General features: G+C 37.7%; 7 protein-coding genes and 1 long non-coding RNA gene across 12 annotated transcripts; 3 read left to right on the forward strand and 5 right to left on the reverse strand.

The window, feature by feature from the left end:
• Window positions 1–14793: 14793 nt before the first annotated feature.
• Window positions 14794–19990, reverse strand: LOC131689904 (ADP-ribosylation factor GTPase-activating protein 3). Its single transcript, XM_058975290.1, has 7 exons — window positions 19669–19990; window positions 19418–19609; window positions 19204–19335; window positions 18835–18987; window positions 18019–18748; window positions 17703–17957; window positions 14794–15706 (listed from the first exon to the last, which is right to left on the reverse strand). Exons 1-7 carry the CDS (start codon window positions 19738–19740, stop codon window positions 15561–15563), a joined length of 1680 nt encoding a protein of 559 aa, XP_058831273.1. The 5' UTR covers window positions 19741–19990; the 3' UTR covers window positions 14794–15560.
• Window positions 19991–24127: 4137 nt separating this feature from the next.
• On the reverse strand, window positions 24128–24941 carry LOC131687932 (uncharacterized). Its single transcript, XM_058972029.1, has 4 exons — window positions 24879–24941; window positions 24550–24621; window positions 24328–24471; window positions 24128–24202 (listed from the first exon to the last, which is right to left on the reverse strand). Exons 1-4 carry the CDS (start codon window positions 24939–24941, stop codon window positions 24167–24169), a joined length of 315 nt encoding a protein of 104 aa, XP_058828012.1. The 3' UTR covers window positions 24128–24166.
• A 475-nt stretch (window positions 24942–25416) lies between these two features.
• LOC131689925 (uncharacterized) lies at window positions 25417–27487 on the forward strand. 2 transcript variants are annotated; one of them, XR_009305491.1, is made up of 5 exons: window positions 25417–25652; window positions 25788–25885; window positions 26138–26540; window positions 26651–26847; window positions 26915–27487. It is a non-coding gene; the product is annotated as an uncharacterized LOC131689925 (long non-coding RNA). The 2 variants fall into 2 exon arrangements; XR_009305490.1 differs by having other exon boundaries at window positions 25419–25885; window positions 26915–27483.
• A 2701-nt stretch (window positions 27488–30188) lies between these two features.
• LOC131689905 (nucleobindin-2) lies at window positions 30189–32777 on the forward strand. Its single transcript, XM_058975291.1, has 6 exons — window positions 30189–30325; window positions 30439–30614; window positions 30704–30808; window positions 30865–31701; window positions 31765–31812; window positions 31879–32777. The coding sequence occupies exons 2-6, from the start codon at window positions 30474–30476 to the stop codon at window positions 32392–32394; spliced, it is 1647 nt and encodes a 548-aa protein (XP_058831274.1). The 5' UTR covers window positions 30189–30325; window positions 30439–30473; the 3' UTR covers window positions 32395–32777.
• A 6810-nt stretch (window positions 32778–39587) lies between these two features.
• On the reverse strand, window positions 39588–93992 carry LOC131689898 (serine-rich adhesin for platelets). 3 transcript variants are annotated; one of them, XM_058975257.1, is made up of 9 exons: window positions 93828–93992; window positions 93279–93393; window positions 66396–66585; window positions 61716–61891; window positions 46569–46675; window positions 44086–46503; window positions 40752–40910; window positions 40409–40534; window positions 39588–40310 (listed from the first exon to the last, which is right to left on the reverse strand). In XM_058975257.1, exons 3-9 carry the CDS (start codon window positions 66443–66445, stop codon window positions 39996–39998), a joined length of 3351 nt encoding a protein of 1116 aa, XP_058831240.1. In that variant the 5' UTR covers window positions 66446–66585; window positions 93279–93393; window positions 93828–93992; the 3' UTR covers window positions 39588–39995. The 3 variants fall into 3 exon arrangements, with proteins under 3 accessions (XP_058831240.1, XP_058831241.1, XP_058831242.1); XM_058975258.1 differs by lacking the exon at window positions 93279–93393; XM_058975259.1 differs by lacking the exon at window positions 40752–40910.
• A 29326-nt stretch (window positions 93993–123318) lies between these two features.
• On the reverse strand, window positions 123319–124762 carry LOC131689911 (CDAN1-interacting nuclease 1). Its single transcript, XM_058975298.1, has 4 exons — window positions 124666–124762; window positions 124507–124602; window positions 123677–124452; window positions 123319–123620 (listed from the first exon to the last, which is right to left on the reverse strand). The coding sequence occupies exons 3-4, from the start codon at window positions 124375–124377 to the stop codon at window positions 123443–123445; spliced, it is 879 nt and encodes a 292-aa protein (XP_058831281.1). The 5' UTR covers window positions 124378–124452; window positions 124507–124602; window positions 124666–124762; the 3' UTR covers window positions 123319–123442.
• A 6230-nt stretch (window positions 124763–130992) lies between these two features.
• Window positions 130993–131830, forward strand: LOC131689915 (mediator of RNA polymerase II transcription subunit 20). Its single transcript, XM_058975303.1, has one exon. It carries the CDS (start codon window positions 131106–131108, stop codon window positions 131751–131753), a length of 648 nt encoding a protein of 215 aa, XP_058831286.1. The 5' UTR covers window positions 130993–131105; the 3' UTR covers window positions 131754–131830.
• LOC131689897 (uncharacterized) lies at window positions 131816–138617 on the reverse strand. Of its 2 annotated transcripts, XM_058975256.1 has the most exons (11): window positions 137842–138616; window positions 137505–137787; window positions 137089–137447; window positions 136291–137028; window positions 135636–136223; window positions 134803–135573; window positions 134375–134741; window positions 134052–134317; window positions 133744–133990; window positions 132496–132797; window positions 131816–132437 (listed from the first exon to the last, which is right to left on the reverse strand). In XM_058975256.1, the coding sequence occupies exons 1-11, from the start codon at window positions 138106–138108 to the stop codon at window positions 131934–131936; spliced, it is 4692 nt and encodes a 1563-aa protein (XP_058831239.1). In that variant the 5' UTR covers window positions 138109–138616; the 3' UTR covers window positions 131816–131933. The 2 variants fall into 2 exon arrangements, with proteins under 2 accessions (XP_058831239.1, XP_058831238.1); XM_058975255.1 differs by having other exon boundaries at window positions 137089–137787; window positions 137842–138617.
• Window positions 138618–144179: the final 5562 nt, after the last annotated feature.

Consider the following 144179-nt stretch of genomic DNA (forward strand, 5'->3'; position numbering starts at 1 on the left):
CTTACAATGTTCAGAAAATGCCACGAAGTTGAAACATCAGTTTAGGAAATTATAGGTAATTTGAGTGAAGAATACTATTTTTTGATCAATTCACTCAATTCTGTAAAACTGAGTCCACAGGACCCGTCACTAACACTCATAAACGTTTTTAAAATGTGTGAAGAGAGAAAAAAAAATCATTTTTCACTATACTGAACCATATTTCTAAATGAAAACATTGATTATTAGAATTTCCTGTAAAATGTTTCCTCAGATAGTTATTATGATTTACCCGCAGTGGTTGGAGTTATTCGACAAAAAAGTAGTCGAAGTAATCAATTTGGTAGGTTAGGTGAAAAGGTCCCCTTTCACGTCTATTAACCAAAGTTTGCTTTATTTACTTGACCCCAATGTATGGCGGATAATTTTAATTTAAATAAACAATTCAAAAGAAACTATTGCTATTACCATACGCATATACATTTCCTGAGTTAAGAAATAGTATCTTTACTTAATTTCTGTTGTTTTATATCACTATTCCCCAAGAGATCTGCTATTTTCCTACTCATGGTAATGCTTCATTTAATTTCTATTGAGAATCGCTAAGTGCAAACATAGATAGCATAAGTGTAACACGCGAAAATACAAATCACACTACTCATGACAAAAATATTTAAAATGGTGACAAAGATCATGAAATTATTAACATGAATCACTCTAGTCATGACTAAAATATCACGATAACATGAATAGAAATTACGAACATCACGATTAAGATCTTGAAATCATGAAGTTTAATCCCGCTAACGTCATGAGTATTCCAAAGAATCGCGAATAAGCTCTTGAAATCATGAACAACGTTTGACAGTCGACAGTGTATTCCCAAATCATGAACAAGAATCACAACAAAAACTAAACATGTCCAGGGAACAACAACAGTAAACCAACCAAATATTCTAATGTAACGCCATGTATGTATATATTCGGGCAAACTGGTTTTTAGAAAACCCAAATAGTTTATTATTCATCATTTGAGGAACTTGGTTCATAAATTTATGAACGATTTTTTTCCGTGTTATTATTGTATATATGTAGACGAAATTATATATAGGAGTGAACCTCGATTATCAGATGTTGGGGCGCTTAATCGTTGAGCGGCCTAGCGACTAAAAACAGTATAGTTTACACTATCCGCTCTGATTCACAACATTTCTGAAATATAATTGGTAAACCCGAAAACAAAACTCATCGATAAACATAAAACAAAACACGTTAAAACTATATTATTATTCTATTCATACCGCCAATTTAACGATCACCCAAAACACTTCCAAGAATGATTCATTTTGTCTGAAACCTTGGTGTTGGCATCGAACCGTTCCCGATATTCATATTAATTACACAGTTAACGAGCTTTTGTTCGGCTACTTTATGACACATTCGAAGCTCCTCGTGGAAACACCCGATTTATTATGCCTATTTTGCATCAATTCACAATTACTGCAATAATAACTAACGAATGAAGGTATCTGAACAATGCTTTTGGAAAAATAGCTATTTTTAGTATTTGATTATATTGTAGCATTACATTTCTAATTCAATATATTGGGTGTTCAGCCACAAGTAGTGACTTTTCATCCCTATTGTTTACATGATTCAGTTAATTATTATTAGGATATAATATGCTTTCGCAGTTACAGTGACACAATTTACAGGTAAAAAATTAGTTTGCGAGACATTTTATTTATTTAGAAATAGTTTACTAGACACTCAATCTCATATTCGTACAGTACATATATTTTTTAAAAATCAATTGCAATTCCTATAATAAATATTCAATGTGGTAGCTTTTGTTTGCAATTACAGTTTTCAATGGTATTGGAATGCTGACCAATAGTTTTTGTGTGTATTCAACGTAAATTTTATCCCATTCTTCTAAATAGTAGTTTCTAAGATTAAGATTTCTCATTACAATCCGGATAGTTTCGCGCTTTTTATCCAAATACTCCCCATTTACATATATTCCTTGTGTTGACGTGAGGCTTGTTTTTACCTTTTTTCAAGGTTTTTCGGATCGTGTCCAATGGGGAATAGACAGAAAGAATGAACCGGAAACGGTGACAATTTATCTTTTATTGGACACACTGGGAAAAGATATGTTCTCAAGCAGGAATCGAACCTGCGATCTCCCAGTCTCTAGTTAGGTGCGTTAACCACTCCGCCATCGAGGAACTGTGTTGATGCAGCATAGATTCCCAACAGTATCGTGATCCCCGCCACAGTCTCAATACCTACACAGTGGACCGTTCTACCCCCAATGCCTCTCATAAGCGAATCGTCACCGACCCTTCCCAGGCAGAATTTACTCGTTAATCTATTCCCTAGTAACAATCGTGGTTTTATGATAAATTTATAGCCACTGAAAAAAACTTAGATTGCACTTGTAGCGTGCTATAAAACTTCAATTGTTACTTGGGTTGTTAGCTCCCAGTGGATCACGTTCAGGCTCGAGATTTATTTTCATCGTTTTGCTTCCCATTAGGTAGCTATGACACCGCCAGACTTTTGATGGTGTGGAAAGCGTGTTTAACCGATACCCGGAGGGCTGAGTCTCATATACCATTCGACTCAGTTCGTCGAGTTAAGCAAATGTCTGTGCGTGTGTGCGTATGTGTGTGTGCGTGTGTATATATGTACGTGACCTAAAATGTGCACATCGGTTACTCAGAGATGGATGAACCGATTTTTTTCAAACTAAATTCCAAGTGAAAGGTACAACGTTCCCATAGGCTGTAATTGAATTTTATTTAATTCCGACTTCCGGTTCCGGAGTTACAGGTTGAAGAGTGGGGTTACGCATGAAATTCCCATATAAATCGGAATCAGCATGGTATCTAAAAGATGCAAAACTTCATAAATTGTGCTCGAAAATGTTTGGATTTCTATTTTCAGCTCACTAATGCTTAATGCGGTTGTTACTGAAGAGAAATTGAACATAATTTTAAAACATATGATTTTTGTTCATGGTCCTGTGATTGTTCCAGGATTCATGGCACTTTATTCACGATTTTGGGAACAATTTTATTCCGTGTAGTTTGGATAAATGAGAAAGGCTCAATTGCACCACTAGGTGGATTGAAACAGGTTTTTAAAATCATAATTACACTTTAAACTCGTATCAATTTTATTTGAAAATATCCACCAAATTTAAAAAGCTTCAGACATGCAGGTATAATTTAGCATTTCAGTCATTAATTGAAACATTGATTGCTGCAAAAGTTAAAAGTTTCTTCCGTTATGCTGCCTAGATCGGGTCGAGAAAAGGAAGCGTTGTGTGGAGATGAAATTGGAGGCGTGGTAGTCTTCATTCTTTTTGTCAAATTACCTGCCACTGAAGCATAAAATGTAGTATGACGGGACTAAGATAGAAGATCATTGTATTGGCAGAGAAATTTTATTTCTATTTTGAATCTGTTGAACATGCTTAAACCAGAGAGAATAGAGAGAGAGACGAATAGTGTGAATCCAAATCCAAAAATGCCTTGTTAAGCAGACCAATCTAGCCATACACATTACTCATGCCCAATTTGCAAGAAATAAGTATTGTACATTCATCAAAAGATAAAGTTTAATTTTCGTCAGAATTTAGTCAAATCTTGGTAGTAAGGTGCATTCTAGGATATATGTATAATTGAAAACAAACTTTAGAATTAATTTATCTCTTTGATTCAATATGCACATCATTTGCAAAACAAATCAAACGATCACAATAGGTTCGTTTTCAAAATATAATTGGAGTCATTTAAAGTGCTGCCTGTGGAAGCGGTTGCCAAAATACTGGTGTTGAAATCATCATAATGGGAATGTTGCCGTTTTGATTGATTATCACTATTCGTCTCTCTTCCTATTCTCTCGAGCTTAAGGTTGAACAGAGAAACGGACAAAAAGCGAAAACGAAATAAGCAGTTTTTTCCGCACCGTTTGTTAAATCTCCATGGAAATCAATCAGCAGTACTGTGACAATATTTTACATAAGCTTTGAATCAATCAATTGGATTTTCGGGTGGAGAAGATACCCGTTTTTGTTTCGTTTTAATATTTGGCACACGGTCTTTCTATACAATAATGATTTTGTACTTTTCAAGTAACCTAGTATAGGTTGTAGATCTCTCCAAATGCAACACAAGATCATGTTTGAAAAATCTCGATTTATGGCAAAAAAAACTATTTTTCGGGAGTGTTCTGGAAAGAAGGAGAAATGACCTTTCCTACGGTATGCTATGTTCTTTTATAAAAGATACTTTGCGGTTTTGGGTCAACAATATGAAAACAACCATAATTTTGCGATTTTTACATGAAAATTATGAAAATTACTCTACACTCTACTAAAGAAGCGTCTTCGATTTAATAAAATTTTAGAAATAGCATTCAATTTCACATCCGACGACCTATTTATCATCAAAATCGGTTGAAAAATGGCAGTTATCAATTTTTTCCAAATTAGAAACTAGCTCGCATGAACTCTTAAGGAGTTAGTGAGGTATTGCCTCGCACTATAAGATACTACAAGTATATCTTCCGTTATTTTCTCAAATTTCAAGCTCAAAGTTCACACACGTACTTTTGAATGTATACGTAATTGAGCAAAAAAAACTTTTGAAAATTTTATATCAGATCATGCGAGCAAGTTTCAAATTTGTTACTGTGTTTTTAATTGCCGCAAGGTTCTACTGTATCGATTTTGTTGGCTATTTTCGGCCGGCGTCGGCGGTAAAACATGATGATGAGTTATGTTCTACCATAGACCATGCGGTAGACTTTGGTGCAACGCCTAACTCCTACTAAGCAGAAGGCAAAGAATTCTCACATTTCCTTTCGATCATGCCCATGTGAGCCTGCCTAGTTCTAGTTTTCCGTTCTAAGTTTATAACTGATTCGCTCTAGAATACCTATCCGTCTTTCAATTTCATTGCTTTCGTTTCTCTTAGTCTCAAATTTGCCAAAAATAGCCAACAAAATCGATACAGAAGTTTCTAATTTGGAAAAAAATTAATAGCTCTGCCATTTATCACTTATATCCAGGCGTTTGGGTCTTCAAACTATAAGACAGTTTCGGTTCATATTCCTCATCGGCAAACAGAACTTCTGTGCTTACTATCGAGACATCACTCGGTATAAGCCAGTTGTTTAGCGTTCACGCAAGACGTGTGACTTTTTGGATTTTAGTGTCTAACTAGTGCTAATTTGGGTACTAGTTTAGATACATCGTCTAACTAGACACCCAGTTGGTGCTAGTTACTGACGAGGAGAATCTGAAACACTAAAAAACCATACTTTAGGTACTTTCATATTGTTGTCCCAAAACAGCATAGTACCTTTAACAAAAGTTCAAAACATAGTATACGGTTGGAAAGATCATTTCTTCTTCTTTCTAAAACACTTAAAGAATTTAAAATCTGCTGAAAAATGATCACGTAAAAATGTTTTCGTGCTGAAAGTCCTGAAAATATTTTTTTTTTGCTATAAATAAAGATTTTGAGGGTATATTAAATTGATCAAACATGGTTTTGTGTTGTTTTGACGAGATCTACAACCTTTAACAGATCACTTTAAAATTACGTTTTTTTTTATTTTGGGGCACCGTGTTATGGCGAAAATTAGTCTCCAATTACAATATAAAAGATGCTGCGATTCAAACTTAAAACTCGTTTTTCTCGAATTCAAGAAATTGTCACTTAGTCCGGTCATAACTCACCAATTATTCTTGAAAACCGATCCGACCAATTATTCTTGAAAAAAATTAAAGACTGACTTAATAAAAAATGATAACTATTTGTTGAAAAATCTTAGGAAAACTATGAAACTATACCCAGGTGATCTGCGTACGATTTACAACTACACTATGCCCTACCACCACCCCAATCAGTTTCAATAAGGTAGAATCAGAAAGTCGAAAAAAATTGCACAATACAAATATAGCTGATAAATATTGTCTGCAGCTTTCATACAAAATGCATATGGGACTGGTATGTGGGTTCTTTGCATATGAAATCGACATTAGCTGATGTTTTTCGTACATTTTTTGAATAATCCATCCGCTTCCCACAACGCGAATACTGCTAACGCAACCGTATGTTTCAACACCGGTGCCAATGCACAGTGGTCCGAATCCAGAATTTAGGATGACAAAAACATTTGTGACTAAACTACTGGTTCTAGAGATTTCATGTCTTCGGAACAAATAATCTGTGTTAATTGGGGCATCTTTTGAGATGGGTGACATTAGGGTGGTTCTTATTGTTTGTACGATCTGAAAATTATTTTCGAAATAAGAAGAGATAGAACAATGCAGTGTTCCGCAAAATTGTAGTACAACCTTTTTCAAGCAACTTTGCTGAGGACGTCATATTTGTAACTTTAATGGTTTTAATTTTACAGCTATTAAAATGTTGTGTGATAGGGTATCCCTAACAAAATCAGTTTTTTCATTATAACTTTTTAAATAATTTTTTTCCGTCAATAGCGTCTTCACAAAACTTTTAGAGCTTATTGAGACGAATATTATTTATATAGACATATTTGAGATAGCTCATTTAGTTCAAAAGTTATGAGCATTTTTAGCAAAAAAACATAACCTTTTCAAATGTTGATATCTTAAAATGGAGCAAGTGAAATTGATCTTTTATTTTTGCATTCGAAAGATCACAATTGATAGTATGTTTTATGAAAAAATCTCAGAGGTCATTTTTGTTTAACTCATTTTATTTTAGTTTGAATATTGAGAATATTACTACTATTTGTAGCATTAAAAGTAAAACGGTCAGTGTAACCTAGCAACTATTTTTAAAATAAGATCAGATAGATAAACAACATCTCAAATAAAACCTCTCGAGTGTGGCGAAGGGCCCGCTGAGTTGTTTCCGATGTATTTCGTTCCGCCTGAGCCACGGAAAACCTTTCCAGCACTACGTCATAATGTGGCGAAGAGTCCGCTGAATTATTATTTTAGTGACAGCCTTGGTAGAATTCATTTGGGAATCGGAAAACCTTCCCAGGACCCTGCTTAAGTGCGGCGAAAGGCATGCTGTTAATTTGTCACGAGTAATCAAGATCCGGGCAGCATCCGGAAGATCTGGAAATCTGGAACATTATTTGACCTATTTTTCAACAAGATCAAAGGGTCCGAAGTAAGCAGCAATTTTTTTAATACATCTTCAATATTGGCAACGCTGCTAAATTTTCTTAAATGGTTTTCTCGAAACTTGCCGACAGACTTATTCCTCGTTTCTAATGCCTCAGTGAAAAAGCTCTAGAAACGAGGAATAAGTCTATCCACAAGTTTCGAGAAAACCATAGAAATACATAGAGTAGAATGGGGTCAAACAGGTACGGGTGTACAATAAGTACAGGGCAGTATCTTTGCAATGTTATTGCAGAGGTAGCTCGTGTTGAGTGAATTAGATGCACGGTAGAGAGCATCGTTGACGACTATTATTTCGGCTGTTGCCGTGAAGCAGCTGTATTAGTTACGCCGTCGTTTATGTTTTCGCGTGTTGTTATGCGGAAACGAATTGTCTTTCGTCCTCAGTACATTACATTTAATCAACGTAAAAAACATCAAGTGAGTTTTTTTGCTTACGTAAAAATTAATGTTGAACAAGAGTATTGTGTTGGTTTTTTGATATTTTTTGTTTTTGAAAAAGATTCGGACATCAACATGGAACATACGCTACCAACAGGAAGAAAAGCATGCTTGACGATAGACGAACCAAGTGCCAAAAGTTTATGAAGGGTTGGAGATAGAGGAACCAACCGTACTCGTGATCGTAAATCATTCTCGTTGCTTGCAAATAGCCTGCAAAAACTTGGGCGTTTATTTTTGCTTCGCTATTGATGACGGCGAGAATGATACCTAATCGTTCCAATAAAGCTGCATTCTAACCCGTGATCTCACAAACTCCATTCAGCAAAAACTTTTCTTGTCGCGTTGTCATCATTGGAATTGCCTCCATTGGGTAATGGCTCATTAATTCGAAGGCTTGATCTTTTCTTTAACCATTTGTCGTCTTTCTAACACGCCACTTTGGTGTTTCCTTCTCAAAACGTCGTCATCGACCACCGATTCTTAACATTTCCTTTCGATCATGCCCATATGATCCTGCCTAGCTCTAGTTTTTCGTTCTATGTTTACGAATGATTAACTTTAGAATACCCATCTGTTTTTTCGATTTTAACATCTTTCGTTTCTCTTATTCATAAATTTTCCGAAAATAGCTAACAAAGTTGATACTGTAAATTAAAATATGTGTGACTAGGATGGCTAGCCAAACATCACACTACGTTCTCTGCTGTTCAGATGGATTGATACACGACTACATTAGAAACAACAACTCAGTGGGCCCTTTGCCACACTCGGGCAGTTTTATTTGAGATTTTGTTTATCTATCTGGTCTTATTTTCAAAATAGTTGCTAGGTTACACTGACCGTTTTACTTTTAATGCTACAAATAGTAGTAATATTCTCAATATTCAAACTAAAATAAAATGAGTTAAACAAAAATGACCTCTGAGATTTTTTCATAAAACATACTATCAATTGTGATCTTTCGAATGCAAAAATAAAAGATCAATTTCACTTGCTCCATTTTAAGATATCAACATTTGAAAAGGTTGTGTTTTTTTTGCTAAAAATGCTCATAACTTTTGAACTAAATGAGCTATCTCAAATATGTCTATATAAATAATGTTCGTCTCAATAAGCTCTAAAAGTTTTGTGAAGACGCTATTGACGGAAAAAAATTATTTAAGAAGTTATAATGAAAAAACTGATTTTGTTAGGGATACCCTATCACACAACATTTTAATAGCTGTAAAATTAAAACCATTAAATGTTACTATGTTTTAATTGCCGCAAGGTTCTACTGTATCGATTTTGTTGGCTATTTTCGGCAAATTTGAGACTAAGAGAAACGAAAGCAATGAAATTGAAAGACGGATAGGTATTCTAGAGCGAATCAGTTATAAACTTAGAACGGAAAACTAGAACTAGGCAGGCTCATATGGGCATGATCGAAAGGAAATGTGAAGAATTTTTTGCCTTCTGCATAGTAGGAGTTGGGCGTTCCACCCAAGTCTACCGCATGGTCTATGGTAGAACATAACTCATCATCATGTTTTACCGCCGACGCCGGCGTCGGCGGTAAAACATGATGATGAGTTATGTTCTACCATAGACCATGCGGTAGACTTGGGTGGAACGCCCAACTCCTACTATGCAGAAGGCAAAAAATTCTTCACATTTCCTTTCGATCATGCCCATATGAGCCTGCCTAGTTCTAGTTTTCCGTTCTAAGTTTATAACTGATTCGCTCTAGAATACCTATCCGTCTTTCAATTTCATTGCTTTCGTTTCTCTTAGTCTCAAATTTGCCGAAAATAGCCAACAAAATCGATACAGTAAAACCATTAAAGTTACAAATATGACGTCCTCAGCAAAGTTGCTTGAAAAAGGTCGTACTACAATTTTGCGGAACACTTCATTGTTCTATCTCTTCTTATTTCGAAAATAATTTTCATATCGTACAAACAATAAGGACCACCCTAATGTAACCCACCTCAAAAGATGCCTCAATTGACACAGATTATTTGTTCCGAAGACAAGAAATCTCTAGAGCCAGTAGTTTAGTCACAAATGTTTTTGTCATCCTAAATTCTGGATTCGGACCACTGTGCAATGTACGTGCTGTCGTCAATGATCAACCCCACCGTCACAGTCAACAATTTCTACAGCAGCCCACAGTTCCCGGACCACAGTTTGCCATACAAAGCTTAGGTATTCCTAATTGTAATATAATTGAACGTTCTGAAACATTAAAAATTCCAACGCTCTCGGTTGCACCTCCCATAATGTCAAGAAAATGGTTCAATGTAACTCGATTCCAACCAAATGAAACTGCTAATCATTTAATTCTCTATATATTATGCAAATCCAGGTGCGACCCAAACTTGATTGATTTGTTAAGCTAGTACGCCAAGATCGTGAACAAGAACGACCGTTATCGTATGTACCTTTTAAGATCAGTGTTCCTACTACTCTCGAGGGACTCCTCACCTCAAAGGATTTCTGGCCTCCCGGAATTACTATCTCTCTTTTTTTTATCGGAGTTTGAACAAACGTTTTCAAACCGCCCCGTTGGTCAAAGAGAATTTGCTACCAAGTCAATGTCTTTCCGATACCGTGCGACAAATAACCAATGGATTACCAGCACGAACAATTCAATCGCCGAGGACCCCTTTGCTACTCAATACCCCATTGCCCAATCAACTCTATCACTACACCCTTTAAGCCCATCGCACACCAACATACCCACTTCAACTGCCACGAGAACGAGGAATTCGGACATCACTGGTTTGAACCAACAACTTGAATTTTATTACCAAAATGTTGGCGAGACAAGAATAACTGATTACTACTTAGCCTGCTCCGATGCATCATATGACATTTATGCCTGGTGTAATGGTAATACTTTATTACACCAAATCTCGACAAACATATGATTACGGCCTAAAAGCCAACTGTCACAATCCACTTTGAATGAAAATTCCGGACAAACCGTTACACGCCAATCACAGATGTTGGTAGTAAACGAAAGAGAAAAGTTTTCTCTTTCATAAAATGTTGTGAACTGTGTTCGACCAGTAACGGTTTGTCTGGAATTTCCATTCAAAGTGGATTTTGAAAGTTGGCTTTTAGGCCGTAATCATATGTTTGTCGAGAAATATTTACACCGTTTTTCGGTCCGACCGAACTAGTTCTCACAGTAGCAGGAACCATGGAGGCGGAGTTCTTATTGCAACGCGTTCTCGCTTTAAATCACGCCAACTCTTTCCCCCTAATTGCTCATGTGTAGAACAAATATGGGTCGCTCTAACGCTTTCAAAATCTACGTTATTCATTTGCGTAATATATATTCCTCCGGATCGTACCAGCGACGTAATATTGTTTAATGAACATCTTAGCTCTGTTACATGGATCGATTCACAAATGAAAATTAGTGATAAGATGGTGATACTTGGCGATTTCAACTTCCCAGCTATTAAACGGGTCTCCTATCCCGCTAAGTACCTCTTCCCTGACAACTCATTCTCCACCGTTATGCACCAAGCAACAGAACTGTTAGACGGTTACAACACCGCAGGACTAGAACAAATTAACAACATCGTTAACAGTAAAGGCTGGGTACTTGACCTATGCTTTGTTAGTTTAGACTTAATTAATGACTCCGCTTGTAAAGAAATGCCACCATCATCAACCTTTACAGCTTTCGATTCGCGATTACTCGCCCATCGTCTTTCGAGATATATCTGAGTCTATCTATTATGATTATAAAAATGCAAATTTCCCCACCATGAACCAATTCTTGAGTAGCATCATCTGGAGCAATGTTGTCGATGGAAGAGATGTCAACGAATCTGCAACCGTCATATCGAATGTTCTACTATACGCTATAGACCAGTACGTACCCAAAAAGTTTAAAAAAAAACTCCCTGCTCCCCTCCCTGGACAAATTGACCACTGCAACGTTTAAAATCTGCCAAAAGATCTGCTTTGAAAAAATTCTCGAAATTTCGCACGCGCGCCTATTGAAAATTCGTTACATTATTTCTAACGACAGATATAAACGTTTAAACAAACGTCTCTCTCGTATCCACGAACAACGCACTCAAAATCATCTAAAGACCAATTCAAGGGCCTTTTGGGATTATATAAATAATCAAAGGACGGAGTCAGGTTTACCATCGGTTATGATCCGTGATGCAAAAGAAGTTTCATCCACCAAAGATATTTGCGATTTATTTCGTAAGCAATTCAGCAGTGTTTTTACATACGATAAACTAAACTCTTCACAAATCTCTACTGCTATTCTTGGAGTTCCATGTGGGCTCCCCATCGGTCAACATCCTCGTATCACTTCTGATGCAGTTATTACTGCATGTAGAAAGCTAAAAAATCATGCAACGTTGGTCCTGATGTGATCCCAGCGATTGTTCTAAAACAATGTTCTGCTAGTCTCGCTACACCTTTATCGTGCCTTTTCAATGACTCTCTGCGACCAGGGATTTTTCCTGACTGTTGGAAGCGATCCTAAGCGATCTACCAGTTCAAACTTAATTTCATACATATCCTACATAACTCATGCACTCCAACAAAGACATCAAGTTGACGCGATTTATACAGACCTTACTGCAGCTTTCGGCCCCTATTCTCACAGTCACGTCACCTAGTGACTAGAACAAAATTTACTCTAGTCACTAGGTGACGTGACTGTGAGAATAGGGCCCTTCGACAAGATCAACCAACGTATAGCTGTTGCCAAACTCGAACAGCTGGGTTTTAATGGACCTTTTCTTAGTTGGTTACGTTCTTACCTATCTGGCCTTCAAATGAGCGTTAAAATTGGAGATTCTTTTTCCCTACCATTTGCTGCTACCTCCGGAGTTCCACAGGGCAGCCACCTGGGACCCATAATCTTCCTGTTATACATGAACGATGTCCACCTTTCACTAAAATGTGTCAAGCTTTCCTATGCCGATGACTTCGTAAAATGTCTTGATGATGCAAGACTTTTTCAATGCGATCTAGAAATCTTCGCTAATTGGTGCAGCAACAATCAGATGGTCTTGAATGCATCTAAGTGCTCCGTAATATCCTTTACTCGTAAGCATTCATTATTTTCAATTATGAATTTTATGGCAATAATCAGATACTTCTGTTAAGGATCTAGGAGTAATTCTTGACTCAAAGTTAACATTTAGAGACCATGTTTCATACGTAATATCAAAAGCTTCCAGAACACTTGGATTTATCTTTCGTACAGCCAAAAATTTCAGGAATGTGCACTGTTTGTAGTCTCTCTATTGCTCTCTAGTACGCTCGATATTAGAATATGCATCAGTCTGGGCACCATTCTATCAAAACAGCATCAGCCGAATCGAGACCGTTCAACGCAAGTTCTTGCGATTTGCCTTGCGCCATCTTCCCTGGAATGACCCGATAAATTTGCCCGCATACGAAGACAGATGTAAATTAATTGGTTTAGACCTGCTCAGTTGTCGTCGCAATGTCGGAAAGGCTTTATTTGTCTCCGATATTATTCAGGGTAATATCGACTGCTCCGCATTACTTCAACAGCTGAACTTCAACATCCATCGTCGTGTTTTGCGATCCTATACTTTTTCCGCCTTCCTGTTGCTAGAACTAATTATGGTCATAACGAACCCATAGCCAGTATGAGTCGTATGTTTAATCAACTCTCTGATGCCTTCGACTTTAATTTGTCCCAAGACACCATAAAAAAAGTTTTTTGAAGTCATATCCACTGTTTAGTTGCTTTCGCTTATAAAATTTTTGTATTATGTTGTAAGTAGTACTTAAGCAAGTTTCACTTTTCGATTTTGTGTTAGACATAGTTAATAGGTACTGAACTTACTTGTATGTTCTATCATTGTATATTATTTATATTCTGTGTATTATATAGTAATTAGCTTTTTTGTCATTAGGGTTAGCATATTGCCTGTTGAGAATGACAAGATGAAAAGGTTTTATGCCTGCTGGAGAAGAGGCGAAAATGAGCTTCACTCCAGCGGGCTTTTCCCTGGTCCACAAATAAACAAATAAATCAATAATTTTCAGTGCGTTATTTGATAGTACAATAAAAATTGGACCTAACCCTGAGGTTAACTCAAAACTGATGAAAATGCATATGGGACTGTTATGCGGGTACCGGCAGTATAGCGGTAGTAGACCCAAAAGCAAACATGCAATTAACAAAAAAAATCAGGAAAAATTTCAGCTTCCCAAATTCTGAGCCACTAGGAATAGGAAAAACCAGACAATATATCAAAGCGAAGAACTACAATGAATAATGCTCACCGATGCAAAAAGTACTTCCGAACAATACAACATGGATAAAGTCTATCAGATCAACATGCTCAGATAGGAAGATCAGCTTATAATCCAAAGGGTACCCAGCACGCAAGAATCGTAGGCAAGGAACAAACCAATCGCGTGGCCGTGGAAGCAATCAAAGGCGCACAAAACTGCTTCGAGGTACTGTCCCTGGGAGCCACTCTCAAGCTCGCTAAGAATGATATGTGGGGCAGATGGAAATGATTATTTGATAACAAACCATCGGCAGAAACCCTGAAAATCAATTTGGGTTCTGTTCTCAAAGTCACGTCGCCTAGTGACTAGAAGAAAATTTTCGTGTAGTCACTAAGCGACGTGACTGAAAATAGGGTCTCTGGGCCTCAGCGTGTTAACATGCTGATATTATAAAGGTTTTGAAGTATGGCATAAATATTGTAGGCAGGGCTTGGACCGCAAATGTCAGAAAGTAGTCCAACTAGTCATGTTCAGCACAGGAGCGGATACAGAAAAAAATTTCGAGGGGTCCGAAATTTTGATTTTGGAATGAGCATAGTCAAATACGTTATGCGTCAAAACCTCATTCCATGTAAATCAATTTTTGGTGGTCAAATTTGGTTTGAACTGATTTTAAGTTTGAAACTAATATGAAATTGAAAATAATTCAAAATTTCTCAACAAGTTGAACATTTTCGGAGAGAGTCCGGACCCCCAGGACCCTCCCCCTGGATCCGCCACTGTTCAGCAGACAGCCTGAAAGAGATTGACGTCGATACAGACCTCGTACTCGTTAACTGTGATGTGCGGGCTGTGGGAATTCGGAGGGTAGTGACGACTGGCGGCTCAACGACTTTTTCGGCAACGATTAAAATTGAAAACAAAACTCATATTTAACTATAGAATATATATTTCATTTCATCGTTTCGATGACCAGTGAATTTATACAGATAGAATACAAATCCGTTACACTCTATACCAAGCTTATGCATAGAAAACGAATGAAAGGTTCAATTGTTCATCCAGATTCACCATAGATGTTTGGTAATTGTAATTACTAATATTTACTGTCTCCTCCGTTTTGCTATAGATGTTTTCAACAAGTATTTTTACTGCTATTACATCCTTTGTATTATCATCTCGATTCAACATAATATTTTCCTTAAGTAGTACACAAAAATTGCCCTAGAGTTCAACAAAACATCAATCAGATCCGGATTAATCTGCTTTTGTGTATTTTATTTATACGTTATTCATTGTGCCCAGCAAGTAAGAATGTATGATTGTAGTTTTATCTTTTTTCAGGTTTTCCTGTTAGGCATGAAAAGGACTCGACTGAAGGCTGTCTAGATTTTATAGATATTGTATGAAGTATGCGATCACTTATGACTGATAGACATTGATAAGCACGGGTTTTCAAATAAATCCGAATATTTAAAATAATATTTTCACTATGAATGCTAAGAATAGTAATGCTATTAGGTATATTTTCCCCAATGTTTAAACCTTTGAATCAACCGATGGAAGGAAAGGTTCACTGTACATTTATTAAACTGATAATTCTAGAACTATAGCATTAAAACAAGTCCTATCTATTTAGAGATATAATGGATCATTTAAAATAACTTAACTCACAAAAATACCATAATGCGGTTCCCTAGTAACCATACTTATCTTGAATCGACGTCATTACATCATTAGCCAGCGTGCTGAGCCGGCCCGCAACCTTAGTAACGCTATGCCGCACGCTTTCCTTAACATCATCTAGATCTGGCCCATTGTATTGCAGGTTTGGACCACGGTCTGAAAATAAAACGTTTCATATGAAATCGGTTCTCTCTTCAATCGACGTACTGTTGGTTAAGAGGTATACGTATAACTCATAAATTTCTGCCCAACGCAGGTTTTGGACGATTGTAAACCCAAGCTATTTTAATCTCCGGAAGTTGCGTAAATGTCAGCATTTAGAAAAATGCCTGGTGCTGTAAGACGATTTCGCTGGATTTCACTTAGCAACTGTTGTAGATTTAAAAAAGTAACGTAGCCTTAAAAAATAACGTTAGAAAGTATAAGCACAGAAACATCATGCATTTGATGTAAATGAATGTTGTATCTTAATATAGGTACCAATAAACTATATGAAAAAAGTGAACATTAAATTTTCAAAACAGACACACCGCAAGTTTTAGCACCTCGAAAACTCACTATGCAAAACTAAGGACGCATTTTGCATATCGAATTCTAATTTTTGATGTAATATGTTAGTATAATATTACTAGATTAAATTACCCTGATCAGCATCAATCAATTTTTTGTGATTCAATATTATATAACTTCCTGCAATATTTTTTAAGATAATACTTCTTAATGAATTCTCCGCGTGGCAAACGAAAAAAGCATGGTGTTTTCTTTGCAGGTTCATGATCACGAAAAGTTGACGACGAAAATAGCACAATACAGTTTGGAGATACAGAATAGAATGAAAAAATGACCCCTATCGGCCCACCTCAGAGTCGATCCCTAGTCTCACCAGGAATTCTTGCACCAAATTTGAAGCCGCTAGGGTGCACTGTATGCATCGTATTATCACTGTAAGTGAAAATAAGAAAGATAAATTAATTGACTACAACTTTGTCGAAGACTGCTAGTCAATCCGGCTTTATTAAAAGAAGTTATTAAACTTTTAACAAAGCGATGTCTGAGTCAATTTCGCATGGGGCCTAGCAGTACGTGGTTGTGTATCAGTACTCGATTCTCACGAGCTACACATTTTTGTGAAATAATGGTTACATTTAGCGCAATAGTATGTTCAGAATTGTAGTAAATAATACGAGGAATGTTTTGGTTATAATATTTTAGTTCCACATGTTAATGCATAGAGGGCGCCAACACTAACTTTTCAACGTGGAGGGATAGAAATTAGGTGTCTTCCATAAAGTTGTAGAACAGACAGGTTGCAATAATTCTTCCGAATATCTCAATATTCTATCTCTCTTCAATGAAAAGTTAGGGTTGGCGCCCTCTACGTGACCACAGGTGGAACTAAAATTTTCTATCCAAAACATAACTCGTATTATGCACTACAATTCTTCTGAACATACTATTGCGCTAAATCTAACCATTTTTTCACAAAAATTTGTAGTTCGGGGGAATCAAGCATTGATACACAACCACGTACTGCCCCTTGCAAAACTGATTCAGACATCGCTTTGTTAAAAGTTTAATAACTTCTTTTAACAAAGTCGGATTGACTAGCAGTCTTCGACAAAGTAGTAGACTATTAATTTGTCTTTCTTGTTTTCACTTATAGTGATAATACGATGCATACAGTGTCACCTAGCGGCGAAAATGCGAGCTAGTGGGGTTTACCTATATAAATTGTCGAAAAATCCCATGCAAACTTCAGGCACGTTGGTCCGGTAGCTAAACTTGTCCGATTTGTTTCAAATTTGGAGCAAGTACTCCTGTTGCGACTGTGAATCGACTAGGGGTGGGCCGATTGAGTTCTCAAAAATTCATTATTTTTCTGGGCAGCCTAATGCAGAAGCATCTTTCTAATGATTTTAAAGGTTTTATGCGACCTGTGTTGCACTTTTTTTGGGATTGACGCTTATGCGGATAGTTTCGGATCACACTTCCCTGCTTATAAAGAAGCCGATTAGTACTTATTTCGAAAGTCAATTGAATCATATGTTTGTATAAGCAGTAGTATTATAATACTACACTGTTTGTGAAAATTTAGACACCGGACCGTTCGTGTCTCATATTTTGCTTTGGTCAATTTTAAAACAATACTCACTTCGACTGCCACTTCCGCTTCCGGCACCCGTGGAGCTACCGTGTCCAAAATAGTCCGCCGAAGAAATGCTGCTGGAGCCCTGAAACTTTGCCAGATTTGCCGACCGTTCGAATGAAGAACTTTCATCACCAAAGAACTGATCCGACGATATACCTTTAGCTGTACCGAACTTTTTTTGTGCCGTGTCAGAGGTCTCATATTCATTGGTGACGCCCGATGGTTTCTTGCTGACGTTCCGGCTGTATGTAGGTTGGTCTGAATAAAATATGGTAATTAGTATATGGCTGATTCAAAAATTCACATCACGAGTTCATACCACTAATGCTCGTATTTTTTGCTGTGGATGCAGATGAAAACATGGTTTGGATGTTATGTTTCGTGTCAAACGGTTCGATCGTTTCAAATCCCATCAACGTAGCATCACTGTAATCTTTCAGGGAAGTAGACGAATTTTTATTGCCACTTGCGGCACTACTACCGTACATTGAAGTGGAATAATCATCAAAAAAATCATTATTAGAATCGAATGTCTTAGACAAGGTAGTGCCATTTTTCGAGGTCGAGTCCTGAGATAATGTTTTCATATCTGTAACAGCGGAATGTGAAACTCCCGACCGCGAGCTAAAGCCCATTCCTAGACGCTCGATTTGCTTGGCTTTGTTAGGATCGGTCGCTTTAAGTTTTTCCTCCTCTTTGTGTTGCTTGATCGAAAGATCCTGATAAGCTAAGCGGACACTGGCCAGTGCTTGAGCCTGTTCTTCCTCGGTGACCGGATTTTCCACGACCGGCTCAGTCGAAGACATTTTCAGTTTATCAGCCATATTAGCTTTTTCTTCGATTTCAGCAAAATTTGTCTTTACACGTGTTGCTCCTAAACCACCCTTCATTCCTCCTAGTGCGCCTTTCTTTGGCTGAATCTTTCTTACACCTATCGTTGACCTAGGTGACTCCGCAGGCACTGTAGAATTGAGAAAATCAACGCTTGGCCCTTGTAAGCTTTTGGAAATATCTGGTGCAGCATTGATCAAAGCGGCAGGATTTGTAATCTGAAGGAAAATTAATACCGTTGAACTGCGAGTTTACATGGCTTTATGCATTCTAAAACATTTACAAACATTCACACTATACTTACATTGCCCCGCGGAGTGTCCTGCTGTTTCAGGTTATTGTTATGGCTATCCGTATTTACGGACGGAGCATCTAGACTGACACAATCGGCAAAAAAGTCTACTTCCTCGCTCACGTTACTCTCAGTGGTATGCACATGCGTGTTATCAATATGGAGCTAGCAGGTGATGTGAAAAAAGCCAATTGAGAAAAAAAGACAAATGTGTACGTGTAATAAGCTGTGATACATAAAAAGGAAATGTTTTGACACACGAACGTTTAGTAAATTACAAATTACAATTACACATTATTGAAGTATTAAAATACAATACTCTCAAACCTTTCTGATTCGTGTAATCACGAGACCGTAAATCTTAACCGACAATCAACTCACCGTGTTCCCGTGAAGTTGCAATGACTGCTGAGCCAAACTGGCCAACTTATCCTTGTACAACTGAGCTGCTCGGGAATTGTACTTTTGCTGCGCATCGGTTGTATTGCAATTGTGCTGACGGAAGAACTGGGCCTGAAATAAGAAAACGATTTTAAATAGTACACGTCACCTTTGAACTGAAGTAGAAATCCATCGTGCTTGGAACAGTTCTTACCGCCTTAGCATTGCCACCAAGCTGCATCTGACGAATTTGCAGCCATGTCCAGTTGGTGTCCAAATTTGTGGATCGGACAAAGGTCAAATGTACACCCAGACCTCGGTGCACTGCCGAACAATCAATACAGATGAACACCCCGTACGTCACTGAAGACCAGGTGGGATTTTTGGATCCGCAATCGAAACATGTCTGAAATTGATGTCGATCAGAAGAGTTGACAAATAAAAACTTCATAAATCACAACGAACCTTGTTGGTTGGAATCGAACGGAGCCTATTAAAAATTGCATCTATGTCGCCTTTTGCTGGTGATACTGCCATGATCCAACTCGTTCCCTCAAAATATTCACAATCAATACGTACACCACAGAGATGACGAGTTTTGCCCACTATTCCTCTTGAAAGCTCTTAAATCACAATCTTATGATCAAGCAAAGCTTAATACGTTTTATCCAGCAATATTAGATTGTATTAAAAAGACATTGAATAAAAATTGCAATAATTGAGAAACGAGAAAATATTTTCTTCCACTCTTTTTTTTGACAGTTACACAAATCCTGACGTGACACCTTTTGACGTCGTCAGAAAAGTGAAGTCTGTCGGCCAGCGATGCCAGTTCTGAAGACATGTTTTCATTTTGAAGAGACCCAGTTAAGCTCAGCCGGAAATGAACTGGAATTCCGGCTGGTTCCAGTTCGTATTCCGGCTCCAGTGACACAACCGATTCTAGTTAGAATCGGTTGTGTCACTGGAGCCGGAATACGAACTGGAACCAGCCAGAATTCCGGCTCAGTTCCGGCTCAGCTTTACTGGGGATTACCCAGTAAACCAGAGCTGCCAGATAATTTTGTTGAAAATCTGTATTGCCAGAAAAAAAAATCTGTATTTGTCTGTATTGAACAAAAAAAACGGTGTTCTACTAAATTATTGAAGTTGGAGAGTTTAGAGCATAGTTTTAATACAACGTCGCGATTTTACTCTAAATTTGCTCGTTAAAAACTTATTAAAAATGAAAGATCTCCAATATAAATCTAATATTTTGATGTTATACTAGAGCACAGTTGCGTTCAACAATCGGCGGGACAGTAGCTAATGGAGAAGGATGCAGACGCATGAACCACGAGCTGTATTGAGTATACAAACATGCTGATATCTGAAGACTCATAAAACACTGCTGACTACAGTGGGTTAGACCTTTTACGCGAATGTCGGAAGATAGACCAACTAAAGTTTGCTGTGGAGAGAACCCGGAAGAAGTCGACTTCAGAGCAGACCCTGCACTCGCTGGCTGAGTACAATGATGCACGTGTGGCGGGCGTTCAAGAAGACTGGAGAATAGCGAGACCAATTGTTGTTAACCCTTTCATGCCCAACTTTTTTCTAGTGCATGTAGGGTTTAAAAACTATTTTTCCTTTAAAGCGGTGAGCTCAAGAAACTCGAAAAACCTTTTTTCATAAAGGTAGGTGCTTTCATTGCAGTGCTAGAAGTAGCTCAATTTTTACCTTCCAATGCTCACTACAATTTTCCTAGAATATTTACAATAGTCCAACTGCGTGGAAAACGTAGCCAAAAATAGTATACATTGATAAGTTTTATCAGTTTTCACTAATATTGCAACATAACGAAGATATATGAAAAATTTATTTTCCGTCGTCAACGTAAACGGTCCCTGGCAGCACTGCTCCATCGGAGTTCAATCAGACTAATTGCAATAACTTCAGTTCTAGACCTGATCCTTGTAACTGTTAATACTCAAATGAAAGCCAATAGTCACATTTATTAGCCTTACTTGTTTTTGTGAACAAATCTTGCCTCAATTAAAAGTTATAGCTGTTTAAAAACGTTGTTGTCCACAAACAACATGGGCATGAATGGGTTAAATATAAATAGGTATAAAGCGGTCTGGTTCGTTGAACAATATTTCATTGTAGCGGTATCTGTATCGGCTTTGGAGATAGTTAAAAAATAATCAGCTAGTGTTCTGTAGAGAAATCACATTACAGTTTCTGCAATATAAAATAAGAAACGAATTTTAATAAATCATGATAAGTCTATGCATACTTTCTGCTACTCTACCTTCACTTCATTTATAAATATCTTTTGTTAATCGGTTTCTAGCTGCAACGGTGACTTCAATGATGCCTTTTGAAGTTTTGTGAGACTTAATATACTCTTTTGCTGCCAGAATTCCTTTCATAGAGGATGTGTTTAGACTGTTCCTGACCTTTGTTTTATTTAGATTGTATGTAGAAAAAATCCTCTCGACCGCTGCTGACGAATGTGGTAAGGAGAGAAAGGCTGGGATAACTCGTTTCAGTTGAGGAAACGCAAATTCATCATTCATGCGACGAGTCGACAAAACTTTGGTCCAGAACTCCGGTCCATCGATGCATCCTTTTTCTGTGTTCCAGTCCGTAACTGTGTTCCGAACTTCCCTGAATTCATCATCTAAAATTTGCATTTCCTCGCCGTTGTACAGTTCAGGAAACTGTTTTAACAGCGGATACATTGTGGGATGTGTCTTGTTGATTATATGTTTTGGGTCTATTATAGCCAAATTGATCAAAACAGCATTGTTAAAATCAAACCGCTTAGTAATTTGATTTGCGATAGAAATAAAAAAGTTCATCGCATCCACCCGAATCTTTTGAAGACCAACATCAGTAAGCTTTTTTTCATCTATGTATTTGTCGATCAAAATTTGAACTTTCGTTCCCAAGTACAGCTGGTCAAGAGCAACGCAAGCATTCGAATCAATTTCTATGGATTCCATTTTAAGATTTTCAGGTTTCACAAAACAATCTAAAACCATTCTCAAAAGACGGTTGGATTCTTCATGCAACTTGTAGATTTGTGGAGTTTCCGACTGAAACAGCTTGTTTAGATTATTGATCTTCGCCATGAATTCAAGGTAGACGTGCGTTGACGGATTTGCCAAGACACCGTATATCTGATTTATCTTCAAAGTTTGTCGTGCATCTATGCCAGCATCTCCAAAACTGAAGTATACTTTTAAAGCATCGAATCTATCCAATAAACGTTTAACCACCTGTTCTAGAGAAAGCCAACGAGTAGTAGAAGGATGAAGCATCTTTAAAGGCTTGAGCTCCATCACGCTTTGAATTTCTTTAAACTTAGCTGTTCTAAGTGGACTATATAGATATAAATGAATAAATTTCTTTCCACACCCATTCCACATCTTCCGGAATATTTTTACAAGAGTAGGAAGCACAGAGTGCGAATGAGTGGCATACGCACTTAAGAATGAACAGATGTGGACAATCGGTTTTCAGGAGTACAGCTACAGATTTATACCCACCCATCATCACGTTCGCACCATCTGCCCCAAATCCTATGAGATTCCGCTTGTATGAGATTCCATCTTTCTCGAATTTCTCCACAATCAGACAATAGATTGTTAGAGCGTCTGCTCCAGCATGTTCGATTACATGATAAAACTTATCCCGAATCGAAAATCCATCTTTCTCCCACGTCTGGATTCTCACCACTAAAACAAGTGCTTTCTTCGCCGAAATGTCTATTAGCAGACTGAACGGATACTTCATCATGCTTGCTCTTAACTCTTCATCGTGTGTATCGCCGAGAACATGTTTGATAATCGCAGAAGCCTTAGTTCGCTTGAGTGATATGTTGCTAGCGATTTTGCTGTCTCTGAAAACTGTTTTAGCAAGTTTTACAAACTCTTCTACATCTGTAGCAGATTTGTTATGTTCGGCTGCCCAGGCACAGATTTGGATTTCCGCATCTTTAATATTTTTGGATGGATCCAAATATTCTTCCATATTCCTGCTCACTGCTATCTGCTTTTCCAGTGTAATATGAGCATGTGTGCTACCATGTTTTACTAGATCACGTAGTCCGCCATTGCATTTGATATCTTTATCGCAAATCTTGCAATACGCAAAGTTTGAACCTCTCGGACTAGAAACTAGCCATGTTAATCTTGTCTCCCAAGACACGCAATACTTTTGTGTTGATCTTTTCGCTCGTTTCGATGGACCTAGGTAAATAAATAGTTCGTCGCAATCATTTTTATGTTTCTTAATAATTTTCTCAATATTTATTATAATCTACCAGTTACTTGTTTTATCAGAATTATAACAAAACTATTGAATGTAGAATTGTTTTATGTTATATAATAAGTTTGTCTTTTTAATAGCGGTCCTTACATGTTTAATATTTTTGTCAATTCTAAAGTGTATTGATAAAAGTAAAATAGGATTGACGTATCAATGGGATTTCTATCAATCCGTCAATGTATTGAAGGTGTAAGACCCGCCAATGAAAAAAATATTCTTATCACACTTTTTAATTCAAATGTGCTAGAATGTTTTCGATGAATATTAGATTCCATTTTTGTAAGTCCCATTTTACGAATAGGTCGGAAAATAAAAAGGCAACTGAAGTGTGGATGGTACCCACAATCACAATAAAGGTGAACTTGATACATTTGATTACAATATTTCTACACAAATAGAGATATTTAATGTAGTGAAGCGATTAGCAAACTCAAAAAACCTGCAAGCATTTAATCTTTATACTTTGCAGTCAATATCTAGGGATTTCAAATATTTTTTATGCCTTAATCACAAAAAGTTATTAACAAATAAAATGGCAGATATGTTTAAATTAGTGGTATCATCATTCGAAATATTTAAAAAATACTTAATATCAAAGCTGACTTACGAACATCGTCACAATCAGAGCAACTACTTGCTTCTGATATCAAATCTCCATCGACATCCGAATTGAGGCAAATACCTGAAAAATAATAGAATTGAAGATTTGAATATTTGAAGATAGGCAAAGTGTACATAAAACGTAGCTATTATAGACCAACGCAATAACTTAAATTGGTTTCAAATAGCAATATGAACAGAACTAACCTTGCTGCACTGAAACAATTTTCGAGCTGGTGGCAGCATCTGTATTGTGAAGTTCTGATGAATCACCGGCGCCGCAAACATCAAGACGTCGAAGCTTTTGGCTGGCAGGTTCTTGTGGCAGATTACTGTCGCGCACTGAACATTCTGAGAAATTGCGAATTTAAAATATGTAAGTTCCATAGAAAATTCATATATTTTGTTTGTAGTAATTATACAACTAACCTCGCTCAGCAGAGTGGCTAGGCGTTTCTGTGGTCCGCACGAAAAAGGATGAAATCGGTTTCGAACCTGTGACTACGTTAATTTTTTTTCGTTGCATGTTGGAACTGCCTTAGACTTTGGCAACAACGAAACACTGGTTTACTCAAAGCCACTCGGAAGTAAAATATTGGTTTAAATATATATAGCTACGACGCACGAAATGAAAAACTTGAATTGAGTTGAGACGCAAACGTTTGAAAATGAAGCATGATATAAAAGAAACGAAACAGATAGAAGTGCAGAATTTAATTTTTTTGACAAGACTTCCCGATAAGAAAAAATCGTTCAACAAACATCTTTCGCGAGACGATTTGTCGGACGTCACGTGTAATGCTCAACGAATTATCCAACATGGGTCCCACATTGGACGATGTTGAGCAAGTTATTTACAAGATGTCAAAATAAGTTTTATTACTGGGGGGCGGGCACCCGCCCGGTCAAACCATTCGGAATTTGATTCGGAATCCTGAATGGAGTCAGTATGGATTCCAAATCAAATGCAACAACCGATTCTGAAACCGATTGAGTCGGAATCGGTTGTTGCATTTGATTTGGAATCCATAATGACTCCATTCAGAAATCCGAACCGATTCCGGAATGAGTTTAACTGGGCGGATCGACAACAAGTTCCACAGTAAAAAAAAACGTTTTGATTTTACTGACACAAAGTCGCAAAGGGAAGGTCCGACACAAACTTTTTGTTTTTGCGCAAATCAAATATATAAAAATATAAATAATAATATCTGTATAAATTTGTACTTAAAAATCTGTATAATACAGATAAATCTGTATAAATGGCAGCTCTGCAGTAAACTAAAAGGCGGTTAGGCGGGCTAAACCTAATGTGGTTTTTGTTTGAGGCGAAACCAACGTTTTGTTGATCCCGTAGCATCGAACGGAAACTAGCACCTTATAACAGATTACACCTGGTTAATTAACTAGCTCAAAAGTATTATCATACCTGTCCCAAATATCCATATAGCACGAGAATTCAGGAACATAGTGAAGGCACTGAAGCAAAATCCGTTTATTGTTTATAACACGACGGTAACCAAGAGTTATCGGTAACTATAGACGAATAACCAAGGGCGTAACACTCTTTTATAAAAATATTTCACGTGGTGTTATATTTTTTATATCTCTCTATATTTATTTATAATTGTCTATAAAAGTTATAACTGTATTCGAATCGTTGAAAGTTCGAAAATAAAATTCGAACACCCGTTACCATAGTAGCCTTAGTTACCGCGAGTGATTATAAACAATGAAAAAAATGGTGTTGCATCAACAAGAAGTGGTAAGTATCCAAATATTTTGCATAATTCTTGCTGATTTGAGTTAGTATCCGGCCCCAGACACTTAACCGATCCTAACTAGAACCTGGGTACTAACGAGAACCAGCGATAATTATTGGCTCATTTTCTGACTGGACGTACTGGGACTCACCTGCGGTGGTTCTCCTGGTTAAGTGAAATAGTAGCCAGACACGAAAATGCAGTTTGGTCCATTCCCAGTCTTGTTTTACGTTTACCTCTTTACCTCAAAACAGCTCTGTCTTAACACCGATAGTGATTAAGCCATCCCAACGGAAACAAACAGCCACAATTCCAGCGTTTTTCACCAACATTTCACAGCAGCACCACAAATTAGGATTTTCCATCATCCGACTGGTCGGTAGCAATAACGATGAAGCGATGCTTCTGCCAAAGGGTTTGACTCCAATTCAACAGCCGCAACTAGTGCAAATTCACAGGTGCAAACGATGCAAGCCAATCAGGATCAAGTGCAGATGACCATTCGTCGCAGGAACAACCACAAACTAGAATTATCATCACCCAGATTCCGTAGTAGATACAGCAACGGCACCTTCAGGTACAACAGCAGTATACAATACAGTCCCAAGCAGCAAAAACATCACAATCAGGAGGAACCACTGCAGCAGCCGCAACAAGGTGAGTTATTTTTGACTATTATTTTTTATTTCAAAAAGATCATTGTAATGTAATGATCCTACTATTTAAGAGAAAAAATCTCGTGCTCAAAAATTTCATATCACTTTCAGATTGAATTGGCCACAAATCGATCAACAGCAGTAACGGAACATACCCGGTCAACCGTAAACACAACAGCAAGGTACTCGGCGGAAGGGATTTCTGTATTTGTGCGTGTGTATGACTCGTTTTTGAAAAAAGCGCTTTCCTTCGATTCTCTGGCACGCTACCGGGGAAATCCATTACCATTAAGTTGAACGAGAACCAGGTAATGTTGCAAACTAGTTCAATATCAATCAACCTGTACTGATTTGGCATTTTCTTCTTTCGTATAGGAATGAGTCCTTCGGGGAGACGACGCGTAATGGTTAATGTTGGTGGAATTGCAGATCACGCTCTGAAAATATCGTAAACTATATCCCCCTCAGCAGCACGCAACCCCGACACGAAAGGTGGTACGCAAAGCCCCTGAAAACAACGACAGCCCGTTAATATTTAGCATAGCATAAAAAGCCTAGTAGTTAGAAGATAGATGGCACATAATAGCAAGTCAGTCCCATGTTCTGTACTATCGCTATACGCATAACTGTTCCATGTGCTATGGAATTTTCGATGCACATAACATTAACCTTTAAACGCATGACTCATTTTCATTGGTATTCATTTTTCGGTATGGATGCGATATTTACCTCTTGTTGAGGCTTAATATCACAGAATTCGGTATGTTGCCAAATGACAACAGTATGCATTTAAGGGTTCAGTAAAAAAAACATCAAGAAAATGAGATAACAATCAATAGTCCTTACCGTTGTCGTAATTTGCTGTAACTGATGACGTTTGCAGCATTACGTAACCAACAAAGTAGTGTTTAGCCTAGAAAAGTCCCTCAATCTTTCACACAGAAAAAAGATTAGTATGTTCAATAAAAATATGGATTAAATTTAATAAATAAAATTATTGGTCGGGAGACAATAAATTTATTTATTGAATTCAATAAAATTTATTTATTATTTCAATAGAAGGATTTTTTGATCCCTTTTCCAATATTTATTTTATTGAAATTAGAACGAAATTATTGAAATTAAAACTGTTTTTATTGAAAGCAAAAGTTCATTGTTCTAAGAAAAAAATGTTTTCAGACCAATTGGTTGAAGTAATAAATAAATTATTGGATTCAATACCATATATTTTTGGTTTAAATATACTTAATTTTTTTGCGTGTATGATTTTCCCTCTTCGGGCTTGGTGCCATCAAGACGTAAGGCTTGTACAGAATCAATCTGATCACACAATAGTAATTCTTACTCTTCGTGTTGTTTCGCATTTTTTAAACTGAATTTATACAAAGCCGATGCCAAGTGTTCTGCTCCGCTTCCCACTTTTTCTGTTCCGAGTTGGACATCTTCTCCCGCTCATCCATTACAATTTCCTCTTTTTCACCTTTTTTGGTATCTTGCGGCATATGATATCGTTAAACTCGCTCCAACTATCTTGCGTTCCCATGTTCCTTAGAAATCTGTAGCAAGTTTATTGTATACTCCCGATCCTGCAGTTCCCGCTCAGTGCTCTCCGTTGCCTCAAATAGATACTTATCATCCATATTGTCTTCTTCGTGTTCTGCAACCTTGCATTATTACGTTTCTACAAATATTGGCGGTGTGATTAAACTTTCAACTCGGCTAGTAACTTGTCTCGATCATCCGTTTCGAGTCATACGGCTGCCTCTTGACAAGCATTTCTGCTAGTTGATTCCACAACTTTCCTAGCGTTGAAGGTCGCGGTTGGTCCTTTTTCTGCAACCGTTGCGAAAACTCGTCACGTTCGTTGATTATGATAATCGACGAAGCAAGCTCACGAGCGGGCGTTACACACGGAGTGCTTGAGTAATTTTGGGCTTGTCAAAGATATCGTTTGATTTCGGGTGGACTTGAAACGGCTCATCTCCAGTGCCACGTTGGATGCGGAAGTTTTCAGTTTTTCGGTGATGCCCCGATTTTTTGGATTTCCGGACGGAGGTCTGGTAGGCTGTCTATGTCTCGTGGTGATCTCTCCGCATATCGGTAGAATAAATTTAGCCCCGGTCGACAGGTAGATATCGTTGATGACTAACTTAAACTCCTTCGTCGCGTTCTTAGCGCTAGCATTCCTGGTTAATGACATGGCAATTTTGGTGATATACATAAGCCCTAGAGCAGAAAATTGCGTAAACGAAGAAATTCCATCAAACCTGCTGTTACCTTATCAGTATGCAATCGGACGGCTATCTTTACCCTGCGGAAAAGCTCAATCGTTCTAGCAATGTACCATTTCCTTGGCAATCTTGAACATTTTCTCTTCGACTGTCAGATCCAGCTCGTACAACAGTTTGAAATTAGATTGCTGCTAGCAAGCATCTATCATTACCTGCGGTAATTCAGTAGCTCCTCCCACGGCTGTGATCCGAAACAACGGCCGCAAAAGTTCCAGCTAGTTTACAAATTTCTTGATAAGATCGTGCTCCGCTCTACTGTCGGTAGAATGATATTGATGGTTACAACAACCGGAGCTCTGTACTTCAATCAGTTCGCTTAAGTTAATTCGGTAATCCATTCTCGACCAGTTCCACATTTTCCATGATATGCACAATGGGGCTCTGCCAATAACCGGCGGACCACCACCAATACACGAACCGTCGTCGCGGGAATTTGGGATCTTACCCGACGCACGGCAACTTTTCCATTCCTCGTCAGATCCAAAACCAGCCTCAGTTATCACGTAGTCAGATTTGCCAATGTAAATAATAAAAAATGACAACTCATAAATTCACCGCACACTGAGAATAATTTCGAAAGAAAGTTCGAAAATTCTGCAATGCATATTTGCTTATAAAGTTTATAAAATTATAATCTGCCCTATAATTCTACAAAAACATTATAATTGTATAATATTTTATAATTTATTGGAAGTGTCACGCCCTAGCGAATAACGATTATTATGAAAAAATAACAGAAGATTAAATAATGTTGCCAGTTTCGTGTCTTTTATTACCAAACGTCAAATTTGACATTACCAGTTACCTGAGTTACTGAGGGGTAGTCAGATTTGAGATACAATTTTGAAATGCAAGTGTCTAGTCGTGTCGTTGTCTGGCCTATCAGGATAACACCCAAAATGAGAAAAAAAAACTATATGCAATGGATGGTGTTTATGCCAAATAAAAATAACCCTGCGGGAAAACCGAGAAAACATGCCTTAATTTTTTCTGACAGGGCATCATTTGTCGTGAAATTCGATATGTCAAATCCTTTCCATAGTGCCAAATCCAGACTGTCAACATATTTATTTTAAATTTTAATATTATTTTCACGTTTCCTGAGCTGGAAAAAAACATTGTTGCAATCACGAAAATCAGCTTTATCGATGTAAGTAATAAAAAACGACTTTTTTTCTCATTTAATGACCCAATTGAGTCGAAACTCTCGTTTTGTTTTTGACAACACTAATAAGTGCGAAAGCGACGCACAACTCAAAAGTCCCAAATTTACGTCAAAAGAACTTATTCTGTAGGTAGTTTTATTTTTGCGTGTAGATCGCCAATTGGCCCTTTTTCAAAAATTCTTAATTTTCCCCCTTTCCGGTGCCAATGCTTTTTAATAACCACGTACCACAAAATGTCAAATAAGTAAATGTAAACAACACACCTGTAATTTCTATTTCACTTTTTATAGAAGTAAACTACAATATTTTCTTCATTTGTACCTAAGAACGTAAGTAGTTAGCTATATAAAATCACTCAATATACGAGATACATCAATGAACGTGAATAATGTAAAAAGTTACTGCCCAAATGACGCTAATCAAGAGCCTATTTCCTTATCAGATATTTCCCGGAATAAGAATTTCCGTTCTTGCAAGATGTTCAAAAATAGCACAATTGGAGTTCTGCTCCTAGTGCTCGTGCTTGACAGTGCTCTAGGTCTACCTGTGGTCACACAAAAAGCAAAAACAGAGAAGCCAGAAGATCAACCCAAAGACAGCAACGTGGAGCACTTCGAGGTCAGTGATACATCATTATTGGAACGGCGTCGCTCTTAGCATACAATTACTGGTAATTATAACTCTACCTAGTTAAACTGTATTTGCAGAATGTGATTGAGTACAACAAATACTTACAAGAAGTAGTAAAGGTGCTTGAAAGTGACCCCGCCTTTAGGGAAAAATTGGATAAGGCAGTAGAAAGTGATATAAGGGTATTGTTGCATTATTTCCAAAAAATAAATGTCTTCCTAATGTGTATCTTTTTTAGTCTGGTAAAATCGCCCAGGAGTTGGAGTATGTGAATCACAATGTGCGTTCAAGGCTAGACGAGCTGAAGCGTGTCGAGCTCCAGCGATTACGTGAGCTAGCCACTAAACAATTTGAGTTGACGAACGAAATTGATCGCGATCATATGAAAATAGCCGAGCATCTTGACCACGAAAACCAGCACACTTTTGAAATTGAAGATTTGAAGAAACTAATTCTGAAAACATCACAAGATTTGTCTGAGAGTGATCGTAGGCGAAGGGAGGATTTCAAGCAGTATGAACTGCAGAAAGAATTCGAAAAACAAGAAGCATTGCGCCAGTTAGATGAAGAGCATCGTAAAAAGTACGAGGAAGAGCTGAAAAAGCAACAGGAAAAACACGAAAGTCACGAAAAGATACACCACCCAGGCAACAAGGCTCAATTGGAGGAAGTTTGGGAAAAGCAAGATCACATGAATGGTCAAGATTTTGATCCAAAGACGTTCTTTATGTTACATGACATTGATGGGAATGGATTCTGGGATGAAAATGAAGTGAAGGTACTTTTTATCAATGAATTGAATAAAATGTACCAAGCTGGAGCTCCTGAAGATGACATGAAAGAAAGAGCGGAAGAAATGGAACGTATGCGAGAGCATGTTTTCACAGAAGCAGATACAAACAAAGACGGTCTAATCAGTTATGAAGAATTCTTGGAACAAACACGGCGTGATGAATTTCAGAAAGATCCTGGATGGGATACTGTAGATCAGCAGCCGCAGTTCACGCATGAAGAGTATCTTGAATACGAGCGACGGAATCAAGAACAGATTCAAAGGCTTATTGCAGAAGGAAAGGTAAGCTTGTGTATTAAAAACTAATGTACTACACTTTCACAACACGGGTTCTTTTTATTTTAGTTGCCACCGCATCCTAACATGCCACAAGGATACTACCCAGGACCCAATGTAAATTCTAACTGTTACTTTGTAAAATATTTGTTATGAAATTATCTGTATATTTTGTTTCACCAGGCTGGTCCATACCAAGTACATCCCAACGCCATTCCACAGCAGCAACAGCAACAATACCACGCACCACAACAAGGACACCCCAATCAGGTCCCACAATATCATGGGGCGCAACAACCAGGCTATCCACAACCAGTAAATCTTCAACCTCATCAAGTTTATCAACATCATCAAGACTCTAATTATCCGCCACAAAACTATCAACAACACAGTGGCCAGCAATCAAATGTATATCAACATCCTCCGCAACAGCCTCAGCAACAATATAACCAACCTCCATCTCAACCACCACCCCAACACGCTCCCGCACAACAAAATATATCTCCTAACATTCAACCAGCTGCCAATGCTATACCACAACAACAGCAACAGAAACCGCAACAACCTACTACACATACTCCACCTCCACAGGGTCAACAACAGCCACAGTATAATATTCCCAATAATAACCCTTCAGCTGCTGGTCAACCAAGCGTACAAACACAGCAGCAACCTTCCGTGCAGGCATCGAAGCACTAATCAACTGACAACGCTGTAGAACTGCAAACAAATATGTCGGGCATACCAAATTTATCGCTGATAACTGTTTATTTATCAGAACATAATATTATACATTTGTGATCCGGGAAAAATATGCTCCCAAAAAGTTTCAGTTTCTACAGTTTACATCACTATTTTTACATTTTTGTACCAACATTCTATTAATTATGATCGCAAGAGCCGTTGCTTATGAGAATATGCTATATAACTTAAGCTGGTGGCAGTGAATAAATGGTTAATGAATTTGAGACTGTTGGAAAATATCTGAACAAAAAAAAAACAAAAAAAAAGATTATGTACTATTCTTGTAAAGGACAATTACTACAATAAAGCGCATTTCCATGTATTCAATTGATTTGAAAGCTGATGGTTTATAGACTTTTTGTTATTTATCAGTCCAAGAGCCATACATTCATATATACCATCCACAATGGATGTGTTTTTGTTTATTTATATTAACGTGACATTCAATTTGTTTTCATTCGTAACGACAATGGATGTGTGTTTCAACAAGTATCTTCAAAATGCAAGTTAACGACGACCATCTTGACCGTAACTTGGGATGTTAGAAAGGAAGTGTTGATGTGGTACTTACATAACGGAATGCCCCGACTCAGTGGCACTACCATAAGTACCACAGATTGTGTTGTAGAAGTTTTGTACCTACCTATTTAATAATGTCTGAACAGTTTACTTATTGACTAGAATAAATATATACAGTTCTATGTAGAATATTTAGACTGGATAACCGATTATCAAGAATAGATTCCGTCAGAACCAACTTGAACTCTGCACAGACGACCATCGGGAGTTTTGTTGCCAATATAAATTTGATTGGTTTGCGTATGCGTATATTTGTTAGGAATCTTGATTTGAATTTTTCATTACCCGTGATAATAAAACGTAATATGGACAAATGGTTAGGGTTAAGCCAGAGTAAGCGCGGTGCATAATGCGACGCGATACGATGCGAACTGCGCGCGATTTCCAATGCGACAGGATAGCCAAAGTGAACGCGACTGGATGCAATGGTCATATGCGTTATACGTAAACAAAAGTTGCGTTGAAGTATCCTACGGATTGCGAGCTGAAAAGTTTCTGTGAAAATGGACTCAGACAAAGAATGCTTCATATCTGAAGGCGCACTCAATTTATTTTTCAGAAGCCATAAAGATTTTGTAATTCATCCGTTCAATAAGGAAAGAGGAGAATACGGGGAATCTCATCACCTGTACCAAGATTTTCTAAATCATCCAAACAGATTTTGCAACTATACCCGTATAAGCATCGAAACGTTCGATTACATTTTAAGCCATACTCAAGTTGTCCTCAATAAGAAGTGGACACACTTTATTAAAACTCAAATAGAACAACGAGACAAATTTATAATCACGCCTCCCTTCTCCGTCGTAGTATATCTTCACAAATTGCGGAACACTCTGCTCTCAAGAACAATGTTGAATTTGTAGAGTACCACAAAATGGTTCTACGATCCCCACGATCTATGGTAGCAACATATTAGCAAAATGTCATAAGTAAAGTTTCTCGAAGATTCCAGTGTAGCACACTGCCGCCACCTAATAGACTAATTCAACATTAAACTGTCCGTCGGCGGGCGGCCCTTCACCTCCTCCTCAGGGATACCAGGCATATTTTTCAAATGTTTTATTGCGAATCTTTTCTTAAATCCACATTGCGACTTTTCAGCCATGCGCCACCGGGCCGTGCGTTGAGTTACGCGCCCATCTAGTTTGCATGAGTGCGAGCGAGAAAACGTTTTGACGTTTGTTTTTGTTTCGATCGTACTCGTGTGTATCCCATATAGCAAGAACTCGACGAAATGCTAGATTATCTCGAGATAGACAATAAGATTGCATAAAAGAAATGTCTTCTTTTCTCTTTACCGCCTACGATTTTGAGTCGGATTTTGATTTTGAGCCAGTATTCTGCCAGAAATCAGTCAGATATCCGAAAAAAATTGTCTTCAAAATAAAAAACCTGTCTTCACACCCTTTCAAATGTCTTCCAAATGAAGACATGTCTTCACATCTGGCATTGCTGATCGGTGAAGACAAATGAAGACATTTTTTATGCAATGTGAAAACATTTGAAAAATATACCTGGTATCCAGGTTTACCACCAAGTCGCTTGTCGATATTTGTGCATGAAAAAAATACAGAATGAAATGATGCATTATAATACACAAAAGGTTCGGTCAATTCGCTTCACACAAAGTTCCAAAAAAAAATCGCCAAAAAAATTGTTTTTTTCTTGCTGAAACCCTTACCACCCCTCCCCCTTAATAAATAAAGTAGAGTGGGGTCAAGTAGGTCAGTTTTTTTATGCGAGCTCGTGTGATGGTATTGTTGCACTGATTTTAACAAACAAGCATACGTTGGAAATGTTATACAGCTGGCAGCGTTTTGGCGATAATGGTTTCACCCTTATTCTTGTTTACGACGAATGCAAGATTCGATCAAAAATATTTTTCAAGTTAAATCCAATAAGACGAAGGTACTTATTCGAGGGTAACTAAAACAATGTACATGCCTAGAAAATCAACGATTCAACATTCATTGGAACAGTATGAATACTGCTTTTTATTTAAAATTAATAGCACAAATCCATATCCACTTTTGAATAGGGCTAATAAGATTTGTAAACAAACTTTTGTTTTGCTGATTTCTCTTAATTTGCTATAATTTTAACACAAAGATGTCGATTCGTGTGTCTTTTTCATGAAATTCAACTCAGCTGCGGAGTAAGGAGCGAAATAAGTTTATTTACAAAAATCTCATTGGCCCTGTTGAAGAAATAATTTTGAAATAATACCATATCAAACGAGTAAAAAACCAGGACAGTCGAAAGGGGACTGCCTCACCCGTCACCTCTCCATCAACTTTGCATTCTCTGTAGGTTTTCGGAAGTTAAAAAGTACTGAGATATGGTAGGCCACCCAGTTCTCGCTACACCAGCTTCAGCGAAGATTTCATGCTATTTTTGGAAAAATTGGCAATCCTGAATTGAGCGGATGATACAAAATATTTTGAGATTGTCTGTATTGAACCCGAGGAGTTTTCAGCACTAAATACACGTCATTGAAGTAAAGCAGAAACATCAACGGTCTCAAGTAGCTTCCATCCGCTATTCCTGATGTAAAAATAAGTACGTGGCAATCTCTATCTCTCGATCGGAGAGCTAGGACCGAACAGCTACAAATCTACCGTTTATTCCAAATTTAATTTTTGCCTTTCTCAATAGAAAGGTATTGCAATTGTATGTATGTATGGATGTGTGTATGTGCGTCTGTGTGTGTATATGACCAAAAATGTCACTCATTTTTCTCAGAGATGGCTAAACCGATTTTGACAAACTTAGTCTCAAATGAAAGATATAACGTTCCCATAGGCTGCTATTGAATTTCTGATAGATCCGACTTCCGGTTCCGGAATTACAGGGTGGTGAGCACGATCACGCAGAAAATGTCAATTTTAATAAATTCTGCAATGAATGTATAAAGGTGAAAAATTTTCCAAAATATGACCACAACTGCTTCGATTTGTAGTATTAGGTCACTAACATCCATTCAAAGTCCCTTTGACCACATTGGCCACCATCATCGGTTCCGGAAGCCCCGGCGGAAGTATCTAAATGCAGAATAAGTCACATCGGTTTCTCGGAGATGGCTGATCCGATTCAACCAAACTCAGTCTCAAATGAAAGGTATTGCGCCCCCGTAAATGGCTATTAAATTTCATCTCGATCTGACTTCCGGTTCTGGAGTTACGGGTTGTGGTGTGCGACCACATAGCAAATTGCGATTCAAACCGATGCTCCGATGAAAGCAAAAAAGGTAAAAATTTAGCTAAAATGTCTCTCAAACAACGCACCGACGGCCAACCAAACTTTCGTTGACTACATTGACCACCATAGACGATTCCGGAAGTGCCCGGGGAAAAACCGCCATCTTTCAAAATTAACGAACTCACAGTTTCCCGGAAATGGTTGGGCTGATTTTCACAAACTTAGTCCTAAATGATAGCTATAATATCCCCACAGATGTCTATAAAATGTTGTACGGATCGCTTATATGGTTCCGGAAATATAGACTAAACCGTCCGGTCACATATGAAATTCCCATGTAAGCCGGATCTCAAATTTTTTTTCAAAGGGGGGACCCCGTGAAATTTCAGAAATCGAATTCGTATTTTTGATGCCAAACATCTTTAAAATGCATGAAACGTCGAGATTCGTTATCACGAAAATAAACTTATTTTTTATAAATCAACTTTTTGGGACTTAACCGATTTCGCTCCTTTTTTCAATTCAATAGTACCGTGGCTGGTTTTTCTTTTGCAAAATTTTAGAACTCGAATAATGATTTCTTTTCTTGTCAAGTCATGTATAATAAAATTGTAATGTATACATTTGAAAGCTTTCAATAAATATAAGCTACTAAAAAATTCTCGTGTTTATGATTGAGAAAGGCACAATTGCACCGCTAGGTGGATTAAAACAGGTTTTTTTTATTCTCAAACAGGGGATAAGTTGGTGTAAATCAAATCAGTTTGAGAGCGACATTTAGGTACTGCTTGCATTGATCCTGAAGTAATTGCATAATCACCTGTTCGAGTGAGCACTCAATGAAGTCATTACACGCTAAATATTGATGTTTCGCCATTTCCCGTTTTAAAGATTGGAAGCATGTTCGCAGATTTCCAGCAAAAACGAAAAATGCCACTGGCCAGATAACTCTAGCAAAAGCAGAGTCACCAAAACTTAGACGTGTCTTCTTAGAGACCAAAGGAAATTCTTCAGGTCCAAGATTGAACGACAAATTAAACTGAGAAGAGGCTGGTTTCAACGACATTGATATCGGCCAGAGTTTGGTCCACAACTGGAATCGATTGGATTTATTAGGTTGTCAAATATCATTGCAGTTTCTCTGTACGAAAAGGAAGTTGAAAAGAGAAATAACGAGGCATTTTTGAAGGATTAAAAAAGCAACTTTCCAGGACATCAGGACAGTCAATGAAAAACCAGGAAATGTCCTGGGAAACCAGGACGTATGGTCACCCTACATAATATATGCAATACATTGACGTCATTGAGGTTAGAAAGTGAGGAAGTGGCGAATGATGTGAAAAATCATGAAACCATGAAAGGAAATGTTGAAAAAAATGTCAAAAAAGATGTTTTTTAGCAGCTGTATCTGGCTTTGTACTTGCGAATGACTTCTTCGGTGTTCTCGTCGTCGCCAGAGTGTGGAATTGAAGTTGTGCATTACGGCTCACGTGGCTGCTTAGCTGTGCAACTGCTTGCTCTTCGGAACATTTTTTTATTCCTTTTCCTTCTCTTTTTACGATAACCTACTTCTACAACACCTTAAATTATTATATTGTTAACTCATGCCAAATATCTGACGCGCTTTCCTTTCAAACGAGCATGTAATGTTTTTAAAGGAAACCTTGAATTGTTTAGATCGAATACTGGCACCATCTTGAACAGAAGCTATTGTGTTCTTTATGTCTTCTTCACTTCATTTTGGCCTTTTTTGCACGAAATTACGCGCAATTTTCCTGCCAAAATATTTCAAATATACATTATAGTAGTGACCTATAGTGTCCCCAAATGACTGACCTGCCGTGCCTTCCAAAGTATGCTTCATGTTGACGTCCATTTTTTCAAAAACAAAAATATCGAAAAAACAAAACAGAACTCGTGTTCAGCATTAATTTTGACTTAAGAAAAAACTCACTTGACGTTATTTTACATTGAATAAATGTACTCTACTGAGGACAAAAGATAATGCGCTTTCGCAGAACAACACACGAAAACATAAACGACGCCGTAACTAATACAGCTGATCCACAGTAACAGCCAAAATTACAGTCGTTAACGATGGACTCTATCGTGTATCTAATTCACACAATATGAACGACCTCTGCAATAACGTAGCAAAGATAATGCCCTATACCTATTATACTCCCATACCTGTTTGACCCCATTTTACTCCGCGGTAAAAATACTGTTTCTGCTTCATTTTAAAGTTCCGCGAAAAGAGCCTTTGCCCATAAAGAATGGGAGACATATTTATTGACGAATCCTCAGAATGAACCCCTTGAAAATTATGCTCGAAACAAATGTCCATCTAGATCGACTCGAACAGATCACATGGACCCGAGAATGCGATTAAGTATTTCCAAGTATTTACTGCTGTTCAGCTCTTCCAGCATTTCGACACTGTCGGACTATCACCTCATAGTATCGAAATCGCTGTCATCAAATCCGTCATTTCTTTCGGAACTGGTATATGAGACATCCAAGGAGAAAAAGAAAGACATACAAACCGTGCATGCAGTGTCACCTATAGCGGTGAAAATGCAAGTTGGTTCGCTTTGTCCATCTAGAGGGATGTTATGCGTATACCGCCAATTTAGATAAATTGACATCGTTACCATGAATGGAATGAGTTACCTTAGAAGATCAACCTACAATAATTTTTTTTCAACCTATCACTGGATAAATGGCCTGTGAAATTACCACTATATTGAAAATAGAAGGGATCAAAACTGCCTGCTTTTTATACCGCCAGTATAAAATATATTTTTCATAATCAATACAGATATTTATGTACAAATCAAAGTGATAGAGGATGTGTAGATAAATAGCTATAATGGTTTGTGTATATTGTTTTTACGATAATAACTATCGACTGTAGCTCAAAACTAGCTAACTTTCAGATAGTACAGGAAACGATCTGCCTATACAACACTGATGTCTCAATGTGGTCTCGGGTAATGGTTATACTGATAAATTCAGCTGTAGTTTCCACATTTGTCTTAACCGGCTACTATCAAGTTTTTGCCAATTCCTTAACGATTTTGTAGAAGTTAACTTTTCGTTCGAATCAATTTTCGATTTCATGAAAGATAAATCATGGAAACAATGACTATGAGCGATAACGATGTTTTTTAAAAGACGTCTATTACTATCACATAGACTAAGACGACTAAACATGGTCGATTAAACGAAATGCAATGATAGGAATATCAACGTACGTAGTAATAACGATGGATCTCTAGAATAGAATTCAGAGAGAATGGCAATATTTGAAATAATTTCATAACGTGTCTAAGGCTTAGTAGTTTTGCAACAGAAAGTTGATAACATACAGTTTGCTCTTTATTTGGAAAACAAAAAATAGTAGAAAGTTGCAATTAAAACATATTAAAAATATTTTTTTCGAGCTTCTTCCGGGTATACCTACGTTGCAATTTTGCTTAACTCGTGAATATTTCCACAAAATGCTATAAGCCATCCCGTGAAGAATAATGTATAAAATATAGAATGTAAACTTGTGACAACAAACAAGACTACCTATTATGTTAAAATGGTTACTTCGATTTTTGTGACAAAATGGAAATCAACAGATTTGCTAAGAAGGCGGATCATCCCTTTTTCGACAGAGTCCGAATAGATTCACGGAGTCTATAATAGGTCCAGAGCACGTTGACATTCACAACTCATAAAATATATGTAGACTCAATGGAGGAGAAAAACTATAGTGTGCATTCAATCTATCGCTTCACGTAACTTGTCGGGCGAGGAAGAGCGCTGCGGACAGTCGGTGGCCGTAAATTGGAAGGTTGTCGCAATCCAGATGGTTTTGCCGAAGGTCCCCCCGCAGCCAATGATAGTTTCGTCGCATTCACTGCCGTTCGTTTCGATTCTATTAGAACGCTGGATTTGGGTGCTAGACTGCTGAAGCTATGAACACCCATAGCACCGCTCATGTCGTCAATACTGATGCCGGTTTGTACGTTGTTAGCTAAGCTTTGACTATCTGCGCGATATAAGCTTCCTCTAGAACTAGCGGAGGATGACGATAGGCTCTGGACGGGGAAGAAAGAAGTAAGCGAATAGAAAAATGAGTCTTTGGAAATATAAGTGTCTCATAAGTTTGTTTTAGTAGTTTTAAAATTCTACATACATTGATTGATTCGGTGTCCGAGTCGGCGTTCTTTTTATGTAAACCGTAGCTAAAATAACCGGACGAAGGACGTATCAGTCCCAGTCGTGAATTTGTTTTGGGTGCCCGCATTTGCACGCCAGATAGCTAAAAATTGAGGACAATTTTATTACTATTGTTAAATACTATTACTACTATAGTAAGTTAGTATAAAAAGATAATTTAAGAGCTATTAGATAAAACGCCAAGCAATAGCGAAAAATAATAATCGAAAAATAAAGAAATTAAGCAGAAATTAGCAGATTAAAATTAGAACAAATTAAAGTAAGCGACAGATGTTTAGAAACAACAGAAGCAAACGTACAGTCGAATTGGTTGTAGTAATACTGCTGGAGTTTGAATCATTGTTGCGGGTGGCTATATCAGGCGCGGAGTTCTTCAACGCCGTCGTAACGGGTCTGACCAATGAACTCGCACGTTGTGTACGCGGGATCAACTGCAGTCTAGAGTGGTTATTTTTCAGCTACAAAAACAACATCACAACGCTGGTTAGTCAGTAACAGTAGTAAACATATCACACACTTGTGCCAACATACAATGAAATGGAGTTGAAGATGAGCTTCGAAATTTGTATGTAACGATATTTGGCTTTAGAACTGTTGATAAAGCGTGACAACCTTAGGATGGCTTATGATTGTATGTGTAAAATTAAATATGATCGTAATTATCGAGCACAGCATTTTTCAAGCTAATTTTGGGGTCCCAAATGACTGCAAATTTTGGAGACACTTATTTGCTCCCACGACCCATGTTTGTGTAAAAATTTGTATTAGAAACCATTGTTTTCGCATTCCCCCGCTTATAAAGATCGCTACATTCAAATCGAAAACCAGTCTAGTCCAGAACATCTTTGTCAAGAAAGTAACTTGTTAGAAATGTATGAAAAACAATATTACGATTTTAACGAAAACATTGATTTTTTGATTGCAATCATTTTTTGTAGCCTGATATGTTGGATGTTCCAATTACAATTGGACCATTTAATTAAGTTTTAACAAAAGAACATAACATAGCATACCGTTAGAAAGATCATTTTATCTACTTTCCAGAACACTCCAAAAATTAATAATCGGTTGAAAAATGACTGCGTAGAATCTTTTTTAGTGCCTGAAGTTCAGAAAAACAGTTTTTTTTTATGAATCAAGATTTTGAGGGTATATTAAATGGATCAAATGTGGTTTCTTGTTGTATTTGACCAGACCCACAACCTTTAACAGATCACTTGAAAACTACATTTATTTTTTTATTCTGTAGCACTGTGTAATCGGTCATAATGCAGAATAAGGCTGATTACGCGGTGCTACAAAATAATAGATTCTTGATATCCGAAGATCACCAGTGCAGTGATTTCCGGTTAGGTGTGCCGCTGGTTTTGGGGATGGAATTGCTGGCGTCTTAGTATTTGTTGCTCTAATTCGGTATTGTTGTTTTGGGGTTCCGAGTTGATTTTTAGTCTAAATTCAGCACCAAGCGATTCCCGATCGATTCATTCATTAAGCTATCATGGCCGTCACGATGTTTTTGGTGGAGAATTTGATAGTCAGATTGTGATTGGGTAGTGCTCGCTAGCCAGCGAATCATCGTGTATATGGCATAGAAGGTTGCTTACTATACTCGCACTTGCAAAAGGTACATCCACTACTGATGATTGCTACCCTCTGAGAAACGTGTGTGAACCGTCGTTTAGGGTTATTATGTCTAGCGCTTCCGCTACATCAGAAGTTTTCAACATTTTTCATTTCATGGACTCCTTTCCAAAAATGGATAACCACATTGCATTTTAAAAATTGCTTACCACCAGTCTTCTAGAATAAACGTCGTACACAATGTTCGCTCTGGTTCTGTGCTCATATTAAAACCATGGGTGTGTTCGTGTACGAACTCAAACACGCCATTTCGTACCAAAACTCGTGCACATGTTCGCCTACACAACCAAACCCTATGTACGTACACTGTGTGTACACATAGGTTCGTCGCACCAGTTTTCTCTTTCTCACTCTCATCATCACTAGCGTTGCTCTTTTTGCCTTGTGCGAATCATTCTCGTGTACGCACTCGGTGTACGTAGACGGATGTTTGAACTAAAGTTTATACATCGTTCGCTTGGGTTCGATGTTCGAGGCGAACCTGTACATCGAGACGATACATGTTTGAGGTTGAACGCGTGCACGAAATTTTGTACAGGGCTACAAACTTGTCGATGTTCATGGGAAGTCTGCTGTTATTTATTGTTATTTATCAGTGTACTATCAGGCTGTCTCAACAACCCATTTCTGCAACCTATGTGCATTAACTGTACACCGTATAACTTGATCGGTTATCAAGCTATATTATCTCGGTTAAGGTCATGACGCATTGCAAAAAGCTACCCACAGCTGACGTTCAATACTGGGTTTGCCTGGAATGGCATATACTGGAACAATAGCGGTGAGCGTAGTAATGTTACCGTTTGGAGAGGCATGGGAGGTCTTTTCATCGCTCCTACGTAAGAACCGGAATTGCTGGTTACTGCAGCTCGAATGTAGCGGGGGTCACAAAATACGTCGATAGTAGTCGGCGAGATATCGGAGCAATAAGAAAAATCTGGAATCGGTGAATGAGTCACGGCTCAAGGTGTTCTGAGCAAGTGTAGCTTACTTGCACATTTATGGTTTATTGGAAGATCCTTTCACTGATTCCCCATACAGAGCCGAATATACTGGATTGTAGTGCGTTCTAATATGCGTGAAACCTAGAACTATATTCTGAAAATGAGCGAATTTCTTCTAATTGTTGAGTAGTTTCCCGCACTGCATATGCTTAACATTTTTACAAAAAACCCATATTCATGCGATGAAGTCTTCGTCCGATTTGACAGACTTGGAATGGCTATAGTGCGCGCCAATTTGAGATCGCCAGCACAACACATAGATGGCGTTTCAGTCGGAGGGAAATTTTAGTAATGTGGCAAACGTTCGATCAATTGTGTCATTCGCTACATTTTTTACACCACAATGACAAACGGAAAGCTCTTTGAAACTCAATTTCATCAACGGTAAGAATAGTATTTCGAGTCAACTAGTGTGAAACAAAACGACTAAAATATTCACAAAATTCCCCCAATATTGAAAATATTTTCTTTTTACTTCTATACATTTTTTCATACCAACAACGGGTTTTGATGGCACATTTTCAGTGTTGGGAGAAAAATAACCTTCCGTATAAAATATTTTTGGAAATAAAATCTACCAAATTATTGTTTTTGACAAAGTTATTATTCATATTCTGGACTACAATTTTGTTGGTTTCACAATTTAAATGCAATACCGATATTTATGAGCGCGATACCAAACAGATTTACCATACTAATTTCCATAAAAATTTTAAACACAATGCTCAAAGGTAGGGAGTAAGCAATTGCTCCCAAAATTCACAGTCATTGAGAATCACAAAAGGAACTCAATATACTGAGATAAGAAAAGGCATATAACGAGTCAAATCTCGGAAAATAATTTTGTAACGGCGAAAATATCTAAAGTAAACTTAAACACATGCAATGCACAATGCCTTATACCTTATTATAAAACATTTACATAGTCAACAATAATAACATTCATTCAATGAAAGCCAATCATCTTAATTCGAACATTCATACTAACCTCAGTGTTGCTATTATTGTGCGACATCTTTTGTGCGGACAACCCGAGAGGAGTTGGTCCCCGGTGTAGATTATTGTTAGATCCTCCGTGACTGCTTTGATTGAAGTACAGATTGTGGTAGGACTTAGATTTTGTACCCATAGGCGATTTCAGGTTCGATTGAACCGTGTTTCCTTCTTTGCTTCCACCACTAAAACCACTACCCACTTTTCCACCAATGGATAATCGGGATGGCTGATTGATCGGAGACTGTTGATAGTTAGGTCGATCATTCTCCAAATTATCGGTGGAACTAGATTTGATCGCCAGCGGAAGTGACATATCTTTTTTTGCCAGGCCGAAGCTACTGCTTGGTCCGCCATAATACCGTGGTTTTGACAGCGATCGTGTTTTGTTCTCTGGGATTGTGATTTCCTGTGGTCTTTTAAAGACAATATCTTCAGTCTTACTGAGGTCGGTAGGGATGCTAGTGGAGAACCGTGATTCTTTTGGTGAGTTGTAATCTATTCGGCTGAAGGCACTCGGAACTGTTGCTCTTGTCGCTGCTGTAGAACCGGACACCTCTTCCTCTAGAGAAAGAAAAGCTGATTCTACTTCTTCGGAACTCGGTACAACAACCATTCCTTCGATGAGACGTTTGTTAATGCGAATCGTTTTAAATCGGTCACGATTTTTTTTATCGCTGCTTCCTACCTCTGGAGCAGTAGGAAGAGGATTTACATTCTCTGACGTTTCCGTTTCGTTCGTTGGCGTATGCTCCAAATCATTTTCAGATATATCGATACCTTTTTGTAACTGCTGCGGAGATAAAGTTAGGTGAACATCGTCGTTGTATCTGCTTCTGCGATTCAATAGTCGCTCACTTCCACTGGAAGACGACATGCTCTTTGCCATCGAGTCCGCCAACTTATTATCTAGCGGTGACGACAAAGAATCATTAACTTCTGTTCGTTTTCTTAGGTCTTCTTGCTGCTTTTCGGAATTCATCCGCGAATGACGTTTTTTGATGTTATCCAATGACTGTCGCATTTTTACACTATCCATCGAGCGCTTTACATCAGTCAGTGAATTAAGCATTTCATCAAAATCGACACCGTTGTGCTCACTTTCCATAATAGATTTTTCGAAATCTTCAAAGTGTTGTAATGATATTCGCTTTTCATTATCCAACAAGTGCGATCCATTGCTGCTATCAGTCTTATTGCTGGGAGTGATTGGAAGTTTACTGAATTCTACATCAAAGTCGTCGGTCTCCACGTGGCTACTCATTTCGTTTTCGAGGTTTCGGCTTCGCCTTATACCGCCCGACCTACGTATTGAGTGTAACGCTATTGGAGAAATATTCTCTTCAACCTGGCATATATCACTGCCACGGCTCGCTCTAGTCGCACGAACAAATGGAGTAGACTGAATTATAGCGACTGTATCTGGTTTTTCCCCCTTATCCAATGGAAGGTCAAACGTTCCATTCGGGGTACGATGCACATTTATAGAGACATCCTCGGGACTGATTGGTTCATCCACAAAGGTTTGATCCTTAGGTTGTACAAAGGTTTGATCCGTTGCAGAATCTTTTGTAGAGGCCTTCTCACAATAGTCGTAGGTTTGATTAAGTTGCTTTTCTGTCCCATTTACATTCGCTGTTCGATTTAACGAAAAAGTTCCATTGCAGTTGTCCGGCACTTCAAAGGTGGCGTCCAAATGCTTCGCACCGGCAGAATCGGCATCGAATGTACGATTCGGACACATAGGTTCCTCACCATCTACTGTAGGCAAGGCATCCATAGTTCCATTCAGACTAGATTTTGGTTTACGATACGTATCGAAATTACGCCTCCTTTCGAATGTACCATTCAGTTTTCCTTTAATCACCGGCGCAACTTTTTCCTTTGGTTCTAACTCGAATATCTCGTCAGCTATTCCACTTCCTAGCGCCATTGTCACATCGGACAACCTTGCATCGGTACTTTTCGTCACACTCTCCAACGAGTTCTGCATCGTACTGAACCCAGACATGTTCTCATCGATTCCATTCAGATCCGTCTTCGAAATCGCAGAATCTTTTGTAAGTGTATTGTCATCGAAACATGATAAACTTTCCAAAAAATGTCTATCCTTTATCACATCGGCCAATTTATACCCATCATAATTGCTTTGCGAGTTGAGCATTTCATCGCATCCGTTCGCACCGTTCAGCAGGTAGCTTACGTTGGAAAAATCTCCACTGGTGATCAGACTGGTGCCCATCTTGTCATTCACCGAGAACTCCATCGAGGACATAATGGATCCCGGCGGTGACACATCGCCGAGCCAGCTTCTCTGCAGCATTGGGCTTGAGTTGTCTTGGCTATTTCTAGTTTGTGTGACCAGTCCACCTATCTGAAGGTTCAGCAGTGGTGAGAGCGCCTTTAGGGAGAGCTGGAATTGAAAGGATAGGTGGATAGATGTATTACTGGTAAGTTAGTTTTTCGTCGTTTTTATACCTCTCGTATGGCGGGAGGGAATTCAGCAGATGCATTGGGTGAGTTGAAAGTAGTGTCTACTTTTTTCTTCGGTCTCGTAAATGTTCGCGTGTCGATATATTTTGAGCCTAAACAGAAGAAAAGAATAACTTATGAGGAATAAAATCCGAACAAACAGTGAATTGCAAACAATTATATGAAACTAATTAAAGTTATGTATTTATTTAAGTAGCGTTACTCATTGACACAATGAACAAGAAAAAATCATCTCCACGTCGCGGTTTCTTTTCTAACCCTTTGAGGTACTTGCCTCTTAGCTTCGCGGTGTGCCATCACCACTTTTATGAAAACTTCTCGTTGATGGCTTAATTAGCTTGGGTTTTAGACATACGGTTTAACCGATGACTATCATATAATAATCACAGGTACTTGCAATACTACAGATTTTGATTTGATGCAGCAAGTCTTGTGTGTTTTTGAGCATGGTGTCTTCATGTTGGACTACCCACTAATCCAAACAAAAGTTGCAGTTTTTTGTTCCTAAAATGATTGTCACAAATCAAGTTGAGTACCTTGACCAATGCTACCGAGGAAGGATTACCCACTATTCTATCATATACGCCAGGTTTACATCCATTCCCTGACCCAGCTGTCACAAATACTCAGACATACAATACAACAACTAATAGGCGTCTACTTTTACATTTTTTAACTAGCCTGTGCACGATCGATAAATGGACACATAATGACCCCTACTTTGAGCCCCGTCCACAAACACTGCCATTAAACTGTGGAACAATGTCTGCAAACACGACCCACAGAAAAGGTTAATCTACACTGAAAAAAATCCAAACGTTAATTCTATTTGCTTCAAATCCATATGAAGAAATGCTAATGTTATCACGCTTACACATACCTTCTATGTGTCAACTGTATAATCTATGTATGCACACACATAAGTTAGATGTACGTATTGTTATAGAATCGGGTTTTATGTGCCTTATAGTTAAGAAATGTGAATGTAAGATTAATATTTCTTGTAAATACACACATTAGGTTGATGTGCCTGCAAATAGTGTCTATCTGCCTCTGCTAATTGCAAACATTTGTGTAAAATCAATAGGTATAACGTTTACATTTTTTTGAGTGTACGTCGACCTGTCAGTCGCCCACGCCAGTGCACACAGGCTAATGATTGAGCGTAAGTTAGGGTAGGTGCAGAGTATGAAAAAACACAAAACATAAAAAAGGTCCATAGGCCCTCTCGGTTTCCTCGATGCACTACTATCGAGGCGTAATACAATAACCATCTTAAAGCAATTGTCTGCCAGAGGTCCTTTAGCACTGATTCACGCAATATGCTTGTATGTTTGCAATACAGTCAAACACCTCAATCTAGGGGAGAATTGAGGAAATCATAGAATCATATAGATCCATACCTACATTGAAAACAATTCAAACGTTAATTCTATTTGCTTCAAACCACTTAAAATCCATATGAAGAAGAAATGCTAATGTAATCACACGCACCCATACCTTCTATGTGTCAACTGTATAAACTATGTATGCACACACATAAGTTATATGTACGTATTGTTATAGAATCGGGTTTTATGTGCCTTATAGTTATGAAATGCGAATGTAAGATTAATATTTCTTGTAAATACGCACATTAGGTTTATGTACCAGCAAATAGTGTCTATCTGCCTCCGCTAATTGCAAAAATCTATGTGTAAAATCAATAGGCATAACGTTTACATTTTTTTGAGTGTGTTAAAAAAAAACATTTCCTGAGATTTTCGGCACAAAAGTTTAGTTACGTTGTCATTTTCAGCTGATTTTTGATTTTTCAACAGTTCTGCAAAGAAGGAAAATTGATCTAACCTAATATTGGGACAACAAAACATGCAAAATATGCAAATATTTACAAAACAGCATTGTATTTGTATAGCATAGTGTTGGAAAGGTTTACAGGCCAGATTCGATTATCCGTAGGGTGCAGAAAAACTTCCCTTCGGATAATCGAATCATCCGGATAATCGAATAAAAAAAATGTTTTTTTTCTTCATGAAATATATTTGTTATATGTTGAAAAACAGTATCTAAGGTACATGCATTAATGTTTGATTTATGGGACATGCATTAATGTTTGACTTATGAACTTATGTAATAAGTTATTTAGCCAACTTATTTTATTTTAAAGTATGGTGTTCGATTAATTTGGAATAATATACTTATGCTTGGTCTAATAATCAAATTCAGACAGAAATAACAACTGAATTTGAGATTACCGCACCACTGGTTTGTATACAACAACAAATCTTTGGGAATCCTCTAAGAAAAGCAACACGCTAGATTCCACTGAGAAGCCCAAAAATTTGTTTCAAAGCCGTCCAACACAAGTCCAGTAATGGACGCCTGCTGAACGGTCTGCTGGGTGTCGTCCAACGTTGGTCCAACAAAGAACCACCATTGGACGATTTTGAAACATGGAATTCCTAGGGGGATGAATTTTGCACACGTTGCGAATATCAAAAATGCACAGCTGACTGGGCCGCTAGCTAGACACTAGATCCAAAAAATTACACATAACTTATATGTTTAGTAAACGACTGATCGAGACAGATGTCCCAATTTGTACAGAAGTTCTTTTTTTACTAACGAGGACCAAATTGAATCGAAAACTGTTTGTGACTTACGCGCCGTTAGTAAAAAAAAGAACTTCTGTATAAACCGGGACATCAGACTCGATCAGTCGTTTACTGTACACATGTCATTTTTTGGATCTAGTATCTAGCTAGAGACCCAGTCAGCTGTTAGCTACTGACGAGGAGAATCAGAAACACAAAAAATATGACTTAATTCAAGTTAGGTTATATTTGCACCTATGCATAAATACAGGGGTTTACTCCAATTTAAAATCTACATCAATAATGCACAATTTTTTATGCGCGCGACACCAAGAAGCGTGCGTTGTTCAATCAGCAGCAGTATCATCATCGTCATCATGCGCTCTAGATATTGTTTAGCGTAGCGGTTCTCAACCTTGTTTGCTCCGCGGACCCCTTCGAAATCACCTTGGGTCATCGCGGACCCCTTCGAAATTACCCATGGCGGTCGCGGACCCCTTCGAAATTACCCTGGGCGGTTGCGGACCCCCACGGCTTTACATCAATTTATATGCTGTCAATATATTATTTTCAGTCTGATACGATAAATAAACTTGAATCCGTCCGAAAAAGATTTTCCTCTTCGCGGACCCCCAGCAACGACTTTACGACCCCCTAGGGGTCCGCGGACCCCAGGTTGAGAATCGCTGGTTAGCGAGCTAATCAGAAACTAGCTGAATCTTGGATATTTTTAGCGATAAATATGCTCGTTCAAACGCATTAAATGATTCAGTTTGTTATACATCGTCGCACAGTAAATTTTTTTCTCTTGTTTGCTTGGTGGAAATATCATCCAGGATCTTCATTTGGCCATTGTTCGGCGTTCTACCGAGTGGCTTAAAGGCTGTTTAGTGCATCTGCTTCGTTAAGAATTATTAGCGCTTTTAGAGCGGCGCAAAGTACTAACTACATCAGTGAAGATCCTATTTTATTAGTACCCGTGTTTATCCGCTTCCGAATTTTTCCACAACAGAGTTTGCCAGCTTTTTGACCCGATTTTGTCAGCCACATTTAAGTCTTCTGATTTAATTCCTCTATGTTACAAGATGGAATTAAAGCGAAAGACTTTTCGTAAGTGTGTTAAGAATGTCGATGTTCTTAAAGTATTTAAAAAGTTCCAATCTTTTTTCAAACTGATGCGATAATAGACTGATTCCGAAGAGTATATTAGGGTTTTATTTCATACCTTAGATAGTTCCAAACAATCTGAAACCAATATGTTCAGATTTCGTCAGTACTAAACACATAATGGGGCTCGCAAAATAGGTCATTGTATTCATTCTAAAAATTACAGAGAAAATCACAGGCATCCCAAATTATTGTAATTTCCGCGTATTTTTGTGAATATTTTGTGAGAACATAAAATTGTGGTTTTCTAAAAACTATAGCTAGTATCGATTGTAATCGATTGGTGTACGGAAATATGTGTCATCGCATCGAATTCAAAATTATATGTTTATTAAGTAAAATTTCTGTATTTCTAAATTTCTAAAATTTCTGTATCTTCATTTCATACTTTTTTAGAAAATATTTATTCTTTCAGAAACTGTAGTTGGTATCAATTACAATTACAGATGTGTAATGTAGCTTTAAAAAACATGTGTACAATTGAAACAATTTCTTCGGACTACGGATAAAGTACGATTCAGACGATACATCAGCTTCCGTCAGCGTCAACGGAACGTCACCGTTCCGTCAGGATAAGTTTAATACTTTTCTCTTGTGCCCGTTCACACATGCCGTACGTCAAAACGTTCCGTGCCGTTGATGTTGTGTGTGAATGCCTCCATTTAACTGCATGTAACTTATCCTGACGGAACGGTGACGTTCCGTTGACGTTGACGGAAGCTGATGTATCGTCTGAATCGTACTTAATCGAGTCATTTTCTACGGATAATCGAGTCTAAGGATAATCGAATATGGCCTGTATTTTACTTCTTCCCATAACAGTTAAAAATCCACAATTGGCTCAAAATGATAACGTAGCTAATTTGTTTGTGCCGAAAGTCACAGATAACAGTTTTTTTTGCTATAAATCATTTGCGTCATTTTGTGTTGTATTTAATGTTTGATTTGTTTGTTGTAGCACCGTGCTATTTGAGCAAACTACTGCTGCTAATTTTGCTGTTTCCAATGAACTTTTGTTTCATTTTTTTGTTCCATAAATTATTTATGTGTTTCATGGAAATACTTAAAGGGACCATTCATAAATTACGTAACGCAAAAATTGCCCAAAATTGACTCCCCCATCCCCCCATGTAACAAATTGTCACAAATTTCTTTATCCCCCCCTCCCCTATTACGTAACAAATTCCTTGAAAAAAAATTTTTTCTTCGGTGAAAACATGTTACGTAACAATCTAGCTTACTCCCCCTCCCCCCTATGTCACAATATGTAACAACTTGTCGAACCCCCTCCCCCCCTAAAAGCGTTACGTAATTTATGAATGGTCCCAAAGTTACTAGAAATGTAAAGTTATGTGGTCAGTCTGCTGTAGGTGAGACCGAGGAGGGTTGAAACAATTTTTTGTCTTTATTAGATAAATCGACAAAAACTGTCATTCGATGATTGTTTATTTTTAAATTTCTTACTTCTGTTTATGCTTTATCAAATTTTGTCGGAATAACTGGTACAAATGAATAATAAAGCATCCATATATTGATTTTTGTAACAGTGTTCTCTTTGTTTCAACTCTCCTCTTACCAAGGTAAGTTGAAACAGCAATCAATGTGAGTTAAAACAAGTAACCAATTATTTTAAATATTATCAAAACCTTTTCCAAACCATCAAATGTTACAGTAGTGTCATTGTAATTCGTTCACGCAAAGATAATTCCTTAAAATAGCTTGCATTCTTATCAATATTTTTCGCAGTGTATATCTACGTATAAATTAACACTTGTTTTGAAAATTAATGTTAGATTTTGGTTACGAATGCAGAAATTTCTGCACTGATCCCAACAGTAATAACAGTAAGATACTTTACGTAACCACTAATTAACTATAACTGTAAAATCAAGAAATATGATACCTATTTTTCATATATTTATTCATATATTATTTTCCGAGTGGCAGCACTGCCGAACAGCTTGGACATGTCTTTCTGTTCGTGCAATATTTTCCAAATTTTTCTAATAGTATATAATGTTTTTGACGGAAAATCGAAGTCAATCATTCACATAGTCATTTCTTCTATAGAGTTACGTGTTAATAGGTGAGAATGGCGTGAAAATAGAGAGATTTTATGCAGTGATTTTATCGTCACATTCTGATAACTTTGCAATGAACGCGCGTGATTCTAGCCGCCAAAAATACACCCGCTCGTTCAGCGTAGCGCCATCTATAAATAACTAGTTGATGCAACGATTTCACTGATGTTGGAGGAGAATTTTTGCACCCTAATTAATTGAGAGCAGGTGAAATTGTTCAATGTTATTTTTTCAATGTTTATATATTATATCCAAATATTTTTCTTATTGTAATTATGGGATAAACGAGGTAAGTTACATCTATTTTGCACTGAAATGTTGTTGAATAAGCTCCTCATAAATAACCTGACCTACTAACACAAACTCTTATTCATGAAACATCTATGAAAGTAGTATGGGTTCCCTGAACTTTCGCAAGTAGATGCTGAACTAACATTCCTTCCCTACCTCGACGATTGTAAGGACGTGGCCAGGTGTACACTGTGATGCTTGTTCCACTATGAAGAAAAAGCGTTAATCCCAAATGTTTTTATTTCTTGCGAAACGATATAGTGGGTATCTTGGTAAATATTAGCTGATCATTGTACAGCCACCTACGATTTGTGCAATCGTATATGCTATGCTATTTATTCATATATTATTTTCCAACTTCTTCCCCTAGAACATTCTGCATTGATTAAAATCGTTGATATGACCAGTGATACTATTTATGACAATTTGTTTATTTTGAATTATGGTCACTTGGCTCCAAGTTTCAGAAGCTGATAGGAGTAAACAATTAGAAAACATGCATATTCCGTGATTATAAATGACCTAGAAGAATAAATTGAGAATGTTGATCACTGTTGTCAATTTAGAAAAGAAGAATCTTGATTATTATTATTATTATTAGTTCAGGAACGTTAATGTGATTAAAACATTACCATTAGACTAGATGTTCATCATCGAGGAGAATTGAAACAAGGTGTTTCAACTCTCCTAGGTCGAGAAGTAAGACTTCATCCAATTACAATTTATACATTGCAAAGGTAGAAAAAACTCATACAATTCATAAATGTTAACTGTAAGACTACAAAATAATGATATTTTCATGATCAAACATCACTTAATATCCTATTTATACCAATTTGAAGAAGTTTAAAGATTTATAGCCTCGAAAACTTACTTTTGTTCATTTTTTGTAGTGTGTTTACCGTAAATACTCAACCGCTCATTTAACGTACTTGGCGTATATTGAAGGATTTGCGGACACGTTATAATTAAAACAAATGCATTATTGTTGAATCCCTAGCGGTACTGTTTCGCTAGTAATAGTCACTGTTTCAACTCTCCTCTGTTTCAAATCTCCTCGGTTTCTCCTATATAGTAGTGTCAATATCATACTAGACATTTCTCCGAAGCTTCATAAAACAAAGTGTTACTTGGCTCACATCGAATCCATAAAATTCATAAAATTCATTTCCATTCATAAAAAAAGTTGAACATTAGTAGGTTACTTCGTTTGAAATGTTTTAAATGCTGAGATTGATTTAATGCCTACGTGTTGTGCATCACTATTAAATCTTTACAATACCGAGCACATCGTTGTATTAGTATTGTCTTTCATGTCTTACGTAGGGACAAATTGCAACTAAACTGCGTCGCACTTTAGTTAGATGAGGAAGTTCCTCTAATGCTTTTTTCAGCTAACACAGTTCATCGCCCGCACAGATCCGATTTTCATTGGCATCTACAGGAACTGAAACAAACCGAACGCGACCATATTTGCAACGTTGAGTTTAGTCGAACGCATGACTGAACAGTGAACACTCTCAGCGGTAGCTGCTCGATGTTTATTTGAGCTGCTGTTCTCAACAAGCACATACGCGACATGCTGTCTCCAAGGAAAAGTCGACGTTCAGTAATTATATGTGGGCAGATTAACAGCAACAATCTTGTTTAACGTGGTTGAGTAGGCAAAACTGGAATCTACCTTTGCGAAGCCATGACAATGATGGAAGAAAAACAGAAAAAATCAACTACCAACCACTTTTACGAATGACAATCATCGATGCAAGTTGTTGTCCTTCCTCTCCCCGAAACGATAAAAATATTAAGCCACCACACTCTTTATGGTGTCGGGTCAGTGACGAAACTTTCTGTGACATGTGAAGATATTACTGCTGCTTGTGGTCGCTGACGAGGTAATATAGTGGAGTTGAATAGCTCAAAAGTTAAAGTCGTTAAATTATCCATCTAACTCGAAATCATTATTTATAAAACTGGATAATGATCGACATAATCACTAACACTTGTCGAGTACAAATACGAAATTATTGCAACACCATATCTCATATATTCATCAGACAAATAATTACTTAACGTAATTCTACACAAGTATTTTGCGCAATTTACATATATTGAATCAAATGTGGGAGGTTATTTGTTAAAATATTCAACTTTTTCTTGTTATGCAATCCATAAAAGTTTGTACAATCATATTTGATAACTTTCTTAGCATTTTGTATTCACTTCTAAAATATATCAAATAAAAGCGAAGTGAACTTACTGTCTCAACGAAATCTATTCGACCATGATGAAGCTGGACTCAGAAAAGCGACCTAGAAAATGAAGGATTCCTTCATTTTCTAGGTCGCTTTTCTGAGTCCAGCTTCATCATGGTCGAATAGATTTCGTTGAGACAGTAAGTTCACTTCGCTTTCCACAACTGCAGATGTCCTGCCAAATAAGGTGTTTCAATGCGGCGAATTTCGATATTTCTTTTCGTTTGAAGTAAAATACTTCTAACGTTGAATACAGGGATGCCGTTTAAACATTTTACCCAATTTTTTAAATGTGACGGCAGATGCCGTTGTACTCACCGAAAGAATTAGATTTTTACGCTATCTGATTAGAATAATGCACAACAGTTCTTCAACTAATTCCATAGAATGTAAAATTAATTCAAATTACGGAAATAATACATTTGGGCAAATAAAATCACTCAAAGATAACTACTGCGCTTTGATTGATCCGTATTATTCGACCGAGCGAGCAACCGTTGCTAGGAAAACCCCTTTTTGTCAACAAAAAAATTAAAGGGTTGTGTACAGGACACGACCACGGTGACATTAAAAATGTAGCTCACTAGGTGATTGGCATTATTTGGCTGATCCATCTAGTAAAAATAGGCTGGTCTGTCCAGAAAATATATTCAAAAGAAAAGTAAACATTGTATTATTAAACCAATTCTGCAGCGTTTTATGTTATATAGGTGTTTTATGTGGTAATAGGACTGACATAATTATATCTTCAGTACAGCGGTTTGTTTCATAATTTAAAACAGATTTATTTAAAAATTTAAATTAGTATACTCAACCGTTCTATTTGTTGTATACTTTAAAACGCAATTAGAACTGTGTTTTAAATACATAGGTTAGGACAGATATTCTGACTGGTTAAACTGGGAAAACAATTTTAAGTCCAGTAACGCTTAAGACATGGCTTAAATTTTAATCAAAAAAGAACACCCGCTTAAACTGCTGCTGGGATGGTAAGTTCTGTTTTAAAATTTTCCGTTGTGTGCAGTACGAAACAAAAGTGTTCGAAATTAGAAAACAAAAAGTTCTGCTGGGAATGTGATTGTTTCCGATGCAATTACACTCAGATTTTTCACACAGGGGATACAGGCCGTGTAAATGAAAACAGCGTAAATTTAAAAAACGCGTTAATGAAAACCGCGTAAATTTCAAAATCCGCGTAAAAAAACCTGAGTGTACTCTTCTATATAAAATACTACGCTGCTGAACAGTGCAATAACTACAGAAGCACGTTGTCAGATGCCTTACTCATAAACAACATATAACCGAAATATGAAACATGAAAACCAATAGGATCTTTACCCTACGCAGCTACAAAGCGCCGTAAACATGGATTAACAAGTTACAACGCACACGCATGCATAAAAATAAATACTCGACAAACATATGATTACGGCCTAAAAGCCATCTGTCAAAATCCACTTTGAATGGAAATTCCAGACAAACCGTTACTAGTTGAACGCAGTTCACAACATTTTATGAAAGAGAAAACTTTTCTCTTTCGTTTACTACCAACATCTGTGATTGGCGTGTAACGGTTTGTCCGGAATTTTCATTCAAAATGGATTTTGACAGTTGGCTTTTAGGCCGTAATCATATGTTTGTCGAGAATATATTTTTTTCAAACGCAACACTCTTAAGCAGCACACACCGTATTGAATTAAATCCAAACCACCCCACCCAAATCATTCTGTGACACCGTGCTGGTACCCGAAAAATCCGCACACGGCCACCGCTGCCGAAAATGCATAGCGTCTACCGCTTAGTGTAGTGCCCAGACGCTGCAGCCATGATCTTACCCGTTCGACATAAGAACAAAAACTGATTCAAACGGGTACGCGTCACCTCTATTTATATACTAACCGTATATGGTTTAGTCACTTAGGTACGAGTGTGTGCGAATGCCAACGTTGCCGAAAATCGATAGCGCTTATTGCATCGCCCGGAGAAGATGTTGCTCGTATGGGATAAGAGCAACAACTGATTTAAACGGACATGCGTTGCTTCTATTTATGACTTTTCGTGTGTGATTGAGCCACTAACCTACCCTCTAATGACGGCTGTGTCTGAGAAATCTGCCTCACGAATGGTAATTTTCCCGTTTTTCGTGAACTTTTTAATTTTACCAATTTTTAAAAGTCTACTTTTATTGGGGAGATATTAAATTATTACCAATATTTAAGTTAGGTGTTTCTGTTAGGTGTTAGGTGTATGAATGATTAAAATCCATCTAGTAATATCGGAGTTATAAACGTGCAAACCTTACATAGTTTCGTTACATGGGAGATAGTTTAGATTTTAGACTGACACCTAGCCCCAGATAGTGGAGTAAGACATTTTTAATGTCAAAAAAGAAGAAAAATTCATCAACGACATTTGATGTTTGTCTCTCTGGCTGATAAATACACTTATTTCTTTCCGCTTGTATTTTGTCGTGCAAAAGCCCTTCTACTGGCATTTAACTGGTCTAGAGCGGGTTTAACATACAGTGGGTCCACAAAGTATTTGTTCTACGATTTGATCCTTAATTTGCTTTATTTGCGTATTAAATACACGCTTTAAACTGGCTTATTTCTAAAAATATGCAGCTAGACTAAAGTATTCACTATTTGTGAAAATATTCAATAATCGTATATTAAAGCATATTACCTGAACTTATACTAGATTTATTCTATAATGATACGCTTATAAGAGAATAAGAATGAATAAGAAAGATCGATTAAAAAATTCAAAAATTGTTTCCCGGGATGGAACCTCTACCTCCCATCTGCGGGAAAATTTCTGTACAGCTAAATTCAAAGATGTATGTGAACATACCAGGCAGGGTGTGTAAAGAGTGGCAATGTGTAGTGATACAAACACTGATTTGAGAACTCTTCGTTGTAAGATCTGCCACATCAGAGTAAACCCATGTGATTTTTTTGAAAAAATGGCTTATTGACAACTAATTCAGTTTTTTTTGTATTTGGAATATACCATCTTAATCCGATGTAGTTATTGAGACATTTATGGAATTTGGGTGATATAATTTATGAATTTTTTTTAAGGTTTATTTGACACGGCTTAATGCGTTAGCACAACTGAGCCGTGCATCTTTAAAGCTTTTACAATAAGTAAAAAATAAAAGGTACTAAGAATGTCTATCTGCCAGATCTTGTTGCCGCTGCGGTTTGAGATCCTTTTTCTTGGTGGTGAAGCCGCATGTGGGCCATTCAGTCTGCCTTCTCTCACGTTATCGTTCCCGTCCATATCATCATCGGTACTGCTTTCTAGCTGTTCACGATCAGAGGTTCTTATTTATTTCTTGTTCTAACGGGTCGCTGTTGTAAATCCGTCTTCATCGGTATTTGCTTCTTTATTGGTGATGCTAGTTGTTGGTTTGGAAGCGATTGTCGTGGTCGTTGTACCTGCATTATTGGTTAATTGGATCGTTGTTTTTGGTTTATCTGTAAGTGTCGGTCGCTGCTTGTTAGATTTGTCTGCAGTAGATGAGTTTCGACTAAAGGGCGAACACGAAATTATTGCGACACGGAAAATGTCATGCCAATTTTCTTATAATGTTTAAAATCAAACCAAAATTTTAGGGTAGTTTTATACATATATTTACTTCAAAAATCAAAAGAAAAGTTAATCGATGGGGCCATGAGTGTAAAATTGAACGCATTTTCGCTTGATGCCCTCCATCAAAGTCTGTACAGTGTCATCCGGTACCAGTTTCTCAGTTTTTTTTTTTCATTTTCTTAACATGTCCTTCTCGTCTTTGACTGTCTTCTTGCTCTTCCGAAGTTCCCGCTTCATCATTGCCCAGTACTGCTTCACCGGGCGCAGCTCCGGACAGTTTGGCGGATTCATGTCCTTTGGAACAAAATGGACAGAATAAGGCTCATACCACTCCATAGTGGCCTTATGCGAAATCTGGCCAAAATAGCGGAGCTTCGTCGTGCTGCTGCAAGAACGGCAAAAGGCGCTTCTCGAGGCACTCAGATTTGTAGATCTCGCCATTTACTGTGCCCTTTGTCACGAAAGGCTCACTCCTCAGTCCGCAAGAGCAGATGGCCTGCCAAATGAGATATTTGGAGGCGAACTTCGACATTTTCTTCTTCTTAAATTTGTCGTCCACATAGAACTTGCTCTTGCCGGTGAAAAACTCCAACCCCGGAATTTGCTTAAAATCGGCTTTTATATACGTTTCGTCGTCCATCACACAGCAGCCATATTTTGTCAGCAGGGCTTCCGTGCCCGAGTTTTAGCCGTCGATTGTTGCCGCTCATCGCGGTTTGGGAAGTTCTGTACCTTGTATGTATGTAGTCCAGCTCTCTTCTTTGCATTCTGGACGTAGCTCTGCGACATGCCGATCTTTTTAGCCAAATCACGGCTTGAGACGTTGGGATTTGCTTTAATCATCCGCTTCACCTTTCCCTCCGTCTTTTTGTTCTCCGGTCCCGGTTTTCTTCCAGCTCCTTTGCCGTGGTCCAACGTCAACCGCTCCTGGAACCGCTTCAACACTCTGGAGACGGTTGAATGGTTAATGTTCAAAATTTTCGCAACTGCCGGTGCGACAGGTCAGGAAATTCCAGGTGTTTGGAAAGAATTTGTTCTCTCGACTCGCGCTGGTTCACCTCCATTTTCGTTGAATCGAAAAACACGACTTCGAGTTTAACAGCATGTAAACAATACACATCAATGAGAAAGTGTGCAAAATTTGGTTGATTTTTACCCAATGGTAAAAAAGTTATGCCCTGTTGAATGTATCGCAATAATTTCGTGTTCGCCCTTTAGTTGCTTCGGCGTATGATCTTTCGTAGTGGGCTGTATGGTTACAGAATTGGTATGTTGGGGTCTGCCCGGGATATGTGATTAGCGTTGTTTGCTTATAGGTTACGCCTTTCTTCGGGGATTTGCATTCGAGAGTCATGTAAGAAGTTATTGGTTTAGTCACTCGCATTCTCACAATACGAACGCCGTTGGGAATGCCGGTGAAAAAATTTTATCCAGGTGGCATTCGTAATAGATTCTACTTCTCCATATAGCGACATGATTCGTTTGATGTACACTTCCTTAGTGCGCGGGGCCAAATCATGGATACGCACGTTCACCATGTCGTTTTCCATATGCACGGGGATCTTGATTTTGGTATTATTAAATTCGACCTCGTGTTGCATGTTGTTCTTTGCAATGAAGTTTTCTGCCTGTGCTAAACTTCTAAACGTGCCAGTTGCTTCACTGGTGCTTATAGCCTGCTAGGGGAAGATGGGGTAAAACGCATCCCCTAAGGAAATATGACCATAACTCAGCTATAGAACATTAATTGAGAGAATTTAATTAATGATATCGTTAAGCCAACATTTTTCTCTGTAATCACAATCATAACGCTTTGCAAAATATTCAAAAACATGAAAAATATTCAATTTTTCAAAATCATTGAAAATTACCTTTTCAAAACTAAGCGGGGCAAAAATGCACCACAACAACGGAACATAATGCACTACAACAACGGGACAGGATGCACTGCAACAACTGGGCAGAATGCTCGGCGAACAAGCAATTAGTTCTGTTTTCTGACAGGATTTCACAAAAGTGTGTCGTTAAATAGCCTTAGGTTATGCAATTAGTAGATTTTCAGAACGATGTTTCTGTTTTCGATGAAAGAATCAGCAAAATCAAAGCAGAGGGCATTTTGCCCCCGATGAAGCAGATATAAATTTAGCAAAAAGTGAACTAATTAATAGATTTTTCACATATAGTAATACAGAATAATGAGCTGAAAATCCTTTTTGCACGAGTCACAATAATAACAGGAGAAGAGCACGTTATTGATTTTTGTTAATTTCTCGAGCCGCTATTGATGTACGGTTATCAAACTTTGACAGTGTATGTTTACTATGGCGGACTTCCGACTGATGTTACCCTTTTCTAGAAATTTTCAGCAGTTTTCGATATAACCAAGGGGTGAATTTCGCCCCGGGGGTGCGTTTTACCCCATCTTTCCTATAGCGGTTTTTTGCTTCTGCTTTGTGCGAGGTCAAAAGATAGACTGATATTTATAAATTCTCCTTAATACTTAATAAAAGTTAAAACATAGAGAAAAACTTATCTAAAAATCATCAACAGTTCCACTATAATGAATAATTACAGCTCGAAACGAACGAAGCAAGATGGAAAAATTACATCTGCAGAACAACGCTTTTTGGTTACAACTGCCGCAGCGGTTTTACACCCTTAGAAAAAGAAACATGCTAATTAAAGTCTCGTAGCCCTAACACATACGAGCATCCAAACTGACATATGTAGATTTACGTTCGATTTTAATTTTTCCAGATATTGAATTTCATGAACCACGTAATTTTACCCTAGAGTGACTACTTTATCAAGTGTTGATTAGTTTAATTTCATATCACTACACATCAAAACAAATATGTTTGCCGTATTTTTCATGTCAAATAAAGGTACATTACAATAAATTATACTTCGTCATTTAGTGAATCACGTGTGGTCAACTTGTTTCAAGTTTTGAAATACATCACCGGTAAAATTCATACTTTTTCGAGCGTAATGAAACAAAATGAATAATGTACGTCTTCAGGTGGGAAAAACAGAATCTCTTCGTTTATCTAGTCTATTGCAAAGTCTGCAATAGACACCGAAACGCAACCTAGTTTTGATGAAAACGAAGTGAATAGCCATGATCCGTCACAAAGAAATGAAACATACCTTTACTGTCGTGGTTTAAGCTACTGTTTTGGCTTTTGCTCAAGTGATGACTGGTGCTGGTAAACCCAAAACTACTGCTGGAGGCTGCTGGAACGGCGCTGCATGATGAGAGAGTGCCACACGATTTCCATTGTTTTAAAATTTCCACCACCTCATCATCCAGACGTTCCGTGTCGCTGCAGATTTGCAAAAATTAATCAGAAAAAAAGAGAAAATTGGTTAGAAAACATTTAAATAATAACGTTGAGAATGGCATATATGTATAAGTGCAAACTGTCGGGTTGAGCTGTAAATGTGAAAAAAGCACGCAATACTAAATCCGTACGGATAGGTGGAAAACGGGTCTTGTTTTAGGCAAGGAAACGGACGAGAAGAGCAAAATCGATTGCATGGAAAAGAGATTAGCATACATTTAAATGCAAAACAGAAGGAAAGTGTTGAAGGTTAAAACAGGCTAGGTATTAGTAGAATGAAATTGGCGAAAGAGAATCCATGGTATTATTGTACAAGTTTATTGGAATTATTGGAGAATGTAAGATTTTTTTTTTGCTCCTCTAGAGTGCAAATAATATGCTGCTTTGAGGGATTTAAAGAAACAAATGTTTTAATCAGAAGCAAGATCATTACAATTAATCAGTCAATGCTAATCGATAAGTGTCATTGAACAGGCACTAGTATACCTGGACACCAGGGTATCTAAAGTGCCCAGAAATAGTCAAGTAGTTCATTATTGACAAGAGTCCTCTGATGTAACTCTCAGTAAGTCCCAGTAAGATCAGCCAGAAAATGAGCAGGAATGCTGGCTGGTTCTAGTTAGTATTCCGGCAATCGATTCTAACAACAATCGTTCGTGTAACTGGAGCTGGAATACTAACTAGGACCAGCCAAGATTTTACTAAGGTGTGTGGACATGATGATGAACGTTGTCGGTTCGTTCCAACAGAGAAATCTTCTATAAATCATAAATGTTTTTCAACGCTGAAATTATTTTTCCATGAACAGTTCATGCTTTTTGCTATATATTGCCTGATTAATGCTGAATGAGTATGATAATAGGACAAGCAAAACATTTTGCGCACACCACCAAAAACAATCAATCAGCAAAGCGCATGTATACATTGGAGTGGCTCGCGGTGGTATGGGACAACTTTGAAATTTTTTAAACTAGCGGGAACAACGCTTTTTAAGTTCCTTTTGTGGTCCCAAATTGGTTCCTCCCCAGGTGCGCGTAGCGCATTCAAAGATGTTTAGGATTTTATATGGGAAAATCAATTATTTTATATTTACGTTACTAAAGATCGATATTAAATCAATTTGGAAAACCAGTGTTCAAATTATGTCTGTTTCCCTGTAGATAAAAAATGGCAAATAACCTCCAGTATGATCCAAATGTCCGTTATGCTAAATGTCATTTATGCCACAAAATTAGAAATTATGGCAAATAACCGTTATCTTTAGATAAAATAAATTATGCCAAATGTCATTTATGCCAAATGACCTTCAGTGTGATCAATTCTCAAAATTATGCCAAATGACTATTATGCCAAATAACGTTCGTTATGCTAAATGACGGCGCCGGTGATTGAATGGTAAACGTGACCGCCACTCATTCCAATTTGCCTGGAATTCCAGCCGAGGTCGTTGAGATTTTTCTGAGGTGAAAAAATCTTCACGTCGCGTCTTCCTTCGGAAGGGAAGTAAAGCCGTTGGTCCCCGGTTCATGAGTTTGGTTGATCGATATCTAGGTCCAGATAGTGAAGTCACCTCTCTGGCATCGGTAAAGAAGAAGTGATCCAACTTCTATACTCTTACTAACAAAAATGTCCTCCTCCTGTGATACTTGTGGAGTGCGCAGTAGTATATACGGCCTCTAGCAAAAGCAAGTATCGGACTAACCATTCCTTCCCTTTCCTTCCGCGATCTACGTTCGGGTCTGGCCGATTACCAGGAGTTGCACATTGAAAGATGTTTCGCTACTCCCAAGCATAATTATCTACTTATTCTCTGTGCAACTTCAGCTAGTCCAGATCGATAACGGAGTAGCAGCAAGGGTGGTTGCACAAGCTCAAGCTCAATAACGTTCGTTATGCTAAATGACCAAATAAATGTTCGTTATGCTAAATGACATTATGTCAAATGACCTAATGCTAAATGACTTAATGTCAAATGACCCAGACCCTTTTTAATGCTTCCGCTGTTATCTCATTGGAAACGGTACACCTGAACAATGCCGTATCGACACAGATTTTTCAATAGGGCCTAAGTCGAAATTTGGAAAATAATAGCCATTCGCCCTAATTCTGTCCAAAACTGTAAATTTCACCTTTATAATCTAATTGAGAAGTAGCGCCTAAGTCGAATTCTCGAAGAAACATGCATGTTTCGCCGTTTTGTTTTGTTTAATTATTAATCAAACTAAAACGAATTTTAATCAATTTTTGCCACTATCTTGTAGTATTTTAGTCGTATAATGTCATAATAGCAATAGCTGAATTTATTTACATTTGTGGTTTAGGCCCTAATAAAACATCTATGTCGAAATGTCGGGCCACTCTAGTATTCATATTCAAATAACCTAGTTCATGTATTTGTTTCATGTGTATAAAACATCGCAACAAAATTAAATTAATCTATCCTTCAAACTGCACATAAAATGGTTCACCGGGACACTTCCAGAACTTTTGAAATCCCAAGAAACACGATTGGAAACAAGCAGCGGTACAAAACAACAACGCAAAATTCGAAAGTCAGTGTGTATTCACATCGAATGTTAAATTTATGACGTCTTTGAGGGATTTTGGTTTTCCTGAGAGATAAATGGATAGGAACTACTGTCGTTGTCAATCTATATAACAATTACACGATTCTAGTACAGTGAAAACTCGTTTTTATCCGCTCCTTGGTAAATTTTAGACTGATAAAACAGGGACATTGATAGAATCGGGACATATATTTTTTTTTCTTTTTAAGATACCGAAGCTCTTAAAGTATTCTTCTTTAGACTCTAGATATAGCCTCATAACCCTTTCTGATTATCTTGTTCAAATTTCCCTTAAGGGGGTCAAGCAGTGCAAAATTCATAAAAAAATAAAAAAAATATTTTTGCATATTTCAGAACCCTAAGATAAGAAAAATATGCTCAAGAAAAGATTTACTCGGATTCAAGTTGATTCGTCTGGAAATCGGAGGATGATAAAATCGGGACTCCACCGTATATAATGGTAAGATTGTCAGTAACGAACTGGAAACTATCTTCATTGCACAGTCTTTCAAATTGATAGAAACATATTTCTATCCTAGCACCTAAAAATGAAAAATTGTGATCCGAAATAAAATATCCAGAGAATCTGTAATTCTTTCGAGCTAGTTTCTGAATGCCTAAGCAAAATAACATATTGATAATAATAATCGCTTGGTGGGCTTTCAACCTACTGTCGATAAGTGCCTATTCAGCCGGAATTACGAATAATCTTGCGTAACTATCACTTGACAAGCGGCAAATTAAAAAAAAAAACAATCAAATATTCCGTATGATATTTCAGGATCATATGATTTTTCATATTAGATATTTCAATATTAATATAAAATGACTATTTTTGATTCGAACCCTACATCATGAATTACAAATTTGTTCCCCCTTTTGTGTACCAAACTATATTGTTAGTTTTAAGATAACTGTAAATATTTCCTAAAAAACTATTACTATTGAATTCCTTGTTTTAAAATTTTTCATAAAAATTTTTTTGCCCCCTCTCTTGTATATAGAATCTTATTTCTAGTCTTAAGATAGCTGTAAAATTTTTCTCTTTTAAAAAAAATATTTCAATATTGTAACCTCCTAGTTTTAAAATATCCAAAATGTAAAAACAAAAGAATTTGGCACCGCCAAGCTAACGCATTTGTGCCTATCAAATAAACGAAACGAATAAAAAAATCATGAATTACAAAAACATACAGTTATCTCTATAAATAAAACATAGTCGATATACTTTTAGGCAGGAGTCAACGTGAGCAATATGGGTATAATATACAAGGTCGAACAGGGTGAGGTAGCCAAGATATCTCATTTCTAGTTGCAGAGCTTTTGCGTGAAAGTAGATTGCAAATGCATGAAAATCTTTTAAAATTTTCTGATTTGGTTTCAAAATTGTCATTCACCACATTAGCGTATTTCGCATATTGCAGTTTAGACGTCTGTGCGCCAGAGATGTTATATTTTCGCCCATCGGGTGACGTACAAATTTTGAAAACGTAGAAAAAAATTAATGCAGAGTTCCTTTGTTAACCTGAAAAATGGCTTATGAAAAAAAAACAAAAGGCTAAACTATAGTATTTCGGCACATGTTTAGTTGACTTGACCAAATGTTAAAGATATCGAAAAAAAACAAATATCTCTAATAATGCTTTTACAAATACAGATAATGTCAACCAGATATTTTGTTACACAGACTAAACACTCTTAAACAACATTTACTCGCGAAATCACCCCGTTCTACGCTGCCCTACAAATATACAAACCTAGAATTTAAAATCTATCAAACGATCAGATGATTTATTTTGAAACCCTCCTTCTATTATGTATGGGAACGTACAAAAAAAATTATTAAAGAGTGCATTTCATATTTTCAACCCAGCAAGTATAAGCTATTTAGGTAAACAAGTAAAAGTATTCAAACTTACCCAATGAATGAGTCATCTCCGAGCACTTCGTCGACGTCGATGATATCCATGGATCAATTAGTACCGGCCGAGTTCTCGCTAGTATTTTGTTGAACAAGGCAATACTTAAGGTTAGAATTACAGTCTTACAAACGAAATATCACTTCTCCATTAGGACCGATTTGTTTATTTGGTACAATTATTCACTATCCTGTAGAAAAGATAAAAAGAAAAAAAAAAGAAAAATCAGGATCACTCACTCCGGACTAAAATCACTCCATCTGCAATTTATTCTAGTTTGGTTACTACAAATGTAAGTTTTAATAATTTATTGCATTAATTAATTTTTTTTGGTTTCGTTTTTCATTGACTATATATTATTTGATATATTTTGTTGTTAAGATTACTGATTATCGTAAATAAATTCGAATAATTTAGTTAAACTTTTCGTCCCTTCATGTTTTTTCTTCTTATTATTATCAGTACTTTTAAAAGCCTTCTACGTTTCTCAATTTCACCCTGTTATTAATTTGAGCGCATGCATTTGAAGACTTGGACGATCATTGTTCTGAAGATATTACTGATTTCCAAACCCTTGTATATTAGCATATTCACCCATCTACACTTCCAGTCAAATTTTTGGAATCGCGTCACTTCGAAAAGTTTAGTATCTCCTTGAAATATTAAATTCAGGATGCCATATCTCGAGATTCTGCATATCTGCCACTTTCTTCAGTAAAGTTGTTGTTCGGCAGGTGAATGACTTGGATCAGAATTTTGTCACTACGTGACGTTAGTGTGCATATGATCATTTCAAATTGTTTTATCTCGTTTCTCTAAAGACTTGCAAAATTGTTAACCGCGATGGTGGGGTGGTTCCCGGGTACTATTTTAGACATAAATCCACGAAACTCCTGCATTCTTCCTCAATACATTGGTATTTCGTGACATTTTAGAACAAAACCGAGTATAGCTTTTGGGGGAGTAAAATTGATGATACGAGATACAGGGGTCTTCAGAAGGGCTTCGGGATCGTTTCCCCGTAACATGCCGATAAGGATACCCGAGCACCTGCAAAACTGACATACTCATAAATATGGCATTTTTAATAGATTTGGTATCTTCTGGTTATTTCGGATTTAGGGACTGTTTAAATGAATCGGATGAATTCATCTGGTTCTGGCAAGTTTGGATCTTCAAAGGAATGTTCCAGTATTGGATACTATTTGTATATTTCCAATTAATACTGGCGATACGATTGGTATCAAAATTCTTGGGATCGCCTCAAAAGACTGTATCTCATGGTTTCTGATAAATTTGGAACCATGGGTGGTCGTTCAACGTAGCCATATGACCCGTAACAATAAATAACAGGCTACTGAGAAATTTCAAGAATGTTGCAAAGATTTCAATAAAATTTACAAATCATTTCCTAGTACTAGAAATCCAGATAACCGCAATGCTGGTCAATACGACCTGACCAGCTCAATCACTAGATCTACATTCTATCGAGCTTCCTTAGGATGCATTGGATCGCAAATCCAGAAAAATCCGACCACTCAACACCATAGCATTTTGGCAATATTTAAAATAACGTCCGATATAAATGAGAAAACTCTTAAAAAGCTTATCAATCGTATGTTATGACGTGCAAGACAAGGATCAATACTGATGCAGTATATTTTGAGGAAGCTAAAATAAATAAAACGCCACGCTTAATTTAAATATCTCAATTAAACATCTTGCATTTGATATATTTTATAAACACACAAGCATTATGTAGTGAAAGAGTCAGTCTTAAAACAGTTAACTCTCCATATCTCGATGGTTCCGTCAATATCGAGATAGAGAGAAAGTCAATCGTAGCCTTAATTGTCATAATTAATTATTTTACATTAACACTATTGTGTGCCTTCTATTTTACTTTGCTTTACTTTGACACGAGCTTCACTAGATAATTCTAGTACTAATATGTAATATCTAAGATATATACTAGCATAACGAAATAAAGAAGTTTAACATCAAAATGATTGTTATTCACATGTCCATGACATGATGAACAACTTTGCTGAAGACGCGACTTTTGTAGACCGTTCAACAGTCGATACAGGTTAAGCATGCACAACTTAATATCTATACTAGCGCCACGTAATGACAGAGCTTGGAGCAAAACAAACCACCATCCCCGCCTTCTAAACACGTAATTGAAACCATTCAAGGTGTTCAGGATCACGAAATAAAACAAGTTAAAAACATGATGAATTTCCAAGTAAGAAAGAGCCACGCCGTGGTAGAATTCTGAAACGAATGGTTATCGACACGACCTTGGTTGTATAATCGACTTTGCTGAGGACGCCGACTTTTTAAACAGGTAGAATCAATTGATAATCCTAGTTCAAAATTCATTATTTCGTATGTATGTACTCTATTGTCACGTAGTCAGAGAGTTTCGAATCAAACAGATAATATTCACACGATCTTGTTCTTCTACACAACTTCGCTGAGTTTGTGAATTTTCTAAGGTATCAGGATCACGAGATCATCATGATTACAATGGCTCACCCATATACCATATGGACAATTTAGGGTAAGGTAGGGGCTACGAATTTGTCCACGCTTGTCTATGTAGAGGGGCGAGGATATAGAGTTTGCCCACATGGACTCTTACTTATAATTTTGATGAGATAGTAAAACAAATTTTCAACATCATTGTCATATATTGTTTTTCCAATTTTCGCTAAAGTGTGTAACACTTAAAGATCTCATAACAGCATAGTATGTGCATTCATTTCTATACAACGATAGCATCGTTAGAAACACAATCACATCACAAATACATACGTTATAAAAACGTTGGATTTGAAACCATGTTGTTGATATTATATGAGCCATTCCGGTTTCTCATCCTCACATCATAAGCTAAAAATCGCTCTACTGCTATAGCAGGGCATGCAATCAAGTCCGTGTGCAAGTCCACCACCTTAAGCGCAATCATTTTTCTAAAATGCAACAAAGCTACTAAAATTGTATATTCGGTGCATAATCCTTGTTTAGATGGTTTTTAACAAGATATAATTTTTACAGCGTTTCAAAGGATTGGATTAATTAAAAATTGATTGTTATAAAATGGAGGAATATGATATTTTAAAAACGCTGTGGGTAAAACCGAAACCCCAAATCGGCACCCAAATTATACTGACAAGAAATATTACCGCGCCCTAGTTCATCTTAGTTCCTATATTCATCCCACCCATTTGAACACATTAGTTACAACAGTGTCTACTATCTCTCTTCAACGCATTAGCTCAAATGGTAGGATGAATAAGGGTACGTTGTACTCGACTTTTTGCTTTGCTCGAACGCGAGCATTTTATATTTTCCAGGCAGAAATTTTAACTGTACTGCTTCTTAGGAACGAAGCAAAGATGATGATTCCTTTTTAAGCGCAATCCAGTCGAGTTATCAACGAAATAGTGTGATATCGTGACTAATGAGATGAATAAGTGCTTGTCTACCCTAAATCCAAAAATAAAACAGATTTTCCATGAATTTTAATTATTAATATGATGTAATAATAGTGTAATTGAACACCACAAATAATTCCCAAACGTGCGTATGAAATCATAATTGAACTCAACCATCTAAACAGCCAACAGTGAACCTTACATAGGACAATAATTCAAAAAAAATTTCGGCAAAAGCGTGTTTTTATTTCGCGATTATATGGTTATGGATGCCTATTAGAGTGACAAAAAAATGACCCCTAACGGCCCTCTCCTAATTCAATTTCTAGTGCCACCAGTAGTACTTGCACAAAATATTGAAGCAAATCGGACAAATCTAGCTACCGGACCAACGTATCTGATGTTTATCTGGGAAATTTCGTCAATTTACATGGAGAAAACCCACTATCGCGCACTTTCGCCGCTAGGTGGCGCTGTATGCATCGTATTATCACTGTAAGTGAAAATAAGAAAGATACTTTAATTGTCTACAACTTTACCAAAGACTGCTAGTCTATTCGACTTTGTCAAAAGAAGTTATTAAACTTTTGGCGAAGTGATGTCTGAGTCAGTTTTACATGGGACCTACCAGTGCATGGTTGTGTATTAGTACTCGATTCTCCCGAACTAAACATTTTTGTGAAATAATGGTTAGGTTTAGCTCAATAGCAAGTTCAAAAGAATTAGGGTAAATAATACGAGTCATGCTTTGGTTAAAACATTTTAGTTCCACGTGTTACCGCATACTAACTTTTTAACGGAAAGATAGAAATTAGGTGTCTTCTACAAAGTTTTTGAACAGGCATTTTTCATTAATTCTTCCAAACATTTCGATATTCTATCTCTCTTCTATGAAAAGTTAGTGTTGGCACCCTCTATGTGGTCACAGGTGGAACTAAAATTTTCTAATCAAAGCATAACTCGTATTATGTACTACAATTCTTCTTAACATACTTTTAAACTAAATCGAACCATCATTTTACAAAAATGTATAGTTCGTGGGAATCGAGTACTGATACACCACCAGGCGCTGGTAGGCCCCATGCAAAACTAAGTCAGACATCACTTCGCTAAAAGTTTAATAACTTTTATTAACAAAGTCGGCTCGGGAAAATGCGAGCTAGTGGGCTTTCTCCATCTAAATTGTCGAAAAATCCAATACAAACTTCAGGCACGTGGGTCCGGTAGCTAGACTTGTTCGATTTGCTTCAAATTTGGTGCAAGTACTCTTGGCGGGACTTGGAATCGACTCAGGAGTGGGCCGATTAAGTTTTCATAAATTTGTTTTTCTAAGCAGTCTAATGCCTATATTATATCGATTTTGACAATAATGAACAGATTTTTTTAGTGTGTACAAGAATGCATAGGGTGATTCGTCATTTACCGATAGTTTAAATAATATCGATCATCTATTGTTCATTTGAATTTCTTTTGTCGAATTTGAGTTATCACTAATAATATTTATAATATTTTTATCAGCTATTCGTTGTGTATTGAACGATAATTGTCGGGTTTTGGTGAATATGGAGTGTAGAAAAATGAGTATATTTGTATATGCTTACGAAGAATTTATCTAATCTAAAAATATTGAACTTGGTTTTAGTCTAAAGATCAATGTTAATTGAAGCCTTTAACAAAATCTACCTATGAAGAATTATTAGTGCAAATTTTCCGTTAAGGGGGGGGGCCCTCTCGTAGGTTGACGGGTTTGACGGTACTGCAAACATCTTCAAGCATATTTGAGCAGACAACTGCTTTGAGATGGTTATTGCATTACGCCTCGATAGTGGTGCCCCGAGGAGACCGAGAGGGCTTGTGGGCCTTTTTTATGTTTTGTGTTATTTCATACTCTGCACCAGCCCAAACCAACAGTCAGCTAAGGGCCTGTGCGCACTGGCGTGGCCGATTGGCGGGTCGCCGTGGATTGACTTTCTCTGTGGGCTGTGTTTACAGACATTGTTCAACAGCTTAACGGCAGTCTTTGTGGGCACGGCTCGCAGTGGAAGTCATTGTGTGTCGATTTATCGGCCGACCTCGTCAACGTGTACAGGCGCATTGGGGTTGGACGGAGAGATGGTGGAATTCGCGGACGGGGGAGGCGGTTTTTTTTCGCACCGTGTGTCGGGTCTTCATGGGAGTCGGTCAGCAGTACTGTAACAACATTCTACATGCGCTGATTGATTTGTGTGGGGATCTGGCATGCGGTGTGGAGGGGAGCTGCTTTTTTCGTTTGCGAGTTTTGCGCATTCTCTGTCCAACCTTTAAAAAAAATAACAGTAGAACCCTATTACAGTTAACTCTCTCTATGTCGATATTCTCTATGTCGATAGTTTTCTCTATCTCGATTATTTCGTAGGTCCCTTCAGATTGCACGTATAAGAACTCCTCTATGTCGATATTTTCTCTATCTCGATATCTCCCTATCTCGATGTACCTAGCTTTATATTTACCTGCAATATTCTCTCTCTATGTCGATGTGTTTTTTTTCTCTCAGGACATCACAAAGCATATAGGGTGATGAGCCCATTTGCGCCATGTTTCTATTATCACCCTACCCATTTGAAGCCGTTGGCTAGAGCAGTGCACAGTGGGATGAACCCGGACTTAAGTCCATATATGAAGGTTGTGCGATATTCTCACTAGTATTTTTCTCGTATTAGCTGAGCCATCAGAGACATTTTCGCGAGATTTTAGGTGATTTGAATGCAAAATGAATTTTTGACAGCTTTCTGAAGGGCATAACTCAAGTGTTTTTTGCTTTATTTGACCATAGGAACTACATACGGTTATTCTCGTTTTTCAAAGAATCGGTTGATTTTATGAATTGTATTACTTCACCAAAATTATCCGTGTGATAAAATTACATCGTGAAATCGCCAAAACTAAGTCACTAGTTGGTTTAGTTAGTGTTTAGATAACTGTTTGCCATGAATTTTTATTGAATTCGAACTTCTAAAGCGATAACAACAACGACGCCCGTGAATGCCCGCGATCACACTATGCTTATTCGAAAGCTTTTCATTTTCTCTTTAAAATGAACCTATGCTAGTTTTGCGAAAACTTGCGATAAGCAGTCAAAATTTGAAAAAAACTGTGAATGGAGACGCATGGTTATTACTGATATTAAATTTGAATATTCACTTTATGACTAGAATAATGACACTAATTTATGCACAACTTTCAAATAGCATTTAGAGCATGATTTACAAGGGTTTTACTAGTGATCAAGAGTAAGGAGCCGAGTGGGAAGAATGGTTTTTAAGTGGTAAAGGAATTAAGAATGTTTAAAATTCAGCAAATGTTTTCAACCATCTGAAATGTGTCATAAAATGTTTCATGAACTATTTTTGCTAACTTACGCAATAACTGTCTAATTGAGTGAACACAGTTGAGTTCTAGTCATTTGGTGAGACTATTTTTTCCGAGTTTGCATAGCACTGATATAGCTTAAGGGTATGTGATATTATCCAAATAAAATAAGACCATTTTTAAATGAACCATATACGCGAAAAAAGGATTTTGGATTTATTTTAATTTAAGGTGTGAAATAAGCATTCTAAGCAAATTAAAACACACCTGCGAAAACAAAATCGTTAACCATCTTGTTGATTAGTGAATGTAAATCAATATTTCACTAAGACGCTCAAAATGTTTGCTTTGAAAATGAAAAAAAGTAGTTTTCATACCAAGTAACCCACTAATGAATTAAACGTTCCAAAATCAGTCGATCACATCTTATTTGTTACTTAAAAATAATATAGTCATTTCTAAAGCCCCATAATGAGATGTCCATCAATTCGTTTCAATACGGAAAATAAATTCCAAAATTACAAATGAAATAAATCTTTACTTTTGAGCCACTCTAATAAGTAGTAAGGTTAATTTCTATTTTCTATAACCAACATAGGAATTCAGCGCTCAAAAATGTCTTTAAAATTTTTTTGAACCTTCGCAACAAAATAACTATTTTTGAGCCACCCTAATGTATAATGAAATTTTTTTTGCGAATGTTAATATCAAAAACGATTTAGCACACGAAAATTAATATACACAAATTTTAAGAACGATTTAGAAAAACAAATTTTTTGAGGCACCCTAATGAATAGTAAATGTTCATTTTTGAAATGTTTTAATATCGAAAACGAATTCAGCGTACCAAAATTACATAAAAACGTCCTATATGAACCGATACGGAAAAGTTTGGACTTTAGTCCACCTTTTGTTCTAAGTCGTGCCACTGTGCAGTGTCTGCTATCTTTGTTCAACGCATTGAGTCAAATGGTAGCGCAACAATAGGGGCACTCGATTCGAGTTTTCGTTGCGCTCAAACACGAGAATATCACTGTTTTCAGTGCGTTTGTGTTATTATATTGGTTCTTAACAACGAAGCCAAGCTGTTGATGTCAATTTTTACGTATTCCATTAATTGTAGGGCGAGAAATTAACGAATTAGTGAGGCACCTTGCTTAGTATGGTGAAAATAGGCACTTCACCCTACATAATGAAATGAAAATTGGCGATCAGGGCGTTAAGTCCTATATCAATATTCTGCATGTAGGGGCAGTAAAGACATGATTTGGGGTAAAGTGTAAGTGGGGTTGTAAAACGAATTCATCTTAATCTGCATGTATCGAAGTTTTCTAGAATTTATGCATTTTTAGGTTCAAAACTTTAACGTGCTAATAAAAATATTTTAAATGCAGCCATCTGTAGCACGGAAATCATTCTTTCTCGACCAAGCGCAGAATTTTATAATTGGCTATGACGTGTTCTATTAGGTTCTTAAAAAAAATTTCAAAAATATTTTTATACTAGTTTCGGTCCGTCAAGGTAATTTTAAATGAAAAATGCTTTCCTTATAGAAAAGATTTCATATTCAATAAATTTGCGTTAAATGATGTAATTTTGTATCAAACTTTGTATGTACATATCTACTTCTAAAATACTCATACATTATTTTATACTTTATGAACTAGTGAAATGATTTTACATAAATCGGAACATTGAAATAGTTATTACTAAAATTTGCACGAGATTGAACGCAATAACTAATGTTGGGGAGACTTGACCAAGATTTTATGGGGAGACATGACCAAGTGGCAATAAGCCGAAGAAAGATCATTTTTTTTCTGATATTTACTATGCTGTCGTACCTACTGCTAGTGTTAATCACGTCGCAAAAAAATCCCACATCAAACATCAGTCTATATCTTTTTGTACTAGTAAACAATGTTAGTAGTAATATGGCTGATTTCGTGACGTGTTAATATGCAATGTAAGCAGTACAGTTAATCCTTAAAAGAAAATGCATTAAACAGTCGAAATTTATGAAATATAATCCTTTTATATTTTTTACTGCTACCTAATGACCTCGAAAATATGAAAAAAAGGATTAATGTATTATTTATCATTATTTTTTGCTCTGATTTTTCAAAATTCTCTTGGTCATGTCTCCCCAGGCTTTGATCAAGTCTCCCCGCAGTGGGGAGACTTTACAAAAAAAAAAACGATCTCAGACAAACTTTTATAACTTTTGAAAAAGTAAATTAAAAATTCCGCAAAAAATTATGAACACGAATAATACCTTTTTACATTATATCTCAGTGACTTTGGAAGCATTGAAAACTTTTTTAGAGATTTATGCAGGTTTAGCTGAAAGCTTGGTCGTCTCCCCATGTTCCCCTACATGTGTGGCAGAATGATAAACTGCAAATAAGGGATTCCTTCTCAAACAGCAAATTTGATGTTATGCAGTGCGAGTGCACTTTACCTCGTCGTCTACTACCCTACTCCCCCCAATACGAGCATCTATCTTCATTTCCCGGTATGCATTATGATGTCCTGAAGGAAAAGTTGTCTCAAAGAAAATCGTTGTGTTCTATATGTCGATCTCTCCCTATGTCGATGGTCCCTTCAATATCGACATAGAGAGAGTTAACTGTAGTTGTGTTGTGTTGTAATAATTGTAGTTTTTGGTACTAGTGTACAGTTGTGTGCTAGTCGTGTGTCTATCTGTGTATGTGGGTCTTCTGAGTATTTGTGACATATGGACCAGGGAATGGATGTAGAACTGGCTTATATGATCCCTCTCCTAGGTTGTCGAGTTTGACGGTATTGCAAGCATCTTCAAGCATATTTGAGCAGACACCTGCTTTAGGATGGTTGTTGCATTGCGCCTCGATGGTGGTGCGTCAAGGAGACCGAGAGGGCTTATGGGCCTTTTTTATGTTTTTTGTTGTTTCATACTCTGCACCAGCCCAGGCTGGCAGTCAGCTGGGAGCATGTGCACACTGGCGTGGCCGATTGGCGGGTCGCCGTGGAGTGGCTTTTTCTGTGGGCTGTGTTTGCGGACATTGTTCAGCAGCTTAACGGCTGTCTTTTTGAGCACGGCTCGCAATGGGAGTCATTGTGTGTCGATTTATCGGTCGACCTCGTCAACGTGCACAGGCGCATTAGAGGAATAACATCCATTCCCGGTCAGCATAGCATGAGAGACTTTTAACGGAGTGCGGTTGTCGTTAATGGTAGATGTATATCATTTTCTGGCATTTGGACGATTCCAAGTAGTTTTATTGCGTGTTACATGTGTGTTGTTCAAATAATACTCAATAATAGTACTAACTCTTCTCTCTGTTTCATTTTGTTTTATTTATTTTCGGTCTCATGCGTCACATTCCTATGATGACCTCTCCGAGTTCATTCATCAAAGAAGGGTAACATTGCTGCCAACAATGGCTATTCGCTGCCATCAGACGTCGCCAGGTTTTAGAAGAATTGAGATGTGCTCTCATACTCAATTGAGTCAGATAAGTAGGAACGACCAAAGACTGCAAGTAGCATATTACAGCATATGTCTTATTTTAACACATTAAATATTATTTGTATTAACTTATTGTTTGCGGGTAACACACATGTCTCAACACGCAACGCTTCCCATACACACGTGGACATTCAGACTCGCAAATGTACAGATGCTCGATGGGTGACTGGGCCAAGTGCATTCACTCGTGGGATCTGTCATTTCGATGGTCGCCTCGATTCTACGAAGCCAGTGCACAATTAGGCTGATTTAAGCTGGTCTCGTCTGGTGAGTGCATTGCGCCTGGAGGCCCCAGACACGACAGGACGAGACGGACAGATGACGGACGGGACTTGACGGGGCCTAGTTCAGAGTTTTAGGCATTCTTCAATGCACGGCTGGCGACATAAAAAAAAGAAAGGATCTGCTATGTGTGGTGGTTGGCTATTCAAGTATTGGTAGAGTTTGAAGTACTAATGTATGTCTTTCATGTGATGATCATAAATTCAGCTGTATCTTGTACCTATCTAATCTATTACGTCTCTCATATATTGTCCTGTATTTCTTCTTTTTGAGTCCTATACTGCCATTCTACACCCGCCTTCAGCTGGGTCAGCAAAGATGGTGATAGTGAAAGTCTTAACACTCACACATTCTCAAACGCGGTCTCAAGCGGGAACCTACAAAAATGCCCTCGCGCACGCGATTGCGAATCGATCACGTCCGGAAGTCTATTCTTGATCCTAGAAGCCTAGGCCTTCAGCTGGACCAATTAAGAAAATACGCCCATACCTATTAGACAACACGTCTCATGGCGACATGACCGGCAACCCTATCGATATAAACGATCCCACTCCCTGCCAGAATTCTAACCGCGCACCGAAAATTTAATATCAGACTCACGATTCGCGCGACCATTCAAGAACACACGTCACAAACGTCAGCGCACAAACGTTAGAGCCCCTCGCGATTTTCCAAGCAACCTACGCCCACGAACTCGCAAACATGATTACACCCCAGCGATAAGGTGAAAATCTCAGCACTCATAAACTTAGCAACACGATCTCAAGCGTCAACCTACAAACTCCCGCGCTCGCGCCATCATGAATCGGGAGCATCCGGAAGACTCTATCCTCGGTATCAACAATCTAGGTCCTTGTTAATTAATAAAAAAAATAATAAAATTGAAAAATAACTCCCATATCCACTGGACAAAACGTTCCATGGCGACATGACCGGAAACTCTAGTGATATGGGGTAACTCTCTCCCTGTCAGAATGTGATCCGTACACCGAAAGCTACAGATCAGAATGACGGTCCGCGAATATATGAATGGCCGCAGGGTTTCAAAATCGAATTTATACACGCGAAGTCACATACACGCGAGCACACGCGACAAACACGTCAACATACGAACGCTTTAGCCCTTCGCGATCATCTACGCACACCTATGCCCGCGATCGCGTAATCTTGATAGCACTCCGGCAATTGTGTGAACGTTTTAGTACTTAAGAAGTTACAAACGCGGTCTCAAACGCGAACCCGCAAACGCGCGCGATCATGAATCGGGCACGTCCGGAAATCTTTAGCCTTCATTCGGTGTTGCCTGCTAGATTTGAATTAACGCCCCGAAGTGTAGTCACGACACTCTGGTTATGCCGCAGACATTACCCATCCATATACTTTATAATGAATAATTTGAAATATTCCTCGCCCAAATCACTTTATCCGAAAATATTAATAAGTACACACCAAGAGGGTGAATGTTTTGACGTTTCTTTGAAAAAATGACTACAAGAGCTACACGATTTCTCATATATTGTTAATAATTCATTATTTTAAATCTCTTAGCTTAGCTTAGGTTAGTTGACCGCCCGTGAGTTTCCCGTGATTGATCAAAGCTTGTTGAAATTGCTTATTGAACGAATTGTATGATACTTGAGAGTAGTTCATCATACTCAACGTGCAACCTAAAGAGACTAAGGTTATAGTATGATCAATAACGTAGATGGCCACGTCCATGCAGGTCAATTTTGGGATGGGAAGGAATGTTAGTTCAACACTTGTGATTATTATGATCGAGGAATTCTCTGCATCATCCACAAGTGTCACAGGATAGGATTGGTGTTAGTAGGTAGGGAAATGAATCAGGATATATCTTGGTAGATATTGTGATTTAGCTCAGCTTCATTTTAGATCAAAGTTTTCAGGTGTGCGACCTCCAGTAGAAATATGAATCCATTCAAATAGGCATTTTAAAAATTATTTTTCCGTGGGGCGTAATGAAAGGATAAAACCGCATGGAATATGATAGAGGTCTATTCATCTATAGACAATATGATCTTAGCAATATGTACGAAGTCGCTCGCGATCAATTTCCGAGAATTGGAAACGAACAATTTGAACTCCGAACAGCCGGCCATCGGGAGTAATGCTTCTTATTAACACTTCAATAATCATTTTCAAAGTTTAAAGTACAAAGAAAGCACACAAATGTATAAAAGATATCCCAAATGAATGCGAAAAAATTCACTGCGAAATGTTAATGACAAGTTGGTATCTCCACCCTCCCTATCAGACACGTTCCCAGAATTGGGTTAAATACCAATTGCAAACGACAAATATATAAACACTACGATAGGGGATCCCTCGATGATCCATAAGAAGAATGGATGGGAGAACAGCAATACTAGCAAATACCGACTACCACATGAGCAGTGCAAATTCGAACGAGTGACGTAGAGTACTGCACTGGATGATTTTGAAGAAAGGACCAGGAGTGCGATTTTACGAAGTTTTAGCTTCCGATGGCCCTACATTTTCTGACAAAGTAAAGTTCTGGAATGTTGAGATTTTTATCACTGTTTAAGAAAGTAAAAGTATCATAAAGCTAGTGTCAGGCCTTCATGAGACCTCAAGAAGTCACTTTTGGAGGTATTCGTAAATGTAGATTTGTAGGTAGACGGTTCCAGATTTAACAAAAATTCCTAATTTAACACATCTACAGATCGCTTGCAACATAAAAAACTTTTTGTGCAATTCGACAGCTCCATTTTAGGCCAATTCAAAAAATTTCTTACATGAAAGTTTCTTTTTTTTTAAACGGCTTTTAAACCAAAGCTTTGGAAGTTAAACCTTGGCGTGGAAGTGCCGGTATATTAATATATTCTGTCACTTAGTGTAGAATTAGATTTCGTCCTTTACGGCCAATATACAACCGCCAGAAGAAACTTAAAACGTTGGTACACAATCGAGAATAGCGAATCAGAAAAGGTGACTATATGTCAGTGATTCACTAAATACAGAATGGATAAAAGTTATGATGTAAAATCTTAAGTTCCGTCAGGTTAAGTCTTCGATACGGAGAAATACCTCGACCTAGGTACTCCTAGCATGTTGTTAGTCGCCTCTTACGACATGGGAGCAGTTCCCAGAGGTTCTATTCTTGGCTGAAATAGTGCAAAAAGATTTCAGCCCGCCGGACACCACACGGCTTAATACAGTAGGATTCCGTTTTTGGCAACAATATTTTTTTTCAGTTGCCAAAACTGGAACCGTGCCAAAAATGGAACCTTACCTTAAAAGCTTTTATTTTCAATTTGTGACATCATAAATGTTACAAGAACAATAATTATGTAAGAATATGTGAAATGGAATGAAATAATAGAAAAAATCAAGAAATTTAACTTTATTCGCTATGCCCGCCCCCATAAAATATAGTAAATATGACTCCTATGTTTGGAAGTAAAGTCAAAAGCGATATCCATTATTGCAACAAAATGATTATTGAGCATTTTTCAAAGATTTACTATGAACAAAAATAATGTTGCCAAAAACGGAACTTTTAGTTGCCAAAAATGGAGCATGCCAAAAACGGAACGTGCCAAAAACGGAATCTTACTGTAATTCATTATTTTAAATCTCACACTGAAACTGAATTGCACTGGTCATGTGAACAGACTTTAAGTATTTGAAACGTAGCTAGCGCCACTGGCTTTTGCTGACAGCTTCAGGTAACATTCAATATTCACGGGGCCACACACTTACTTTTCTTGTCGAATCTCACTTTTTTCGCATCTTTTGCCGAAATCTCAAGAGCTGAGATTTCAAAAACAATTTTTGCTGATATCTCAGTAAAAGTGGCATTTGCTAGCTGAGATTCGGAAAATATTTCAACGAAAACCAGCACACAAATCTCACTACAGTTAACTCTCTCTGTGTCGATATTGAAGGTACGAGCGACATAGGGAGAGATCGAGATAGAGAACACATTAGTATTTTCTTTCTTTCAGGACATCATAATGCATGCCGCGAAACGAAGATAGATGCTCGTCTTACGGGGTAGCAGTGGAAGGCAACGTAAATATTTGTTCTGTATTTTTATTCATTAGCTTTACAAAGTTAACAATCGTGCAAAATTGTAATCAAAATTATTTTGACCAACAACATTTTCAAATTTTTGAAAACAACATTTTCGTACTATATTGTCGAAATTGTGCAAATATTTCTCATTATATAGAGTTATTAGTTCGTTTATAGAGGTATTAGTTCGGTTCATTTTATAGAGATATTAATTCGGTTATTAATCCTCCTGCATGTGAGAAGTTAACTGTTATTTGCTTATGTTTACAATTGAATGTTTTCCCCAAAGTTGGGGAGAATATAAAAAAAATAATTGCTTGCTTTGTTTTGAATGTTTCCGTAATATCTCGAAAAGGGGTTTGTCCTAATCTTTTATATATTTGCATTTTTCGCCAAACGTGTGTGCGCAAATGATGGAGATGATACGCTGTACACAGTAAAGATTTAAAAAAATCATTTGCAATGTATACGCATATTTATAAACGTTTTAAAGCACTTCGTAAAAATGTTGGCTAACAATATTTTCTCTGATTGATCGAAAATTTCGTTTCGGCGCTATGTGTTATATATTTCAGTGGGCATTATATGCATTATATTGCCAAAATTGCTTCGAAAATCGAAACATTCTAGATACCATCTTAAAAGTTGATTTGGCTAATCCCATTAATTGAACATCAGTTACGAGATCGCAATTTTTTTGTTACTTTTTGAATAATCCAATCTAGAAAAATGCACATCACATGATTACTTTTTCAGAAGAGTCCCTGGAAAACGGCTTTACAGCTTTACAAATCAATATTTTTGCAGATGAAAATTTTATTTTTTATATTTTAAATAAAATGATTTGTTTAAGGATATCATTGATTAGATTACCGTTCTGGAGATTACATATGATATTTCTCTACGGGGTGCTCTCTCCCTATCTACAACAAAATTGACCAATTTAATATTAATTTTTAAAGGTGCTCGAAACGTTTGTAAACAAACATATTGTGAAATATTCCGCTGTTGTGCAATTTTCTAAAAAATCTCATGAGTATACCAATAATTTTTGTGGTGAAGATATAGCACATCCAGATGAATATGCCAAACATGTTTTTTTACAATGGCCGATATGACTATAAGAGAACATATCAATACATAACAAGCAAATAGTCATCGGACTAAATGCCCTAATCGTCAATCTTCATTCCATTATGTATCCACTATGTGATGTGCCGACGGAAAAAAGATCACATCGACATAAAGAGAGAAAATTGCAGGTGAATTTCAAGCTAGCTACATCGAGATAGGGAGATATCGAGATAGAAAAAATATATCGAGATACGGAGGATTTTTTCACAGGCAATCTGAAGGGACTTACGAAATAATCGAGATAGGGAGAAATATCGAGATAGAGAATATCGACATAGAGAGAGTTAACTGTATACTGAGATATCAGTTTCTAAATTTGACTACACGGCTGTTGGGAAATTGCCGAGCTGAATTGAATGTGTATCAATACATTTGAAGTACAGGCTCCTTATGAATTCTACATCTCTCCGGTTATGTTGCAGACATTAGCAATCCATCTTTTTTATTTGATGATACTTTTTGAAACACATGTCGGTACGGAATATTCGATGTACGAGGCAGACCGTCACTCCACTTCCTACCGCAATGATGTTCTCGAATACGGTTTTTTTAGAAAACCCGTTATGATTAATACAGTATCCGTAGTTTCAATTTATCAATCAATTTGATGTCATCGACTGTTTCTCCATTTTAAAATAGTTGGTACCCTGACGAGGGTATTTTTATTTATGCAAATGAATTCTTTTTACGACAAATAGACTACTTTTGGGGAAAAATTCACAATTAATTTCCATTTTTTTCGTGAACTTTTTTTTCGAGAGTTGTCCTACTGGAGCTGTAGGGCTAGGTTCTCGGAAGGGCTCCCCGTCAGAATCACATGCTACAATTTGCAGACGAGACAGGCAATGTCGCCCACTAAAACACTGCATTAGGCCAATTGTAGCGGGCCGTGATTCTGAATGTGATATTCATTGTACGGTTCAGGTATGTGCGGGCGTAGGGACTCGCGATCGCGTGTATAATCGCGAAGAGCTCGAGCATTTGTACGTTAACGTGTTCGATCGCGTGTGCGTTTGTATGTCGCGTGTGCTAACGTGTATGTAACTTCGCGTGTATGAATTCCATTCTATAACCGTGTGCCTTTCGCATATTCGCGTGTGTTCTTGGATAATCGCGCGTGGACCGTGAAGCTAATACTTTATTTTTTGGTGTACTGTTAAGATGCTAAAAGAGTGTGAGATCCTCCATATCACTAGAGTGCCCGGTGACGTCGCCATAGAACGCGTTGTCTAGTGGATATTTGCTTTATTTTTTGATTGGTGCCACTGAATGTATGGACCTAAGTTTTTAGGACAGATAGTAATGGTTTCAGGACGTGACAGATTCATGAGCACACGAAAACGGATGTTTGTAGGTTCGTGTTTGGGACAGCGTTTGAAACTTCGTGAGTGCTAATACGTTCTCCTTATTACCGGGATGTTACTAAGTTTGCGCGATCGCGAACGTAGGTGTGCGTTGTTAATCGCGAAGGGCTTAAGCGTTCGTATGCTAACGTGTTTGTCACGTGTGCTCGCGTTCATGTGACTTCGCGTGTACACTGGCATTTGTAACCGTGTGGCATTTCCTATATACGCGTGCGTTCTTGGATGGTCACGCGGACCTTCATTCTGATAGTTTTTGGTGCACAATTCACATTCTGACAGGGAGTAAGTTACCCCATATCACTAGAGTCCTCGGTCATGTCGCCATGTAACGTGGTGTCCAGTGGATATGAGAGCTTTCCTTTGTTTAATTGATCCAATTGAAGGCATGCACCTGGTCTGCTGATATCAAGGATAGAAACATCCGGAAGTGACCGATTCATGATCGTGCGAGTGCAGGAGTTTTTAGGTTCACGCTTGAGACCGCGTTTGAAAATTTATAGGAGCTGAAACATTCACTTTATCACCGAGATGTTATCATGTTTATGAGATCGCGGGTGTAGGTGCCGGGGATGGTCGCGAAGGGCTCAAGCATTTGTATATTAACGTGATTGTCACGTGTGTGTGACCTCGCGTGTATAATTTTGATTTTATAATGATGTAGCGTGTATTCTTGTTTGATCGCACGCGGACCGTGAATCTTATGCTTAATTTTTAGTGTATGGTACAGATGGTAGTCCGTTTCCCTATGGGGAAACTTGAGTTCCAGGCCATGTCACCATGGAACGTGTTTTTTATTGAATAAGAGCATCACTTTTTTGATTGGTTCAACTGAAGGCATTAGACCAGATTGGTAAAACTGAGCGCGAGTGGAGGGTTAATGTTTGAGACCGCGTTTGGAAGTTTAAAGATGCTACGTTTACTTAACTACCGGGGTGTTTTCATGTAGGCGAAATCGCGGGAGCAAGTATATGATCCACATATACTGCAACTGCATGGTCGCGCCCGTGGCCAGGCCTGTGTTGTCGCGAAGGCCACGAGCGTTTGTACCTATATGAGTATAGATAGCGTATAGTAAAGATATACTAATAAAAGGAATCATGACATGCCGAATAAAGAAAAACAGATGCAAAGAGCTTGACTAGAAGTGTATAAATTGAACAATACTATTTTGGTATACATAAATAATAGAAAAGCAAACTAATAGATGCACGAAAGAAACAGACCAATGAAGTAGAATAGGAAAACACATGTAACATGCAATCGAACTCGTCTAAATGCAGCAAATGTTGTATATTTATCATTAACGACAATTGCATGCTGTTAGACTTTCATCATGCTATGCTGACCGGGAATGGATGACTCACGTGCGTCGGTAAATTTATTTTACCCTAATTTATCCAACCCGACTTTCCCCAATGAATAGAACCAAATGCTCAGATTGATCAAAAGAAGTATTAGCCACTATCCTATCATATACGTCAGTTCTGCATCCATTCCCTGACCCAACTGTCACAAATACTCAGACGAATACATACATAGATACACATACGGATACGACTAGCACATAACAGTTGTACACTAGTACGAAAATCTACGATTATCACAAAGCTACAACTAATAGGTTTCTACTTATTCTACTTTATTAAATTAATTTAATTATTAAATTAATTTAATTAGTATATGCACGATGCCGAAGTCGACCGATAAATGGACACATAATGACTCCCTCTGTGAGCCCCGTCCACGAATACCACCAATAGAACAATATTTGCAAACATGGCACACAGCAAAAGTCAATCTACGTCGATCCGCCAGTCGGCCACGCCACCGCGCATAGACCAGTGGTTTAGCGTTGGTATGCGCTGGCGCAGAGTATGAACAGACATAACATAAAAAAGGCGCATAAGCCCTCTCGGTCTCCTCGATGCACCACTATCGAGGCGTAATGCAATACCCATCTTAAAGAAATTGATGCTTGATGATGTTTGCAATACCGTCAAACCCCTACACCTTGCGGAGGGGATTTCAATTTTTTTTCGTGAACTTGCTATTATAATCACATTACAACATTCCAAAATTGAAGATTGGTATATAAGTTGGTTCACGAGATATCATGCTGGCCGGAAACGATATCAAAATATTGTCTTTGATATTCTGAAAAATGCAAAAGCAAACAAAAATAATTAAATGTGAATGATTAGTGTAATAAGAAAGGCTATGTCACACGGTTAGGTAGATATAATCGATTTAGCGAAATTCGGATTCAGCGACCAAAATTTTTTTAAAGAAATGTAGTTTTTGTCGAACTTTGCATTGCATTTTTTTATGACCTCCTCTCTCAACGAATGGGACCACTGTGCAGCATGTCGGTCTTACCCCACCAAAAACTGTCGGTCTTACTGCAACAGTGCACATTTTTGTTAAATGCCCAATTAACAGCATCGAAAAACTCAAAATTACGTTCAACAAACACACATAATGAGATGGAGAGTAGATTAGAATGTGCGACAAAAAACTTTTCAAATCTTTTATGTTGCTAAAACCTTAAAATGTAACTGATAAATAACATCCAAGTGTGCATCAATTTTGCTTTGGTATGTTTAGTTTATTTTATTGACGTTTGATGAACCTATATGGCATCTACGTATCTTAAAATGCTCACAATAATCGTACTAATAGGAGTAGTTGAAAACCAAACTACTAAAAATACAACAAAAACAGACTAATGAAATAGCACAGGTAACATGCAATCAAACTACTTGAAGTCGTCTAAATGCCAGCAAATTATGCTTATTTATTATACCACTAACAACAATTGCGTTCTATTCGAATTTTTTCATGCTATGCTGACCGGGAATGAATAATTCACGTGCGTCGGTAAATTAACAATCCTGATTTATCCTATCCGATCTTCCCGAATGAATCGAATCGAATGCACGAATTGAAGACCGGTGAAAAGTGACCAACGAATCCCACTATTATATTGTATAAGTCCCTGACCCAGCTGTCACAAATACTCAGACGAACACATACACAGATAGACTACCGCATAACAATTGTACATTAATAAAAAATAAAAACCATAATTATTACAACAAAACCACTAATAGGCACACCTCTTTCAATTAGCCTGTGGACGATGACGAAGTCGACCGATAAATCGACACAAGACAAGACCCCCACCCCCGATGCGAGCCGTGTCCACAAACACTATCATTAAGCTGTTGAACAATGTTTGCAAACACAGCCCACAGAAAAAAGCCAACCTACTTCGACCCCCAGTCAGTCACGCCAGCGCGCACAGGCCAATGGTTGAGCGTTAGTTGGGGCTGGCGAAGAGTATAAAAAACACAAATCATGAAAAAGGCCCATATGCCCTCTCGGTCTCCTCGATGTGCCACTATCGAGGCGTAATGCAATAACCATCCTTAAGCAATTCGAGGGTTCGATTCGAGTTTTCGTTGTGCACAAACACGAGAATTTCACTGTGTTCAGTGTATTTTTGTTATTATCTTAGTTCTTTACAACGAAGAAAAGCTGTTGATGCCAACTTGTATGTTCTTAACAACGAAGAAAAGCTGTTGATGCATTGTATGCCGAGCAATTAATTAATTGGTGAGGCACCCTCCTTAGTAAGGTGAAAATAGACACTTCACCCTATGTAATTCAAAAATTTTGTTCAATGTAACATAAATAAACAAAAAATAATGCAATTTTGGCTAAAATACAATAAAAAAATCACTTATAATAAAGTCTATGAAATAAAAAAAGTTTGAGCCTTAACAATAAAACTTTTTCCCTCAGACGTAGACTCAGTATGATTTTGACCGTCTAGATAATCCCCCCTTAAAAACGAACATTACACATTTCACGAAAATAGTGATATTGTATTGTGTGTGTCTTGAGAATTAGTCATATTTTGATTGATCAATCAATGCACGATTCACTGTCGTTTTACGCAGAATTGTCCGATGAAGATAGGGTATCTAAGAGAACATGGGACAATTATTTGTAGAACGAAAGTTCATCGTATCGCTAAATTTAAATTTATACAAGTACCTTTTTACAATTTGATCAAAAAATCAATCACTTGCATGAAACTGTTTTGTGCAAATTCCCAATACTTTCTCACTTTTAACCGAACTCTCCCAATGTCTCTCTAATCAATAGATTTGTGCGTCGTTATATTCAATTACCGGTTGTTTTATATTTCATTTCATTTTATTGCTAGTTCCAAACCATACAGTGAACGTTAACAACACCATTGGAAAGTCACATACTCCTAATAAAGCTTTCAATCGGCCCTTCGTAATTGACTGTGCTCACCCGAGTTTCCTAAACATCGAAATTGGACCCCATAGCGGTGCGAAAACAACGAACCTTTGTGGTTTGTAATGGTGTATGACTAGATGCAGCTATTTTTAACAGCTGCTATTGTCTTTGCCTAAAGTTTTGTAACCCGATGATCGAGGCGGCTAGCCTGGAAAATGGTACCAAAGCAGTCTTCTATCTTTGGCAAAAAAATGAAAGTAAAATTATTTAGCGGTGTCAGTGGTACCCAGGCCAAACGCGGATGTACTCGAATAGTTGTTATTATTATTTGTGATTTAGCTCAGTGGCCGAAATCAATATACAGGTAGCAAAAATAGATCTTCAGATCCCTTAATTTAAGATTTTTATGTTTCTTGATTTTCACAGAATGCAAAATTTTGCGAAAAATATTCGATTTGGTTGTACCTATAAACATTGTTGAAGGTAGTTGTTGAATATTTAAAAAGTGGTATAAGTGTAGATTTCTCAGGAATAAAATATTCATCTCATATCATTAGAAGACAGTTCTAAACAGACGGTTTAAAAAGAATTTTAATCATCGCGAAAAACGAGACAATTAACTGCTTTATGTACAGAACTAATGCAAATATAAGGCTACATTATCGTGCTTATTGGTAACTTGGGTTTTCCAAATACGTACGACCCCTTACCGCGTTTGTGATTCTAAGCTTTTCTATACAATATTTTAAGTCTAAAAACGGGACGGGCATAGCGCAGTTGGTACATCGATTGCCTTGTACGCAGGTAAATCGATTACCTCATATGGGTTCGATTTCTCAATCCCGCACATAGGGTTAGAGATTTTTCCAAAAGATTTCTCTAACCCGAAAAGGGGCGAATAACTCTAAGGTTAAAACCTCTATAATCAAAACAAAGAAAAGTCTAGCAAGCTCGACATTTCGCCAAAGGGGTAATCCCATATGCTGCTAATATGAATGAGTTTGTTTTATCCATGACCTCATCGAAGTGACTCGTTGGGGAATACCCCCGAAAACCTAGTCGCCAACCTCCATTCGTATAGTTCTCCTCATGCGTAATGCTGTCGGAGCAGAAAGTTACCTAATACTTCTTCCGTGTCATATCGTGTAAATGTTGGGATATTTTTAACATTTTTTCTAGATAGCATTCCGGCTCCAGTAACACAACCGATTCTAGTTAGAATCGGTTGTATCACTGGAGCCGGAATACTAGCTAGGACCAGCCAGAATTCCGGCATATTTCCAACTGAACTTAGCTGGGTTCCGTCTGTCCAGCTCATCTCAAAATGGTAACTGAGCTGCTCTAAATTATGTGATGGACATTTGTATCATTGCTGATTATGAGTGAAAACCCTGACTTTCTAAATATTCAACAACTAGGGTGATGAGCCTATTTTCGTCATGTTTCTATTATCAACCTACCCATTCGAAGCCGTTGTTTAGAGCAGCGTCTGCCATCTTTGTTCAACGCATTGAGTCGAAGGATAGCGCAACAATAGGAGCACTCGATTCGACAGTGACGAATTGTGAAGTCGAATATATGACATACCTCAATAGCACTATTCGCAAGCATGCACTCACGAGGCATTTCACGTGGATTTGTCATACCATTGTTGTTGAAAGATAACAAGATCATAAGGCCGAATCTAAAAGGCTGAAAAATCAAAAGGCAAAATTTCACAAGGCGAACTTTTTAGAAGGCAAAATTTCAAAAGGAAAACTGATTAATATTGAAATTTCGAAGTTTGTTCCACATCGATCGCATTGGAATCGAAGTTATAACGTGTTTGGTTTAGGACGGTATGACTGTTGCCTCTAAAACAGTAACCATCCTACCAAGACAAATGTCCTGTGTATTAGTTTTGTGCTCTCTATACGCACACTCCCAATAATATTTTTGTTTTTTTTCTGAAAAGGAATCTTGTAACTTATTGACTATTCAATAACTCAAATAATAGATGTTTTTCAGATCCCATAACGAATACTCTCAGTAACTTATAAATTATAGAACCCATTTACCATTAGTTTACCATAAATTGAAACGGAAAAAAAATCCAATGAGCAGGTCGTTTTAATTTTGAAGCGAAAAAGTGAAAAAGTCGTGACAAATTCTTATGCAAATATCTGAGAAATACTTGTAGACAATGAAAATTAATTCAATTATCATCTTGTGCCAGACACGGTATTTGATTTGTAATACTTCCATTTGGATAAAAGATCAGCATATGCTTGAAAGCGGGGAAGTCGGTTTGGTTTAAATCGTTGGGGGCGGTACAATCTCCTCCCTCTTCCTGGGATAGAATAGAACAAAACTGTGTTGTGCGTAGCAGAAGTAGAGGGATTTTAAAATATTAGTAAGTATGGTCATGTGGTGAAGTCTAAGATTTGCGCATTACTTAACTCAAGCAACTGAAATGATGTAAAGCTGCTGAAGATCAGTCGACGGTTGCGGCGGCCCCTCTTAAGCAAACCAGTGATCTTCGCGTATGCCCGATTTACTCGAACATAGGTATTGATACCGTCTTTCAAACATGAGCAGTTTTTTGAATCTACATCCAAATAAATATTGCAAGAAAATTTGTAAATTTCTCATCTGCCCGGTATACTAAAACATAGCGATTGATGCGAGTTTTTTTTGAATCTGTATTAAAATCGAAATTAATGCACATTTCGACATACGATCTACCTGATTGCTCGGTTTACTCAAACATAGGACACAATACTTTCGAGAATATTTTCATATCTAATGTCAATCCAAATGGTCATGTAATGTCTTATGTCAAACAATATTATACCGAAAGACTTTATACCAAAAAGGGACTCGTATAAAAATTGGGACAATTTTTCATGCGTTGTTGGGATACATTTTATAAAAAAAAATCTCCCTTCTTTTAAATATAAGTTGATATTTTGAGATTCGCGTTTGAAATATTTGTTTTGATATATTTTTGAATTTAATCATTATTTATTCACAGACTTTCGAGGTAGTTTCTTATTTGATGCTTTTCATCGATCGTATACATACGACGGTCAGTGATGAATAAAATAAATGTAGATGAAATGTCCTGGTTCATGGTCTCGGATACAAGGATACAAGTCACAGTTACAAATAGCTTGCCAAGACAGATGTTTCATACTGAACTTCGAAAGTTTCATGTTGGGAAATTTCATAGACCTTTCCCTCTCATTATTCCACCATTTCCATCATTTCAAGAACCTGAAGAACTACTCAGCCAGACAAACTTTTACCGAATAGCACTTTGAGCACTTTAAGAATGCTTCACCTAACTCAACCATAAAAACAATTCAACTGATTGTCTGTTTGTGATCGTTTCAAATATCACAAAAGGGACCTCCCCCTCATGTATTATGATCATACTAAATACTATTTGGGTGAATACAATCTAAATGAAACGATTGTTACGAATTTTGTTGAAAAATTTTGAATTATCGGTCAACTAGTTTACGTACTATCTGGCAAAAAGTTTTCTAAATTTTGTTTCTTCTTGGGGAAAAATTTTCTGTGCTTTGGTATGTACTGGAGATAAGCTTTCTGGGAATTGGTACTTTCTGTAAAAAGAAATTTCTGAGGAAAAAGTTTCAGCACTTCATTTTCTGGGGAATGGTTTTTGGGGTAATGTTATACAATCTAAATATAACTATGCCAAACGAGAAATTATGCCCAATTCAAGTTTTCCGGAGCATGAAAATAACTACCCTCAACTGTAGAACGGCTCAAAATTCTGCCAAATGACCTCGTTTCTCGCGTAGTTATATTTTTTTCTAAAGATAAAAATTAATTCAGTGTGACAACTTTTCAAAATTATGCCAAAAGTCTGGTATACCAAATGACCCTCACTTTACGCAAAATAGAAATTATGTTAAATTACCGTTACAATGAAGATAAAAATAGTTTTGCCAAATGTCTGTTATGCCAAACGACGCACGTGTCGTGTTTACAGTCGTGTTTCCTTGTTTATTTTTTCAGCTATTCGGCTTTTTAGTTAGACCTCCATTGAACCATTGTCTAATTGTCCATTGAACCATTGTTCAACTAACAACATTTTGAATGCCAAAATATCATATCAAATTGACTTTGACTTTGGAGAGTTTTTGATATCCGCCAGTCGGTTCAACTAGCGAATCAATTTCGTTAGTTGGACAGAGGCAGTGGTCCAACCAGCGAATCACGGCCGTATTGAAAAACGATGTGCTAGCGCAAGTTACGGGACCTTATCATCAATTGCTCATAAAAAAGTGTTAGGATTTTTTTGAGCACGAAAACAACAAAATAAGCAAATTATTATTTCATACATCTATTTAACAAAAAGTTTTTTGGGTATTAAAATGAATAAAAGAAGGCACATTTTTAAAGAATCGCACACATCAGCTCACTTTCGGACAAACGAACTCCGTGCAGGATTCAGTCCGTAATTTTTACCTGTAAAAAAGGGGAACACTTCCTTATTCGGAAGGCTTTTCTGTACAGATAGACAACTGAAAATTGAAAATTAAAATATTATAATCATTTTTTAATAAAGTACTCAATTTGTTGACCTTTTTAGTAGTAAGTTCGTTTACATTGTAAAATGAGATTTTTAAAATACATTTTTCAGTCCAGTCTGTTTTTTGGCAATAGTGCATGGAATGGGAATCATAAAAACTTGATTTTCATAAAATGGGCTTTAAAGTTTTCCGAAGCAGAAAATTAAATTAAAGAAAATTTACAGGTATGAGATGTTAATCAACTATACTCTGAAACTTTGCAAGAATATTCTCTGATAGAAATTCTAACGACAAAAAAATCGATTCTTTGAAGCTGACTGATGAGACCCTATTAACAAAAATGTAACTTATACAGAAACGTTATATTTATAATTCGAATAAGCATATCTTAGCCTTAAGCTGTCAACAAATTCACGCGTGGCAAATTTGGCAGATTAATCTACAAACCGCTTAAATATATTAAAAATGCTATAGCTATAGGTTTCTTGTTCCGGGGAGTGCAAATTATCTGTAGAGAGATATATCAGATAGGTATATAATTTGTAAAGGGTTATTCTTTCTTACCAGACCGACATTGCATAAAATCTACAATCCAATTTCACTAAATACTTTGGAGCAAGGAAACACTATCCTTGACTTGAGTAACGGTAAAATCAACACGTTATCGTGCGAATAATTAATAAATTACAATTACGACATCCATTTTTTTTGTTATCGCCTTGATTGCTGCCGGTAAGACAAATACAGTACCAACATACTGCCAGCTTCTCCGTCTACCTTAGCGAAGGTACTCTTCCCCTATATCCAGATGTTTTCATCCATTCATAATTTACTGAGATATTGCTGCCTACTAAATATGGTAGTAGGAACACCGAATACGGACATAAACACGAAAGCTACGACAGAAAAATGAAAACTACGTCTACCTTGACAGTCTCTTTTTCATTCTGATCCGGTCCTCTGCAGCCTAATCGACCTCGTCGGTCTCACTCTATCGCACACTTGCACCCGAATACTTCTTCGATTGCTTCACACTCCCAGCTTTACACCAAACAGTGAATAAAGGGAAAAAAGAAGACGGTGAGTAATAATAAGGTAATACTTTAGCATATTTTGACACAATATGTAAATTGGTAATTTCGTTTTGAACCACTATCTTCTGAATGTTAGTATTTTAGCGAATAATACCTATATAAATTAAAACTGATTTATAGAAATCTTCATTGCACAATCATTTATCACTTCTCAACTACAACGAAAGTAGTAGGTAATGCACATTTCCCAACTAGGGGTGCGGTTTTTGAGTATTTTTTATCGTTATAATTTGGCTTCGCTCACTATCGACCAATACACGGATAAGAAAACAATAAGTAGACACGACATCCATTAGCTACTAGTCTTCCATTTTCTCAGCAGACCAGTTTTGAAACTAAACACTTAAAATACACATTTCATCCAGTAGGTAGATTATTCACCTTTCCATGAGTTAGCTTCGATTACACTTCCGGAAATCACTACAAAATGAGTACCAGTAAACCCAATCAGTTTTATAGTTTGTGCAAAAAAGCAGTTGAAATTAAAAAGACCTCCACGAACGAACAGAGAACTTTTCACTGCAAGTGAAAATGATGGAATGAAGAAAAATCACGAACGCTCTGACATTTAGTTTTGACACTATACACGCTCATTCACAACACGTCAAATCTGAGTGACCAACTACCCAGTTAAACTCATTCCGGAACCGGTTCGGATTTCTGAATGGAGTCATTATGGATTCCAAATCAAATGCAACAACCGATTCCGACTCAGAATCGGCTATTGCATTTGATTTGGAATCCATACTGACTCCATTCAGGATTCCGAATCAAATTTCGAATGGTTTGACCGTGTACCCACGCGCAATAAAAGTGTCATTGATTTATTTGACGTCTAGGACACCAACACAGTTGCAATGTGTATAGACAACATACATATAACGCTATATTTACAATTCGCCATCTGATTTAACCTCATTTGGCAAAAAATTACCCGATTTAACCTCAATCTCGCACTAACACAACTCCACATATGGGGTTTCCGATTGATTGACACCGGTATAGTGGAGTGCACTGAAACTGCACCGTTTTTGAACTTTCTAGCAGAAGTGCAGAAAGCTGGGTATAATCCATTGACACTTCTGCTATAAAGTGCAAAACTAGAAAAACTCTAGTAAGAGAACTGTGGAGAAAAAAACAGCTTTTTTGGCAACGTATGCCCCGGCATTGTATGGCAACGCGTCCAATGTTATAAGGATAGGCAATGTTCGATTGGATTCGTTTTTTGACAGCTAAACGCGAATTCAATCGATCCAAAATGGAGTCTCCACAGTTCTCTTTCTAGAGTTTTTCTATGCAAAACCAGTGCAACCCACTACACCGGTGTCAATCAATCGAAAATCCCAATAGATTAGTCACAGAGAACAGACATCCATGATCGAACAAAAATATTTAAAATCCATGATCGAACAAAAATATCTAAAAAGCGTGTGTAAACATTTGAATTAATATACGATAAACACTAGCACCGTCACACCAACCTATCCCAACTATCCGTCGTCCGTCCGTTCGAAATGCTGAATGCATTCAGTATGGAATCTTGCTCAAAGAAAACAACCGATTCCGACTCTATCGGTTGATGCATTTGAGGTGGAATTGGTCGGTGTTAAGTCAGACCGGACAAAGTCGCAAAACATCAAAAAATGAGTTAATGATAGCACTTGATAAAGAATTTCTTCATCTATATTCCACTCTTACCAGATTTGAAATATGAAACAATAAACAAGAATTATTGTAAAAATTATTTTCCAATTATAATGTAAAGGATGCTGCGATTCAAGATTTAAACGCGTTTTTCTCGAAATCAATGCACTATCACTTACTCCGGTCTGACCTAACACCGACCAATTCATGCTAGAAGTCCGAACCGGTACCGGACTAGTTTGACTGGGTAGAGGAATAACCGCTGTCAATTCTGTCGAACTCAGCCACAAAAAAACATGACGACAGTAGCGCACCTGGCTTGGATATCCCAACTACCTTCGAAACCGTTAGAGATTTTACACAAGTTGAATGCTGAAGATACTTTTGTTCACTGTGGATTAGTCAATTACTAATGGCGATTTCGCTTGAACACGATACTGAGTCAGGTTCTAATCCAACCGCTGTCAGTTCATACATTTTGACAGCAGTTGGGGTTAGAAACTGACTCAGTTTCGCTTCAAACAAAAACCGCATAAGTAGTGTCATTACTGGTGTTGTATGGGAATTCTATCAATACTCGCCTTAAACGTCTTCGAATTTGACTAATGGGATACTGTTTACGTTACCACAGGGTAGTAGATACAGAACACTAGATTAGGATTGTCACTGGCATCAGTGGTAGGAACATCATTGTTTTGATTCCGGGATATATTTGTCAAATAGGCCAAATAAAAAAAAATAAAAAAAAGCAAAAAAATAATCCTCTATCGTCGTTTCATAGCGACGAATCAATTTTGTTCCTTTTAGCCACCAACACAATGGTCATTATTGGCTGATGTATTCTCACTAATTAGAATGCACAAATTATCTAAACCTGTACTGAATTTTGATGAATTTTCATTTCCTTGTGCGGTATACACAAGCTCTTTCATTTCATAATAACAGTCGAACATTTACACCGAGAAAATTCGTTATATTGAATATATTGATTTCACACATAATTTTTTGCAATTTGTAGTAGAACATAAAAATTATCTGTCACGCATAGATATCATGTGAAAATTAATGAAATTATAATAGTATGCCACATAGAAATTTGTTCCATAACAGATATTACATCAGTTTTCTGTTTGCCTATTGTTTATTCTGCTGTAAATTTTATGCATTGGACATTTTCGGTTTTGAATGCATAAAAATCACAGTAGAATAAACGAGACTGAAATATAAAAGGTAAACTCTGCATTTTACTAATTTGAAGTTCAACTAAACGGTTTGTGGTTACAAGTAGGCCATATTTTTCTGCGTGTACCAAAGACTTTTGCGGACCAAAGACTTTTACTTGAGAGACTTTAGATACCTTGACAGATTTCTGTATCGTAAATATTTAACCCTTAAATGCGCAATGTTGTTTTAGAACAACATCCTGAAAATCGTCTAAAAATTATCGCATTGACGTGATATAGCTGTGAGACAATTTTCACAAAATTCTAAAAAAATGATTTGCGCCTTTATGGGATAATATAATATTAAATAACGCTGAATATTTGAATAAAGACGTGGCATATCAATCATTTGTTTACCATTTATATATTAGTTTCCTTCCGATCGAATACCTGTCGATAGAATTCGTATCAAACGAAATGTTTTCGAACATTTGTATTTGTAGGGTAAGGTGGGGCAAATCCGACCGTTGGGTAAACCCGACCCCCCTCTGTTACCGAAAATCAGAAGAACTACGCGAACTATTATCAATGGTGTCGTGTAGAGCATCGAAAATAATCATAATGGTGGCATGACAGCATTTTATTAATCTACATTGAGATGCTCAAACGATAAAAAATGTGTTTTTAAAACTTTTGATTTGACTTTTGTGCATTATTGCCTACAGGATATTTCTGAGTGTTGAAGTAATTGCATAAAATGTAAGTGGATTTAAATTCTTTGATTAAACTCCTACAAAGTGCGTAGATGAATTTGGTTCAACCTTTTTCATAACTTTTTTTAATTGCATCGTAATGAAAAATGACGCGGTGGGGCAAATCCGACCTCTAAATAGTGGGGTAAATCCGACCGCTTTATTGCTAAGAAAATGTTTATTTATCAAATTGAAATATATTTTTATTATCATTTTTTATTATTTTTATGAAAAATGATTCATAATTACAAACGAAAGACACAAAAACGTGATGATTATAGTATTCGTCAAGCAATTGCTGCGATGCAAATAGAAATATCATTACGTGCTATTGCTCGTGATTTTAACATTCCAAGATTGACATTGAACTCCATTTTCTTCATGTTACAATTCAATAACACAACATTCATTGATTTATCATTGAAAAACCATAAAATTTGGATAATATCTGCACTAAATCAACCAAAAACATAGGGGGTCAGGTTTACCCCACCATTTTTGAAAACAGCAAAAATGAACATTTTCGTAAAACGCTTGTATCTCAAAATAATTTCAAGGTGCGAATAAAATGCTACACACTAAACCAGCCAAAAGTTGTCCAGTAATTTCTTTTGGCGACATGAACAGTAAAGTGATATTTTTACGGAGCTATCAGCAAGTTTAAAAAATTGCGGTAAAGTTTTCACTTTTTAGCGTTTTTCAGTAATTTTTCGAATAATTTGCTGAAACCCGCAATATTTTTCACTGAATTTATCAGGACTTCTCTTTTTTCGGTACATAAACATTATCCAGTAAAATAATGACTGATTGTTCGGTAAAATTGTACCAACATTACCGAACCTCGTCAAAAACTTACAAAACAGGTACAGCAAATCATCTGTCAAGTCGCCATTTTCAGAGAAAACTGCTGACTGACCAGTATTTTTTGACGTTTGGAGAGAACGGATTGCGAAGAGTTCTGTAATCGAATTGTTTTACTGAATTGATTACCGAACGGTTCGCTGTTCAAAACCCCAGCAAAATTTGTCTGTACCCAGTAATTCAAATTAAGTGTGTATATATAGAAAGTAGCCCAGGAGTTTCACCTTTAATTTGGTATTTGTAGACAATGGATAATCGCCGCTTTCGAATGTTCGATGATGGTTATCGACGTTTTTCAGCGAAAGACGTCGATAACCATCATCGAACATTTTATTTGGTATATAAAACGACTTGATTCGATGTAAAATGAGCATTTTACAGCCAAAACTATTTACTAGGTCGGATTTACCCCCACCTTACCCTATGTGTATTTGTGACGTTAGCCTGTTGGCGTATTTGTAATCTTTAAATTTACTATTGATGATGATGATGGTCCCACCTCATACCCCCACAAAGGTGTGAGCTGAACGATTTATCTAAAAGATAATTAATATTTTGATCCATAACAAAACCAGTTAACAAAAAGAAACGGACTGGTTCAATTTGCAGACATAGCCTTTCCTTCAAAAGAACGTAACCAGATACATTTCGAATATTCCGCCAACAACCAGGGTCCATCAAGAAAATTTCCATTCCGGGAAGATACTTGATAGAATCGGGAATTGAACCCAATAGCTTCCATTTCCGATAATTCTCTGTAAGACTCCTCCCGCCTGACCAAGACATCGGTACTACCACCTGCTAAGGTGAGCAGTGACGAGCCTAGTGGCAGTGCAGAGTCCGGTCGAGTTATATCATCCACATCAGACCCCTTTATTGAAAGTTTCCTACCATTAACCCAAGGCAATTAAGGGATACTCCTATCCGAGAACATCCTTGATTGATCAGGAATTGAACCCGATATCTAGTAGTTATCAGAAGGAGTCATCAAGCCCCATACTCAACGAGCTAACTCCGTTATTACCACTATCGCAGCAATAACCGAAATTAACTCTATTGTCGAGCAAAGTCAACACAACTCCATCATCAAATCAGACCCTGAACACAACAAAAGTCTAAAAGCTTCGATTCAACCCGATGAGCTTTTAGTGCTGGTCACCATGTTCGATTTCAAGTTAGTCTCTATCTGCTTAGCGCGCGCGTGGCTCAGACTTTTGTAGACATCTCATTATTTTTTAATAACTTTAATAAACAAGTAACAAAAATCCATCATCATCATAGCGAATATAATAACTTAGTGTGACTAAATGCAAATAATAGAAGAGAAAAAAAAATACAATCTTCGTGGTATTACATAGTTATTCAAATAACTCCAAAATATAAAAATTCAAAAAATCTGTCTACAAAGCAGATTTTACGTGTGAAATACATAGTGTTTTGAACTCCGCTAATGTTGCTGCACGTTTAATATGCCTAGGCATCGAATTGAAAAAACTTATTCCTTTGTACAACAAGGAGTTCTGTGATCTACTAAATAAAAAGTTTGGTGTTCTTGCATCCGACGCGTTTCTAGTGTTGTACCTATGCAAATCACTTCCTCTTTCAATTCGATCACACAAATATCGAGGCAGCATTCCATTAATAATTTTAAAAATGAACACCATTGTTAAGTAATAAATTCTTTGCTTCACAGAGAGCCATTGTAATGCGCTTAGCATGAAACTAGAGGAAGTGTATCTGTTACATTTTAAAATTAATCGCATGATTCTATTTTGCAATCGCTGTAACCTCAATATTTGTGTTTGATTGGCAAGAAACAAAATGGATGGGCAGAAGTCAATATGTGGTGAAACAATAGATTTATATAATAAAATTTTACTACTAATTGTTAAATCATTTTTCAGACGACACAATATACCATACTTTTTAGCAATCTTTTTGATGACATTGTCGATGTGAGACTTAAAGGTTAACTTGTCATCAATGATTATTCCAAGATATTTTAATTCACTAACGCGATCAATAGTTTCACCATTTATTTCAACGTTAACGTCAGGCCTATTATTAGCCGAAGAGATAATCATATATTTAGTTTTAGCAACATTTAACTTTAATTGTTTAAATTTTAACCAACGAGCAAGGGAATGCAAATCTTCGTTCAAATGCACCACGGCTTCATCTATATCCTTAGCTGCAATGAACAGAACAGTGTCGTCAGCAAACAAATTTAAGTCACAAAATCGTAAAACTCGCCTCATGTCATTTATATACATAATAAATAAAATAGGACCTAAGACACTACCTTGCGGCACTCCAAGAGGATTGCCGAGAGGACTAGATACAAAATCGTTGAAACTAGTTTTCTGAGTTCTATCACATAAATAGTTTTCAAACCACTTATGTGCTATTCCTCCGATACCAAATCGCTCTAAAGTTTTCAAAAGTAACGGTCTCGAAATTGTCTCAAAAGCGCGTTTCAGATCCAAAAATACAGCAAAAATAGTCTCTTTAACCTCGATTTTCTCTTTCCATTTTGCTAACACTAGATTCAAAGCGGTTTCGCAAGAGTGTCCCTCTCGGTATCCCGATTGCTCCGGAATTAGCAAATTATTATTATTCAAATAACTTATCAGCTGGCCCTTAACAACAAGTTCTAAAATTTTCTCTAATGTGTGCAACATGTTAATGGGGCGGTACTCTTCGGCTTTATCCGTCCCAGTAACTTTGGGAATAGGAATCACAAGTGATTCCTTCCAAACTGTCGGCACGTGCCCAGTTTGTAGCGATTCATTTACAAGGTCCAGCAGATCGTGTCCGATGACATGAAAGCAATCCTGTATCACTTTTGCGTTTACATTATCGATACCAGCCGATTTTCCCAAAGAAAAACAAATATCTTTCAATTGTTCAAAAGTGATTGGGTGAAATCCATCAAATCTACAGTTAATATTAATCGGCTGTGTTATTTCCGCAGGTTCACTGACCAGCTCAATACTTTGATTGATCAGTTGCACACTGTTAACGAAATAACTGTTCAATTTTTCAGCTATTATTTGCTCAGACTGTTCTTCTACCCCGTTAAAAGTTATGGACTGCGAGGAACTAGGTTTAGGTTTAATTAAATTCTTTAGGATTTTCCATAACTCTTTGCTGTTGTTTTGATGTTGATCGATCTTCCTTTGAATGTACTCACATTTGGTCTTTTTCAAAGCTCGTGAATAAATATTTCGCGCGTATGTGTACCCATTCCAAAGACGTTCACTATTAGTTCTGCAAAATTTCTTGTACTTTTTATCCCTTTTACGTTTCAGGCGCAAAAGATCTAAAGAGTACCAGCTGTTCGAGTTATTTAAATTAACATACTTTTGAGAAACTAAATTATTTGTACACTTTTTTAACACATTAGTTAGAACAGCTGCCTTGTTATCCAAATTTCCATTCAATTCCGTAAAATCCAGGCTTCTCGAAACCAGTTGAGACATGGCTTGTTTCGAATATCTTTTCCAGCACTTAATTTTAACTTTATCCTCCTCACGGTTTGGTTCATTCTCCAGTAAAATTGAAATTGTCTCATGATCTGAAATTTTACAATCGGCCTCTACATACGAATAAACCCCATCAAAATTGGAATACACGTGATCTATCAATGTTCTACTGTGTCTGGAAATTCTTGTAAACTCACTAACCGTTTGCTTGAAATTGAAAAACTCAGCCAACTGCTTCAACTGATTCGAATTTTGATCGTTGAGCCAATCAATATTGAAATCGCCCGAAATTACATTAAGTTTGCTTAAATCAACGAAATTCTCCCACCAGTTTTCTAAAATTTCTAAAAATCGTCGATCGCTAGAACTAGGAGAATGGTATACTACTGCAAAGTTTCCCATCTGCATGCCTCTTTCAACTGATATACCCAAGAACCAATTATTATCAACTGCTTCGTTTAATCGAACGTTGAATTTAATCGATTCTTTGGCGTAAATAGCAACTCCACCGGTATGTCTGGAATGAGATAGGCAAAAAGCAACTTTATAACCCGGAATGCTATACTGATCAAATGCATCAGCATCAACAATATGTGTTTCTGATAGAAAAACCAACAATGGACGTTTGTTTTCTACAAGATGTCGCATTGCAACAAAGTTTGTAGACAACCCAGCTATATTTAAACATAATATTTCAGACAGCCTCCCGTTTGTTAGTTGCTATTCACTCAACAAAACGTTGCTTTTTTTAGATTCTAGCAGTCTCCGATATACTGAACACTGCTTACTAAATGCCGCATGGTTTACGTCCAAATTCATTTTGCGTTCACTATTCTTTTTTATACAATTTACACATTTAAAATCAGTTGACGAGCATTCAGATGTTCTATGTGCTCCATTACATCTGGAGCATGTTTCTTTATTAACGCATCCCGTACTCTTATGACCATATTCTCCACAGTTGAAGCAGCGCAGCACGTTAAAGGCCTCTAAAACAGAACACCTATCCCAACCAATGTTCACCGTACGGGCTGACATCAGGCCGCTATAAGTGTTCTTATCAACTTCAATTATAACATTGTATTTGTTATATTTGAAGCGTGGATTTTCAAAATTGGCAACAACTTTAACAAAATCGACCGGAATGCCCTCATTCTGATTCTTTAATAAGTCAACGAAAACTTCCTCAGAGTATCGATCACTCATCCCCATTATTTTCAACTTCGGTTTACCGGGTATCGGTATAACAGCATTATACTTTTCACCCAGATTGCTTACAATGTTTTCTTTCACCGATTCAATATTATCCCGAGTTGCACACTCCACAATAATCGAGCCATCTTTACCGTTTTTAAAGTTGCTAATTTTGTGCACCTTTGGATCTAATTTATTTTTTAATGCATTCCTCGTGTCGTCACTCGATTGCAACGGCTCGACTGGTTTAATTACAATGACCGGGCGAGCCTTACGTTTCGTTTGACTTCTCGATTAGAATGTCACTAACCTACGTATAAAAAGAAAACAAAATATAGAGATGTCGAGTCATTATCCAGTGATTCTATGTTTTTATGTAAATCTACTAAAGAAAAAGTCTGCAGACTGTTCTGTAACGAGTCGTTCACATGACAAGATGGTGGAAGGGTGAGTCGATTATATTTATGAATGTTAGTTTTGTTCTTGCGGTCTGATATGATATTATGCTGGCCAGATTTGCTAGAAACATGTAGTATTCGATATGGCGAAATGTTTGGTAACCCTTTCATGCCCAACTTTTTTCTCGTGCATGGTTTCAAAACTATTTTTCCTTGAGAACTTTGAGGTCAAGAAACACGAAAAGCCTTTTTTCATAAAGATAGGTGCTGCCATCGCAGTGTTAGAAGCTGCTCAATTTTTATCTTCCAATGCTCAATACAATTTTCCTAGAACATATACAATAGTCCAATTGCATGGAAAACGTAGCCAAAGACAGTCTGAATTGATACTGTTCCTGGCAGCACTGCTCCATCGGAGTTCAATCAGACTAATGTGGTTTTCGTTTGAGGCGAAACTGAGTCAGTTCCTAACCCCAACTTCTGTCAAAATGTATGAACTGACAGCAGTTGGGGTTACAACCTGACTCAGTTTCAGGTTCAAGCGAAATCGCCATAATTGTAATAACTTCAGTTCCAGAGCTGATCCTTGGAATTGTTTATACTCAAATGAAAGGCAATAGTCACATAATTTAGCCTTACTTGTTTTTGTGAGCACATCTTGCCTCAATCAAAAGTTATAGTCGTTTAAAAACGTTGTTGTCCACAAATAACATGGGCATGAATGGGTTAATGAAACGAACATTGTGTATTATAGAAACATATCCAAATATGAAAGAGAAATTGGCTGCACTGTCAACATCCAAGACGGATACAGGTGTGCACATTTTTTCTGTGTGTGAGTGCGGTTGTCATTTTTCTTCGGTGACACCTAAGAGGGTGAAGCCGAAAAAACAAGAGGATATGAAGCAATGAGGTATATATAGGTGTGGCAGAACACACGGTTTGCTAGTGTTGGCAACCAAAAATATGTAAACAATCCAGAAGCACAACGGGTCGACGTCATAGCGGTCACACGATTCAATGGGAGCGGAACGACCGCTATGACGAAAGCAAGTCGATTTATACTGTGATCACTCACACCACTCATGTAAGATTCATCTTACGAATACCAAAGGGCCATCTTTGCCAGACCTGTATATACGACATTGGATATGAAGGAGAAAAGCACAAACAGTTGACGTAGCGGACCCTTCTGTTGCCATAAGTTTTGTTTCGGTTCGGTCATAGTTAGGTCATAATCGATTTTGTTCGAGGTAAAAAGTGTCCATAGGTGTTCTAATCGATAGATCCGAAGTGAAGCTCGGCCTTTTCTCACTTTTCATCGTGCGCCAAAGAATCAGGATGCTCGTTCGGATGTTGATGTTTACTTCAAGGGCCCCGGCCGCCATGCTTAATTTTACAAGTATAATACTAATACACTCAAAAGTGTCAAATGTTCCCACCTTTCTCTCCATCTTGGTCAACATCGCTACCCTCTAAGAACGGTTGGTTTCAAAATCGTTCAATGAAGGACGTTCGTTGGACCAATTTGGACAACGTCCTGAGGACTTTGTTTTCGGCCGAAGTAAGAAAATGCGCCACGGCAGTATAATCGTATTTTATTCTTCTGTTGTATCTACTGGCTACACTTCGAATGACAAAGGTTGATACATCGTGGGAAGTTCGGAGTCAAGGGGCACACAAATATATGATTACTTATGCAAATCCCCAAAGGGAAAATTTTGGACGATGCCAAATTTTTTTGTGCATAAGGGCACATACCTTACATAAAGTACGGTTTTTTGTTTTAGTGTTTCGGATTCTCCTCGTCAGTAACTAGCACCAACTGGGTGTCTAGTTAGACGATGTATCTAAGCTAGTACCCAAATTAGCACTAGTTAGACACTAAAATCCAAAAAGTCACACGTCTTGTGTGAACACTAAACAACTGGCTTATACCGAGTGATGTCTCGATAGTAAGCACAGAAGTTCTGTTTGCCGACGAAGAATATGAACCGAAACTGTCTTGTGGTTTGAAGACCCAAACGCCTGATATTATGCAAATCCCCAAAGGGAAAATTTTGGACGATGCCAAATTTTTTTGTGCATAAGGGCACATACCTTACATAAAGTACGGTTTTTTGTTTTAGTGTTTCGGATTCTCCTCGTCAGTAACTAGCACCAACTGGGTGTCTAGTTAGATGATTACTTGCTAATGTCACATTCGCGAGGGGACACCAAATGTTGGCCCTTATTACCGTTCTCACTTACACGTTCACTTTCACTTCACTTACACATCACTCCACTTGTTTTTACCTATTACCGTTGTCACCTACAGTGACGTGATTAAAATGAACACCGTGAAGTGAGAGTGACAGTGAGGTGATGTTCGGAATAACCTTAGTCGAAAAATTTACACTTTCGGTGTATTTTTTTCGCCATCATCAAAGGTGAATTTCAGTCACGTAAAATAAAAACATTTCTGAATTGGATTTTTTTATTATTTTCACACAGCTTAGCATGAAAAAGACGAACAAGAGAGAATTAACCTGCCTTGTATATTTTATGATGAAGAAGCTCGAAGTTTTTTTTCCATTTTTATTAACGACCTTTTGAGTCAATTTTTTAACTGATGTAACGGCACTTAATTAGCAAGGGATTCGAAGGTGAAGTATATTTTTCCATATTAAAAGATATATAGTACTTAATGGAGAGTAAGGAGTTGAAAGAAGAAAGTTTAGAAAAGCGTGGAATAGAGTCAAATGAGCAAGCTTAGAGTTTCCCGGCGACTTAACCTTTTGTCTGCCACCGCAGGAGTCAAGATATTTTGGCATTAGAGCGTAAAGTAACTTTGTACTTCATGTAGTCGGAACCGAATCTCCTGCGGTAGCAGACAATTCAATGGGTCCTGCGGTAGTAGACAAGTCAATGGGAAACTCTAAGCTTGCTCATATGACCCTATCCCACGCTTTTCTAAACTTTCTTCCATCTACTCCTTGCTCTCTTTTGAATACTATGGCTCTTAATATTGAAAAATATACTTCACCTTCCAGCTCCTTACTAATTAAAACACCAAATAGCGAGGGAAAGCAGGTTTGATTAATATTTCCAGGTGGTGGCTAATGATCCAACTTTTTTAATTGTCATGTGTCGCATGAATGCGTTCTGGAGAGATATCTGCTGCGCCGCCATGATTTTAAAGCCAAGATCTTGAACGTTGCGTTAAGGTCAATCCACAATAAACATAATCGATTACATTCGACACAATTTTGTGATGGTCGAATTCGTTTAATTTGTTGATGCATCACGATGTAAAGTTTTTGTTATTAACCGACATGTTCAAAACAAAACAATTCTTCAATTCGCAGTCCAGTATTTTCACTTTACATCTAAAGATCGAGTTATGCCATACCGAGTCTGACTAATGTAGATAGTTTCTAGCAGAACGAGTAGAACAATCTGAACTATCTTCTGAGAAATCAAGGGGCTCTGAATTATCCCCACGATCTTATTAACCCCTAGTTCCGCTATTATATGGCACTAGCTAATACCCATCGCGCGTTGCTGCAACTTTCAACGAAATAGGAGAAAAACTGACTGAGTCGGACCGGTCTGACTCCACGCATCGAAACGTAAAAATTCCGCACATCCATAAACATCTACTTTCGGTTCCCGGAACCTGCCGCAAATCTCGGTGATCCACACGCAATTTACCGCAGTTTGTTATGTGGATACCGTTGATGAACAGCATATCTAGGTACATGTCGCTGTACTTACGGCTGCATTATGGACTCGATGGAACTCACCCGGCAGGCCAACAGCCATGTTCACGTCGAGCGCGTTTCATAAACCTCGGACAGTAAATGCTTACGCTTGTCAATTTATCGACCGATAATACATGACAGAACTAAAAAGACAAGAAAAAAAACAATAAAAGAGGATATTTGTATGCATCGATTAGAATCTTCGATCCTTGCAAATACATGCGACGAGGAAACAATACAACTAAAACAGTTGAACTTACCTATTGCCAGGCTGCAACGGCACGGGTGCGAGGACCCAAGTTGTTCAATGAATCCGTAATAGTTCACCAGAGGGAAGGTACCAATTCCGTCGAAATTATATACTAGCTTCCTCTAGCTAGTTCGGGATTGTTGACAATAAAATCAACAAGTCAGCAAAATTGTCGCTTGTTCGGCCTTTTCTTGCGAAGCACTTTATAAAGATTCACAATAATAATAAAAAAGCATTAAAAATTCAAACTTTAGACTTATTCCACTCTACGTGACTGGTTTTCACCTTTGAAAACGTTGGTGGAAAAAATACACGCGAAGTGTCATTTTTTTCGATAAAGTGATCGTGACGTGACGTTCATAATAACACCGAGTTCATTCAAGTTGTCACTTCAAATGAACTCTACACATTTTATCACGAAGGTGACACCCGGAATACGGTGTTGATCACTTCACTTCGTCTACACCGTGAAGTGATACCCGTAATAAGGGCCGTTATTTTTTTCTTATGCTTACAGCTCGGCCATCCTACACAAACTAAACCAACTAATCATCTTCTTCATCTTCTAAATATTCTATATCTTCGTATTCAGTGTCTGATTCCATGTTCTCCGAATGGTTTTCAGCTTTTTGATAGAGTCGCATATTTAAAGGATCAAAAATTCCCTCAAAACGAATGCTTGAGACTTGATAATTATCCAGATCAGCTACCACATAACGATTATTATCGAGTACCTTTTTAACCACATAAGGACCCCGAAACTTTGGCTTGAGCTTGCTCCTTTCTCCCACTACATTCGTCCTCCGTAACATAACTAAATCTCCTTGCTGGTACTGTGTATTTCTCTTGCAGTGACTGTCATAAACACGTTTGTTGTACTGATGTTGTTTTTGCATACTTTGACTAGCTTCTTCTCGAAGACTGCTCAAATCTCTATTGCTGATGTTGTTCTGATCCTGTAAGTATTGGGTTAAGTCAAAATCAATTCGTTTTTTCTGATCAACACCGAACAAGAGTGTAGAAGCCGTCTTCCCTGTAGAACGATTAACGGTATTATTTAATAAAAATTCCACATCGATGAGCACTGTATCCCAACTTTTTCCTGATTCCTCGACCATTTTACCAAGTAAAGGAACCAACGATTTATTATAACGCTCAACTTGTCCGTTTGATTTGGGACATGCTGTTGCCACTTTTACGTGTTTAATTCCATGGTCTTCTACGAACCTTTCGAATGCGATGGAGGTAAATGCCGTTCCTCTGTCCGAGACGAGCACCCTCGGAGTTGAATAGGCATGGAAGTACCCTTTCAACGATTTCATCACTTCTTTTGTATTAGTTGTTTTAGTAGGGAAGAGTTTTATGAATTTAGTACACGCATCCACTATCGCTAATATATATTCATTTTTCCCCTTACTACGCTCCAACGGTCCAAGATGATCAACATGCACTACCTCAAAGGGCACTTTGGGCTTCTCTACATCATGAAGATTTCCATAGAATCGTTTGTTTCTGGGATTATATGCAATACAAGTGACACAAGACTTTGCATGTTGTTGTACTCGCTCGCGCATTTTAGGAAACCAGTATGTTCTTTTGATCAACTCACATACTTTGTCTACGCCGAAATGCCCCATCTGGTTATGGAATTTATTTATGACCGATGGTATCATTTTCTCCGGAACGTAAACCAATGACTTGTTTCCCGAAACCTTGTACAATATAGCATTCCTAATTTCATAGTCTTTTAATGGTTGATCATATAAAGAATCCTTAATCTTCGTAACTTCGGAATCATGAAGTTGCGCAACATACAATGCATCTTCAAAAATATTCGAGGAGCACTCTTCTTCCATCAGTACATGAACATGCGAACGAGATAGAGCATCTGCATGCTGCATTCGCGCTCCTGGGCGATGAACAATTGTGAAATTGTACTGTTCCAGGTACAAAGCCCAGCGTGAAATCTTTGGATTTATATCCTTTTTCTCCAAGGTTTGTTTTAGAGAGTTACAGTCAGTTACCACGCTGAACTCCAAACCAAACAAGTAGGTCCGGAATCTTTGTAGGCAGTAAACAATCGCAAGAGTTTCCAACTCAAAACTGTGCAACTTCGATTCAGCAACGGTTGTTTTACGGCTATGATACATAACGGGATGCATTAAACCGTCATCGCTCTGTCGCTGCAACAAAACACCGCCGAATCCTAAAGACGACGCATCAGTGTGCAGCTCGGTTTCCGCATTCGGTGAATATATTCGTAAAACCGGCTTAGAAATCAACGCATTTTTAAGACTCTCAACGGCTTGTATATGATTAGTGGACATTTCAAATTCCCTATCTTCTTTCAATAGTTCATATAGTTGCGCAGCCTGTACGTTGAAACCCTGAATAAACTTTCTGAAATAGTTTACTAGTCCAAGAAATCGTTGGAGACTTTTCCGATTCATAGGAATAGGGAAATTTTTTATTGATTCTACATGTCGGTCACTGGGCGTTATTTGATTGCGTTGCACATCATACCCTAGGTATTCAATCTGGGTTTTCAATAACTGGCACTTGGCGAACTGAAGGTCCAAATGATTATCTGCGAGAGTTTCAAGCACCTCTTTTAACGTTTCAAAGTGTTCACTTATCGTTTCAGAAGCGATGAGCATATCGTCAATGAACACTATTACTCGACCGTCCTTTATGAACCGCTCCAAAACCTTTGTTATGAAATTTACAAATATTGCAGGCGAATTAGCATATCCAAAGGGTAAACGATTGAATTCATACTGTCCACTGTCAGTAACAAACGACGTATACTTTTTCGACTCTTCAGTCAAACCGACGTGGTAAAAACCATTTTTAAGATCAAGTGAGGTGAAGTATCGCTTACCCTGAAGTTTAGCTACTTGATCTTCGATAACAGGCATAGGGAAGTGATTTCTCTCCACGATTTTATTCAGCGGCTTATAGTTCACGCACATTCGAAAAGTATTATTTCTTTTCCGTGTTAAAACCACCCGTGATGTGTAAGGAGAATCGCTTTCGCGGATGATACCTTGTTGAAGCAAATCGGAAACAATCTTATCAAGTTCCGTTCTCTCAAATACACTAAGACGTTGTGGAGAAGACGAAAAGACCTTATTCTCTTTCAACCGAATTTCTGCATCAAACCGGACCAAAGGCCTATATGGTCTCGGCCTTTTTAAATAACTTTGTTGTACTCAGGGCCGTCGAGAGCCGCGTCGGACCCCAAGGCTTGTATTACTGCCGGGCCATTTTAAACCAAAGCCTTCAATATGAGTTAGTTCCTCTTCAGCCATGGGAAACTCGTGAGTCCGTGGTTTCTATTAGTCTCCGGTTGACTCATATTGCCACATCCACAGATAGCGTGCCAGACAGATGAATTTCGACAGCTTCTTATTCCGCGGTATCCAAATCGAGTAAAATTGCCATAGCTATGTGTTTTTCAATTTTACGTGTACTCAGGAATCAGGAAGCAGTAGCGTCTAGCTCAAATGGCACGTTCCCCACGTTGATCGGAGAATTGTGCCTTGCCATGAATCCCCACCCACCTTTCCTCTCTTCTTTGTTTGACAAATCGACTGTTTAAATTGACGAATTAGTTCCTACAGAAATGGGAAATTACTACATGAAGGTAATGGAAATGCTAACTTATAGCTTATCTAGAATTTTAAATTATTGCTTATAGTTACTACACAAAGCAATTAAAGCAGAGCATTCTGCGCCTCTGAACGATCTGCAGGTGTTTCAATAGCAGGGAATAATACTTTCAACCCCCGGAGGAATTTGGAATTTTTATTTCAGCAGTGAGCGGATATATTTCATTTCGCGAAACAAACACTTCTGCTTGATTGATGGTCTGGAATATAATCAGCACGCTATATCTTACATGGTGAAATTGTAGGGTGTAAACATTGGCCATAGTGGTTTGGAACACATTTGGCTTCTACTGTGCAGACAAAGCGATACGCGGATTGATTTATTTTCTGGTTGCAATTGAGCAGTTTTTAGCTTTTATTGTACACAATTAGAAAAAATGAAAATTATATTTGCCGTAAACAACACTGCGACGTATTTTGCTGTCTATTAATGGAATTTTACATGTTTTGACATGTGAAATAAAATATTGTGTCTCTTTTGATGTAAAACTCGGTTGAATAGAGATGGAGAATTGTGAACAAAGCGCGTTTTTACATGTACTTGAATGTAAATTTAAGTGAATTGTGACGCTACTTTTATGTGCATCTTGTGAGATGTAAATGGGTCATTCCACGCGAAGTGATCAAAAAAAGATGCAAACTCGACCTTCACGGATTTGAACAAAATTTGGTGGAATTGTTCATCTAGGGCAAATATACATAAACCCAAATTTTTGTGTCAATTGAACCACCCCTCGGGTCATGAGAGCACCCCCCGTTTTGACAAATTGCCAAAACCCTTGATTTTCTTTTGATTATATCTCCGGTTCTATTGACTCTAGAATCAAACCGCTAGATGGCTTTTGAAGAAAATTATTCAAGGAGTCTAGAAAAAATATTAATTTTGGTGGCAATGCTGCCAACTATGCGATTTTTTCAGTTAAATATTGAAAAATTAATTTTTCTTTCAATACATATATTTTAATTTTAAAAATTCTAATACCATCGTATTCCTCAGACATTTTTACAGAAGAAACACTTATAATCTCAATATAATTTGAGCGCATCCTAAGATATACCGTTTTGAAGGAAAAAACTCGCATTTTCTCATATAACAATCCATTTTTATTGACCGAAATTGAGAAAATCTTCAAACGGTCATAAAAATCGACCCGATTTGCTAGAAGCAAATCAAAAACGTAGTTTTTAATCATTTCTCGTCTGATTCATGAAAAATCGTGTTTGAACTCAGAATACTCAAGTTGGTTTTTTAGTGTTGTGCGCTCGCGATTTTATATGGGAAATTGCGATTTTTTCCCTTCAAAACGGTGTATCTCAAGATCCGCTCAAATTATATTGATATTATAATTGTTTCTTATGTAAAAATGTCTGAGGAAGACAATGGCATTAGAATTTTAAAAATTAAAATATATGTGTTGAGAGAAAAATTAATTTTTAATATTTAACTGAAAAAATCGCATAGTTGGCAGCACTGCCGCCAAAAATTAATATTTTTTCTAGACTCCTTGAATAATTTTATTTAAAAGTCATCTTGCGGTTTGATTCTAGAATAAATAGCACCAGAGACATGATCAAAAGAAAATCAAGAGTTTTGACAATTGTCCAAAACGGGGGGTGCTCCCATGACCCGAGGGGTGGTTCAATTGACATAAAAATTTGGGTTTTTATATGTGGGCCCTAGATGAACAATTCCTCCAAATTTGGTTCAAATCTGTGAAGGTCGATTGCACGTGCCTTGATCACTTCGCGTGGAATGACCCAAATATTTTTAAGTGTGTAAGCAAAATGAAAAGGTAGAAGATGCAATTCGAAATTCTCGTTTAAAATTATTACATCAAAAATATTTTTAATTTATATAAGTTCATCTCATATTGAATCCAGGAAAACCTTTTCTAAACGTAGATTTTATGCAGGTTTAGATAACAAACAATGTCATATGGCTAAAGTAGAAGCCGGTTTTGATATGCTGTGAGAATATGTAGGACCCGACAACAATATAGACACAGAAAAAAATAAGAAGACGCATATTAAACAACTGCGAGTACAGTGGGCAACCGAGTACTGCTGCTGATGGATGAACTGAACTTAACGTGCTATAAAATTACAAAAATATAAAATATAAAATGTTAAATTACATGTTAATTAAGATCAGTCTGCCTTCTCATCTCGCCCAGAGTAGAAACTAAAAATGGTTCCGCTATAGATACACGGCAAATACGACTGCAGACGAATTGAGTTGCTATTGATTTTTGGAAATATCCTGTAAGACCAGCTACTCGGGAAGTGAAAGATTTACTAAATGTGCAGATTGTGCTCAACCCGGGAGAAGTTAACGCCCTGCAAATGCCCCATATCAAACATTAAGAAACATTCGCGGAACAACGTGCAGCAGACCAACGAAGGCTGCCACGTTAACAACATCATCCCCATATAGATAGGCAAGTGCTCTAGAGAGATGTGCTTACACGAATTATCTCCACACGCCTCTGACATCGTGATTAACAAATTTATGTCAAGATACGGAGAAGTGGCTTTCATAAGAGCTGTAACTTTACATTTTCCCGGGAATCCCTAACTTTGTTCTTGTGGAATGCTTCCGTACAAACCAACTTTTTCAAACGTAACCATTTTATGCGGATCAACCAAAAATGGTACGTTTTATCAGACAATTGGTCGGTGTTAAGTCAGACCGGACTAAGTCGCAAAACATCAAAAAATGAGATAATTATAGCATTGGATGAAGAATTTCGTCAGCTACATTCGACACTTGCCAGATTTGAAATATGTAACAATAAACAATGGCAAAAATTAATTTCCAATCATAATGTAAAGGATGCTGCGATTCAAACTTTAAATTCGTTTTTCTCGAAATCAATATTTTGTCACTTAGTCCGGTCTGACTTAACACCGACCAATTGTGGTTATGCAACCATGGTATATTCATATGCGCGAATTCTACAAAAAGACACTGCACCGCGGAGAACTTTGTGCAACGGCAGCTAAGAACAGCACACCTACTATAACCGTAAATAGCACACTGTTATCTTATGCCAAACCACAAACGGCTACAAAACCAATATCTACGGATCTGACAGGAACAAACACACTCAACAACAATCACGTCCAGTGTCTCCAAGCCAACAACCGGCACTACCAGCAAAAAAGCGAACGTAGAAGAGGACGGATGCGTTTGTCCGTGCGCTCGCATTTCTGTTTGATGCTCTATTGCTACTTTAAATTGGTTTCTCACTATTTTGTAGTTTATTCCGTCGTTTCAAGCAATAAAACTCGTTTTTTAAACTTGTACATAAAGTAGACAACTCCCTTAAGAACGTTTGTTTTAACAAATGTAATCTATCAAATAAAGTTTTCATTTTTGTACGCTTTCATCATTATTGCTATTTTTTGATCTTCTATGAATACCGGACGTGTTCGCCAATCTTTCGGGTAAGATCGCGGGCCCCCAAATACCATCAGGGCCCCAGGGCAATTGCCCTGGCTGCCTCCCCCTCTCATCGGGCCTGGTTGTACTAGGTTCTCCAATAGACCTTTCTCGTCAAAAATTTTTATATGATAGGATGCTTCCTTTTTTATCCCCAATTCGTTACTTCCTATTGCCGCGATGATTTGGTACCTCTAACTATTGAAAAAATCAAAAATAGTGCAAGCTGCTCATTTAACCCCATATTCTGAATACCTATCTTGCCTTGTTTCCCTGTATTTTTTCACCATTTGGATGAATTTCCTGTGGGGAATACTAAAAGGATGCCAGATCTGCATATATATTAGTAAATCTGTAGATTTTGCGTTTTCACTGCAGATCTTTTGCAGATTACAAATATTTAGCAGAACAAAGCCTATGCCAGCCAATTTATACACCAACCTTCAACATTTTTGATCATTTAAATTATATACATACTACATTTCTACGTCGCATTTATTGAAGATTTTTGTAGCAATCTGCAGACTTTTATATTTTTACTGCAGGCTATTGTTTAAATAGACCTGGCATCACTGATGCTGAAATGATTCATTCATATACCTGTCAAAAATATAGAGCATTGTGTGAAAATGTATAACCTCACTTTTCTGACAGTTCGGTGTGCTTGTTTACCTAAGATTTGTTTACACGGACTTTTAAAATTTACATTACTTGAATACTTTCGATGCTCTTTGAAAGAATATCAACTCAAGAGGGATGAGGATTGGAACAATGGTAACCTGGTTCATACATTGACCAATCGGCGCTGGATGTAAAACCCGGTGGCATATGCTGAATCGAAAGATCAAGCATTGGGCTATAAAACGATTGCTTTCTGGATGATGGATCCTTATCCTATTTGTACACATTTGTTTGTTTGCTCGTGGGTTAATTCCTAACAAGATGATCCGATTGATTATTCATTTTTAGGTGGTGAAGTTTACCTGAACTTTATAGGTAACGAATTCGGTCGATGATAAGTTGTTGAAATGATTTTGATCGTTCAATGCTCATATCGAAGAACGTTTCCATTGGTCAGAATGCCTACCAGCGTATGGAACAATAATTTATTATTCGGTTTCAAGTTCCATTACAGTAAAAGTTTCGTCGATTATCGCATTGTCGTTGATTTAGCCGGAATATGCAAAATAGCGCTCGGCACTGACGACAAGGAGTAAGAAGGATTTGATTGGAGTGATAATAATGCAGAGCATTATATATTCTGGTAGAATATCAGGGAGGAGAAATTATATGTAAATTTATATTATATCCCGAGTTGCATTAATTTTGGCACCGCAATAAAGCTATCTGCAACTGCTGTCTTGTTCAAATTGGCACGAAATAACTAGGCAGCGAATGATAGATTTCATAGTCAATTTATTTACTTTTTCTGAAGGATAAGTAATTAGTATGTTGTGAATATATGTGTCGCCGGTGCCGTGTGTTATGGTGGTACCGGACGGAACCGTTGGTCAGATCTGTCTTAACGCTCTCTACTTAGCGCAGGATACGCGAAACCGCTGCTAGCTTTCGAAAGAAAATTCCTAGCTGCTGCTACTCTATCAGTCTCTCTCTCTCTCTCTCGACTGAGGACTACAATTTCGGTCGATTAAATTATGCTATGAAAATTGTACTTCCTGGAATTTCATCTAACGAGATCAATTCATTGTGAGGAATTTCGCTGCGTTCCAATATTGCTTGCCTCTGTAGGTGACGATGTGTGTGGATTCACTTCGGCAGCCAGCTCTTATGTTTTGGGTAATTTTGCTATCTTATTCTGCTGAATAAATCATCTGCCTAAAGCCTCTACGTTATACTAGGGTCACTTTAAAAACGCCCTGCTATTTAATCTTGTAGCTCTCGGCAAGTCAGTCCTGGCACTCTCCTCGACTATTCCTGGCACTATACCGCTGACGTCGCACTAATCACGGTGATCAAACTTGGCGAGAGCGGCAGTGGTTTCGTCGGAATTGTTCACTCGACAAGCAGTAAGTGCAAGGACTCTGCTACTTATGCCTGAGCCCCTCATTGAAACCTTCGTCCTGCCGGAGTGTTAGCTTCGTCCGATACCGGAGCGTATTGTTGAACCGAAGCAGTCTGCTACACAGTCTGCTTCCTCATCTCGTACAGATCAGAAGCTAAAAAGCGACCTGCTTGCGAACAGCACACAAACAAAAAATACTACCCGCGCCGCGCCGCTCTAACGTGTACGTGTAGCATATAGACACAGGAAAGTTCCGTTGCAGCTAACTGCGAGTAAAATGAGTGAACAACAAAATAAATTTCGCCCATTACGGGAGAACACAATCGCGATTGATTTTTCGCAAACCCGTCTTAGACCTTCAGTGCGCGAGGTGGAACAATTGGTCAAGGTGAAAATGGAACTTGATCTTACAGAGATATCACACGTCCAGCTTCACCACACCAGGAATGTAGTACTAATAACGTTCAACTCCTTAGCCGAGGCAGAAAGGTTCGTAGCAAAGAACAACATGCAACATGACGTCGAATATGAAAACGTCAAAACCAAGATCCCCGTGTATATGGACCTTGATCTAACGGAAATTCGCCTCCATGATCTGGCACCTCGTACTAGCACGGATTATATTAAAAGATTCATGTCGAAGTATGGAGAAGTGGAATCCGTCTCTAACGACACTTGGAGAAACTTTTTCCCTGGCATTCTCAACGGTGTTCGGGTTGTGCGAATGCGGCTGTACCAACCTATACCATCTTACTTGACTTTCGAGGGCAGATCATCTCAAGGTGTTAACTACATACAAAGAACCCTATGCACATACCCTGGGCAGGTGCCCACGTGTCAGTTCTGTAATCAGACTGCACACTACGGTAAGCCATGCGCCAAAACAACTAAAGAAAACTCATCTTCAACCACCACTACCAAACAGCCTTCAACATTTGCTGATACACAACAAACAGCCGGCGAACAAATGAATGCCGGACCAACAATATTCCACGGCATCCCAAAGCCAATACTCACCGTACGCAGGGATGAAATAAACAAGAAAGAAGACGGCTATATCAAAGCTACTCGAAAACACAAAAAGCACCAAAAATCTAACAGCGACAACCATTCTAGTGATGACGATATGGACACAAACACAAGCGAGGGGGAAGGCAGACAGACTGATCAGCAAGCAGCAGAAGGTACACCCGACCATCGCTCACCACCGAGAAAGAAAGTCAACACAAGAAACGGAAAGCAGTGCACCCAGGATAGTCGACAAAAAATAATGTTCGATGGTTTATATATATTTTGATATCTATTTTGAATGAAATTTTGAATTTGTAATTTTTGAAATGTACATTATTTTCAAAAAGGCGAATGACCCTCGAGGTTAAAGCCTTAATAAATAAACAAACAAACAGTCTGCTACTGGCGCTGCTTCCTTCGAATTGGAATCGCTGAATATTCCCGATAGCCGAATGTCCAACGTGGCCGAAGGCAAACCGATTGCAGCAACACCACCAGCCGTAGCTGACATTTTAGCCTTCAATCCAAGTACCTGCCATTGGCATAGCGACAGACGAGTACGGTGCAGGCTGGACATCGGTTGACTCGGTGCCGGACGGGGCGAAACAACTGCAACAGGAGCGGACCTAGTATGGGGTGTAAAGGTCATCAATTGCCATAGATCACCAAAATGCTCTGCGACTAACATTGTGAACAAAACAAACCAAATGAAATTGATCGCAACAACGATAAAATAATCTAAATTCTACCCAAACATTTGAAAAGGGTCACTGCCAAACGTATACCTTGAGAAAAAGGTAAAAGAAGTTTTGGTCGAATTCATTATAATTCTATTTAAAAATTTAATACTGTTTTATTTAGTTTGATTGCGCAAATTGTTTACATCAGACACTCCCCTTAATTCATTGTGTACGTATTTCACTACCTTTATAATCCTTTTGGAATCAGTTACAATAATCCTTTATAATCATTTTATAATATGTGTATTGCTAGTTAGGACTTTTATATCAGCCGGGCCCTTTTATAATTTGTTATAAAATCATTATCAAAATTCTTCATAATCCATTGTTGCGTTATGTTTATGCACATGGTCAGATAGATAGTTTTTAACTGGGACGTGACGTGTGGATACGAAAAAACCTAATGTCAATTGCAGCCAGCGGGAGCTGTCAAATGCAGCCAAAGGGCAAAGAGAATAGGGAAAGAGACGAATAGTGTGAAGCCAAAAATACCTTATTGAGCAAACCAATCGTGCAATGTAAATAAACATTACTCATGCCTGAGTTGGAGGAGATAAGTATTGTAAATCTATCAAAAAAAAATTTGAATTTTCGTCAGAATTTAGTGCAATCGTGATTGTAAGGTGCATTCTAGAGTCTATGTATGAGTAAAAACAAGTTTCAGAATTATTTCATCTCTTTGTTTCGAAATGCACATCGTTTGATAAACAAATCCAACGATCGACAAAAGGTTTGTTTTCAAAATATAATAGGAGTCATTTAAAGTGCTGCCTTTGGAAACGGTTGCCAAATTCTAGTGTTGAAATCATCGTAAAGGGAGTGTTGCCGTTTTGACTGATTTTCACTCTGCGTCTCTTTCACTATTCTCTTTGCCAAAGGGAACCGTCAAATGCAGTGAGGGGGAACTGTCAAATGTAGCCAGTCCATTTAAAATATGTGAGGAAGAAAGAGTGGCTATGCAAGACAAGAGATCAAATGAACAGAAAAAATGAAAAAGAAAACATCTATCCACAGGTTTTGTCCCAGGATTTTAATAGAGAACATGAAAATTCGATTTGTTTGCATTTGGCAGTAGGCCTTTTTCAAATGTTTGGCTAGAAATTCCTTACTTCTTCAATGAACCAAAAATCAAAATTACAGCTGAGCGACCTTGTTTGGAAAGTGTTAACATTTGGCAGCGAACCAAACCAAGTTTCTCATACTATGATCGAATCAACAAAAATTCCAAGACTATGTAAACAATCTCTCTGAACTGTCAAAAAAGTGAGGTTAAACATTATCATGCAATGTTCTCCACCGAGAGGTTCACTTTAGTTTGTTTACATAATCAATGAACTTTGTACCGCGACTCACCACTTCATTTGCCGCGTTGCCAGGAACTCAAGCAAAAATATACAAAACAGTGTTGCCCAAACACACATTTTGAGTCCCACCATTCTTGCAAAGGTGAAAAAAATACTCAACATTCTTGCATTTTTCAAATTTAAAAAAATCATTAAAAAATCACGATAGCTCCAAATAGTCTCATTTCAACGGCAATATTCTTAAACATGTGTAGTCTTTTGAATAAAAATAAGAAAAAAGGGGGTTAGGTCGGACGAGAAAGGTCTATTGAGTACGGTATGACAACGTTTCTGCATCGTCACCCACGTTCAAGTCTACCCCCAATACGGAACTATCGTCCAACATACACTGTTCGTCAATATCACCCAACATGAACCACTCATCATTTTTGGTTTCACTTGTACCGGCAGGTGTTAAATATAACCGTTGTATACAATTGTCAATCAAAAAACTTCTGCCCAAAATTATATCTATTTGCATGGTGTCATCAGACACAACCAAAAAATGCACTCGATAAATCTTCCCCATCACAAACAGTGCAGTTTCAAACTGGCCCAGGATTCGCACTTTCGTGCCATTTATACCGACGACATCTTCCCTAGCTACATTCAGCAGCAGGTCGTTAGGCAATAGTTTGATCTTAATTAGATTGGTATAGCTACCTGTATCGAACAAAGCCATAGCTCGAATACGCTCTCCGGCAGCTTCGACTTCAATTTGCTGTTGAGATGCCTGATTCACCGTTATTTGGTTATCTGGATCAAGCCCCTCAAAGACGGCATTCGTAGTGGTTCGTTTTACTCCGTCGGGTCGGTTGAATGTCGTTTGCTGTGTCGGTCGGGATGCCCCGTAACGGACATCACACATAGCAGATGTATGGCCAACACGAAGACACTTGTTGCATCGTTCTCTGCGTTGCGATTTGGGACAGTCCAACGATCGATGTCCTTGTTCCCGACAATTGTAACAAATGACGTCTGTTCCTGGTGACAGTGTATTCTTTGTTTGTTTTGAAACAACTGGCGGTATCATTTCTATGTTCGATGCAACCCATTTTATGTGCCGCAACAATTCCAGCGTATCCGTACATTGTTTCGAAAGCAAGCTGCCGTAGACTTTATCATGACGTAATCCTTTGATAATGTATTTCAACGTTGCTGACATGCTGAAATCGCCCTTCTGTGCGATTGCATCCACACGGTACACGTACGATTCGTATGATTCACCCTTTTCGATTTTCACTGCTTCCAGCTCGCGATGAACATCTGCCTCGTCATACGTTTCGGGAAAAGCAACAACAATTTGATTCTTAAACTGTCGCCAATTGAAAATCCACTCCTCCTGCCGTCGATACCAATTCGCTGCTGCACCTGCCAGCCGAGTTGAAGCGTACAGCAAACACATTTGTTCCGACCATCCGTAAATCGCTCGAAAATGGTCGATTCTTCGCAACCACTTGCAGACACCGTCCCCCTCCGAATATTCCGGGATCAGTCGTCCTATGTCATACGGATGCAAAGCCAAACTCTGACTCTTGAAAACCGTTTTTTTCTCGTCGCTCTCTTCGTTGTCCGCTTTCTGTTCATTGCTTTCCGCATCTAAAAATGGCGGCTCCTGCATTCCGCGCTCGTCTTCCGTTTGTTTCGCAGCCATTTGTCTCGTCAATGGCATCGTCGCGAATTCGTCGAAATATTAGCCAAACAAGTTTTCCGTTGTTCCGATCGCTTCCTCGAGGGCACTGGTATCCCACTTCTGAAGCTGAGGACTTTGTTTTCGGCCGAAGTAAGAAAATGCGCCACGGCAGTATAATCGTATTTTATTCTTCTGTTGTATCTACTGGCTACACTTCGAATGACAAAGGTTGATACATCGTGGGAAGTTCGGAGTCAAGGGGCACACAAATATATGATTACTTGCTAATGTCACATTCGCAAGGGGACACCAAATGTTATTTTTTTCTTATGCTTACAGTCCAAATAACCGTTCAACGAACGTCCATCGTTGGACCCGTGTTGAACGATTTTGAAACAATTTTTTGGACGTCTCAGTGGGTAGCCGCAGAATTCTGGCATTCTCTATACTGCCGCTAGAAGCATAACTGTCCCATGTGTATAGGGATTCCCATAGCACATGGGACAGTTATGCTTCTAGCGGCAGTATAGACTGTGGTTAAACCAACTTTTTCCATTATATACTTTCAATACTTCTGTCAGTATTGATCCCTTCAATAGGGCCGCTTTACACGTTCAATATTTTCGTCAATACGAGTATTGACGATATTGCTTCAATACATCAATCCCATTTGAAATGTACATCGTCAATACAACTTTTTTCCATTACACATACACTGCCGTTCTACGCATAATTGTCCCATGTTGCTTTTTGGTCATTTTCACTTTTTTCATCAAACAGTGCTTTTTGATGTATATTTTCAGAAAACACATCCAAATCGTACAGTTTGTTCGAAGACTTCGTGATAAAATACCAAGTCTGTTTGTTCCATTGTTGATATTCTACGCATAATTGGGTCATTAAATGAGAAAAAAAAGTCATTTTTTTATTACTTACATCGATAAAGCTGATTTTCGTGATTGTAACAATGTTTTTTTCCAACTCAGGAAACGTGAAAATAATATTAAACTTTAAAATAAAGAAATATGTTGACAGTCTGGATTTGACACTATAGGAAGGATTTGACATATCGAATTTCACGACAAATGATGCTCTGTCAGAAAAAAATAGGGCATGTTTTCTCGGTTTTCCCAGAGGGTTATTTTTATTTGACATAATCATCATCCATTGCATATAGTTTTTTTTTCATTTTGGGTGTTGTCCTGATAGGCCAAATGTAAACAACCGCAGTTTTCCTATGTATGGTTGCCAAGTTTACATAAGATTTATTTTAAAAAACAGAAAAATCGTTTTTACGTATTACAACGAAATTTATTTTGAAATAATGTTTTATTATGTATACTGGACCTAAAATTTATCGAATGGAACGGAAAACTATATATAGCTTAATGACCCAATTGTCCCACTAACAAAAATCCCAAAAAAGTGCACAATAAAAAAAATAATTACGTAGTGTTTAGTTAAGACGTACATAAACGCTAGATATCGGGCACTGAAAAAATTGATGGAAAAATATCGGTTCATTAAAAAAAGAGATGGCAGTGGTAATATTAATCACAGCAGTGAGAACAATCCTGTAAAGCTCTTCATCACTATCGTCGCTTGCATAACATGGCGAACGCATCTAGATTAATGAGCCTATTTTCGCAATGTTTCTATTATCACGCTACCCAATTGCAGCCGTTGGTTAGTGCAGCGTTTGCTATTTTTGTTCAACACTTTGGGTCGAATGGTACGGCGACAATTGCGGCACTCGATTGGAGCTGTTGTTGCGATCAATCACTAGCATTTCATCGTTTTTAGGCCATTTGTGTTATTAAATTGGTTCTTAAGAACGAAGCAAAGTTGTGGATGCCAAATTATATGCACTCCATCGAGTGTAGGCAGAGTAATTAATGATTTTGTGAGGTACTCTTCTAAATAAAGTAAAAATAGGTAGTTTACCCTATTTCTAATTTTGATGAAGCAAAAAATCTTCCGAGTAACAAAAAAACTCACGATATACACTTTTGTAAAAAAAATGAGTTTTGAGCATCATTTACATAGATCGTTATGGGACTGATATGCGTAGAATTTTCCGGTTTCCGTTCGATTTCTCGGCATAACAGTCCCACTTAACATTTTTCGTAAAAACTAACTTTTATTGTATCTCTATAATGAAAAACTGGGCTGATTATATTGGAAACGATTGCTATGAACGTAATTCTAGACAAAAAAGCTTTATTTGTTGCACCGTTTCCCCCCAGATTGCGAATACAATTTTCATTTTCAATCGCGTTTTTCTCAGTTGCCAGTTTTGCAACATGGGACAATTGGGCGTAGAACGGCAGTACAATACTTTAGTCAATACTGTCTAGTATTCACAAAAATATTGAGCGTGTAAGGCCCGCTATAGACGTATCTTAAAGATAGGCATGTTGCAATTTCAAAGAAATTTTATGAATAAATTTTAGGGAAAAAATGTTGCCTTTCTATGGCACGTGCAGATGCGTTTTTCAAAAAGAAGTCTTATCGTAAAATTTTGAAATAAAGCATTCTATTTCTATGTTCTTACATTTCAGAATGAGATTAGACTGAAAAACTGTATAAGCTATTTTATGTAATGAATAAAAGGGTATTTAGAAAACTACAATGTTTTCAAAACTAACTGCTCAATTTGTCTAGTTCCTTGCGACAAGCTTCTGGAATGTTGAAGGTAAGGAACTCAAGCTCACCAGGCGTAGGAAACTTGTCAACCACCGTAATGCAATCTCCATTTTCGGCGCAATCCGCTATCATATCAAGGTAACCAAACCAGTAGATAACAATCCCACTGCCGAATCTGTAAAGAAACGTATGTTTTTATATCAATTTAGACACATTTTTTTCGACATATACCTGTTCCCGTAACTTATCAACTGATCCCTTACGTAACTCAAGTGTGTCTCCATGTCACCGAAGGAAGCCTTACTCTCGATCCAGTTTACCACGCGTCCCTTGTAAAGACAGGGAATGGCCAACTTTAAATCCGGAGTTTTATCATAGCCAGTCCGCCTAAGATCACCTTCATCGTGAAACACCAACCCTGCGTCCCGGGCCATCTTCTTCAATTTCATCTCATACTCTTCACCGATACACCTGCGTATCGTATCCGTGATCGGTCCTTCCATATTTTCGTTGTATATACAATAACCCACATTTGCACCAAGCAATGAATCCTGTATCAGGTCTGGATTACGAATCATTTCGGTAATGTCTGATTTTGCTTTGCTGGGATACTTTTTGAGTAGAATAATCCGACAAAGCGACAAGGGAGGGATTCGCAAAGATATTGCCATTTTTAGCAAAACATCCAATGATTTAGTCGCTTTAGACTTTCTGGCGTAATCTGCTAACAAATCCTCCGCTCGGGCACTGATTTTTGCATGCGACTGTTTAAGACGTTGGCGCACTTCTCGAGCTAGTATGCTTCCAAGCATATCTGGGCTATGTTGCGGGAATTCTTTAACCAGTTTCCGATTGCAATCGATTGATAAGCCGCGGAATTTGTGGATGAACTGCTGAATTTCACTATATTGCTCGTAGTTAAGTATCACCATTCTAATTTTGCAATTTGTAATTTTATCGAGCACGATTGTCAGTACAGACTTTCAAACAGGTCAAGGAAGCTAAGTCTGAAAAATGAAATCGTGAACGGAAAAACTAAAACTAATTAAATTATATTTTACCTGAATAGATTTTAAAGTGTGTAATTAAAACTGCAAATCCTTAACTTTGACAACCTCTAAATTGGAATTAAACACAAGCAGTGAAGTAAGTATCGCCTATGAACATTAATAATATTAGTTTCGCCGGAGAGAGTATTCATTTTTTCGGGTTGTGTTTACCTATGATCAACGCTGCAGTTGGGAGAGAACATTAATGATTAATGCTCTCTCCCAGCTGCAGTGATGAGCATAGGTAAACAAACCACACAAACCAGAAAGAAGAACAAGAATGCTCTACCCATGACATATCTTGACGTCTGGGCCCCAACACAGTCAATGCAGTATATATAGGTGTGGCAGAACACACGGTTTGCTAGTGTTGGCAACCAAAAACATGTAAACAATCCAGAAGCACAACGGGTCGACGTCATAGCGGTCACACGATTCAATGGGAGCGGAACGACCGCTATGACGAAAGCAAGTCGATTTATACTGTGATCACTCACACCACTCATGTAAGATTCATCTTACGAATACCAAAGGGCCATCTTTGCCAGACCTGTATATACGACATTGCAACACAGTTGCAACCCAGTTAAGCTCAACCGGAAATGAACCTGAATTCTGGTTCGTATTCCGGCTCCAGTGAAACATCCGATTCTATAGTTAGAATCGGTAGTGTCACTGAAGCCGGAATACGAGCTAAGCATGTCCGGCTGAACTTTACTGGAAATGTACGTATAACGCGATGCAGTGATGCCAGTTGACAAGACATGTCTTCATTTTGAAGACATTTGAAAGGCTGTGAAAGACGGGCTTTTCATTGAGTTCTTGTCACCCGCCCTCTAAGAACGGTTGGTTTCAAAATCGTCCAATGAAGGACGTTCGTTGGACCAATTTGGACGACGTCCAAATCTAAGACAAGACGTGACAATAGGGGGGGGGGGGGGCATTTATGTTCCAATTTTACGTCAGAATGGTCCAGCTCCTGATTGGTTGATTCTGACTTTTTGCACCGTACGCAATGTTACTGCAGGGATATCAAAATGATGTCTGGCAGTGGTGCTATATTTATAGGAAAAGATTGTCATTACCTTAGACAAATAAAATTATTATCGGAAAAAAGTAAAAATGACTAAATTGAACTGAAATTGTGCGGTAAAGTGAAACAAGTATTTATTGTGCATTTACCGTATACGTGGTTGATTAACTTTAACAAAAATGAGACAGAAACCACACTTTGATCTAAAATTTTTCAGAAAATAGCTCCATCAAACTTTACTAACACCCATAACATGTAAAAACGGTGCCCTTCATCAATATAGTGGATTCAAGATACAAAATATTGCCGGCATAAAATAAATTAACAAGACTGCTTTATCATTAATAAAAATAGCAACACTGTTCGGATGATTTCGGCAGGGTGAAAATTAGGTTTTACATCAACCGACATAACCCCACAAAATGAGCCGAATGAACTTCCTTTGACAATTCTCGGTGGTTTGTTTACATGGGAGTTACGTGACTTCGAATGAAACAGATCGACGAGAACATTTCAAATGGGCCGATAAACAAAACGTAAACAATTCCGGTTAATACTTACTTCAAATGGACACTAACATAGCTTTATACATACCTTAAATAAGCCGATTCTGAAACCTGGCTATTGGGGCAATAATGGATTATCGAAAAGGCACATAAGAAAAATAACTTGTTTTGCTTATGTTCCCTTTCCCTTTCACTTCCCCTCAAAAATTAACGGCTCATAAACACCAAACAACAAAACGGAAAAATTTGTTTATGGGCCCTTTTCTTAATGAAAAAGACTATACTTGAAAAGGGAACAAAAACATCGCAACACCAAGAAAGGGATCAAAATAAACGTCACATAATCATTTGCTGTAAACAAAAGGGCTCACCCGCACGCACTATAAGCTAACGTCTCACCGAAAAGGGATTATGGGAGAGGGCACAAAACCAGTGCGATGTTTCAAAAGGGACCAAAACATTTATCTACAAAAAACGTTCAAAATACAATTTTTTTAATAAATCTGTTATATTATTCGGAAAAAATGGTTAATTTAACACGGCATTGAGTTGTTTGGTCCTTAAATCAAGCGCTTGTTCATAAATGGGAATATAAAGTACGAGGTAATTTTTCAGACGCCATTTTCTCAACATGAGCATATTGTATATAATGCCTTATGAAATGTTGACGTCGAGATGAGCACCCGTTGCACTCGAACTCACGCAACTGACAGAGTAAACAAACCACCGAGAATTGTCAAACATGAACTTCGTTCATCATAAGTTCATTAGTGTCGTCATTTTGTAGAACTATGTGCGAAAAGAAGAATTTCGAAGGAAAAAATAAGAAGCCGATTGTCACGTCTTGTCTTAGGTACAAATCAAGATGGAGAGAAAGGTGGGAACGTTTGACCACAGAGAACAGACATCCATGATCGAACAAAAATATTTAAAAAACGTGTGTAAACATTTGAATTAATATACGAAAAACACTAGCGCCGCCACACCAACCTATCCCAACTATCCGTCAAACCGATTCCGAAACCGGTTCGAAATCCTGGATGGATTCAGCATGGAATCTAGCTCAAAGAAAACAACCGATACCGACTCTATCGGTTGACGCATGTGAGCTGGAATTCATGCTGGAAGTCCGAATCGGTTCCGGACTAGTTTGACTGGGTAGAGGAATAACCGCTGTCAATTCTGTCGCACTCAGCCACAAAAAACATGACGACAGTAGCGCACCTGGTTTAGATATCCAAACTACCTTCGAAACCGTTAGAGATTTTACACAAGTTGAATGCTGAAGTTGGACGTCTGTTCTCTGTGGTTTGACACTTTTGAGTGTATTAGTTTTATGCTTGCAAAATTAAGCATGGCGGTCGGGGCCCTTGAAGTAAACATGTACATCCGAGCGAGCATCCGGATTCTTTGGCGCATGGTAAAAAGTTAAAAAGGCCGAGCTTCACCTCGGATCTACTGATTAGAACACTTATGTCGTTTTCGATTGAGAACCTAGAAACTAACCCAGGTTAGTTTCTTCAAACGAACATTTTTAATGGAACTGAGTTGGGTTCTCGCCAAACAGCGGTGGTGTGAGCGAACCCGAAATATATTTCAGGTTGGAACCCAACCCGGTTTTCAGTTCAGTGGCGCATAACCTAGGTTAGAAACTGGCTTCAAACAAACGGTTTGACAGCAGTTAGGTCCGAAACTGAGTTAGTTTCTGCTTCAAGCGAAAACGACATTAGGGACACTTTTTACATTAAGAAAAAACGATTAAATTAACTATGGCCACAGAGAACAGACATCCATGATCGAACAAAAATATTTAAAAAACGTGTGTAAACATTTGAATTAATATACTAAAAACACTAGCGCCGCCACACCAACCTATCCCAACTATCCGTCAAATCGATTCCGGAACCGGTTCGAAATCCTGGATGGATTCAGCATGGAATCTAGCTCAAAGAAAACAACCGATTCCGACTCTATCGGTTGACGCATTTGAGCTGGAATTCATGCTGGAAGTCCGAATCGGTTCCGGACTAGTTTGACTGGGTAGAGGAATAACCGCTGTCAATTCTGTTGAACTCAGCCACAAAAAAACATGACGACAGTAGCGCACCTGGTTTAGATATCCAAACTACCTTCGAAACCGTTAGAGATTTTACACAAGTTGAATGCTGAAGATGGACGTCTGTTCTCTGTGCTATGGCCGAACCGAAACAAAACTGATGGCAACAGAAAGGCCCACTACGTCATTTGTTTGTGCTTTTCTTCTTCATATCCTCTTGTTTTTTCAGCTTCGTCAAAGAAAAATGACAACCTCACTCACACACAGAAAAAATGTGCACACCTGTTCCGTCTTGGGTACAAATAACCGTTCAACAAACGTCCATCGTTGGACCCGTGTTGAACGATTTTGAAACAATTTTTTGGGCGGTCTCACGAACACTTTTGCAGCTTCCTGGTTGAAAACAATCCCATTTGATTTTGCCGTCTTTGTTTATTATTTTCCACAAGCTAGTGATGTACAAAGAGAATAGTGAAAGAGACGCAGAGTGAAAATCAGTCAAAACGGCAACACTCCCTTTACGATGATTTCGACACTAGAATTTGGCAACCGTTTCCAAAGGCAGCACTTTAAATGACTCCTATTATATTTTGAAAACAAACCATTTGTCGATCGTTGAATTTGTATATCAAACGATGTGCATTTCGAAACAAAGAGATGAAATAATTCTAAAACTTGTTTTTACTCATACATAGACTCTAGAATGCACCTTACAATCACGATTGCACTAAATTCTGACGAAAATTCAAATTTTTTTTTTGATAGATTTACAATACTTATCTCCTCCAACTCAGGCATGAGTAATGTTTATTTACATTGCACGATTGGTCTGCTCAATAAGGTATTTTTGGCTTCACACTATTCGTCTCTTTTCCTATTCTCTTTGGTGATGTAGTGTTCGTGTCATGTGACGTGTACGTACATGAGCCGTAGAAAAGTCTATTTTGAAGACAATTTTTTTTCGGATGTCTTAACTGATTTCTAGCAGAATTCTGGCTCTAAATCAAAAATCGATTCAGAAAGAATCGGTTGTATCACTGGAGCCGGAATATTAATTGGAACCAGCCGGAATTCCGGCTGAACTTTACTGTGTCTTCGCCTCTCTGTGTAGTTGTACTAGAATGGTAAATCAGTACAGATAGGGATGTCCGATTAGTTCTCGATTAATCGAACTAATCGATTATTATGGAAACTAATCGATTAATTTTTAATCGATTAACGAATTTAACGATTATCGGATAATCGATTAGATAGCGTCGATTATTGGTCGATTAATTTTTTTAATGCGCGTAAAATTTTAATTTTAGTTTATTTATTCCATTTTGGCGACAAGCGGCTTCAAACTACAACTTAACCAAAAATACTAATTAGCATTGAAATTCATAGGTCAAAGAGCAACAATATATTGTGCTGCCAATTGTAACTTTGAAATTCACTTCTAGGGGGTGTTGAAACACCATTAACTTACGTTTTTGGAAGTCTTACATTCACGATCATATCTTTGAATAATTTGAACAGATCAGTTGGAAAGATTAGATCAACCGCGGGATTACGAATTGAACGTTGTCATAGGTGCCGGATTCGCTCTATAAATACTTTTAGATTGTCTTGAGTTCAAGCAAGAAAAGGCTTAAAACAGTACCGGCCACAAACTGTCTGAAGAGAAGGAGAGGTTTAGGTACACTATATGCGTCTCTCCAACAGATACTAGATCCATGAGAAGTTCTATGAATTCTGATAAAGGATCCTTTAAATTAAACTTGGTAGAAGCAATTCCGTCTTTATGCATGGGAAGACTGGGCCAAGGCCAGGGGCCCCGAGATTTTGGGGGCCCACATTTAGCATGAATATAAAATAATTCTAAAGACTATATTTTAAAAAATTGCTTCACTCAGATCAGTAGCAGCTCGAAATCACGCATTGCACCGTATCCCGCGTGATCAAAATTTTTAAAAAGCATCAGAGCGGCAGGAAACGAAGCATTTCGTCACTATTGAACCAATTCAAACGTCAATCCAACATTTCCATTCAAGTTTTAATTTATTTTTAATAACAGTGCAACGTTTGGTACACCACGTATATAAAGATCGTGTTATGGCTGTCTTCGACACAACAGTTTGTTCAATAGGGATTCTGTTATTATTATATTAAATTCGGCCATCTGTAAGCAAAGTGGAATACTGGTTGGGTGGTCAGATTACACCATCTGGGAAGACTATAGCGTAGTTGGTAGGTCAGCTACACTGTACGCAGCTCACCTGAGTTCGAACTCCCACCGCCGCAAATAGTGTGTTAGGCCGTTTGCTACTACAGGTCAGATCGGTCAGGAAAAAAAATAACTTTTTAAGATGCACTCAGATTATCTTTCTTTTTCGACAATATTTGGACATCAGGTTGTGAAAATCTGGAATAGTCTTTGTTCTCCATAAACTTTGAATCCCACTTTATATTTTGTTGAATATGTTCGACACGGTTGACTGATTTGGCTCAAATATGAAAGAGTGTCTCAGCATGGCATGAGGTAGAAGTGATTCTTTGATGCTGGGAATCAGTTTTGGATCATGCTCATTCTCGACAGCTGTTTATACCAATTCAATTAAAGGGGCCCTTAGCTCAATAGTGCCAAGGTGCCCCGAGTAGTCTAAAGACGGCCCTGTGTAGAAGATTGTGAAGCCAGTATTAGCCATTCGCCGAAATTCTACTGTATACCGAAGTGAACGATCATCATAATCAGATTGAGATGGACGTTTTGTATTTTCTGTTACTGCTCTCAGAAAAACTTTTAAACTAATCGATTACTTCGATTAATCGATTATTTCTTGGTTTTAATCGATTACGATTAATAGAAATGTAAAAAATAATCGATTAGCTACTAATCGATTAATTGGAAAAATCGGACATCTCTAAGTACAGATATTGTTTACGCGGAAGCCGTTTCTAAATTATATTGACATGTTTTATATAAAATTTAAATTTAATCAACTTGAATTTAAATCAACAATTGTATCTTGAAAAGATGGGCGTCACGGTTCTGCAACCATATCCAGTGGACAACAAGTCGGGAGCACAAACCATTGAATTCCTGGTGAAACGAGTGCTCGCATTAGGTGCCGTTCAAGTTGGTCATTTTTTGGTAGACTGCGAAACTTACACATCAATTCCGCCCACGAAAACTGTCCATATATTGCACAATTCAGAGCAACCCGCTTCGGTATTTTCCATCCTGGATACCGGAACCAAACAAATACCGCTAGTAACGGATGGATTGTTCGATTTGCTTATGGCTAGAATTTCACCGGTCTACACTTCAAAAAAACAGACGAAGATTGAATCTAAAGGGCCCCGTTTCGAATTCGGAGACTTTCTGATAAAACTTGGCATCGTAACGATGAGTCAAAACTTCAAAGGAGTGTTGGTGGAAGTGGAGTATAGGCCTTGTTTGATTGCAGCCAGCTGTTGGGAGTTAATGCGAGAGTTTTTACAAGGATTCTTGGGATCCAACGTGTCAAATTCCATTCCAGCCTATTTCACACAAAGGATCAATATGAATACAAACCACACGAAAGCGAATGATATTTATCAACCGATTGACACAATCAACCAGTATTTGGAACATTTTACAAATTACCGGAAGCAAACATCTGCTGTTACGTCGAGACCGTAGAATTAGTATGTGAGTTATAATTGTTCAAGGAAGCATATATTAAAAATCTTCGAAAAATAGGATAACATTTCAACAAATCACATTTTATTGATGATGACTACCAGTACAGTAGTATTTATAACTAGAAAATCGACGAATTAAAGAATGCTATCTATCGATGGACCGGTTACAATGTGATGTCTACAATTCCAAGGGGTCACCAACATTTTCTTCAAGCGGTATCTGTACGATTTCCATTTCCACATTTGTACAGTTTATGTCCTCATCTGCCGTTTGTACAGTACTTATGTTTTGCGGTTCAGCCTCTCTTTGTTTTGTTATATCTGGTCTTGGTAGAACACCGACTGAGTTCCCATCCACACCCTTTTGCTTCTGTTGAACCGAAGAGTATGTTGCAAAACACATTGGACGTTTTTCGAGTTTGTTGCACTGCCTAACGTACAAACGATACATATCGGTGATGCTGGAAGTCCTATATTTAAATATTTGACTGGCTCTAATATTTTGGGTGTGGCTAGTATATGTGTGATCTAGTGACTCGGAGCACTTTATGTTGAGCAAGGTACGCAACTTCTTTAAGGTAATGTCGAATGTACTGATAAACATTCGACAACAGACCCGCACGTGCTTGGATTCGACCGGTAAATAGTAGAGGAACGTAAACGATCGCCTGGAATTAATTCGCTGAAAAAAGGAGAAAAAATAATACATTCGGAATTTAGCAAAATGGTTTTACAAATACCCTGGGGTTGAGAGTGGGCGCCTGATGCAATAGATCGATGAGGTACGTCTTCTGCTCTTTGGCGGTCCGTGTCAGCAAATCGGCGAGCAGCTGTTGACGCACATCATCTGTTACCTTTTCATAGCAACGTAACCGACACTGACATGCCGGCTTGACTCGCCTTGCCGGTGCTTCCATGCCGTTCCTTCGGATAAAACTTAGACCTCTCTCTTTTCGATCTAGCCGTTCAGCTCTCGCTGCTCGTTCTATCAGATCCATTTCGATGTTTCGCGCCTCTCGGGAAGGATTTGCTTCAACAGCATCTTGGCAGAACAAGAGTGAAAATTGTAAGTTCAGCGATGGATGTTAGAAAATATTGTTCGGAAGATAATAAAAATAGGGGACCGTACACTAATTACGTAAGGATTTTTGAGACTTTTAGAACACCCATCTTCGCTATCATTCTAAATCAAAACGATGATAACGATGAATTCTTAAAAAATATCAAAAGACAACGAAATGTTTTTGTGAATGTACCGTACAACCAAATTGACGCACTCTATTTGGAAGTTTTTTTTTAACAAATTCAGAAATTTCATGCAAACAATACTCTGGATGGTTTCGGTCTACAGAACCTGTGCAGCATTTTGTATAAATCTTGCAGGATTATCAAGAAAAACGCAAAAAAGGTTGATTATTTGATCAGGCGATCTGAAGTAAGAAATCTCTCGGATAAAATGCACAGCACGGTCTCCGCATTACCTTACACTGAGAAACAAAAATATGCATAGTTAGCATACTTTCTATTCCCATCTCTTTTTCTGCTGTAATTTTTAAGCATTTTCATGCATATACTTCTCGTAAGCATTCAATGAGTGGATAGATCGAATATGTCCAATGCATAAAATTTACAGCAAAAGAAACGAGAGGCAAATAGAAAAGTATGCTATCGATGCATAAATAAAATTCTGCGTATACATCACGAAGGATTTCTATGCTTCGTAATTAGTGAGGCGTACTGTGACTTACGTCCCAGAGCAATCAAATATGCAGAAGTCTGGTGTTTGCAGTTTGGCTATCGATAATCTCACTCCACACGTCTGTCTGAATTAATCTTTCAATTCAAGCCTTTTCTTGGTCATCCTTTATGCAATGTGGTTGTTTTTTTGATATCATTCCTCCGCAGATAATTTTAAGACATTCTCAAAGTCTACCTCCCATTCTTTTCGCTTACAAAATTAGTGTACAGACCCTTGGCGAAAAACATACATTTCGCTGATTCAAGTTTGTTCACCGGATTTTGTGATTCCTTGTTGTCTGGATAAGAGAGCTCCTTGATTGGACGAGTAATATTATCTTCTTCAAGCAGCAAACGTTCTGCAGCAACTTTTTTGGTATATATCGTGCGAAGCCTTCGGTATGTAATATCAAAGGTATTCATGAACATTACCATGCAGACTTTAAGAAGCCCAGTTGGACGTGGCAGAAAAAAGTAACGATGCATACGTCGTTGCACCTGAAGAGTGTGAACCAGCCTTTTGAATGCTTAGAAGTATTTTCGCAAACTATGAACCTACCTCGGGCTGCACAGCAGCATGAACTTGCATATGACAGGAAAGAAATTCCTGCTGTCCAATGAATGAGAGCTTCAACAAACTCCGTAGTAGTTTCTTACGCGCTGTATCTGTGATTTTCGCGTAACATCGTCTTGGACATGAACAGGCAGATTTCAGTTCTCTAGCTGGAATAACTCTCCCGTCATGACTAATGTAACTGTATCCTCTTTCCTTCCGTCGTTTTCGTTTTGCAGATTTTGATAACTTCTTTCCTGGATAGTCTAAAACTAAATGGAAGAAAAAAGTTTGGCCATACATACAAAAGTGGAAAGAGAATATATTACTCTTGTTGTGAGATCCATCAATTTCATAGCGATTAAAATAGTCGTAAAGGAAGAAATCATCCGATTCCTCCCCTTCTTCGTGACTCCCATCATTGCTAGCTTTCTCTTCCTCATCTTCATCACAATCAAGCTCACCGTTTTTATCAGTGCATTTAGAATGAATCTGTATATTATCCATTAATTCATGACCAACGCCGTTTTCATCCAAAATCAATAAACCATCACAGCTTTTCTTCAGCGCTAAGACGCGTATCTTTTTGCCACCAATGTCAAATGTATTCATAAACATTAACTTACAAACTTTCATCAAGCCTGCTTCGACTGGTATGTAATAAACGTGGCTGAATTGTCGTTTGGAGGAAGATATCTGAAAAGAAAAAGTTGCATTACATTTGTACACTTTAGTACATCATTAATTTGTATCTTACTCTTGGTCGTTTGGTAACCATGACTTTCATATGACTGGACAAGAAATAATTTTGACCACGGAAGGAAAGTTTCAACAGATTTTCTAGCAATTTTAGTCGGGATTTGTTGGGAATTTTAATGTAACACATTTTCCGACAAGCGCATGACTCTTTTAGCTGCCGCGGTGGGGCTTCCGAACCGTTTATTCGAATATAACTCAAACCCTGTTCCTTCCGTCGCCGTTGTTCCTGCTGTCTAGACGAGCCCACCTGACATTTATCAACTTCGTAGCGTTGCATATAGTTAGCAACATTTACACCGACCAGTTGTTCCTTGGCATCATTTAGCTGTATCTCTTGAAGCATTGGGTATGCTTCAGCAGGTATTTCTAACTCTTCTCCCGTTGGCTTTGTTTTGTGGTCATCGATTATCAGTTCGTCAATCTCTATTTTTAAATACTCACAAATTTCATTATCAACTACTTCCAATTTCATTGGTTGATGTTGAATTTCTTCGTAATTCGCGACCAATGATATATCATCATCCAATAACTTAATAGTGCAATCTGTCGTTTGCTGGTTATCGTGCGTCAGAGTTTGTTGATGCTGTTCCTCTGATTCGATTTTATTACAGATCATTGTATGACCGGGGTCTATTGACGCAGCCAACATAAATATTTCGTTCTCCTCAATGTCAAATGTATTCAAGTACATTGCTTTACAGACTTCTACTATGCCGCCTTCCACTGGAAGGAAATAAATGTAGCTTAAATGACGATTCGAAACAGGGTCCTGAAATATAATACTATTTTTTAAAGAGCCGTTTTCAACATCGACCCACAACCAATATTTACATTTGCTATAATTTTGAAATGACTGGCAAGTAACTTCTTCTGACATGAAGCAGAGAGTTTAAGGAAACTATCCAGTATACCTTGACGCGATTTAGCTGAAATCTTGTCATAACACGACGGTTCACAAGTGCATGCTGGTTTGAGCTGTTCTGGTTGGACCTCCAAATCGTTTTGTCGAAAATAACTATGGTCACAAAAGGGTAAGGGAAAATCAGTTTCGTAACGTTTAAAATAGTCGTGAAACAAGTTTTTGATTTCTTGTCGTTCCTCAAAATTCTCGTCGTTGTAGATCTTCTCTTCTATGTTGGTTTGTTTATCTTCGTTATAATCTAATTCAGAGAAGTCCTCGTCGTAACTATCGTTTGATTCAAACCTTAGCGCAATCTGTGTATCATCCATTACTTCATGGGCGACGCCACTTTCATCCATAATCACTAGACCATCGCATTTTTTCTTTTGTGCCAAGAGACGTATCTTTTTGTCACCAATGTCAAATGTATTCATGAACATTAACTTGCAAACTTTCATCACGCCGGCTTCGACTGGTATGTAGTAAATATAGCTAAAGTGGCGTCTTGAGTCATATTTCTGAGGAAAAAAAGATTCGATTACATATTTACATTCACACACTTCATCACGTAATTTATTTTCTTACTGTTGGTCGCTTTGTTGCCATAACTCTCATGTGACTCGACAAGAAATTATTTTGACCACGGAAGGAAAGTTTCAGAAGATTGTCCAGCAATTTTTGGCGAGATTTATTGGTAATCTTTGCGTAACAGAGCTTCAGACAGGTACAAGCCACTTTTAGTTGTCTCGCTGGGACTTCTGAACCGTTTAAGCGAATATAGCTGCTACCCCGTTCCTTGCATCGTTGTCTGCTAGACGAGCCCACCTGACATTTATCAATTTCATAGCGTTGCATGTAGTTAGCTACGTTTGCATCAACTTGTTGTTCATTATCGTCAGTTACGTATAACTCTTGAAGCATTGGGTATGCTTTATCATGTACCTCGATTGACTTCGTTTCATAGTCATTTATCACCAGTTCATCAGCTTCGAAATTTTCAAGAATTCCGTCATCAATTACGTCTAATGTCATTGGGTAGTGATTCAATTCTTCGAAATGTTCTACCTCTTCATCAGAACACGATAGTTCAATCGTGGAATCCATCTCGTATCTATAGTCCGCCAATACTTGTTGAGGCTGTTCTTTCCGAATAATCTCATTAAAACTCATATTTTCAGCAGGGTCCATGTTTGAAGCCAACATACGAATTTTCTGCCCACGAATATCAAATGTATTCAAGTACATTATTTTACAGACTTTAACTACGCCACCTTCCACTGGAAGGTAGTAAATGTAGCTAAATTGACGTTTTGAAAGAAACGGCTGAAACATAACACCAATGTTCAGTGCGTAATACAACATCGGTTAACATTAAATATTTACCTCATTTGTTGTTTGTCGTTTTGTTGCTATTATTTTAAAATGACTAGCAAGAAACCGATTCTGACACGAAGAAGAGAGTTTCAGTAATTTGTCCAGTATACGTTGGCGCGATTCAGTTGAAAACTTTTTATAACACAACATCTGACAAGTGCATGCTGGTTTGAGTTGCCTTGCTGGGACCTCAACTCCGTTGGGGCGAGTATAACTGTAGCCACGATTTTTCCGCCAACGTTGTATAGCTTTTTCTAGTAAGTTGTTGCTTCTGCTAGAACTTTCGTTGGATTGATATGGTTGCATATACTTAAAAACATCTGCGTCACTAACATTTTCCGTATGAGTGTCTTTGTCGACATTTGAACCTGAAACTTGGAACATCGAGTAGTAGCCGTTTCCTTTTAACTTTTTAACTTTATTACCGTGTTGTTCCACTATCTCAATGTCCCCACCAAGAAGTTGTTTCTCCAGTGTCTCAGAAATACGAATGTCTTCACCTATATTGTCCCCGGTAATGTACTCTGCACTATTTGATTTTCGTTTTTGAGTAACTACATCGTCGACATCCTTTAGGGCAGCCAGATCCCGTATTTTCCTATCAGTAATGTCGAATGTGTTCATGAACATGAGTTTACAAACTTTGACGGGCCCAGATGCAATGGGAAAAAAGTAGAATCGACTGAAGGAACGTCTGGAGTCTTCTACCTGTAAAAATAAATAGTTGCAATATGCTTTCTACCCAATAGATTTAATCCTTACTTTTCGTCGAACTGTACTATGCACCTGCATGTGGTTCGATAAAAACTCCTTCTGACCATGGCGAGATAATTTCTGCAAAGTATCAAACAGCTTTTGACGATAATCGTTGGAGATTTTTTCGTAACATTTTTGCATGCAGCTACAAGGTGGTTTGAAGTTTCCTCCTGATACACCGCGTAGTTTTCTCACTGTTTTTGGTTTACTGGAATCGCTGGTTTCATAGCGGTAGAAGTACTCAAAAATGAATACATCATCTAGTCCATCCATCGGAATTTAAATGTTTATCTGACTGATTGGTGATTAGCTTAACAAATTTCATTCTCATTTTTTTTGTATAATATTAGAGCGTTTTTTCATTTCATCATATCTAACACAAACTTCAATCGGAGAAAATCGCGTGCGAAAATTTCCTTGCAATTTTTAAATTTATTTAACAAATAAAGCACACAGAAGGCTAATAATTCTACTATCACCTCTGCATTTACTCATTACAGGATCGTAGAAGCATATTACATGTTTTTCGCGAAGATAATAGGGAGATAATTGATAACTATTATTTTATTACATTTTGCCGATCACTTTTGCTATTATGCTCTTTTACATATGTGGTCTTGGCAACACCGTTTGCAGATGGCACATTTTACTTGACGTTTTCAGAGACTTTTTTATTTTTATTTTTTTTTTTTATTTTCGTTTTGAGAGACGGGCTTGTAGTTGTGATATATTTCATGTGCTGCACGGTTAAATAAAACAACCTGCAAAAATAAGTTCTTTTAACTAACTTTTGAGTTGTGCGTCGCTTTCGCACTTATTAGTGTTGTCAAAAACAAAACGAGAGATTCGACTCAGGTTGTGAACCATTTGGCGATTTTTTTTAACCTTTAGTTAAAATTTGACAGTTCGAAAGTTATTTTCTCTTGAATGGAAAAATTTAACCGAGAGAGCGAACCATTTTAAAAGTTGACATATGGATAGTTATTTAGAATTGACAGCTGCGATAACCACAAGATGGTGGAGGTGTGCAAAGAGAATAGGGAAAGAGACGAATAGTGTGAAGCCAAAAATACCTTATTGAGCAGACCAATCGTGCAATGTAAATAAACATTACTCATGCCTGAGTTGGAGGAGATAAGTATTGTACTTCTATCAAAAAAGAAATTTGAATTTTCGTCAGAATTTAGTTCAATCGTGATTGTAAGGTGCATTCTAGAGTATATGTATGAGTAAAAATAAGCTTTAGAATTATTTCATCTCTTTGTTTCGAAATGCACATCGTTTGATAAACAAATCCATCGATCGACATACGGTTTGTTTTCAAAATATAATAGGAGTCATTTAAAGTGCTGCCTGTAGAAGCGGTTGCCAAAATTCTAGTGTTGAAATCATCATAAAGGGAGTGTTGCCGTTTTGACTGGTTTTCACTCTTCGTCTCTTTCACTATTCTCTTTGGAGGTGTGAACATTTGTCGATATTTTGAAAATTAGTTTTTTTCTTATTACATTAAGTATGACAGTCATAGCCTCGAAAAGTAAACATCCACATCATGAAATAACCCAAACAAATCTTAACACAACACGTTATCGTTTCCATCTTTATCCCGTAATTTTGTATTGAAAAATATTGACAAGCTCAATTAGGTACAGAAAATGTTTCCACCATTTTATTCTGCATCATGGGCAACATTTTAACCATCGAGCTGTCAAATTTAACTATCGCTCTGTCAATATTAACCATGCTCCAGAGTAGGGTTATTTTGCAAATAACTTTCGAAGTGTCAGATTTTAACTAAAAGTTAAAAATTTCACCAAATGGTTCACAGCCTCAGTCGAGGTCTTCCGTGGAGGAAGGTACTTTTGAGTATAAACACTCATAATAATACACTGAGAAAAAACCTGTGGTATCTGTGACCAGACTTTCGTGGTTGTTTTAACTATTTGCCGAAATAGCAGTAATGACCATGAGATCGATAATACTAAACATCTGTATCGCAAAAAATACTACAAAAATCGATTACCGCTTAACTATGCTGTTGTTATTTACGACAATTTGAGCATGCTCACTCCAACAATATTTATCATCTAAAAACTGACAACGGAATAGTGTGAATCACTATTAAAATTAAAGTAAAAATAAAAATATTAACATGGTAAACATCTTGAATGTAACCAGTGCCATTGTTATAACTACTTTTCGTTTGATTGTCCTCTGCACAATATATTAATAAGTCGTGAACACTAAATGTATACTTGTAATAAGAATGTAAAGGTTAAAATAACTATATACACCGTTTATGTGGACTTTACCCTTGTCGGAAGCAGCTTCTGCGTATAGTGATTTTCAGCTGACAATGCTTTGTATTACTAACAACCATAAAACTTGTCAATATTTGCGTTCCCATTAAGTATTACTGCAGGATGCGGCCATTGCAGCGAAAAATGTATACATAACATACGTGCGTGCTTTTCGGCGTACATTTTTTTAAATTTTATTTTTTTAACTATTGCAATAATATTATCTCTGTGATATTACGGTAAGGCGATAGCATCATAAGCCTTTGTATGATAGAGTTCCAGTCAGGAAAGGTATTTAATAGCTAAATTTAGGCGTAGCACTAGCCTCACAAAAGGTCTGTACATTAAGAATCGGTTTGAAGTCTTACGAAACAGAAGGTCATGTTTCGCAAGGGACTGTATTACTAAGTATTTGCTTTGCTTTATTGCACTATGTGAGTACACACAGCAAAAAGAACTGTAATGATAGCCGATGCGATATTCACCGATGTGCATGGAATTTAGACGTAATGATAAAACAAACACAAATTTTACCGTTATAGCTAGAATTATACATCAATCACCTAATATCACGCGATAACTACGTGTTGAGATTATTACATCATTTTTATTGGATATTGCTTTTAAATTGACATAATACCGCAATAAACATGATGTACGAATCTCTTCCTTTCAAAGCCATGTAATATTAATTCACTGAAAGATTATTCATTTTTGAGTATGATATTGTACCTTGGCATACATGTATTATTACACGGTTTGTCACCATATCGTATTCATAAATATGCACATCACTCTTTCCATCAACTTTATTGTGATATCACACGCATTATCGCTATATTAAACAGCATGAAATAATTTTCAGTGTATTGCTGACAACTATCCAAATTCCACCCCTCATTCGTCAGTCTTCCCCAGTTAAACTCAAAGAGAATAGGGAAAGAGACGAATAGTGTGAAGCCAAAAATACCTTATTGAGCAGACCAATCGTGCAATGTAAATAAACATTACTCATGCCTGAGTTGGAGGAGATAAGTATTGTACTTCTACCAAAAAAGAAATTTGAATTTTCGTCAGAATTTAGTTCAATCGTGATTGTAAGGTGCATTCTAGAGTATATGTATGAGTAAAAATAAGCTTTAGAATTATTTCATCTCTTTGTTTCGAAATGCACATCGTTTGATAAACAAATCCATCGATCGACATACGGTTTGTTTTCAAAATATAATAGGAGTCATTTAAAGTGCTGCCTGTAGAAGCGGTTGCCAAAATTCTAGTGTTGAAATCATCATAAAGGGAGTGTTGCCGTTTTGACTGGTTTTCACTCTTCGTCTCTTTCACTATTCTCTTTGGTTAAACTCATTCCGGAACCGGTTCGGATTTCTGAATGGAGTCATTATGGATTCCAAATCAAATGCAACAACCGATTCCGACTCAGAATCGGTTGTTGCATTTGATTTGGAATCCATAATGACTCCATTCAGGATTCCGAATCAAATTCCGAATGGTTTGACCGGGTCAGTTTGTGTGTAATTCGTGTGAGCCTGTTTCTCGAAGACTTTAAATATTATAAAAAACCTGTTTTAATTCACCTATAGGTGCAATTGTGCCTTTCTCATTTCTCCAAATTATGATTTAATAACTGGTTCGTACAATATAACATTATGGAAATGTCTTTCATTCTTATTACACTTGGTAAGAGCACCTTTTTGCATTCATCGAGGTATCGGTTTGAATCGGAGTTTTCTGTGTGATCGCACTCCACAACCCGTAACTCCGGAGCTGGAAGTCGGATGGAGATGGAATTTAATATCAGTTTCCGGGGACGCAACACCTTTCATTTGAGACTAAGTTGATCAAATCGTTCTAGCCATTTTCGAAAAACCAATATAACCGTTATTCTGAATTTGGATGCTTCCGGATCCGTCGATGGTGGCCAGTGTGGCCAAAGAGACTTTGAATGACTGTTGGTGACCTAGATCTACAAATTCAACAGTTGTGTTTACATTTTGGAAAAAAATTCACCTTTTTACATTGATCGCAGAATTCGTTAGAATCGGGATCTGCTGCGTGATCGTACGTATCACCCTGTAATTCAGGAACCAGAACTCGGATCCACACAAAATTCAACAGCAGCTGATGGACCTTTCATTTAAAATCAAGTTTGTCAAAATCGGTTCAGAAAATTCCGAGAAACCGATGTGGACAAATCAACAAATTTTGTTTTGTAACCATACTCTTCAACTCGTAATCCGGAACAAGATGTCGGTTGAAAATGAAATTCAATAGCAACCTATGGGAATATTATACCTTTCATTTGAATCTTAGTTTGTAAAAATCGGTTCAGCCATCTCCAAGAAACCGATGTGGACATTTTGTTAACAAATCCGCACATACACACATACATACATACATACATACATAAATACATACATACATACATACATACATACATACATAAATACATACATACATACATACATACATACATACATACATACATACATACATACATACATACATACATACATACATACATACATACATACATACATACATACATACATACATACATACATACATACATACATACATACATACATACATACATACATACATACATACATACATACATACATACATACATACATACATACATACATACATACATACATACATACATACCTACATACATACATACATACATACATACATACATACATACATACATACATACATACATACATACATACATACATACATACATAACTCCGCTAGCGAATGACGGATCCCAATAGTAGCATGTCTGTAATAACATACGTACATGGAACTATTGAGATCCAGAGCTACAGGTCCAAAGCCCTGGTAAAGGAGGATGGTTGTGATGATCCGGGCCGAGATCACCACGTAAAGCAAGGTAGGGCATAACCCCAATTCCAAGGCGTGAAGCGACCCGTGCCGAGGGATGAGTGATCGAGGGGGTGAAAAAGATGCTCGATCGTTAACGGAGCCTGTGGGGTACCTGGGCAACCCCCACAGTAAGCGTCCCTTACCACGCTAATGCGGAGCTCTGGCGTGGCGGACATATATTTCTCGCGCTACTCGTGGGAATTTTCATGGAGCAAAATAAAAATAAAAATAAGCAGACGGAGGTGCCAAACCCCTTCGCAAGAGGTGGTTTGGCGAGGTCTCCCCCCCGTGGGGAGAGTAGTGGAACGATGAGTGCTGTACTCGAAAGCACCAGTGACCCCCCAGCAGCGGTAGGCAATACCCCTACCAATGCATCGGAGGGGCCAATAGCTGCGATGCGCAAAGTAGCGAAGCAACTCGATGCTATAATCGACTTCGCTAGCGCAAAGCAGAACATAGCCAAGGAGTTGAAGTTGAGCCTTCTGGAGCTCCGGAAAGCTGTTCGTGTCGCAAGACAGGAACAGCAGGCATATGTTGAGAGGGTGGAATGTCGGGAGAGGCCCGACAGAGAAACCCAGACAGTGGCCTCCAATAGGGAGGAAAGAGAGAAGGTTAATAGAGGCTCACAGACAGTGGCCTTTACCTTCTATGGAGCAGCCACGTCGATCGGAGCGGCGACCGAGTTCCCCTCGAAGGGAAAGGGAAAGGGCAATCGCAAGACGGCATCGAATGCGAAGCGCCCTAGGAAGTCGCCAGGAGAGGGTGCCAAAACCGACACCACTCGGCGTGCAACCGTCAAGGTCAAACGCCGCCTGGGTGAGGTAAGCGAGGGCGAGAGTGACCTCGCTGTTGAGAGCGATGGTACCAGCAACCCGGCACGACCGGGGCAGGGGGGCTCAAACCCCTGGACGCTGGTTACCAAGAAAAAGCCGGCACCGAAACCGGAGGTACCGCGGCCTGCGAGGAAGGCCAAGGACAGAGGCGAAGCCTTGTGGTTAAAAACCGACAAGGACAAATACGCCGATGTCCTTAAATCGATGAAAGCGGCCGAAAGCCTCTCGGCCCTTGGGCAGGATGTGCGTAGCGTAAGACGCACCAACACGGGAGAGATGCTCCTGGTGTTGAAGCGAGGCGCAC

This window comes from Topomyia yanbarensis, chromosome 3 (assembly GCF_030247195.1).
Source record: "Topomyia yanbarensis strain Yona2022 chromosome 3, ASM3024719v1, whole genome shotgun sequence".
Taxonomy (NCBI): Eukaryota; Metazoa; Arthropoda; class Insecta; order Diptera; family Culicidae; genus Topomyia; species Topomyia yanbarensis.

What these genes read in the sequence shown, in the direction of transcription:
- LOC131689904 (XM_058975290.1), bottom strand. Translation starts at nt 19,740, where the DNA reads ATGGCAGTATCACCAGCAAAAGGCGACATAGATGCAATTTTTAATAGG. An exon ending in GTTCGATTCCAACCAACAAG is followed by an intron (nt 19,610 to 19,668) that starts GTTCGTTGTGAT and finishes CATCAATTTCAG; the next exon opens with ACATGTTTCGATTGCGGATC. An exon ending in AAGCGGAAGTGGCAGTCGAA is followed by an intron (nt 15,707 to 17,702) that starts GTGAGTATTGTT and finishes TTTTATTTTCAG; the next exon opens with ACCGTGGTCCAAACCTGCAA.
- LOC131687932 (XM_058972029.1), bottom strand. Translation starts at nt 24,941, where the DNA reads ATGTTGGATAATTCGTTGAGCATTACACGTGACGTCCGACAAATCGTC. An exon ending in TCGTCTCGCGAAAGATGTTT is followed by an intron (nt 24,622 to 24,878) that starts GTTGAACGATTT and finishes AAATTAACGTAG; the next exon opens with TCACAGGTTCGAAACCGATT. An exon ending in TAGCCACTCTGCTGAGCGAG is followed by an intron (nt 24,472 to 24,549) that starts GTTAGTTGTATA and finishes GCAATTTCTCAG; the next exon opens with AATGTTCAGTGCGCGACAGT.
- LOC131689905 (XM_058975291.1), top strand. Translation starts at nt 30,474, where the DNA reads ATGTTCAAAAATAGCACAATTGGAGTTCTGCTCCTAGTGCTCGTGCTT. An exon ending in GCAACGTGGAGCACTTCGAG is followed by an intron (nt 30,615 to 30,703) that starts GTCAGTGATACA and finishes CTGTATTTGCAG; the next exon opens with AATGTGATTGAGTACAACAA. An exon ending in CAGTAGAAAGTGATATAAGG is followed by an intron (nt 30,809 to 30,864) that starts GTATTGTTGCAT and finishes TATCTTTTTTAG; the next exon opens with TCTGGTAAAATCGCCCAGGA.
- LOC131689898 (XM_058975258.1), bottom strand. Translation starts at nt 66,445, where the DNA reads ATGGATATCATCGACGTCGACGAAGTGCTCGGAGATGACTCATTCATT. An exon ending in TCCCTCCCGCCATACGAGAG is followed by an intron (nt 46,504 to 46,568) that starts GTATAAAAACGA and finishes TTTCAATTCCAG; the next exon opens with CTCTCCCTAAAGGCGCTCTC. An exon ending in TTACTACAACCAATTCGACT is followed by an intron (nt 40,535 to 40,751) that starts GTACGTTTGCTT and finishes CTCAATTTTTAG; the next exon opens with CTATCTGGCGTGCAAATGCG.
- LOC131689911 (XM_058975298.1), bottom strand. Translation starts at nt 124,377, where the DNA reads ATGGTGATACTTAACTACGAGCAATATAGTGAAATTCAGCAGTTCATC. An exon ending in TTGATAAGTTACGGGAACAG is followed by an intron (nt 123,621 to 123,676) that starts GTATATGTCGAA and finishes GTTTCTTTACAG; the next exon opens with ATTCGGCAGTGGGATTGTTA.
- LOC131689915 (XM_058975303.1), top strand. Translation starts at nt 131,106, where the DNA reads ATGGGCGTCACGGTTCTGCAACCATATCCAGTGGACAACAAGTCGGGA.
- LOC131689897 (XM_058975255.1), bottom strand. Translation starts at nt 138,108, where the DNA reads ATGGATGGACTAGATGATGTATTCATTTTTGAGTACTTCTACCGCTAT. An exon ending in ATAGTACAGTTCGACGAAAA is followed by an intron (nt 137,788 to 137,841) that starts GTAAGGATTAAA and finishes TTATTTTTACAG; the next exon opens with GTAGAAGACTCCAGACGTTC. An exon ending in ATTTCAAAATTATAGCAAAT is followed by an intron (nt 135,574 to 135,635) that starts GTAAATATTGGT and finishes ATTATATTTCAG; the next exon opens with GACCCTGTTTCGAATCGTCA.